General features: G+C 40.6%; 3 protein-coding genes and 1 long non-coding RNA gene across 14 annotated transcripts in view; 3 read left to right on the top strand and 1 right to left on the bottom strand.

The window, feature by feature from the left end:
- Positions 1-16,680: 16,680 nt before the first annotated feature.
- ube2j1 (ubiquitin-conjugating enzyme E2, J1) lies at positions 16,681-55,074 on the top strand. 2 transcript variants are annotated; one of them, XM_026319032.1, is made up of 8 exons: positions 16,681-17,024; positions 37,837-37,910; positions 38,483-38,614; positions 39,151-39,235; positions 43,143-43,248; positions 50,706-50,835; positions 52,265-52,393; positions 53,687-55,074. In XM_026319032.1, exons 1-8 carry the CDS (start codon positions 16,994-16,996, stop codon positions 53,978-53,980), a joined length of 981 nt encoding a protein of 326 aa, XP_026174817.1. In that variant the 5' UTR covers positions 16,681-16,993; the 3' UTR covers positions 53,981-55,074. The 2 variants fall into 2 exon arrangements, with proteins under 2 accessions (XP_026174817.1, XP_026174818.1); XM_026319033.1 differs by lacking the exon at positions 52,265-52,393.
- A 2,451-nt stretch (positions 55,075-57,525) lies between these two features.
- Positions 57,526-87,912, top strand: LOC113137146 (gamma-aminobutyric acid receptor subunit rho-2-like). Its single transcript, XM_026318600.1, has 9 exons — positions 57,526-57,781; positions 58,940-59,046; positions 66,677-66,744; positions 71,205-71,428; positions 71,540-71,622; positions 72,930-73,070; positions 76,074-76,226; positions 86,204-86,412; positions 86,501-87,912. The coding sequence occupies exons 1-9, from the start codon at positions 57,660-57,662 to the stop codon at positions 86,807-86,809; spliced, it is 1,416 nt and encodes a 471-aa protein (XP_026174385.1). The 5' UTR covers positions 57,526-57,659; the 3' UTR covers positions 86,810-87,912.
- Positions 87,913-99,791: 11,879 nt separating this feature from the next.
- The window catches only part of ankrd6b (ankyrin repeat domain 6b), a 71,637-nt gene continuing 27,249 nt past the window's right edge, over positions 99,792-144,179 (top strand). For 8 of the 10 annotated variants that reach the window (XM_026319322.1, XM_026319326.1, XM_026319327.1 and 5 more), the window contains exons 1-6: positions 99,792-100,042; positions 116,770-117,107; positions 127,997-128,095; positions 129,253-129,351; positions 130,022-130,120; positions 131,069-131,167. In XM_026319322.1, the coding sequence (XP_026175107.1) occupies positions 116,982-117,107; positions 127,997-128,095; positions 129,253-129,351; positions 130,022-130,120; positions 131,069-131,167 (522 nt within the window). In that variant the 5' untranslated portion in view covers positions 99,792-100,042; positions 116,770-116,981. Of the gene's footprint in view, positions 100,043-116,766; positions 117,108-127,996; positions 128,096-129,252; positions 129,352-130,021; positions 130,121-131,068; positions 131,168-144,179 lie in introns of all 10 variants that reach the window. The other 2 variants (XM_026319324.1, XM_026319330.1) reach the window with 2 other exon arrangements.
- Positions 122,654-130,564, bottom strand: LOC113137579 (uncharacterized). Its single transcript, XR_003296368.1, has 3 exons — positions 130,502-130,564; positions 128,755-128,814; positions 122,654-122,706 (listed from the first exon to the last, which is right to left on the bottom strand). It is a non-coding gene; the product is annotated as an uncharacterized LOC113137579 (long non-coding RNA).

Here is a 144,179-nt window from a genome sequence, read left to right on the forward strand (position 1 = left end):
GGCAGGTCATGCTGGCTTATTTGCTAATCTCGGGAGCAAAACTACTACTGCTCTCAGTTTCTTCTAAAATTCTGATTTGTTTTCCACTGGAACATTACCGCATATCCCCATATCAGCACCACAGTATCCCATTAACAACCATCAGCCCACTCATATGAAATGCTGTGGGACTGCTGAAGAGGCAAACATAATGTAAACACTGCCTCATGGGACAGTGAGTCAATCAATGCAGTGGAAAGTGGAAACATCTTTACTGAAAATAATAACCCGTAAAAGCAAGTAGTTATGGACTTCAAGTTGGCCTAGATTGTTTTTAAAAAACTTTGTTTTACCAGCTTATTAGTGTTGTTTTTTCTTTATAATTTAGGGTGCTCCACATAATTTTATTTACCCCACGTTAAATTGGTTATCCACAGCATTAACTGCCACCCTGCAATTATGAGTAATGTTTGATAACTGTCAGATATTTGCAACAGTAAATTTCAAGGAAGAAGGCTAGACAAAACAAAATACAGGGAGAAAAAGAAGAACGAAAAAAGATGGTTCTATTTAGAATAGAACCAGTCCAGAAACAGACTAAACATGTAGCCTTAAAACTCTGAGAGGGCAGACAAACTGTTAAGTTCTAACTTACTGGGGTTTGAATCTAAATCCAATCTAATTCAAAACTCAAGATTAGACCTACAATAACAATGTTAACAATATTAATACAGGGACTTGTTGTATAAATTGTCAAAGAGTACAGAAAAATGGATGTCGATGGTAAAATTAAACATAAGAGAAGTTATGTGAAAGAACCCAATCAAAGGGAGTTTGGAAGAAAATTCCACTACAGCAGATGTTTATCTGACTATGCTGTTAATAAATTTAAGAAAATGATTCCATCTTTATTTACATCTATGCCAAGTACCAACACAGTGGAGGGCAGCTGCCTCAATCCCACTCCCTACCAAATTGATCATACTGTTGACAGTGCTGTAGCCTCACTGCGTGATACTCTTGATGCTGTGGCCCCTCTGAAAAAGAAGTTAGTGAATCAGAGGAGATTAGCCCCATGATATAATTGGTGTTCCACAAATTTAGAGGAATTTTATCTAGCCTGGAAAAACAGTCTATTAACATATAAAAAAGCTCTCCGTAAAGCCAGAACTGCATACTATTCATCACTAATAGAGGAAAATAAGAACAATCCCAGGTTTCTTTTCAGCACTGTAGCCAGGCTGACAAAAAAGTCACAGCTCTGTTGAGCCCAGTGTTCCCTTAGCTCTCAGCAGTGATGAATTTATGAGTTTCTTTACAAATAAAATCACAACTATTAGAGATAAAATTCAGCAGATGCTTCCTATACCTGCAATAAATGAATCTTCTACTACAGTAGCTCTTGAATCATCTGTAGGACCTCAGTTATGTTTAGACTGCTTCTCTCCCATAGATCTCTCTGAATTTACATCAGTAGTTGCTTCATCGAAATCATCATCGTGTCTCTTAGACCCCATCCCGACTAGACTGCTTAAAGGCACCCTGCCATTAATGAACTCATCTTTATTGGACTTGGTAAATTTATCTCTAGTATCAGGCTACGTACCACAGGCCTTTAAGACTGCAGTAATCAAACCTTTACTCAAAAAGCCTAGTCTTGATCCAGGAGTCTTGGCTAATTATAGACCAATATCCAACCTGCCATTTATTTCTAAAATCCTAGAAAAAGCTGTTGCTAAGCAGCTATCAGACCACTTACACAGGAATGAACTATTTGAAGATTTTCAATCAGGATTTAGACCACATCATAGTACAGAAACAGCACTGTTAAAAGTTACCAACGATCTTCTCTTAGCCTCAGATAATGGACTTGTTTCTATACTTGTCCTCCTAGACCTTAGTGCAGCATTTGACACCATTGACCACAACATCTTATTAGAGAGACTGGAGCATGTGATTGGTATCAGAGGAACAGTGTTAAAGTGGTTCCAATCCTATTTATGGGACAGATTCCAGTTTGTTCATGTCCATGATGAACCTTCCACACGAACAAAAGTTAGTTATGGAGTTCCACAAGGCTCCGTGCTAGGACCGATTCTGTTCACCCTGTACATGCTTCCTTTAGGATATGTCATTAGGAAGCACTCTATTAATTACCACTGCTGTGCAGATGACACTCAGTTATATCTATCTATTAAACCTGTTAACACAAACCAGTTAACCAGACTTCAAGCCTGTCTAACTGACATCAAGGCCTGGATGACCAGTAACTTTTTACTTTTAAACTCGGAGAAAACAGAATTCATTATATTTGGGCCAAAAAATCTCAGAAATAACTTTTCTAAAATTATAGCTACTCTAGATGGCATAACCCTGGCCTCTAGCACTACTGTAAAAAACCTTGGAGTTATTTTTGACCAGGACATGTCCTTTAACTCACACATAAAACAAATCTCTAGAACTGCATTCTTTCACCTGCATTCTTTCAACATTTCCAAAATTAGGAACATCCTGTCTCAAAATGATGCAGAAAAACTAGTCCATGCATTTGTTACCTCAAGGCTAGATTACTGTAACTCATTACTATCTGGATGTCCCAATATCTCCATAAAAATCCTCCAATTAATCCAGAATGCCGCAGCCAGAGTCCTGACAGGAACTAGCAAGAGAGATCATATTTCTCCTATATTGGCTTCTTTTCATTGGCTCCCTGTAAAATATAGAATAGAATTTAAAATCCTTCTTCTCACATACAAATCCCTTCATAATCAAGCTCCTTCATACCTTAAAGACCTCATAGTACCATATTATCCCAATAGACCACTTCGCTCTCAGAGTGCAGGTCTACTTGTGGTTCCCAGAGTTTCCAAAAGCAGAATGGGAGGCAGAGCCTTTAGTTATCAAGCTCCTCTCCTATGGAACCAGCTCCCAGCCTGGGTTCAGGAGGCAGACACTCTCTGTACTTTTAAGGCTAGACTTAAAACCTTCCTCTTTGACAAAGCATATAGTTAGGGCTGGCTTCAGGCAACCCTTAACCATCCCTTAGTTATGCTGCTATAGGCCTACACTGCCCGAGGACCATCGGTGCACTGAGCTCCCCCACCCTAACTCAGATAGGATGTGCCTGTTGCTTTTGTTGTTGTACTCTGTCTTACAGGGCAGGTTGACCTCTGCCAGGAGGCATAGTAACAGTGATATCTCAGGACATCCCATCATTCTCAACCTATGGGAGAAGAACACGCCAGCTTCCTAAAGATTGCACATTTCATTCTGTAATATTATCTCTGGGTCGAGGGAAGAATAGTCAGTCAAACTTCGTGCCCTGACAAAGACTGTTATTGGTTAGGGAAAGTTTGACCCGGAGCTCTGTAACTGCTTTATTTAGTGTGTTTTAATAAACGGCTAATTTGAGACCACATTTATCTCCTCCGTTTTATCAATCAAACGAACACGCGGAACTGAGGGAGGACATTCCAGTTCCAACAATTTGGTGACCCCGACGTGATTGATGACGTAGGACTGGTCGGTAAAACAGACGGACGACTGCTTTTGACACCGGACCCGGGTCGTTCTTAAAGGTAAGCAGACGCCTGCTTTCTTTCAAAAGTCTGCTATTGAACAATCTAAATTGAACGGTGTCGAAGGCAAATCACACGTCTGTCTAAATTTTAAAACACTGAATAAATCAGTAAAAACCTGCGTGAATAAGTAAGTAAAGAGATAAAGAATAAAAGAATAGAAAATTAAAAGAATAAAAGTAAAAGTATACAAAAGTAAAAGTGAAATATAAGAAGAAAAGTGATGGGAATTTTTAAAAAAAAGGGAGACTAAATTACAGACATAAGACAATTTGGTTGAATTAATAATTCGAGTATAGTGTAGTATCCTCGGCGTGGTTGCCCCCTAATTCGACGGGAGAAGGAAACCACTGGGTTAAAATCCCCAGCGGGGATGGGATCCGCCTAAAATTCAGTTACAGGACCGTAAGGGTGGAGTCCATTCTTGTAGACGTACAGGATAAAGTCTTGAGGAAGGGTGCCTCTGGGGAATATTGGTTCGCACCCTAAAGACCCTCATTGAACACACTAAAAGCATAGTGTCTATGGCTCCATAAGAGCTGGTAAGTGGTGACGTAAGGTAAAGGTATAAGAGAATATAAAGATAAAAAGCAGGTTTACTTTTACTTTTTGGTAAGTATAAATAAGTTGTTGTTGTTTTGTTTTCTGGTGTATATGTATATGTACAGTTTGTGTTGTGTACAGTGACAGTGTCCTGAGTACGAAAAGCCGCCTGAGATCATTTGTGGAAACCTAACGGTGCTAACGAAGCAGTGGTCTCGTGGTCGAGAGTAGTACTCAGTTGGACCGGTAGCTCGGGTGTACTCCATACAAACCGGTTGGCTGTCACTGCTGTATATAATGGATGATGAAAGGATTAGAGAATGTGGAGGAGAAGGAGGCTGGTATGTCACTCTTAGGTGGCAATGGGTAGAGGCACGTAATCAGTTAATGAGTGGTATTCCCGAACAGGAACGTTAAAGGCAGAAAGGTAAGTATCAGCAGAAATACGAGGAAGTGATTAGTAAGTATGGATTGCACGACGAGGATATGGAGGATTTGGCTGCTTTCCTGATGCAGGAGGATCAGAAAGCATTGAAGGAAGTGGAGGAACTGAAGAAGAAACCCGTAAGTGGAATGATGGCGAAGAGGATGTGGAAGAAGGAAGTGGAGGAAAAAGAAGCTCACAGACTGATATAACATAGCACTTGCTGTGAGAGTGATACAGGCTCGGACAACACTACATGATAAGAAGGATGCAAGTAAGTGTGAGAAGGACAAAGAGAAAATGGAGGTTCGCCTATATCTACCCCTGCCCAACGCACCCCTTCCACCGTCTCATGTGCAGGCCCCAGTGTGGTGGATAAAGGGAGGAGAGTTAGATGTGGAGGAAGAAAAGGAAGACATGGGGGACCTATTGAGAGACTTAGAGCAGTGGAAGGTAGATGCAGGGAACCAGACATCTACACCGCTAGGGGCAGAAGGGCGACAAAGAGGGAGTGAGAGTAAATTTAGTGTAAGAGACGAGGGAAAAGTAAGTCAGAAGAATTTGGAGCCATTTCAGGTGAGACAGGACAGGGAACTTAAGGAGAGACAGGACCAATGGGATAAAGAGGGAGAAACGTTGATTGACCTAGATTGACCTGGTCACGCTGACAGGTCAACTGCAGGTGCACGAGCCACACCAAGCACCCAGATATCTGTTGAGAAGCCATGCTCCAGCCCCACCCATACAAGCGCCCCTCTTGGTGAAAGGGGACAGACATCAGTACAAACCATGGTCATTTGCGGACATGAATGGAATAGTGGAAAAACTCCCACACCCTGCAGAGGGAGGAGGTAAGTGGTTAAATAAGTTTGAGCAGCTCACACAGGGACAAAAGGTGGCCTTAGGTGACTGGAGAGCTCTGATGGGACAGGTACTCTCACTTTGGGACGTCAATCAAATTGAAGAAAGTGCCAGATGCACACAGCTGCCAGACCACACTCCATTCATCGAGTTGACCACTCCGATTGGGAAAGCAATGCACGCAAAGTTCCTGGCCCCGACGGGGGCTGCGCACCTCTTAACATTTGCCCCTAAGACCGGAGAGAGGCCAGACACATATCTCAGTCGGTGTAAGGGGGAATGGGCTAATGCCACAGGAGTCCATCCCCACTCAGATAAGATGCAGGAGGAACTCTTCCGGAGGGCTGTAATGGGAGGAGTCCCCAAGTCCGTGAGAGACAGCATGGCAGGTAATCCTGATATACTGGGGAGTAATTCAGCTGTATGGGAGAGGCACCTCCTCCATCACCTGCAAAGGGTGGACCTGAAAAAGCAATTGTTAAAGCTACAGCTGGGAAAAGCCAGGCAGGATCGGGAGAAACGGAAAGACAAAAAGGCCAAACGGTTAGTGCAACAACCTGCTCCAATGGCCAGTAATAATCCTGACCTGTTCCCAGTTCCTCCTTGGGTTCCCTCACCACACCACCACCCTCCACCAGTGAATTATCCAGTGAATTATGGGTACGTACCATGTGGGAGATACGGGGGAGGATATGGGGGCGCACAAGGAGGATGGTTCATGGGCGGAACAGGACGAGGCAGTGGACTGGTCTGCTACGGCTGTGGCCAACCAGGACACATGATTAGAGAGTGTCCTATGTATTACCAACGTCCTCCAGGCGCCCCTCAGAGAGGAAACAGGGGTCGAGGGTGTGGAGGCCCACCCAGGGGTCCACATCAGGCTCCTAACCCGACTATGGCACCACCTAGTCCAGCAGGACAATATCCCCTCTTCCAAGAAGAGGAGAACCTGTATTGACGAGGCCCACAGAGAAGACCTGACATTGGGAGGGCAGACCCAATGATTACAATCCAGGTCGAGGACAGCTGCCCTTTTTGGTGGACACAGGGGCCACATACTCCACCTTAACCCTCTGGGGTCGACGCACATGCCGGCGCGTTTTGAGGCATCTTTTTCTGATAAGGCCGAAACAAACTTAAATTACTCCGTCAATTCTGATCGTACAGATAAAAGAAGTATATCATTCAAATCTGTAAAGGGTCTAGTTTTAGTGGTATACCATCATAATAACAACAAAACGTTGTGCTTTTTTTAAATAAAGAAAGCCGACAGGGTGCGCTCTCGGCCTTTTCTGTCTCTGCCATTTCTCTTCACAGACGCATAAATAAAACAACCAGAATCTCAGCGAATACTTGCCTCATAACAATAAGAATTATATGGCTAGAAAGCTTGAAATGTTTTCTTTTGAGTGAAACAATTCAAGTCAAAAACAAATCATCACTTTTGATTTAATCCGTATGAATGTAAGGAGAAGTCCGTTTTTTCCTGTCTCACCTCATTACAGGTAATGCGGTCCCGCCTTGTACACTGTTCACTGTTCACATGTAAATAATCTCAGGTGAACCAGGTAAATATGTGCACACCCCCGAGAAATGACACAAAATATCAAACTTCATCATAGAATTTACTCACTTTTTCGGCGCGTTTGGATGATGGCGCGTTACGGACGTGAAGCGGCGCTCCTTACATTCCTCACAGAGACAAATAGTTTAGCTTGTCCTCAGAGTAAAAACACTGATTTTAACTCAAATGAGGATCATTTGGCTCCTCATTGTGTTGTATTGTGCTGCACTAATCCGTCCCATCTACATTGACTGAAAGGCTCATTATGCGCGTCTTTGTCTGGTCGTTCAGTGCGTCTTTTGTGTTCTCAGGTAAATCACATGACTATTCATCCTCAGACACACCCTCTTGCATATGGCCTTTCTGGACAAAAAGTGTCTTAGAAAATTTAAATCAGTGTATTGTTTACTGTGAATGTGTGAACAGTTCGTCTGTTCTGAACACTCCCCCACTAACCTGCTGGGAAGAGGCTTACTTATTAAGATGGGAGCATCAGTTCTGTGCTCCCCAGAGGGAGTGGTCGTGACTTTTCCAATGGTGATTCGCATAACTGCTCTGTGAACGGACTGATGAGTAGTGGACAGTGGCTATAAGCAGAAGACAGGGCCACACGGGCACCCCACCCTGGAGCGGATATATATTGGGGTTTATTACGACCTGAAACCCCCAAAGGGGGTGGACTATTCTCCCTGTTCTTGTCCTGGAAGCCCTGGATCTCTCTAATCGTGCGCTACGCTCCTCTAACGGATCCCCTGCATGTCACTTTTTTCTATGATCGAAATCAGACGGATTGGTATCAGTCCATTTTTGACTCCAAGTTGGAGGGTAAAATTTGGGATATTAAAACCACCTCAATTTTGGTGGGAACAAATTGTGTGGTTGGAATGGTGGAGCTCACTGAGGACCAAAAGGTATGGTATGAAATGGGGCGTGAAGCCTGCCCACGTGTCTCTCTTGCTGCATCCCGAACATCAGGCTAAAGATTTGGGCCCAATGACTAAAACCCTGCTGTCGGCCATGGACTGGACTCCCACTCACTTACCTGACGTGTTGTTCTCTCCATCCCACAACGCTTACAAAATTAATCGTGAAGCCAGAGATTAGGTCTTATTGGAACATCAAAAAATCACTCGACATCATGGCAGAGAAAAATCTGACCATGAGGCCGCCCCTCATATGTTACAAGGACTGCCCATCTCATTGTGGTCAACTGGTCCCACGGATGTGGGTTTCTGCCACGAGTTGGTTAAAGACACATTTCCCATCTGGCAACCTCAGTATCCGCATAAACCTGTTGCTGAGGAAGGTATAGCTGAAATGATTGACGGTTTAAAGCGTGCTGGAGTATTGGAGCCTGCCACTGCGGCCTGGAACACCCCAATACTCCCGGTAGAAAAACAGGGGACAGGTAAGTTTCGGATGGCACATGATTTGCGGAGAATTAATGCGATATTGATGGCACCAACTGTCCCCGTTCCAAATCCTTATACTGCATTGGCATCACTCTCCCCCGAGTATCAGTGGTTCTCTTGTATTGACTTGGCAAATGCCTTCTTCTGTTTGCCACTGGCAGAAGAATGCCGTGACATCTTCTCATTTACGTTCCGTAGCGAACGGCTGCGATACACCCGAGTCCCACAGGGTTTTCTCTTGTCACCTGGCCTTTTCAACCATGCATTGCATTAGCTCATGGAAGATCTGTAGCTTCCGCCTAATGTTGTTTTGGTTCAATATGTAGATGACTTGCTTTTGGCCGCTGCCACTCCTGAGGACTGCCTTGAAGGCACGCGTCGCATGCTGCTTAAGCTCCATGACATTGGCTTTAAAGTCCGTAAATCTAAGTTGCAGGTGTGCCGCCGACAGGTTTCTTTTCTGGGCCGCCTGATATCTGCGGCTGGCTCGGGGTTGTCGCCCCAGCATCGGGCTTCCATTCTTCATCATCCTAAGCCCACTACAGTTAAACAAATGTTATCTTTTCTGGGCCTCACGGGGTTCAGCCGTCATTTTGTCCCGGCGTACAGTGAACGCACAGCTCCATTGCGTGCCCTGGTCCAACAAGCGGGACCTAAAAACTTAGCAGCAGCCCTCAATTGCGATGAATCTGCTGAACGCTCCTTCATTGACCTCAAAGGAGCTTTGTCACGTGCTGCTGATTTGGCTATTCCAGACTACTCTCAGCCGTTTTTTCTTGATGTTTCTGAAGCTGAACACACGGTAAATGGTGTTCTGTTTCAGAAACAAAGGGGGAGTAGAAAAGTACTTATGTACATTAGTATTTTGCTTGACAATATGGAATAACGACATCCACCATGCACAAGGCATGCAGCAGGAGTGGCAAAGGTTATCCAAAAAACTGCATACATCGTAATCATTTTAACGTCTTTATTATGATATCCTGGGACCAGGAGCTGGACTAAGGTTTGAGGAGCCTCCTAGGAGGGGCTATAAGCCGTATTATGATCAACTAAAGCAGGGGTATTCAACTAAAATTTAAAGAGGTCCAGTTAGAGAAAATTTCTTGAAGCAAAGGTCCGGAAGATCATAATGTCTAACTAGTTAGTGTGATATATATTTAAGTAGCCTAGTAGTTTTATCAACATCTGCATGTAATCAATACCTGACTGTCAAATCAAATGAATTCAGTACAATTCAAAAACTTTCTGACAATATTTATTGTCATGTAACATACAACTGAACATATATGTATGGCTGTAGATATGTATAATGTTCTCTCATTAACTAAGTTCTCTCTCTTTCTCCGTCTCACTTTACAGTTTCTCTCCCTTTGTTTTCTACATGTATCGCTCTCTTTCTTTTTCTTTGTACTGTCTTTTCATGCAGTGTTGCCAACTCGTCAGTAAGGAAAGTAGCTATTGGCTGTCCTAAAAGTCGCTAGAAGTCGCTGAATGACGTCATCGCGTAATTTGCATAATGTCCATGGCACATGCTGTAATTGTGATCTGAGGCTGTTTGAGTCAAATGCAGTGATTTGTTTTAGACAAAGAACATTTTACTTTTTATTTTATTTTATTTTTTTATTACGCCATGCATCAGTACAGATCACGCACATACAAGATCACACGCGTGATTCATTTGCAGTTGGGACGCGGAGTCGTGAACATTTCCTGCTGTGACTGCAGCTGGAGGGAGGGACTGCTGCGAGAGGACTGGGCCGCCTGTGAAGGCTTTGGGACGGGGGAGGGGCCCGCGGCTGCAGCTGATTTGCCGTCTTACTGCGGCAAATTGAGAAGTGTAAGAATGGTGCAGTACAGACACATCAGAGTCTCCAAAAGTCTCCAGTAACACCAGAAAAAGTCGCCAGATTTGTCGCTAGTCGCTTTAAAAAAAAAGTGTCGCTAGAGGGGTCTGAATACTCGCTAAATATAGCGACAAAGTCGCTAAGTTGGCAACACTGTTTTCATGTGCAACTTGCCTCTGGCGCTGTTTACACTGTAGAGTCGTAATGTTTACCGCCTGGGATGCACAGACTTGATTGGCTGAGTGGTATCACGTGGGATGGCTCAACTCGCATGCAATTGGTCTGTGCTTTTCCACTACTGTAAAGTCTAAAAAAGCTGCTCCGGTGGAAATAGAAGCGCCCCGTTAGGTTTTAAATCACAATCTTCTGTTTTGGCTGTAGGTCCGGGTCCGTATGGGGCGGCTTCTGGGTTCGCACCCGGACCGCGGTCCGCCTGTTAGTGACCTCTGAACTAAAGGCTCTTGTCTTAGCTTTCTCCACACAGATCACATACGGCCGAGTGGGTGTTGCTGAAGACCATCAAACGCAAGTGGTTGGAACCGCGCTGGACGGGACCGTTCAGAGTGGTGGAGAGGACATCTCATGCAGTGACACTAAAAGGGAAAGGTGATGTATGGTATCACTGGAGCATGTGCACACCAGCAGAGGAGCCAGGTAAACAGTTAAATGATATTAAAGAGGCTCTTGCTGCTGAGGCAAACACAGAAGGGGACTCAAAATAATAGGTGAGAAGGTTTGAAGTTCTTTGTTCCAACGACGGACAGACACACGGAGTGAAATAAGACTTTGGGTCCAGAAAGACTGTTTGCTAAGCTATACCACCAGTATTTTTATTCTGCTTTCTTTATACTTTATATCTTTATAATTTTATATTGTTTGCTATATTTGTATTGCTTGCTTTTTCTACAGTTGAATCAATGTTTTTTATTAGTCTTAGATTAGGGCAGCATGGATCTGCCATATAAGAAATTCGCCGTAGTTACAGTAGTAGGTCTTAGTCTAATGATACTGTTGGGAATATTGTGTGAGCGTGACCAGACCACTGAGACGAGAGGTAAGAGATCTGTGAAAATCAGCGATTACTGTTTGCTCTATTATGGAACGATTGAGCTGACTTATGTCAGGAGAGGGTATGATCTCTATCTTTGTGGCTATTATGTTTTTAACGATATGTGGCTCCGTAATCAGCATTCTCCCAGCATGTGTCCAACTTGGGATGTGGCAGCTTCCACCGATCCACATTGGTTACCCTCCACTCCTCGTGGCATGGATCCACGGTGGCAGAGTAAGGGCAGATTTTTCCGCAATAATGGGGGCCACGGCAAAAATCCAGTAGGGCTCACTATTGGCCAGTCGTCCGCTTACCCTTTTTTAGAGGGCCAGGGACAGAGATATGTCTACTTGGTCCTTGGAGTGGACGTTTCTGGCACTGATCCAATGGGCATCATCAAAATTAACCTGGTAGACCCTCCTCCACTTAACCAGACCCACACCACGACACCGGCAGTTCCACCAGGTAAACCCGCACCTGACACAAACATTGGGGTACCAGGTACAGTCTTGGTTTTAGATTACAGTAAAATTACCACCACTGATGTAGTCCAATTGGCAACCGGGTATGGGGATAAAAATCTATGGTTGGATTGGTTAATTGGTACAGCCAAAGAAAGAGGGATGGAGGATTGTGTGGCATGCTCTGCACCTAGACCACTTCTTTTTACAGAACCGGCACCTTTGTACCCTGATGTTGATCAGTGGGGCTTTCACTGTATGTTGGCACTCACTAAGGAGGCCTCACCCACCACTCACCCAATTGTACTACCTTAGCAGTAATCTTTCCACCTGTTCTGAATGACACCAGAGCACCCACTTTCACTGCTTTGTTTCTAGTCAATCAGGAACTGCATTGGGCCATTTGCCAGTCTCATGGTGTGGGAGGAACATCACTGTTAATGCTACATTGCTGGGGTCATGGGCCCGAGGTGACCTGTACTAGTTCTGTGGCGGAGGTAGGTTACACATACATTTTCCCTCATCCTGGCAGGGCACCTGTGCTATGGTTCGTTTAGGGGTTCCAGTAGCACTGATTGGACATGTTAATAATGCTTCTATGTTTCCCCTAGGTCTCACTCAGTCAATTCCAGCGAAACTCACCCAGAGACGACGACGATACGTCCTCCTCTCTTGGGGACGTATGCCTAACTTTGACCTCACACAGGGCAGCCCCACATACATTGATGCAATTGGGGTTCCTAGAGGGGTACCTGATGAATTCAAATTGGCAGATCAGGTGGCAACAGGGTTCGAAAATTTACCTATAATCTTAGCATTTTTTCCAGTCACCCCCAATAAAAATGTAGACCGCATCAATTATGTACATTACAACCTGCTAAGATTGACTAACATTACTAGAGATGCTATTGAGGGCCTCTCAGAGCAATTTGGTCCCACTTCCCTGATGACGGTACAGAACAGAATGGCATTGGACATGTTATTGGCTGAAAAAGGGGGTGTGTGTTCTATGTTTGGGAATCAGTGTTGTACTTTCATCCCTAACAACACAGCTCTGGATGGATCTGTTGCTAAAGCTCTGGAGCGCTTACGGGCCCTGTCCAGGGAGATGTGAGAACACTCAGGTATTAATGACCCTTTGGAGGATTGGTTCAGTCGTACTTTTGGTAAATGGAAAACTGCAATAGTTTCTGTTCTCCTTTCTCTCACTGGTATGGTCACTGCTCTGGTATTGTGTGGTGGTTGTTGTTGTATCCCCTGTATTAGATCTTTTTGTCACAGACTCATCGTGACTACCATTGAGGGCCAGCAGGTGGCTCACCAACTGCCGCTGCTCACTCAAAAGGGGGAGGCAGTGGAGTTTGAGGAGGAGGAAGACGTCACGGTGGCTGTGCAATAAAAACTTCCCTATTCCCTATCTCGGAGGAGAGACCAAAAGGGGGAATTGTGGGAATTATTACTTTTATTACATTACAGCTTAAGGTATAAGGCAGTATTAGATTAGTTTTATCATATTATAGATCAAAACTTTAATGCATTATTACAGTATACTCATGAAGCATTTTGGTATGTGTGAAACAGTAGCAGTTTAGACATGAACTTGTTTTTCAGTCATTGCAAGGTTTCTTACAGGGCAAGAAGTGGACTAGACATAACATCAGATAGGATGTGCCTGTTGCTTTTGTTGTTGTACTCTGTCTTACAGGGCAGGTTGACCTCTGCCAGGAGGCATAGTAACAGTGATATCTCAGGACATCCCATCGTTCTCAACCTATGGGAGAAGAACACGCCAGCTTCCTAAAGATTGCACATTTCATTCTGTAATATTATCACTGGTTCGAGGGAAGAATAGTCAGTCAAACTTCGTGCCCTGACAAAGACTGTTATTGGTTAGGGAAAGTTTGACCTGGAGCTCTGTAACTGCTTTATTTAGTGTGTTTTAATAAACGGCTAATTTGAGACCACATTTATCTCCTCTGTTTTATCAATCAAACGAACACGCAGAACTGAGGGAGGACATTCCAGTTCCAACAGGAGCAAAACTACTACTGCTCTCAGTTTCTTCTAAAATTCTGATTTGTTTTCCACTGGAACATTACTGCATATCCCCATATCAGCACCACAGTATCCCATTAACATGTAGCAACCATCAGCCCACTCATGTGAAATGCTGTGGGACTGCTGAAGAGGAAAGCATAATGTAAAAACTGCCTCATGGGACAGTGAGTCAATCAATGCAGTGGAAAGTGGAAACATCTTTACTCAAAATAATAACCCGTAAAAGCAAGTAGTTATGGACTTCAAGTTGGCCTAGATTGTTTTTAAAAAACTTTGTTTTACCAGCTTATTAGTGTTGTTTTTTCTTTATAATTTAGGGTGCTCCACATAATTTTATTTACCCCACTTTAAATTGGTTATCCACAGCATTAACTGCCACCCTGCAAGTGTGAATAATGCTTGATAACTGTCAGATATTTGCAACAGTAAATTTCAAGGAAGAAGGCTAGACAAAACAAAATACAGGGAGAATAAGAAGAACGAAAAAAGATGGTTCTACTTAGAATAGAACCAGTCCAGAAACAGACTAAACATGTAGCCTTAAAACTCTGAGAGGGCAGACAAACTGCTAAGTTCTAAGTTCAAAATTCAAGAATAGATCCACAATAACAATATTAATACAGGGACTTGTTGTATAAATTGTCAAAGAGTACAGAAAAATGGATGTCGATGGTAAAATTAAACATAAGAGAAGTTATGTGAAAGAACCCAGTCAAAGGGAGTAGCCTACATGTAGTATAGGCCCTATGGGCATCAGGAAAGATGGTATGAGAACCTCAGAGAGGAAGATGGAATGAGAGAAGGCCTTTTGAGCCCCAGGTGGAAAAAGAAGAAGAGCCCTCCTAGAGGAGATCCTCCTGAATAACCAAACCAGAAGGAGGACAGCCTAAAAGGAGACCTGAGAGAGTACCTTGAACGGATTAAGAGTAAGAAAGAAGAGCCAGAGTTGGTGATTGATTACACTAACTGCAAGTCTCCAATCCCAGGGGGGACACCACCAAAGGAACAAGAAAAGGTACAGGTTAAAGAGGAGCAGCACTGTGGAACAAGTAGTAAGCGGAGTTGGAGGGTAGATAGGCAGTTGATTCTCAGTTATCATAGTAACTGTCATGAGTCCCCGTTTGGGACTTCCTGCCGGGGAACGTTTATTTTGTAAAGACTTCCTCTTCCCCTTGCTCTGGTCCCCGGCAGCTTTATGTTAGGTATTTGTGTTTATTAGTTTCACCTGGGTTTAATCACCTGTTGTGTTTCTCCCTATATATACCACCTTCCTTTCCTTTGTTCCCTGCCGAAGCATTTGTTGTAATCAGTCCTGAAAGTTTTTGAGCAGTCTCTTTGTTACCGTCCCATCCGGTTCCCTAGCGTTTTGTATTTTATTTTGCCCTGGAGATCCCAGGAGGGAATAAAGCTTTGTTTTCGTTCTGCATTTGGGTCCTACCGCCTTTCCTTCGCTCCTGCACCTTCACACTCTGACACCACTCATGACAGTAACTGTATTATGATTTCTATTCTTTTCTCTTTCCTCTATCCACTCACCCCAACCGCTTGAGGCAGTGGCCGCCCAAACTGAGCCCGGTTCTGCTGGAGGTGTTTTCTTCCGTTAAAGGGAGTTTTTCCTCTCCACTGTTGCCAAGTGCTGCTTATAAGGGATTTGTTGGGTTTTTTGTTTTTTTGTAAAGTGCCTTGAGATGATTGAACTGTAATTTGGCGCTATACAAATAAAACTGAATTGAATAGGGAAAGAAATCAATGTATGAATGTATTAATGGAATTAAAATAAGTTGCATGAGCAGGTCAATGAATAGGGAAGCAAAAACTACCAGGAAGGCCGAGCGAACAGATGATTGAGAGAAAAGAGAAGTATCTGAATTAAAAGCTGTCAGTTTGCATCAAGATTTTTGCTACTATCAAGCATCCTTGCAAGTGGGTGATGCTGCTGTTGGCCAGTCCCAGCCTTCCTGCCTGAAGGAGAGACCCTAACAGGGAAGAGAAGCTGAGGATGGAAATAAGTTCCATCCAGGGACTTTCAACATCCAGTTTTCACACTTTTGATTTTTATACTCTTCAACCAGCCCTATTCTTCAAAGACCAAGGAAGTTGTGAGTAGTCAAGATAGGGAAATAATAGAGATTATTGATTTATTAATGTACTGTTGATTTTTATTGATTTTTAATACATTTACTGATTTAAACACATTAATTGTTTGCTGTTAGCTTTTGCATCTGCTAAATAAAGTTGCAAGTCAACAATTAAATCTAAATGTAATCTATTAAATCTAAATAAATATCTAAGTAGAAAGAAATAGACAAAGGGTAGAGAAGAGCTCCATATACTTGTTGTATAGTTACTATTTAGACATTGTGAATGATGTTTCTAACTATTCCTGGGTATTGTTTACGTAGTATACACAGACATTTACATTTCTATTTTTTTGTACATTTATTTATGTTTGTATATTTATATATTTAACATTTATACACTGTATATTTATATTTGTATTTTATTTTCTATAGCCTATTTTAAATTATAATTTCTGTTTTCCTTTATTGATATTCCTTGAGATGAGAGCAACTGTAAAAGCAAACAGTTTCCCTGTTGGATCAGTAAGGTTGCTTGAATCTTGACTCTTACAGCTAGGCCATTGCACTGACACCACTACTGTGTGTTTAAATTGAAAGAAATTAATTCCACATTAGCCAGCTTTATTATTCACTTATAGAGTAGCTGAAGTAAATTAGGTTTTACAGAACCATTATTTTGCCATAAAAGCCACACACACAGATCAACACAAAATCAACAGTCACAGCGGATAGTAAAAATCAGTAAAATATGCTGGCCTTACTGAATCTTGGCTCGAAACCTTTTTTTTTTTTTTTTTATCACCACTAACTCACTTCCTGTTTCGACAGGTGACGTCACATTTATGCATTTTAACAAACAGTTTCAAAGCCGAAACAGGATAAAACTTCAAAACTGCTTTTCATTATTCTTGTGACTACTAGATTTAAATATCATCTGTTTCGTTTACGTCCTGGAGCAGCGGAGCGAATCGACGACGTACGATTCCAGCTGTCCTGCTCTTATTTGACGACTAAAGGAAGCTAGCCCGTCTGCTAAGTTAACTGGGAGCTAGTTAGCTTGCGAGTTAGCAACAAAAACAAAAACAGCACTTCATCGTATAGATAACGTTCACAGAGTGCTCCACGGCTGTCATTATGGAGAACAAATATAACCTTAAGAGTCCAGGTAAGCCCACTTTTAAATGTGTTTTTTGTTGTTGTTTTGCAGTTGTCGGTGAGTTTGCTAACACTAACGTTACTGTCACATCAGAAACCTGACGTTATAGGCTAATTGTTGACATTGTTCTTGATTAGTATTCAATAATTACAAACAATATCAGTTAAAATAAAATGGCTAACATCACACCGACACTTTTTTTTGGTATTGATGTTTCCTTCCTTCTTCCGGTTCTAAACTCAATATGGAAATACTTTGTTTTTGCACTGTTGCTCTATTCATTTACGTTCTATAAGAGCAGCGCTCCAATATTCGTTTTTTTCCATGGTAACACCGCTCCAATATTCGTTCAGTTTCCGTAGGAACAGCGCTCCAATATTCGTTTAGTTTCCATAGGAACAGCGCTCCAATATTCGTTTAGTTTCCATAGGAACAGCGCTACGTGTAGCTAGCCGAGTTGTGTAATGCTTCACTTTCTTAGGACACGTCTGCCTGTGTGGCTTCAGCTAATAAACAATGTTTCCTTGTTTTTAGTTGGAAAACTAGTATACGTTGGGATTTTGTAGCTAGATTGGCTCAGAAGATAGTGTGTGAATTATTTGGCACGTTTATAAGAGGCAACACAACAAACCCTTTCCATCATTTCAAAATGTAACCTAACCAGCCGAGTATACAGAGAGATGGGAGTGTCCTAACAAAACTCTTGTGATAACACTAACCCAAACCCAGTGGAGGTGCGCGATACCGCAAAATTTGGTATCGATCCAATATCAAGTAAATACAGGACTAATATGGCCGATATCAATACCAATACTTTTTTACAAAAAACAAAAACAAACAAAAAAAACAAAACAGCTTATGTACTTTCATGTAGGGGAGATCAGTGTGTGTCATGATTTATTCAGTGAATGGATCTTCAATATCATCATTATTATTTGAATAGGTTTACATGGCCACTGAATGATAATAATTTTTGTATTATGTGCATGTTAAACTCCAGGACAGATTATAATTGAAGTCTTTAGGCAAATAAAAAGGTTTTGTTTTTTTAAAATCCTGTGAAAATCATCTATTTTCTATAAAATTACTGTGAAAAGGAATTTCCTCGTTAAAATGAGAAAGTTTTTCATCTTAAATTGACATAGGGCAGGATTGTTTTTCTTCTGATGGCTGCAATATGCTGCTGAAGAACATCCGATATGACAAAAATAGAGCCAGACCGATATATCGTTTTGCCGAATTTATCGGCCGATATGAGCCTATCGCAGATATATCGGTATTGGCGAATATGCCACAGATATGCCGCCAATATTAACATTTTTTAAAATGCGTTTATGTATATATATTGTGTTTGAGTATACTGTATTCTATATACAGTACCAGTCTAAAGTTTGGACACACGAATTGAAATGCCATTGCCTGTGCAAGTATATCCAAACTTTTGACTGGTACTGTACTATAATATACACATAAATAATATCAGACAATATATCAATATCAGATTTTGAAAAACTCCATAATATCGCTATCGGCCCCAAAAAATCCATATCGGTTGGGCTCTAGACAAAAATATTATTTTCACCACTATGTGCAAGCTACCTGGTTATTCTTTGCCTCTCTGAATGCGGCTCTCTGCCAGTGTGCTCTGTGCCTCGGGTCTATGTCTGTCTACAGTTTATTTACTGAGGTAATGCCACACAACACTCCACAGCTCATCCTCTCTGCCGTCATGACTGTGAGGAAGGCTGTGCTTCCTTGCTTATAATAATGTGCTGGATCTCTTAGGTAGAATCCACAGCAGGTGATCAGTCAGAATCACACAGATGTATTATACAGCTGTCCGGTAGAGTAGAAAGTAGAAAATAGAGAATATAAACAATAACTCAAATAAGGTTACACTTGAAACAAAATACTGAATTAAGATGATATGAAATCCTTAAACTAAACTGAATGTATCATAAGCAGCAGTATATACGGTTAGAGTGGCACATTTTAAGAGAGAAAACACACGCAAGAGAGAAGTGCTGCAACAGCGAAAACATGCAAGAGAGAAAACACATGCAAGAGAGAAATGCTGCAGCAGTGAAAACACATGCAAGAGAGAAATGCTGCAACAGTGAAAACACACGCAAGAGAGAAATGCAACAGAGAAAACATGTAAGAGAGAAAACACATGCAAGAGAGAAATACTGCAACAGCGAAAACACATGCAAGAGAGAAAACATGCAAGAGAGAACATTGGTATCGATACTGTCAATATTTGGATCAATCTGCCCATCCCTAGCAGTCAGCCCTGTTGGTCTTTTCAGGCATTACACCATATAATAAGACACAGAAAGTGCAACATATTTTAGGGCCAAAGACATAATGAAAATCCACTTTTAAAAAGCCATTAAGCAGCTTTACACACTTTTACACATTAAAGGCAAAGGCAAATTTATTTGTATAGCACCTTTCATACACTACGCAATTCAAAGTGCTTTACAAGGCATATAATTACATTAAAAGCATTGAAAAGAGCATTTAAAAATAAACACATTTAACATAAAATAAATTTAAATCAAGTAAAGTAAATTAAAATAAGACATAAAAGCACATTAAGAAAACAAGGATTAACAATTATTCGAAGGCAGCAGTAAACAACAGTGTTTTCAGTCCTGATTTGAATGAGCAGACCTCAGGTGTTCAGGAAGTTTGTTCCACAAGTGAGGAGCATAGTAACTGAATGCTGCTTCACTTTGTTTGGTTCTGGTTCAGGGAACACACAGTAGACCTGTCCCAGATGACCTGAGGGGTCTGGAAACCTCATAGGGAACTAATATATCTTGGATATATTTTGGTCCACAACCATTTAGTGCTTTATAAACTATATAAACTAGCAATAAGATTTTAAAATCTATCCTTTGACTAACGGGAAGCCAGTGTAGTGATCTAAGAACTGGTGTGATATGGTCCAGTTTCTTGGTGTTTGTAAGGACTCTGGCAGCAGCATTCTGGATTAGCTGCAGCTGCCTGATTGACTTTTTGCTAAGACCTGTGAACAAGCCATTACAATAATCTAACCTACTGAAAATAAATGTGTGAACAAGTTTTTCTGCGTCTTGTTTAGACAGAAAACCTTTTATTCTAGCAATGTTTTTCAGATGGTAATAGGAAGATTTAGTGATGGATTTTATGTGGTTGTTAAAATTCAGGTCTGAGTCAATGATTACACCAGGGTTTCTGGCTTGATTTGTAGCTTTCAATGACATGGAGTCAAGGTGAGCAATGACCTTTAACCTTTCATTTTTGGGGCCAAAAACAATCACTTCTGTCTTGTCTGTATTGAGCTGGAGAAAATTCTGGCACATCCATTCTTTGACTTGATTAATACACTCACATAATGAAATTAGAGGACTATAATCATGAGATGATACTGATATACAGTGGGTACGGAAAGTATTCAGACCCCTTTAAATTTTTCACTCTTTGTGTCATTGCAGCCATTTTCCAAAATCAAAAAAGTTCATTTTATTTCTCATTAACCCTCTGGGGTCGATGCACGCGCCGGCGCGTTTTGACGCATCTTTTTCTGATAAGGCCGAAACAAACTTAAATTACTCCGTCAATTCTGATCGTACAGATAAAAGAAGTATATCATTCAAATCTGTAAAGGGTCTAGTTTTAGTGGTATACCATCATAATAACAACAAAACGTTGTGCTTTTTTTAAATAAAGAAAGCCGACAGGGTGCGCTCTCGGCCTTTTCTGTCTCTGCCATTTCTCTTCACAGACGCGTAAATAAAACAACCAGAATCTCAGCGAATACTTGGCTCATAAAAATAAGAATTATATGGCTAGAAAGCTTGAAATATTTTCTTTTGAGTGAAACAATTCAAGTCAAAAACAAATCATCACTTTTTATTTAATCCGTATGAACGTAAGGAGAAGTCCGTTTTTTCCTGTCTCACCTCATTACAGGTAATGCGGTCCCGCCTTGTACACTGTCCACTGTTCACATGTAAATAATCTCAGGTGAACCAGGTAAATATGTGCACGCCCTCGAGAAATGACACAAAATATCAAACTTCATCATAGAATTTACTCACTTTTTCGACGCGTTTGGATGATGGCGCGTTACGCACGTGAAGCGGCGCTCCTTACATTCCACACAGAGACAAATAGTTTAGCTTGTCCTCAGAGTAAAAACACTGATTTTAACTCAAATGAGGATCGTTTGGCTCCTCATTGTGTTGTATTGTGCTGCACTAATCCGTCCCATCTACATTGACTGAAAGGCTCATTATGCGCGTCTTTGTCTGGTCGTTCAGTGCGTCTTTTGTGTTCTCAGGTAAATCACATGACTATTCATCCTCAGACACACCCTCTTGCATATGGCCTTTCTGGACAAAAAGTGTCTTAGAAAATTTAAATCAGTGTATTGTTTTCTGTGAATGTGTGAACAAGATGACATTCACAGCACTCTGAAGTAAACACTTTAGCCTACAACATGCTGGTCTCCAAAGTCTTGTGAACCAATGTTCTGTTTGTGTTTTATGGTCTTATTTCAGTGAGTAAAAAATTGTAGTTTTGCACTAGCCATGCATAAACACTTTTTTCTCAAAAACACAATAATGTATAAACTTGAAGCTCACACATTATTGTAGCCAATTTTGTGCTTATTACAGTGTTATTAGACTTTAGACATTAATATGTTTAAAAAACACTGAAAAAAGCACAAATGTCAGGACATGTCAAAATTTGTCCAGGCCCCAAAAACCCCCTCAGACCCCAGAGGGTTAATGTACACTCAGCACCCCATCTTGACAGAAAAAAACAGAAATGTAGAAATTTTTGCAAATTTATTAAAAAAGAAAAACTGAAATATCACTTGGTCATAAGTATTCAGACCCTTTGCAGTGACACTCATATTTAACTCACATGCTGTCCATTTCTTCTGATCCTCCTTGAGATGGTTCTGCTCCTTCATTGGAGTCCAGCTGTGTTTAATTAAACTGATTGGACTTGATTAGGAAAGGCACACACCTGTCTATATAAGACCTTACAGCTCACAGTGCATGTCAGAGCAAATGAGAATCACGAGGTCGAAGGAACTGCCCAAGGAGCTTAGAGACAGAATTGTGGCAAGGCACAGATCTGGCCAAGGTTACAAAAGAATTTCTGCAGCACTCAAGGTTCCTAAGAGCACAGTGGCCTCCATAATCCTCAAATGGAAAAAGTTTGGGACGACTAGAACTCTTCCTAGACCTGGCCGTCCAGCCAAACTGAGCAATCGTGGGTGAAGAGCCTTCCTTGGTGAGAGAGGTAAAGAAGAACCCAAAGATCACTGTGGCTGAGCTCCAGAGATGCAGTAGGGAGATGGTAGAAAGTTCCACAAAGTCAACTATCACTGCAGCCCTCCACCAGTCGGGGCTTTATGGCAGAGTGGCCGATGGAAGCCTCTTCTCAGTGCAAGACACATGAAAGCCTGCATAGAGTTTGCCAAAAAACACATGAAGGACTCCCAGACTATGAGAAATAAGATTCTCTGGTCTGATGAGACCAAGATTGAACTTTTTGGAGTTAATTGTAAGCGGTATGTGTGGAGAAAACCAGGCACTGCTCATCACCTGCCCAATACAATCCCTACAGTGAAACATGGTGGTGGGAGCATCATGTTGTGGGGGTGTTTTTCAGCTGCAGGGACAGGACGACTGGTTGCAACTGAAGGAAAGATGAATGCGGCCAAGTACAGAGATATCCTGGAAGAAAACCTCTTCCAGAGTGCTCAGGACCTCAGACTGGGCCGAAGGTTCACCTTTCAACAGGACAATGACCCTAAGCACACAGCTAAAATAACAAAGGAGTGGCTTCGGAACAACTCTGTGACCGTTCTTGCCTGGCCCAGCCAGAGCCCTGACCTAAACCCAATTGAGCATCTCTGGAGAGACCTGAAAATGGCTGTCCACCAACGTTCACCATCCAACCTGACAGAACTGGAGAGGATCTGCAAGGAAGAATGGCAGAGGATCCCCAAATCCAGGTGTGAAAAACTTGTTGCATCATTCCCAAGAAGACTCATGGCTGTACTAGCTCAAAAGGGTGCTTCTACTCAATACTGAGCACAGGGTCTGAATACTTATGACCATGTGATATTTCAGTTTTTCTTTTATAATAAATTTGCAAAAATTTCTACATTTCTGTTCTTTTCTGTCAAGATGGGGTGCTGAGTGTACATTAATGAGAAATAAAATGAACTTTTTTGATTTTGGCAAATGGCTGAAATGACACAAAGAGTGAAAAATTTAAAGGGGTCTGAGTACTTTCCGTACCCACTGTATAAAGTTGGGTGTCATCTGCATAGGTATGGTAGTCAATGTTGTAGTATTCCATAATCTGAGCAAAGGGCAGCATGTAGATATTGAATAAGAGAGGACCAAGAATAGACCCCTGACGAACCCCACATTTAATTTTTGTTCGCTCAGACTCATAGTTACCAAGTGAGACAAAATAGTCTCTATCTTGTAAGTAAGATTTTAGCCAATTTAACACTGCGCCAGTAACTCTCACCCACGCTTCTAGTCTATCAAGCAGCACATCATGATCAACTGTGTCAAATGCAGCACTGAGATCCAGTAGTACTAAAACAGAGGTTTTGGATTCATCATTATTTAAATGTAAATCATTTAAAATTGTAATAAGTGCAGTCTCGGTGTTGTGGTGTGCGCGAAATCATGTAGATTAGATTTTGTATGTTACTATACGGTCTAGTGGACTGCTACACATTTATGAGCTGGTTAGCAGACACAAAATCTAGAAAAAACACAGGGGAACTATAAAGAAACCACTGAATTCATGCCATGGGTCACTAAGTACTCATAAGTGTATCTTGCAAGCTTAATGTTTGCTCTACTGGTGTGCAACTCTTGCTCCAAGTACATTAACTCTTACAGGTGCTCAGTAGTCACATCTATATATGATTTGCTTATCGGCCATGGTTCCAAGTGAGCTGAGCTGATAGTATGATGTGACGTCAACAGACTGCGAGCCACAGATTGGACAGGGAATGACATCACCTGGCATTTTTAAAAAACTGACAACAGTGACCTTTTGTTTTTCCATTTTTATCGTTTTCCGTTTTTATCATTTACTTTGCTATGATGTCCCCACTCACGTTGAGGTGGTACTCAATTGGAATGGAAAATGACCAAAGTCGAGTAGAGTCGAGTAGTGCTAAAACTGTATAATGGAAAAGCGGCATTAGAGTCACTGAGTTGGAACTGGTGTCTCCACTTTTCTGTTTTAATAATCCGAGGTTCAGTATTGCTGTATCATGAAATTAACCTTACTTTAGTTACTGTGCTAGAATAACTGTGCAGGGTGTTACAAGATAATTTAATTAAACCTCACAGAGGTGAAGAACCTGATGGAAATGGGGCATTTGTTTTTGTTCCATGCATTCGTTTGAGGAATGTTACAGTGTTTCACACAGGTCTGTTCTGGTCTGCAGCTATCACTTAAATTTGCTTCAACAGAAATAGTTCAAAGCAAGAAGTACCAGACAGTTTTGACAGGCTGGAGTAGGAAAATATTTTTTTAATGAATATAGACTCACGCTTGGTCCCGGAAAGAAAAACCTGGGTTTGCCAGCTGTTTTCATCATGACTCCTGGCTGGCCGTTTTATTTTTCTGTGCATGTTCCTCAATGTCACATTCACAGAGCTGTGCAGTATGTGTTTTTATTTTAATCTCTGCATCCAGTGCAGTTAGTGTGTAAAATTAGAATCGTCCTCTCTGACTGTATTTTATTGTTCTTCACTGTTTTCGCTAAATTCAGCAGCTGACTCAAAAAGAGTGGGGTTAGCTCTTTTATATGTATTCCTTGCAACAGCAGCTGGAAAGCAATAAAAAATCGGTCAAACTTTAGAGAAATCCCGTCCCTCTCACATCTGTGCTCTGTGCTTTTCACATCTTAAGAGTTGGCTTGTTATGCAATAGTAGGCTATCTCCTCTCTCCCCTCTGGACCAACTATGAATATCCCTGATGAAAACACTCAAAAAGTGTCTTACATAAGATGATTTGCGTACAAGGATTATCATTCTGTTGGCTTGGGCCAATGACCGGATTGCTGCAAACCCAACAGAGACTAGGGGCACTTGTGTGGGAAAGGGCTTCTCTTTGCCATCACTGCTTACTGTTACCGGAAGGAGGAGCCAAAAATGGGCATGGAATATGACACTTAGCACAAACTGGAGGGCCTGACACAGTTCATGCAGGCACTGGCAGGGAGAATGGTGTTAGGTGGATGCTGTGTTAAGATCTGGAATGCTTCTCCCTCCACTTTCCTCTGTCTACTTAGCATCTGTATGTGTTAGAATACATTCATACAAACTATGTATGCAATGTGTGATTATATGTCCACTTACATGGTGAGGTGTGTAGCAAGGAGGTGAATGGCTGGGTAGTGGATCGGGGAGGAGGACCACTCATTTTTGCAAGTTGTTAGTTAGCTAGCTGGCGCATTAATATATGTGAAAGCGCATACCCACTTATGTAGGCTTAATGCTATGAACGGATGACAAATGTAAATAAAAAATTAGTAATAATTCTTTCCACAATGATGCCTCTTGTATGTCGTCTTATTTTCTTCTGGGAGATGCCTGTGTCATTACTAATCAAGAAAAAACTTTCTGGTTGAATAAAAGTAACTTTAAGTCTGAATTTGCCAGGGATATGAATAATTTCGGGCTTGACTGTGTAATATTACACAAATGTTGATAAGGACATGTTATCAAAAACTAGTCACCACCCACAGCACTGGTTTGAGTCCCATAGCGAAGTAGTTGTTAAACAACTAACATGTAGCCTGTTGTCTCACAGACAGATCTAGGTAGGGTTGGACTATATAGAAGAAAAACTTAGCATAATAACTTTTTTCGTATTAATCGATATTGATAAATATCACAATAAAAATCAAAGCACTATTTCGGTCAAAGTTTCCTCTTTTATTTCTAAGTGACATGTAAAGGTATAAGGTTAATTTTGATTTAATTATTATTTATTTTCTTCCAAAATTGAACATGGAAGGCATAGTATATAAAAGTACATTAAAATAAGTAAAATACTTATATATAATAAAGTCTGTATTCTGAACAGTCAAAAGCCTTAAGTGTTACAGGAGAATGCACTAAATTTGATCAAGTCCAAATAAATAAAACAAAATCGTAATTCATAAATCTTGAATGTACAACTAAATTATTAAAGCTTTCACGTTTTACAGGAGAACAGAAACTAAAGTCTTTGGTCACCTCCAAGTAAATGAACTTGGTCTGTTGTAGTGCAGCAAATGTCACTCTAGTTTTATGGGACCACCAACATTAGCTTGGGTCTGGCACTGTAGTCTTACATTTTGTGCTCTAGAGGATGGCACTGCTTTAGGTGATTTAAAAAAAGGTTAGTGGTACCTGTTTTTAGTGGAACATTTGTATATTCTTGTCAAATACACTGTATTTTCTGGACTCTAAATCACACTTTTTTAACTTCTCTGGCTTCTAGTGCAACTTATATAGTGAAGCAACTTATATGTGTATATTTACAGTCTTTATTGAGTAGTCATTAGCGTTAGATGGCACTGTTGGCACTTGATTTGTGCCGAAAAAGCACCCCTGCCGTGAAAAGCACCCCCGTCGCCAGAACACGCATTTCAAGATAGTCACCTTATACCGAAACCAAACGAACAATAGCCATCTCTGTCATTAGCGTTATCATTCCACATCACATTTTCTTCTCATTAAAGTTTATATATAACTAGAAAGTGTACTGGAATATTGTTTAGCAGCAGAGTGAGGACTAGGCGAGCTGGAATTCTTCCAAATACAGTGGGTAGAGACTGCAGTGCTGTCCTCAGCGTGTCAAAGTCTGTCTTGATTACTTCAGCCTACAAAAGAAGCATAATATAAGACATTAGTATTTTCTATTTTTGTAAAATGTAAAATAATATGTATTGACTTTAGATCGAATGTTACAGAATAGAGTTTTGTGAACTCACACACTTAAATACAACAAGTGCTCTACCAGTAAATGCATCCCCTCATTTCTCTTACTAGTAAAGTGTCACATCCATGAAACTCACCCCACTTAACCACATCGGTCCTATAAGTATACTCTGAAAATTATTTGATGCTGAGACATACAGGGGACAATTCTAACTATCCCCCACTAAGACAGTGTTGTATGAATTAAATTCCCAGTGATTAAACACATATTTACCTCCCAAACTTTTTTTGGGAAAAACATACACAAATTAATTCACTGGGATCATACATAAAATTTATTGAATACCATCACAGCAATGTTGTTGTGTTCTGACTACAGCTACTACTCATGTTGTATAAAGTAATAATACATTTCTACACAAAAAGAGCACAATATTAATTCAGCCTTTAATAGTAGACACTGATACTACTGCAGCCCTAAAAATGTTGAAAAATAAATTCCATTTTGCCCTGTGAATAAATTACCAATTGTGCTTCATCCTGAGAGTCTCTTCTGCAGTGTTGAGCTCCATCTCTTGGGATGTTTGAGGTGCAAATCAAACCTGGGGTTTTTCTTTTGCTACGCAGTAGTCTATTCTACATTTGTTAGTCAGTAATCTGCTGACAAGAGGACTATTTTGTATTAACTGATATTGAGTGATACATTTTAATGTTTAACAGGTTGTCTGAAAATAATAAAACTGTATTTGTACGATCAGAACTGTTCTTGTTTTTCTTGTCAACAATGGTGGTGGCAGTTACATTTGGTTAGCGCATACACCCGCTACGGCTTCTCTTTCTCCCGACAGAACAGTGTTTTCGTGTTTTTTGTCTTGTGAGCCGCAATCTCAGAGAGGAGCTTACGAGGCCCTACCCCTCCTCCACCTCGGTGCATCGGACCACACCACTGTTATGCTAATGCCAGCATAAAGACCACTAGTTAAAGTTGCCAAACCCAGTTTGCGTATCGGTCCAACAGCCCTCATTCATCTGGGCACAAAAGACTCATATGTGAGAATGCTGTTTATATACTTCAGCTCAACATTCAACACAATCATCCACCAGCAGCTTATTTACAAACTGAACCAGCTGGGGCTCAACACCCGGTTGCGCAACTGACTGTTGGACTGCCTGACTGGGAGACCACAGGCAGTACGAGTCGGCAGTAACACAGTGGATTACATTGCAACAACACATCATCAGTAGGGTAAAACTAACCTGTCTCACAAAGGTCTAATCCCAGCTCACATTCCCTATTGGTTCCCGAAGGATGTGTGCTAAGCCCTGTCCTTTTCACTCTGCTGACCCACGACTGCACATCGATTCACAGCTCCAACCTGTTCATTAAGTTTGTGGATGACATGACTGTGGTGGGTCTCAATAGCGTCAGGAGCGAGGTGAGCTGCCTGGCCATGTGGTGCAGAGACAGTAATCTCTCTCTGAATGTGGAGAAGTCGAAGGAGATTGTTGTCGACTTCAGGAGAGTGCACACCCAGCATGTTCCCCTGTCCATCAACAGTGCTGCTGTGGAGAGGGTGAGCAGCACCAAGTTCCTAGCTGTGCACATCACAAAGGACATCTCCTGGACTGACAACACCGCATCACTGGCCAAGAAGGCATTTTCAAGGTCTCTACTTGCTCTGCAAACTGAGAAGAGCCAGAACCCTGGCCCCATCATGTGCACCTTCTATAGAGGCATCATCGAGAGCATTCTGACCAGCTGCATCACTGTGTGGTATGGTACATGCACCGCATCCAGCGCATAGTGAGAGGAACTGATCTTGTCGGTGTCTCTCTCCCCTCCCTACATCTACATCTACAGCACCCGTTTCACCCGTGGGAGTTGGGTGAAGGAGCTTGATCATGAAGGGATTTGTATGTGAGAAGAAGGATTTTAAATTCTATTCTGTATTTTACAGGGAGCCAATGAAGAGAAGCTAATATAGGAGAAATATGATCTCTCTTGTTAGTTCCTATCAGGTCTTTGGCTGCAGCATTCCGGATTAACTGGAGGCTTTTTATGGAGATATTGGGACATCCAAATAGTAATGAGTTACAGTAATCTAGCCTTGAGGTAACAAATGCATGGACTAGTTTTTCTGCATCATTTTGAGACAGGATGTTCCTAATTTTGGCAATGTTGCGCAGGTGAAAGAATGCAGTTCTAGAGATTTGTTTTATGTGTGAGTTAAAGGACATGTCCTGGTCAAAAAAAACTCCAAGGTTTTTCCCAGTAGTGCTGGAGGCCAGAGCTATGCCATCTAAAGTAGCTATAATTTTAGAAAAGTCATTTCTGAGGTTTTTAGACCCAAATACAATTCAATTCAATTCAATTCAATTCAATTCAATTTTATTTGTATAGTGCCAAATCACAATGCAAATCATCTCAAGGCACTTTACAAAAACTAAAACTAAAAACCCAACAATTCCCTTATGAGCAAGCACTTGGCAACAGTGGAGAGGAAAAACTCCCTTTAACGGAAGAAAAAACCTCCAGCAGAACTGGGCTCAGTTTGGGCGGCCATCTGCCTCGACCGGTTGGGGTGAGTGGATAGAGCAGAGAGAAAAGAACAGCAACAATAAACAACAGATAGACACTGCAGGTTGGTGGGGCCAGTAACTGCACATCAGCGATATACAGCTCCAGGACCAGGGACACCTGCAGAAGGTACAGAGAGAGAACAGAGAGAGAGGGAGAGAGCACAAACTAGGGGAGACAGAGAGAGCACAAGGTTAGTGACATTCAATGGTGGAATATACATGAGGTGGGAGGAGAGGAAGAGAGGGGAGGGGAAGGGAAAGAGGGGGGGTTAGGGTAGGGGAGCTCAGTGCACCGATGGTCCTCGGGCAGTCTAGGCCTATAGCAGCATAACTAAGGGATGGTTCAGGGTTGCCTGAAGCCAGCCCTAACCATATGCTTTGTCAAAGAGGAAGGTTTTAAGTCTAGCCTTAAAAGTACAGAGAGTGTCTGCCTCCTGAACCCAGGCTGGGAGCTGGTTCCACAGGAGAGGAGCTTGATAACTAAAGGCTCTGCGTCCCAGTCTGCTTTTGGAAACTCTGGGAACCACAAGTAGACCTGCACTCTGAGAGCGAAGTGGTCTATTGGGATAATATGGTACTATGAGGTCTTTAAGGTATGAAGGAGCTTGATTATGAAGGGATTTGTATGTGAGAAGAAGGATTTTAAATTCTATTCTGTATTTTACAGGGAGCCAATGAAAAGAAGCCAATATAGGAGAAATATAATCTCTCTTGCTAGTTCCTGTCAGGACTCTGGCTGCGGCATTCTGGATTAATTGGAGGATTTTTATGGAGATATTGGGACATCCAGATAGTAATGAGTTACAGTAATCTAGCCTTGAGGTAACAAATGCATGGACTAGTTTTTCTGCATCATTTTGAGACAGGATGTTCCTAATTTTGGAAATGTTGCGCAGGTGAAAGAATGCAGTTCTAGAGATTTGTTTTATGTGTGAGTTAAAGGACATGTCCTGGTCAAAAATAACTCCAAGGTTTTTTACAGTAGTGCTAGAAGCCAGGGTTATGCCATCTAGAGTAGCTATAATTTTAGAAAAGTTATTTCTGAGATTTTTTGGCCCAAATATACTGACTTCTGTTTTCTCCCTCTGGGGTCTGAGGGGGTTTTCGGGGCCTTGACAAATTTTGACATGTCCTGACATTTGTGCTTTTTTCAGTGTCTTTTAAACATATTAATGTCTAAAGTCTGATAACACTGTAATCAGCACAAAATTGGCTACAATAATATGTGAGCAGCAAGTTTATACATTATTGTGTTTTTGAGAAAAAAGTGGTTATGCATGGTTAGTGCAAAACTACAATTTTTTACTCACTGAAATAAGACCATAAAACACAAACAGAACATTGGTTCACAAGACCTTGGAGACCTGCATGTTGTAGGCTAAAGTGTTTACTTCAGAGTGCTGTGAATGTCATCTTGTTCACACATTCACAGAAAACAATACACTGATTTAAATTTTCTAAGACACTTTTTGTCCAGAAAGGCCATATGCAAGAGGGTGTGTCTGAGGATGAATAGTCATGTGATTTACCTGAGAACACAAAAGACGCACTGAACGACCAGACAAAGACGCGCATAATGAGCCTTTCAGTCAATGTAGATGGGACGGATTAGTGCAGCACAATACAACACAATGAGGAGCCAAACGATCCTCATTTGAGTTAAAATCAGTGTTTTTACTCTGAGGACAAGCTAAACTGTTTGTCTCTGTGTGGAATATAAGAAGCGCTTCTTCACGTCCGTGACTCGCCATCATCCAAACGTGCAGAAAAAGTGAGTAAATTCTATGATGAAGTTTGACGTTTTATGTCATTTCTCGGGGGTGTGCACATATTTACCTGGTTCACCTGAGATTATTTACATGTGAACAGTGAACAGAGTACAAGGTGGGACCGCATTACCTGTAATGAGGTGAGACAGGAAAAAACGGACTTCTCCTTACGTTCATACGGATTAAATCAAAAGTGATGATTTGTTTTTGACTTGAATTGTTTCACTTAAAAGAAAACATTTCAAGCTTTCTAGCCATATAATTCTTATTTTTATGAGGCAAGTATTCGTTGAGATTCTGGTTGTTTTATTTACGCGTCTGTGAAGAGAAATGGCAGAGACAGAAAAGTCCGAGAGCGCACCCTGTCGGGTTTCTTTATTTAAAAAAAGCACAACGTTTTGTTGTTATTATGATGGTATACCACTAAAAGTAGACCCTTTACAGATTTGAATGATATACTTCTTTTTTCTGTACGATCAGTATTGACGGAGTAATTTAAGTTTGTTTCGGCCTTATCAGTAAATGATGCCGGCGCGTTTTGACGGTTAAAAGTTAAAAGTTACTGGTCATCCAGTCCTTTATGTCAGTTAGACAGGCTTGAAGTCTGGTTAACTGGTTTGTGTCAACAGGTCTAACAGATAGATATAACTTAGTGTCGTCTGCATAGCAGTGGTAATTAATAGAGTGCTTCCTAATGACATATCCTAAAGGAAGCATGTACAGGGTGAACAGAATCGGTCCTAGCACGGAGCCTTGTGGAACTCCATAACTAACTTTTGTTCGTGTGGAAGGTTCATCATGGACATGAACAAAGTGGAATCTGTCCGATAAATAGGATTGGAACCATTGTAACGCTGTTCCTCTAATACCAATCACATGCTCCAGTCTCTGTAATATAAGATGTTGTGGTCAATGGTGTCAAATGCTGCACTAAGGTCTAGGAGGACAAGTATAGAAACAAGTCCATTATCTGAGGCTAAGAGAAGATCCTTGGTAACTTTCAACAGTGCTGTTTCTGTACTATGATGTGCTCTAAATCCTGATTGAAAATCTTCAAATAGTTCATTCCTGTGTAAGTGGTCTGATAGCTACTTAGCAACAGCTTTTTCTAGGATTTTAGAAATAAATGGCAGGTTGGATATTGATCTATAATTAGCCAAGACTCCTGGATCAAGACTAGGCTTTTTGAGTAGAGGTTTGATTACTGCAGTCTTAAAGGCCTTTGTACGTAGCCTGATACTAGAGATAAATTTACCAAGTCTAATAAAGATGAGTTCATTAATGGCAGGGTGCCTTTAAGCAGGCTAGTCGGTATGGGGTCTAAGAGACACGCTGATGATTTCGATGAGGCAACTACTGATGTAAATTCAGAGAGATCTATGGAAGAGAAGCAGTCTAAACATAACTGAGGTCCTACAGATGATTCAAGAACTACTGTAGTAGAAGATTCATTTATTGCAGGTATAGGAAGCATCTGCTGAATTTTATCTCTAATAGTTGTGATTTTATTTGTAAAGAAACTCATAAATTCATCACTGCTGAGAGCTAAGGGAACACTGGGCTCAACAGAGCTGTGACTTTTTGTCAGCCTGCCTACAGTGCTGAAAAGAAACCTGGGATTGTTCTTATTTTCCTCTATTAGTGATGAATAGTATGCAGTTCTGGCTTTACGGAGAGCTTTTTTATATGTTTGTACCTTTTAGTCCTACCCCAGAGGAGATCCGCTCCAATATTTGTATGTCCAGATATGTCTCAAAATGATCGTCGGAAAATGTGTCTAAAAAATTTTGTCTAATAAAACCTTAAAGTCTCAGATTCAAATGACATAAAGCAATTTTGGATTGAATAATCACGGCGACTACAGTTTCTTAATATTTAACAAAAGTACAAATACAATACAATATGCTGCTCCTTACCTTTCTGTCGCGTTAGTTCATATGTGTACTCAAATATGGAGTGTCGCATATCGTTTTGTTTGTTAGAATCCATAGAACAAAGTGCACCCATGTTAGTCCAAAAGACGTAATATTGTACAGTAAATCCATAAATCCATCGTCCTCCTCATAAAAAGCCGTAAACCGCTTTGTTTTACGGTTGTTTTGTCCGTTTATTCAATAAAGTTTGACATAGCAAGCGTCTGTGAATCACATGAGGCCTCAATCAAAGCTGTTTGTATGTTTCACAGCGTCACTAACGGTAAAACCAATAGAATTCACATCCTCAGAGAAAATCCCAGTCAGGGGGCATATTCTAACTTCGATTGACAGGAGAATTAGCCAGTCAAATTGTTCGTAAATGGTGACTGACACATCTTGTAGCCAATGATGAGACCTTTACAACAATATATGGCAAGTCGTGCCAGATGACGTAACAGTGGGCTTTAACGCACCCCTCCTTACTGTAAATGTAGCCTTGACAACAATGGGCAAACAGCGCTCGACGCTAGAGGGGGAGTGGAGTCATGTTTCACATTTTACAGCGCGCCGATAGAAAACTGGGACGCTTTTGCTTCAAACGACACCAAGGTCGTCAATATACAGTGGGTACGGAAAGTATTCAGACCCCTTTAAATTTTTCACTCTTTGTGTCATTGCAGCCATTTGCCAAAATCAAAAAAGTTCATTTTATTTCTCATTAATGTACACTCAGCACCCCATCTTGACAGAAAAAACCAGAAATATAGAAATTTTTGCAAATTTATTGAAAAAGTAAAACTGAAATATCACATGGTCATAAGTATTCAGACCCTTTGCAGTGATACTCATATTTAACTCACATGCTGTCCATTTCTTCTGATCCTCCTTGAGATGGTTCTGCTCCTTCATTGGAGTCCAGCTGTGTTTAATTAAACTGATTGGACTTGATTAGGAAAGGCACACACCTGTCTATATAAGACCTTACAGCTCATAGTGCATGTCAGAGCAAATGAGAATCATGGGGTCGAAGGAACTGCTCAAGGAGCTCAGAGACAGAATTGTGGCAAGGCACAGATCTGGCCAAGGTTACAAAAGAAATTCTGCAGCACTCAAGGTTCCTAAGAGCACAGTGGCCCCCATAATCCTCAAATGGAAAAAGTTTGGGACGACCAGAACTCTTCCTAGACCTGGCCGTCCAGCCAAACTGAGCAATCGTGGGAGAAGAGCCTTGGTGAGAGAGGTAAAGAAGAACCCAAAGATCACTGTGGCTGAGCTCCAGAGATGCAGTAGGGAGGTGGGAGAAAGTTCCACAAAGTCAACTATCACTGCAGCCCTCCACCAGTCGGGGCTTTATGGCTTAGTGGCCCGACGGAAGCCTCTCCTCAGTGCAAGACACATGAAAGCCTGCACAGAGTTTGCCAAAAAACACATGAAGGACTCCCAGACTATGAGAAATAAGATTCTCTGGTCTAATGAGACCAAGATTGAACTTTTTGGCGTTAATTCTAAGCGGTATGTGTGGAGAAAACCAGACACTGCTCATCACCTGCCTAATACAATCCCTACAGTGAAACATAGTGGTGGGAGCATCATGTTGTGGGGGTGTTTTTCAGCTGCAGGGACAAGACGACTGGTTGCATTGAAGGAAAGATGATTGCGGCCAAGTACAGAGATATCCTGGAAGAAAACCTCTTCCAGAGTGCTCAGGACCTCAGACTGGGCCGAAGGTTCACCTTTCAACAGGGCAATGACCCTAAGCACACAGTTAAAATAACAAGTCAGTGGCTTCGGAACAACTCTGTGACTGTTCTTGACTGGCCCAGCCAGAGCCCTGACCTAAACCCAATTGAGCATCTCTGGAGAGACCTGAAAATGGCTGTCCACCAACGTTCACCATCCAACCTGACAGAACTGGAGAGGATCTGCAAGGAAGAATGGCAGAGGATCCCCAAATCCAGGTGTGAAAAACTTGTTGCATCATTCCCAAGAAGACTCATGGCTGTACTAGCTCAAAAGGGTGCTTCTACTCAATACTGAGCACAGGGTCTGAATACTTATGACCATGTGATATTTCAGTTTTTCTTTTTTAATAAATTTGCAAAAATTTCTACATTTCTGTTTTTTTCTGTCTAGATGGGGTGCTGAGTGTACATTAATGAGAAATAAAATGAACTTTTTTGATTTTGGCAAATGGCTGCAATGACACAAAGAGTGAAAAATATAAAGGGGTCTGAATACTTTCCGTACCCACTGTAACTCTTAAAATGTAAGAACAACAACTAGTTTAATTTAGCTACGTGTTGTTCGGCCGTATGCAAAAAAGGGGGCGGGGGAGACAACAGGTTAGTAGACTGTTTTTCCAGGCTAGAATAATTTCCTCTAAGTTTGTGGAACGCCACTTCCTTTCCAGCCTTCGTGATGCCTGCTATAAGGTACGAATATGTAAATTATACCATGGGGCTAGTCTTCTCTGATTCACTAACTTCTTTTTCAGAGGGGCTACAGAATCAAGCGTTTCACGCAGTGAGGTTACAGCGCTGTCAACAACATGATCAATTTGGTAGGGAGTGGGATTGAAGCAGCTGCCCTCCACTATATTTATACTTGGCATAGATGTAAATAAAGATGGAATCATTTTCTTAAATTAATTAACAGCATTGTCGGATAAACATCTGCTGTAGTGGAATTTTCTTCCAAACGCTGCATGATCCATCATTTTAAATTCAAAAGTTATTAAAGAATAATCTGACAAAACAGGATTTTGGGGAAAAACTATTAGATGTTCAATTTCAATGCCATAGGTCAGAACAAGATCAAGGGTGTGATTGAAACATTGGGTGGGTTTATTAACATTTTGAGTGAAACCAATAGAATCTAATGTAGAATTAAATACAGTGCTGAGACTATTATTTTCAACATCTACATGAATGTTAAAATCTCCCACTATAATAACTTTATCTGATCTAAGCCCTAAGTCAGACAGGAAGTCAGGGAATTCAGTTAAAAATTTCGGAGTAAGGGACAGGTGGACGGTACACAATGACAAGTAGAACTGGTTTTTGTGTTTTCCAGTTTGGATGTGAGAGACTAAGAATGAGGCTCTCAAATGAGTTATAACTGTTCTGAGGATGGAAGTTTAATAATACGTTTGAGTGGAAGATTGCAGCTACTCCTCCACCTCGACCTGTGCTTCGAGGAACATGATAATTTTTATGACTGAGGGGGGTTGATTCATTCAGACTGACATATTCATCCTGCTGTAACCAGGTTTCAGTAAGATAAAGTAGGTCAATTTGGTGATCAGTTATCAAATCATTTACTAACAGAGATTTAGATGAAAGAGACCTGATATTTATTAATCCACATTTGACAGTTCTGTTTTTCTGTTCAATAAGAAGAGTGGTCTTAATTTTTATTAAGTTTTTATGAATAACTCCTCTTCTGTTAACTTCTGATTTATTTGATTTATATGTTCGAGGGGCAGACACAGTCTCTGTGGTTTGTTGTTTATTGTTGCTGTTCTTTTCTCTCTGCTCTATCCACTCACCCCAACCGGTCGAGGCAGATGGCCACCCAAACTGAGCCCGGTTCTGCTGGAGGTTTTTTCTTCCGTTAAAGGGAGTTTTTCCTCTCCACTGTCACCAAGTGCTGCTCATAAGGGATTTGTTGGGTTTTTAGTTTTAGTTTTTGTAAAGTGCCTTGAGATGATTTGTATTGTGATTTGGTGCTATACAAATAAAATTGAATTGAATTGAATTGAAATTTTCCATAGGTCAATAATACACTGTGGGAAAATTCACTACCCTTTTGTTACTGTTAATCAACTTCTTTTCTGATCAAAACTATTAAATGTTAAAAACCAATTCCAGGATTTTAACTCTTTAAATGCCAATTTCATAAGTTATGTCACGGATTTGGGGAAAAAAACTCACAAAATGACTTATTTTTAATATAAAAACACCATATTCTGTGATTATTAAACTGTTTAATTATTAAACTGGAGACTGCCGGGTATTTGTCATCATCTGGCTAATACAATCAAAATTTAGAAACAAACACAAGTGTGATGAATCATCTCAGGTTTAATCACAGGTTCCCGGAGAGAAGTCTACAGAATTATCTGTCTTTCTGTTACAGGCCTGCTGTAGGCAAGGCAGCCAGCTCATTGAAAAGCAATGTGCTACAAATCCTGTAGGTACAGACATAGAGAGAGAGGGAGATACTAATGAAAACTTTTTAAAAACATGTTTTCACTTTGTCATTATGGGTTATTGAATGTAAACCGATGATTGTGTGTCCACTGTCGGGTTATTGTGGTTGGTTCCCATCTTCACTGAAAAGTCTGTTCTGGGGCAGGATCCAATGGAACACATGTCTTGAAAGCCGCATGGCCTCAGGCCATCTCTGTGCTCCAGTGCTTCACTCCCCTGCAGCCTGCATATCCTCTCAAGTCACCTCAGCTTCATCCTTTTTATGATTATCAAAACCCCACACTCCCAAAGACAATAAAGAAGATGTTTCCTTTTTTGTGTGCAGACACTAACCTCAGTTTTTGTGTTTTTGTTTTCCATTAACAACCAGCGGTGAAGAGGCTGATGAAAGAGGCTGCTGAACTGAGAGATCCCACAGAGCACTACCATGCCCAGCCTCTGGAAGTAAGTTTATCACTTTACAGTGCTACAGTGTCAGCAGTTATACTGAATTACTCAATCCACCACAACAAACCATCTTCTTTTACTTTGATGCACTGCAGAGTGGTATGCACAGTTGTAAGGGATCATCAGCAATGTTTCAGGTGTGCTGCATTCAGCTTTAGCTCCAAATATACAATAATGGTTGAAATAAACTGACAGCTGTGCTGGCCATTAACTAGGTGGTTATTCATGACTCCTACTGTTTACATGTCAAAGTGTTCTTGTTAAACCCCAAATTGCTCCTGATGAAGATGAAAAAAATGTATCTTGCTTTGGACAGAAGTGTCTGTCAAGCAGATGCAATGTCAAGGTCCAAAGATTCATTATTGAAGTTATATTGTGAAAATTTCATAGAAGATTAATTTTCACTTTAATAATATTGTCCAATTAAAATAATTGTGAAGAAGTAACACAACAAACAGCTATGGGAGAAACACTTCACAGTCACTCTATAGTCTGTCTTGTCACGCATGAAAAAGTCATAGGGTTGCTCGTGCCAGTACTCAGTGTCACCTTTCCCTGTTCTTTTTCAGGACAACCTCTTTGAATGGCATTTCTCCGTTCGCGGGCCCCCAGACTCAGATTTTGATGGCGGGGTTTACCACGGCAGGATTGTACTTCCTCCAGAGTACCCCATGAAGCCCCCTAGCATCATCCTCCTCACGGTAGGATGCAAACCAAGGCCGCATCTAAATCACATTTTATTATTTCTTTGCTGAAGTGAGACAGGAAGATGTCAAGTCAGATGATCAAAAGCTGGAAAACGGACAGCATGTCATTTAACCCTCAGCTATTTCCGTTTGCGTCACATGTAGTGACAGTTGTCACAACGAAGCCCGGGCTGTCATCACACTGTCAGGGGGAATTGCTCTGTTCTTGTATAAATATAAGTTTATCTTATTATATTTAGACAGCTGTTTGACACCTGCAGTAATGGCAGACTGACAAAAGCTAGAGTAGTCTGAATTACGAATTACTGTGGCAGACACTCTTTTGTTAGGTAATCTCCTTTTTTTGTATTTTATAAGATTTGTGTTGCCATTTGCATTTGTTCTTTACATTTGCAGCCTGCATTTTCTTGTTCCTCTTAGTTGTTTAAAACTTCGCCAGTCATGCTTGTCCTAAAATAAGAAAATACATGCTGTATTAATGTCTCCACCTTTACTTACCTCCACCTTCTTTTTACTGCCTTTCCTTCTAGCCAAATGGAAGATTTGAAGTTGGGAAAAAGATTTGTCTGAGTATCTCTGGTCACCATCCCGAGACCTGGCAGCCCTCTTGGAGCAGTAAGTATCCTGAGATAGAAGATTCAAGTTCTCTATTTGTAGTTCATTCCTTGAGTGTGTTTAGTTCTTTGTGCACAGTGTTTGAGAGGCGTCTAGAGGGTGACTATTAGTTCTGCCCTGATCTACTCTCAGAATGGGTTGACTCAGAATGACGTTACACTGACACTGGTGTCCATTATTATCACAAACTACTTTAATTCTCTAATAGGAGCCAGTGTTCACATAATGGCTAATAAAAGCTATCTGTACAATAATGACACACATGGTAAATCAACCCTGATGTACATTTCCACAGCCGTTGCTCTGAGCTTCTGATAATAAACATAATATTTTCAGTATTTTTCAGTTAAAAAATACTAATTAAGCTAGTTTTAAATTGCAGTTTACGTAAGCACAGTCTATTTGACAAATTGCCTCTAATCAGAGAGTTGGAAGTGCTGTAGTCCTTCATTAAATGATAGTCCATTTGTAGTATTTTGTACAACGTGGACCCCGTAACATCTTCAGATTCATTTAAAATGTGCAAAAACAGCAAAAGCAGTCATCAAACCAATACAATCACAGTTTTTCTTCTGGGCTTCAGAGTATTCTGAAATTAACCTCAGATACTTAGTTTTGATCATAGCAAATTAGAAATAATTATTGAATGGTCAGGGTCTTCATTGGCAGGAGGATGTATGTGTTTTTATCTTCAGAGTCAAAACTGATAATTTATTTCAACCAAGAAGTCATTTTAGTTCTCTACTGGTGATCCATCCTTTTTCTGAATTTTGCTTTCATGTTACTTCTCAGCATGGGACTTTAATCAGAAGAAACTCAGTGGGAGACAGTGCATCTTCCTTCAAAGCATTTTTCCCTATTGGTTCCCTCTCTTAACCAAAAAAAAAGTTTAAATCAATAACAGACTTAAATCAAAGACAATCAAAGGTCGTTCAAAACCTCTTTTACCAACATATACTGTATAGCAGGTCACATGGATGGCCATGCCTTAGAGATTTGACTTCCCCTGCTGTGTTCTTCAAGAGTTGTGTAAATGTTGGGTCTCATCCTGTTTGGAATGACCACAGGAGGTCTGGCTGGATAATTACACTGAGTTCCAAACGTCACAGGCAGGCCAGCTGTAGTGATTCCCTAGTTACACTCTACTATTGGCTGCTGCTTTAGTTCATATGCTATGCCTACATGTTTAATTAACTGTGGCTAAGTAATTCGAACATTCCCTCTGATGTTGTTTTGGAGAAGATTTATAATTTTACACTTTATATGTTTCTATTTATTTAGGTACATTCATGAAAATATACTTGTTTATGAAAATATTTATACATTTTCCTCATGCTGTTTCCCTAGTCTGTTTGTAGTTAACATTATTTGTGTTTGAAAATAAGAGAAACAGCACTTTTGCAATCCCTTTTTTAGTTATATCACATAGACTGCCAAATAGAAGGAGTTAAGGGTACATACAAACATACTCACAGGGCATTTCATCTTTTTGAGAGCCAAAGACAACTCAAAAACTACAAAGGTGGCACTGAAGAAACTTATCTGAACAGAGCTACTGTTGTTACTAAAGTGTGTGCTGCTACCTCGACTAACTTTTTACACTTTCTGGTTACTTAATTCACATGACATACACAGATATACACAATCTTCACTATCAGTTGTACAGTCTTCAAAGGAACTCTTTGTGACTTTTTCAAACCATACTGCAGCTACATCATTTGACAAGGTGTGTAGAGCACTAATATCCACTCAGTCAGTCAGTCTAATCACTTCAGTATTAAAACGAGACCGTGTTGTCTATTCTAGTAGCTCACAAAGCAGATAACTTTACAGCCAGGAGGCAACAGATCCATAGTAGTGGTGAAGATGCTACAGGAAAGGAACTGTTAAAATTAGCCACGCAATACATAATTACAGTTTAAACAAATTGATGAAACTATCCATCATTCATAACTCCATTCATGTCCATTTCAAATCGTAATTATTCGAAAGTCCCTGCATGACCTATGGCATGTAATAAGGTAGTTCCAGTATGTTTACAAATGACACACTATAATTGGACAGTAATTACTGTATGGTGCTAATGCTGATGGTGACTATAAATGAGTGTAATTACTTGCAAATTAGAATCCTGGTTCTAAATAGGTTTTTGAAGTGTCCTTGTTATATGTTTACATGTGGACTGTATCTCCAGGATTTAGAATAGAACTCATGGATGTGCTCATATGAGAAACCTGAATGTGCTACCTGTAGAGCATCAGACTCAAGTGTAGAGTAACATATGAACAAACATCCACAACTTGGGAAATTTAATGATGTGTCTGCACTTTTATGTTCCCTATCAAAGACTCTTTGCTTCTTCCTAATTCAGATGGCCTTTAGCTGTTGCCATGATGGACATGAGTGGCTGGGCCTATCTCACGGGTGAAAACAGGAAAAAAACACACTGATCTATATTACTAACTCACTGTTATCGTGATTGGTTATAAAGCAAATTAAATTAAGCTCCTCAATTTTACTGTGCACTTTGCAAATGAACAGTTTTTTTTTGTTTTTTTTTCCCTTTAGTTTAATTTTAATTTTTTTTAATTTGGAAGAGCAGGACACTTCATAATGTACACCCACAGTGCGGAGCATTCTCTTACGGACAAAGGGAAACAACTGACCTATATGTTACGTCACCATTAGGGTGTTATGGTACAGACCAATTACTCACCAGGACCCATGAGCATTGAAACTGGGATGGTTGTCACCCATCAGTTTGTCCTTAGCATTACTCTCCTACCAATAGTTCCGTTATGTCTGATTCACGGCAGCAAAAGCAATCTGTTGTGCGCTGCATAAGATGTGAAGTCTACAACTAGGTACCTTGTGTTCAATCTACAATGCAGTGTTCTGATTAATCCATTAATGTAGCAACACTGCACGCCCCCCCCCCCCTTGGCCATAGAACATAGTAAGCATGCAGGTCTTGAAGGTATTATTACCTGACTTCTTTGCTAATTGCTGTTTACTGTCTAGTATGCACACTCTCTGGGCTGAATATCCGAAGAGAGGACACCTCTGAGTTTAACATAGAAGAATAATGCATTTTATATGCTATTGTTTAGCTAAAACTCCATGTGTCAAACTAAAACTGTCCATTTCAAAGTTATCACACTCAGGTTTAGTAGTTGTATTTCCTGTAAATTTTAGAACATGACAGCTTCTGAATAGGAGCTCGGCATATGAATGCACTTTGAGGACAATTCTCAGTAAACCCTAAAAACACGTAGCTTTAACAAAAACCAGCACATATGCGTTTTATATTACAATGCATTCGTTATTGAGTTTCAAGCCTTGGGTTTGGACAGCATACTGAAATGAACTGAGCCCCATGGATAATTTTCTTTAATTGCAAGAGGCTGTTGGTAATCAACCAGTAGGTTCTAAGCACACAGGATTCTTTGGACGGGTTCTTTAAAAACACTGGAACTGCTCTTTAACATTCAATCCTCAATACTAATGTACACGTGATGTTGAAAGTTCCACTATTTGGTTAAAAAAATATCCAATGCAGGAAACCTTTACAGTAGGCTTATCTTACAAAGACAGATATAATGGGCTTCCAGGAGCTTTATTCAGGATATTGGATCATACCACCGGTCAGAACAGACACATAAACACACCCCTGACCATACTGTAAAACTGGATAATCTTAGTACAGACTCGTGGTGGATGTCCTCACGGATGCTGGGCCAAATCCAAGTTTATGCCTGGAAAACAAAGCATCATTTCCACTTGCATAACAACATGACGACAAGTACAGTCTGTCATGTAATCTGTCTCTGTTTTATTAAGCACTTCTTAGCAGTGCCTGCTGTGTTTTTTTTTTAATTATTGTATTTCTTTTTTTTCTCTTTTCCAGTCCGAACTGCCCTAATAGCTATAATTGGATTCATGCCAACAAAAGGAGAGGGAGCAATAGGATCCCTTGATTATACCCCAGAGGAGAGGAGGGCCCTTGCCAAAAAGTAAGATTTGGTAGATTAACCTCTTCCCATTGTTGCTCCCAGCAGAGAATGTATTGTGTATGTTGTGCTATGGCTACAGAATGATGGAGGTAAGTGAGTTGAGTGTTGTGGAACTGTGTATGAAATTGATAATACAATCTTGCATGCAGGATTAGCAAACACACAGGATATGATCAGTACTGACATTACATGTATGATGCTGGTCAGATGGCATTAACAAAGTAAACCTTATGCAAGCATATAATATAATCAGCACCTGAACCTCAGAGGACATGGCTTCTACTAATAATTTTGTAGTCACAGAGAAAGGAGCACGCCTAAGCCAGTCCTGGTATTGCAAGATGACAAATTCATTATCACTGAAATACCTGCTCTCTGGAGGGAGCATGAGTGGGCACATTGCTCTTCATTTCACACTGCATTTCTCTCTGAGAAAGTACAAAGCAAGAGAGAGAGAGAGGATCCAGCTAAAGTCTCTCTTCTATTAGCAGATCAGAAAGGGTCTTGATCAGCAGTCTGTTTCATTAGCACATGGAGATGAGATAGGCAGAAAGACGCACTTTGCTATAAATATATGGCTGCTTATCTCCCTGATGGAAAACCTTTTCATTTCCTTCATTCTAAGGCTGATACAGCACTTCTCTGTGGTTTCTTATCTCCTGTTTCTTTGCCCCTGGTGATTGTGAAAGGTGTCATTCAGAGAGGAGCCTCCTACAATATTTTTTGGAGGCATTTAAAGAGTTTTCCAAGTTTATGACTGACAAGTAAACTGCCAAAGAAGTTGGCTAGCTCGTGATGTGGCTGGATGAGCACATGGGGCCCCATGGAGGTCTAGGAAGACTCAGAAATTAATATAAAAAATGTCAGTCATTCCTCACAGCCAAATGCACGTCTCATATTATTTAAAGTGCAGTATATAGTGGCTTAACCTATACAAAAAGCTTTTAAAATAAAAAAAAATGTAAGTGGATAAAGCAGGTTAATCCACGGTAGCAAAATTTTTAAAAAAAGAAATTATAAAAAATTGCCAAATAATACTTTACATGGATATGATTAAACATTCTCAAATCTTCTGTAGAAGGGCTGATCTTTAGGTAGTTAATATGTTGATATTAGGTTAGATTAATTTATTTGAAAGGGGACAGTGCAATTTCATAAAACATATGATCACATGTTAAAACCAGAATTAGCCAAAAGGCTAATTTTTCATCTGTAGTCCCCTGGCCTTGAAAAAGAAGAAAATAGGAAAACAAACAAGCCATACAGACACACCACAAAACATAACAGTTAGTAATGATGTTAGACATGACAAACAAAACATTGACTCCACAACTACAACTACTAAGAGTGACAGAAATGTAAGCAATTAGGAACAATAAAAACATCAGTAAAATATACAGATAAACTTGCATAAAAAGACATAGAATACAATGACATACCACACATGTAAATCAATATGTGTTAATCCCTTTTTTTTAGTTGTTTGGTAAAAGCTTGTAAGTTCTTAATTGTTTGATATAATCTGGAATTGAGTTCCACTCTCTGGAGCCTCTCACAGACCAGGCGGACTGACCGAAAGTAGATTTACACAGAGGTATCACACAGTCTCCTCTCACAAATCCTCTGGTGACACGCTGAAAGGTGCTTCTTTGGCTAAAATAGTCTGCAAGAGGAGCTAGAGCTAAAATGTGTGTTACCTTATACATCAAGCATAAATTGGCAACAGTCTTTGAGAGGTATAATTGTGCTGGGACTTGCCTGGGACCAGCTAGTTAAACAATAATTAAGATGGTTAAAAATCGAGTGTAGAAAGATTTTTGCCACCTCTGATTTCTGATGTCTTTTTTATTAGTTGCATAACAACTCTGCTAAAACAGGCACACATCATCAGGGAGGTCCCTTCCACAACAACCCTCCACACTCCACGGTACCACTAACCCATCTCCCCAAAACACATAAAACACATTCTCCCGAACCCCTATATTAATCCTCGAACACACAATGTACAGTTAATAACCCCTGTGGCCACTACAATACCACCTGTTTTAGAGACATTTAACTGCAGACAGGGCTCTTGAGACCGGACCCATTGATTTAGTAAGTTTGGCTGCAAGGATGTCTTTGGAACAGCCATGTACAAATAAAACTGTATCATCTGCATACATTATACTTTCCACCTCAAGACTTAATGTTAATGTTTTACATTAAGGTAGGTCATTAATGTAAAGACTAAATAAAAGGACACCTAAAATTGACCCATGCTTAACGCTTGTAGACAACTGGAGTAACTTAGGTATGTAACTGTTTATGGAAACTGAACAATCTGAGAACAGTTATTTAGGTGTGCTTCAATCTAGAAAAAATGTAATTTGAGAGCTTAGCAAGAAGAAATTTATGATTAACCATATCAAAAGCTTTCCTGATGTCCAGAAATACCACACCTATAACCCCATCCAGAGAAGATTTTCTTTTCTCTAAGAGGCAAGTAGCCATCTTGGTCAAATGCTTGGCTCGAAAGCCAAACTGTAATTTTAAATACGGTTGGTATAATTGGCCTGTAGCTACCTAAAGTGGTTGAATCACCAGATTTAAATATCGAAGTCACAGTAGCAGGTTTCAGTGCATCTGGAAATCACCCATTTGAGACTGAAAGGTCAATAATGGATGAAATAGGATTGGTTGCTGCTGACCCAAGATCTGATGTCCATTCCAAAGACATTTTTGGCCTTAGACGTTTTAAGAGACTTAATAATATTCAACACTTTTGCCGCTGTAATATTTCTGATGGTAAATTAGTGTTGAGTGGTCACTCACTGTAAATTTCTGGTCCTAGTTTACATCAAATGTTTTCAGCCACAGAATTGATAAAATGGTGATTGAAGACGGCTGCATTTGGCTACCTTAAAATAGTAGCATTGAAGTGAATTTCATTGAACATTAGTTGAGTCAGGTCCATTTCATCCATAACTTTTTTTTCAAATGTGTCCTGATTTGCTTCACTTCCCAGTTTATATTTAGGTCGCCCATAATTATTACCTCTTGCTAACATTTAATTCTTTACATTCATTTTCATTTTTTTTTATGAAAAATAATGTTTGAAGAAGGAGGCCTGTAAATAACTACAAGAATACAAGACATTTGCAGTGACAGATTTACATTTAAAGACATTCTAGCCCATTTTTATTTGCCACATTTATTTCATTACAGTTAAAAGTGTCCTTAGCATAAACCATAAGCCCCCCTCCCTTTTAACCCTGCCTATCTTTTCTAAACAAAATTGCTGAAGATGAATAATCATAAAGCCAGGTTTCAGAGAGACAAAGAAAGTCAGTGAGTCAGAAGATGATAGATTTGATCACTTTTTGACTTGAAGCTGCATATATTTAAATGTCCACATAAAATGGCTTTTGGCTTTGACTTCAGGTCCCATATTAACTTGGAATTAACTGTCTGAAACACTTTACATTTTATGTTTTTTTTTTTTTTTACTATTGCTGGATTTAGCAGTGGTTAATTTCTCTTGCCATTGTTGAAAGAACTTTGTAACTGGATGTTAGCAAGGCAGTGGCTCTTGATGATTGGGCCAGTGACACACCTGCTTTCGAACATGACACCGATCTGCTCAGCTGTTTGCAGATGCCAGACTGCCTCATACGTTGTGGATGACTGACGCGTGGCCAAATATCTCTCCTCCCCCTGAACAAGGACCATACCGTGCTGGGCCGTGGTGACAACTCTAGGTTAATTTGCTGGTTGTCCGTGGTGTTGTTACCAAATGCAGGGCCATGCTTAGGCCCCACTGTTACTGGTAGAATTTCACGGTGCCACTGTTGGTAGAGCACAGTCATTGTAGCCTGATTTAACTAAGCCAGGACACTGGGGAATATCTCGAGACAATAAAACGCATTATTTATGCTAATTAGTGCACCGCTTTGTTGGAGTTTTGGTACCGCTCTAAGATGCTTCTTTAGACCAGATCGAAAAAAAGTCAGCGAGGGTGTGTTTCCCATATCTGAAATATTTGTTGGCAGGTCTTTGTAGAGTCAATAGATCAACCACAGCATCAGGGAAAACGCTTTTAAGAGTGTAAAATGCTCATGGTACAGAGCGGCTATACTATTGAATTATGAAATGGTAGATATAGCAGAAATGTACATGCTAAGGTATTTTAATAACATGAATCACTGAAATCTTTCAGACATTTGAAATATGCACTCCTCCGTCACCTCCTGGACTGTGATCCATTGAGTGTACAGACAGTAAGGTTGCAGGCTAGGCTACATTTTCACTAATTGACCATGAGTCACAGACAGCAGGGGTCTGCCATGTGTAGCGTACTTGCTGTTAAGTTATGTCCATATAAGCTGTATAATGAAAGCATCAGACCAGTAATAGCATCTTCACTACTCCTGTTAGGCATACCAATTTTTTTTTTCTTGGGGGAAAGAACAAACATTTGACCAAAATGCAGAAAAATGTGATTTGCCAACTAATTAGTTTTTAGATGGTGGCATGCTACATTTAACACTAATATGAGAGATTACTTTTTTAAAACTGCATGCAAAGTTAATAGTCTATAAAATAGCTGTTTTGTCCTTAAGCCACACAAAAGACTTTCTGTTCCAGAAGAAAGACGAGGGCGGGCCAAGTGTAAGCACAAGTGTGTCCCCCATATACACAAAGCTCATAATTGTAGATCCACTGCTGAATTTGTGTTTAGCCAGTGTTCTTGTGCTAAAAAGAGGTGCCGTGTCTGTTGTTTGGAAGTATTTTGTTTTAAAAATCTGACATCAACCAAACGACTATTTTTGCAAATGTCGGGCTAAAATTTTCGCTGCAGGTGGCAACACCAGCTATTTGTTCTACGACCTTAGCCGCAAGCATATCATGTAATATGAAGAAAGCAAGAAACTATGGTCAGTGTCCTCCACATCAGCAGGTAACACTGGAAAGGAAAGTCCAGTCAGAAGACACGTTTGCTAAAGGGATGGCCTATGACAAAAAAGCAAACGGTGGACTCTTATCACTATCCACCCAGCCAAAGACATGGTCCCACTTAATACTGTTGAGAGAGATGGAATTTTTTTTACAGTATTCACTCATCATGACAGTAAAATAGGCCATTTTAAGTCAATCTACTGCAGTAGAAAATCAGTAGAAAATGTGGCTAACACCCAGTCATGCATGAAAAAAACATACCGTCATATACAGTGAAATCGATATAATTTTGAAAAATACAGTGATATGAATTTTTGGTCATACCACACAGCATTATTTACAGTCTTATGAAAAAGTTTAGGCACCCCTTGATAAATAACAGATTTTGGTGATTTTTTTAATTGAAAAGATGTTAACACAGTCTCTCTTGGAAATGGAAAAAATGCACAATATTTTCAGCAAACACTGATGCATAGTTATTTCTTATGCCATAAATTGAACAAAAATAAAAAATAAAAACATTATTATGTCACTGTGCAAAAGTTTGGGCAGAGTCAAAGTATCTGAAATTGGCATTACTAATGACAGCTGTTGCCATGCATCAGATCTAACGAGCTGATTAAGGTCTGAAACCTTGCAAAAAGAATCTGAGACTCAGCCAGATTTCTAGAGATGAGAGCCGCACCATCCAAAGTGGGATGGATGCCGTCCCTCGCTACCAGACCGGATTGTCCCCAGAAAGTAGCCCAATTGTCAATTATGAAGCCCACATTGTTTGCTGGACACCACCTAGACAGCCAGCGACAGAACGACGACATGTGACTAAACATGTCATCACTGGTCAGATTGGGGAGGGGTCCAGAGAAAATTACGGAGTCCAACATTAATTTGGCAAAGTTACACACTGACTGAACATTAATTTTAGTGACCTCCGATTGGCGTAATCAGGTGTCATTGCTGCCGACGTGAATAACAATTTTACATGACACCTGCTTTTGGAGACACTCAAGAGACAGTCCTGTGATGACTGGAAATTTGTGAATACAGTGATGCATCCAAACCTATTCATGACATTTTTAGTCTGAGGAGCCTTGCAGTGATGATGTGGTGTTCGTCAGAATGTGAATTCTCTCCACTCTGTGCAGCTTTAACATCAGCCCATTAGATGCTGCAAGGGATGATTAGGTTTACTAAGACAAATCCACAGAAAACTCTTTTATATGTTTTTTCCACATCTGCACTATGCTGCTGTGCTGAACCTTCTCTTAACAATATTGCACAAACCCTGCTGTCAGGACTGACATTAGGGCCTAAAGGTGCATGCAACAGAGTGAACCATTAGCAAGGACCTGGAATGTGAATTGTGTCACAGGTGGCGAAGGCAAAAGCAAACCTGCTGAGTGCACATGGCAAGGCAGCCAACAGTACAAACAACCATTGCCATAAACACAGATGCACACAGCATTCGAAGGTCCAGTTTGTTTGCTATAAAAGTATGGGCAGCTTATAGATGATGGTAATGATGATTTTTACAGTTTTACTTAAGTAGATATATTTTTAAGTGTTGTACTTCGGTACATTTCAAATCACATCCGTTACTGATTAAAAAATAATAAAAAATTTATTTTATTGCCTAAACCCTACCAACATGTTTTATTGCCTAAACCTAACCAAGATGTTTTATTTTCTAACCCTAACCAACATGTTTTAATGCCAAAATATAACTGCAGTTGTCCTGTTTAAACTTAAGGACATAATATACGTAATGACGACAATGAAGATCTGTAGGATAAAAACGACCTTCTGAACCTACCAGTAGGTTCCAGTAGGTGTAGTAGGCTCCTTCTGACCTATGTAAATAGAACTGATGTATGCTAATGACACCTATTCAATAGTAAGACAAAAGCCTAATGCCTAATGCAGAGGAAAAGATTGACGAGCACCCTGGCCTTATTTAACCTTTTAGTTATTTGACAGGTAGAGCAGTCTGATACCTGATGAACTTTAAGAGTTTGGTTTAATTTGAGTCACAGTGACCTGGTTATTTGCACAATTACAATATTAGTGTTGATGAAAAGAAGGATGTTTGTTGCAAAAAAATACACGACATGCATTCCCAATATATTTTAAATGTCATATCATGTTATTTTTGTGGCACTTTGATATTGAATGTTTGTTAAACAGAGCAGTAAAATAAATGAAGTGTAGTTTCCTTAATATCACGTGTTGACATGCCTTATTTTATATGCACTGCAAAGTAACTAACTTTTGCTTTGTGTAAATTTTAAAAGGGCTACTTTTTACTTTTACCTGAGTAGATTTTTACAATGATCATTTTAATTGTGCTTAAGTAACCTTTCATCAAAGTAACAGTACTTTTACTTGAATGGAATGTTTTTGTACTCTTTCCACCTATTCATCAAATGGCCTTATACTGTCATGAGTGACAGTAGCAGTGTAGGATGAGAGTTGCCCTTGCGTATGGATGACCTCACTGTGTACTACCTGTTCTCCCACAGGTCTCAGGACTTCTGCTGTGACACATGTGGCTGCTCCATGCATTCTGCCCTCCTGGCCCTGACGCCCAACAGTAGCCCCAGTGCTGCAGACCACAAGGCCAGAGAACTGGCTCAGCAAATCAACTTCAAGGTACAAACACTGGCACTTACATGAGACACATTTGCTTCACAATTCAGTCAGGCTTTTAACCCTTTGAGCAAAATAGCTGCTCACAGTGTAGAAGAAACTACTGCTTGTTACATTTTTCTCTCACTGTGCACACCAGCACTCTCAGACAGCAAAGGCTGCTTTTTCTCAGTTCTGTGACGTATTAGGCCTAGACTATGAACCATTATTAGTTATAAATTTACATTAACTCCTATCACATCTTCCAAATCATTGTGTTTAAGGGAGAATTCTAGACTCTCAAATGATGTTATTTACCTCAACAGCAGGGAGAAACAGGCCTTTACTCCTAATTTCTCCTGCTTCCTTTAAGTATACTATATTTGGTCATATTTAAGTTAGACATTACTGAGATCATTAAGGTAGAATCTCCTTTCAGATATGCACACATTTTAAATGTCACTTTAAATTTTTGTTTGATACAAAGTCAGTATTTTCTATCAATACAGTAATAGTCATGTCCTTGTCACTGTTCTGCTGTTCTAACTTTCTGACTCATCCAAGTCATTTTGTCATTCTTTCTTAAGTTCTTCTCAATAAACTGAATACTGTGCAAATGCTTCACATTAAAAGCTTCCCAGCAGGTCAAAGGGATATACTCTCTCATTCCTGATATGAATGATGGGAGGTGACAACAATTCAACATACTAAATAGCACTGGTAACACTTAAATACTACTTGTTTTACTAATTACTTTTAAATAATTACTGTTATTTCTAGTTGCTGCAATCTTTGTTTGGCTTCTCTCAAAAATCATAACACTTCAGTAAAGATGTCTCTCATTAAATTCCAGGAAGTGATTATTTCATTGTTGGTAGCTTAATAATGAAAGTCAAAACAGCACATCAGTTTATATGAGTGTGTGTTTCTCTTATATGCAGTCAGCAGTGTTTATGCCGACTTTACAGCTGTTGAGATGCTAAAGCTGGACTCTCCCTGACAGTTTCTACTACAAATCCTAGGATTGCCTGTTTTGGATTCACTATTCACAGATCATTACCACTGTATTCTGTTGGCACAAAGCACCGATCAACCCACCACCCCCTCATCCTATGTGGGACTTCAAACTAATGCACTCCTTACTGAAACTGACAGGCAGAATAGAAATACTGTAGGAGCCATGTCATGGGACAGAACCGAGATGACATCTTGACTGAAGCACTGCATGCTGGTGGATGGTGGATTCAAGCACAACAGCATCGTGACTGAATAATACTAGGGAAATACTGTATAGACATAGTTATGATTATTATTATTAATTTATAACAATTAACATTTTTATTGATGTTGTTATTATCTAGGTAAATGTGACAGTGTGATGATATTGAGTTGAGATGTAGAGATGAGCCAAGGTCCAGTGTGGATGACTGCATTCCCCTGTGTGTTCAAACAGGCAGAGTCTAGCTTATCCAGACAGGCGAGTGAGAGCGAAGGTGCAGAATGCAAGCCTTCCACATTCACCCAGGGAGACACCTCCACATCTGCAGGCCAGGAAGCTTCTGATAGGCCCCAGGCTGAACAGGTAGGCGTTATACTGCCATTTTGGGGTTACACAGGACAGCACATAACCTGCCTTGGGCCAATCCGCCACCCACAGAACAGACTGTTTGTCCGGCTTTAGCACAATATTTTAGTACAAATTACATAACTGGAAGTCTTTTCACAGAAGCAAACTGTTTCCAAGTAATTTTAGTGTGTTTCCAAGTAATTTTACTGAACTCCAACTTATCGTTGGATTCACTTCATTTCATTGGGCAGTTCAACTTGCAGGTTCTGGAAACCTGGCATTGGTAATTCACCGTAGTGAATACTTACTCATCTTTTATTATGACTGTAAATTTTTTGAGGTTATATTGTTGTATATTGTGATAATGCCTCTGAGAACAGCTGTGTTTTCCTGACTGGCATACCGCTCTTGTAATTTGTTGTACTATAATGTGGTAAAGCAGTCAGTGCACCCCTCCTGAGGAACTGGTTGTCAAAATAAAATTGCTAATTCTTCCTATTTTGAATGTGTATGGAGGGATATTATTCTGGTTGCTCTCAGTACAGCAGCAACATACTGTCTGTATTTCTGTATTTTTTGTATTGCGTGCCTGCATGGAATCTGGAAGCTAGACATCAGGGCTCTCTCTTAACGTTGCACTGGATGTGCTATAGTAGCTTGAAGCTTATGTTTCCACAGCCGCTTTTCACCACTTCAGATGCTTGCGCCAGCTGGGCTGCCTTAAGTGGAGTGATTTTGGGGCCAGCTGCTACCCACAAAACTAGAGCAATAGTCGGAAGGAGCAGAGCCGAGGGTCAACTTAGATTAGTGTTTCTGAATTTGGATAAACTGAGGAGACCCGCATTAAAAATAAGACTTACCATCTGGCGCTGAAGTTAAAGGGAAAAGACATCCAGACTGAGACATGGTACGCTGTACATGGTATGCTGCCTTGTTGCTGTACAGAGCACAGAGGTTTGTAAGATGATTGTGTACTGATTATTGCTTCCCCCCTGTACAGTGCTTCTCATTGGCTAGACACCCTCTTCACCACCTCCTGGAAAAGATGTCTCACACATTTGTTCTGTATTTGTATGTGTGTGTGAGAGGGCACATTAATACCAAATGGGCCTGCAACTTATCATTTCTATTACTGATTAATCTGCCAGTTTTTCAGTGAATTAATAAATTTGTGGCTTGAGACTGAGCTGCTTGACAACCCAAATTCAGTACAGCCACATCCACTGGACATAAAGCATAGCTGCCTAGTGGATATTGTTTCACCTAGTTTTATCTCACTAATACTCTGAATGTTATCCACCTCCACAGACAGAGGCATCACCAGCTACAGGGGTGGAAGGATCCCAGCCTCCCACAGCTACCAGCACTTATCTCCCTCTGAGCCCCCGCCAGCGTCGTGCCCAGCAGCACAGCCACCAGGGGCAAAGAGACAGCAGTGATCCAGCCGGCAGGCCGGCCTTCACCCCAGCCCCTCATCAGCGTCAGGATGAAAGCCATGCAGGCTCAGCTGTCCTCATCGTCGTACTCACTCTGGCCCTGGCTGCACTCATCTTTCGCAGAATCTACCTGGCTCACGAGTACAAGTTTGACTATGAGCTGTGACCACACACTAAGCTGCTCCCCTCTGACTCGGCCCCTTCTGTCATCACTGCAGCCAAACTATGACAAGCAGAAGCAGAGCTGAGAACAGTGACTGACCCTGACTTTCTGATCTTGTCAGCAGACGTTTTCAGTCTCCACTGAGGGGAGGGGCTCACCCCTCAACATGTCCAGGGTGTCTTTTAATCAATGTGAATTTTACTCTCCATTTTTTAGAATGGGAAGCTTTGTTGTTTGTGATTAGCTCAGCAGTTACACAAACCACATGTCCCCTCCCTTGTAATAACCACTTGTTCCCATTACTTAATTAAAACTGTAACATAATATGTCAACAATGTGTAATTCTGGGGGATTTTTGTCTCAAAGTATTTAATCATGGGAGTACCTGCACAGAGCTATATGCTAGAGTGAATCTGTGCGCTTTAACTACCTGTTAGGTTCAGGGCTCTATTTTAATGATGCAAGTGCTAGAAAGGTGTAAGCACCAACCAGGGCAAAGAGAATGGGCCTTGGCTATTTTGTTTCATATTGGTGTGACTGGTACGGTACTTGAGTCTTAATTCCACAGTTCCGGACCTCACGTTGTAAACAGTCACATCTTATTGCACTTGCTGTGCTATAGCAGTGCTGTGTAGAATCTAGAGGAATAAAACATTAAAATTCATTTATGTCAAAAAAATTAGAAAGCAGGTAATAATCCGTGATGCCTGGTAATCTGACACCTCCTACACAAACAGGCAGAATGCCAGGTTCCAACCCACATCTGATGTGTGTAGTAGTGTGTGAGACAGCACCTTTAAACTTATACAGTAGTATGTGTCCTGCCATCACATGCTACTGGGATTTAATGAAGGAAGAACCTTGCATACAGTATAAACTAACCATGGATATGACTCACTGTCATGTATCAAATTAGTACAGACTGACTGACCGACATTTTGTTACACCGTATCATGTATTCTGTTACCATTGGAATGGGGGACTGCAGGGATGTAAAGTGAGCAGCGAAGGACCTGCCTCAAGGGCACATTTTCAGTCACAGGCCATCAAAAAATGTGACCCTGCTGTACCTAGAAATAAAAAAATGTTGCATCCAATTATTGTCAAGTACTTGTCCTTTCCCTCACCCCTTTTGGAGAGTAAATGTGTGTGTGTGTGTGTGTGTGTGTGTGTGTGTGTGTGTGTGTGCGCGCGCGCTTACAACAGCATCTCCTGCAGTCACACATTACATTAGGGGAGGGTGGTGCTTCTTACACATCAAAGTATGTCTCCAGGTGTTGGTGAGTAGTATTACTGCAAATGTAAAAAAAAAAAAAAAAAAGCTGCGAAGCCTGGGAAATCTCAAGTTATGTCACGAGTCAGCATTGGTTGGGGCTGAATTAAAGAAAATATCTTGAGTGTGTAGAGTTGGAGCCACATTAGTCACTACCACCATAACACATCCAAATATCCAGCTGAAATGGTACGTTTGGGTAATGTAGTGCCAGGATTTGGTGAGGAAGAAGAAAAAATATGATTGTTCTGATTCTGTTACATACATTTTTATTCTGTACATCAAGAATCTGCAGTCTGATTTTCTGATGCAGTTTGAATTGCATTCATTTGCACTGCATTCATTCTCGTTGAGAAAATCACCAAATTGCTGGCGTTTGTTCCAAAATGTGAACTCTGCACTTCCTCATTGAACAGAAACAGCGGTCTGTGCTGGTAACACCCGCAGCAAACACACTGCTAGGGTCAGGAAACTGCGCTGATGGATGTTATGACACTAAAACTGGCTAGTGAGGTCGTTTTAGGGATTACAGCATCGGTGAAATGAGGTCAAAATCAGTTGAGCTATTGGATCCTTACTCTGATTGTGTCGTCACATGTATCAGCAGCGTTTATTGTAGACGCTGTAATCCCATTCATTCGAATCATCGCTCCTCTCCCCGTCTCCTCTGCTGTTTCATGGTATTCACACCACGTCCCTGTGCGTTCATCTCTTGTTTGCCTTGCATTCTTTGAAGCTGCACGCCAACACTCATGTTTCCCCTCGCTTGTATAATTAGACCCAAACACTGTCTAATGTTTACCCTCTGTGATAAACTCTGAGTAGGGGTTTATCATTCTGATGAGACTCATAGGAACCAGGGAGCAATTTAAATTCATCCCTCCACGTCTTAGCTGACGGCTTTTTGACATGAACAGCAACTTGTCAGCATACAAATAGCCAGAGGTAGTCGCAGCGGTCTACCTGTTGAGGGGAACAAATCTGTCTTGGTAGCTTTCCTCTTACACCTGCACGTCACCAGGGTTTTACTCGAAGGCGCAGAGATTCTCTATGAATATTCATATTCTCAGAATCTCTCAATTATTGTGCCCGGGGCTGGTGTACTAGGATATAAATGGAAAAATAAATGACTCCAATGAAAGAATGTGCTTGTATGTGAGTTTTTCTGATGTCTTATTACACTTACACACCCTACAGGGAATATGTAGCATCCTAACGTTTCAGCAATGCGGATTGTGGAATTGCCAGCTTCTGATGTTGTCAGTGCACTTTTAGCTAATCCTTATCATCTCCTGTTGCTGGGATTATGGCAGGATAAAACTTTTAGATCTACTACCACTCAAAACATGTTAGGTAGACAAAGACAAAGACAAATACAGCCGCGAGCCGCAGTGATGGGCCCGAGCAGCTCCGGTGAGTATAAGGGGGCACCGTGGAGTCCCTGGGCCACACCCACGGCTTAGACTTTGTGACTGCTCACTGTGGTAAACAAATTAGAACCAAATAACAGTACTACTACTACTAGTAATAATAATAATAATGAGCACTATGGACAACATCCTGAACTGTGCGATGGAGGTCAAGGGACAATCACAAACATCAGACAGTGTTTTCTCCTTAAGCTGGTGATCAGATATACAACTGAGAAAAGTGGATTTGGTAACTTTTGTAGAAAACCTACCAAAAGTTTGAATCCTAAGCGAACAGAGTCTAAGAAGGTTCTTCGAAAGTCAGGTAGGACAATAGCACTTAATACAATGAAACGTCTTCTGCAGACTTTTTTATGCAGACTTGAGTCAGCTGTGGTGCACAGCGGTCCACATTCCGACACAGATATGTCTTTGCTCACTTTAAGACGATGCACTTATATACTGTCCTGCACTACAAACAATCTAATCTCAACAATCTTAAAATCATTTCACTTTTCTTTTTTTTTTTTTTTACAAACTTTCAGTGCGCAATTTCAAACCAGGTGATGCGTTTTGCATTTTTGGAAAAGCAGTCGAGTCATTCAGTATTTTTGCCAGGCCGCTTTCTTTTTATGCCGCGCTGTGTTGCGTTGTGCGTGTGTTTGTCTGACATCATGTTCCCTGTCTGCCTTCCTTTAGCAGTTGCTCTGCCTGTAAACGCATAGCCAGAAGGGGCGTGTTTTTTCCCTTTCCTTTATGCGTCGCGAGGCACGTGAGCCAGAAAAAAGCCCCTCCGGTGTCTGAAGACCAATCAGGGTGCTTATCAGCCTTCACATTCAGTCTCTCTCCTGCAAAGCAGCCGGCGCACTTGTTCACCATAGCCCCTAGACTCTCCAACTCCTCCTGTGTATGAAAGGAAAATGGTACCGCGCACAGGGAGCCCTGCACGCACACCAAAAGCGTCACTGAACGACTCGCTGCGGGACTTTTGAACTTCATTATGCCGTGGTACGCCAGGTTCCTGCTTTTACTTTTGTGTTTGATCCTTATCGGAGAGTGCAGGAAACAGAAAAGTAGGAAAAAGCGATGGTCTTCGCCGGCTGAGACGCACAAGCCAGGCAAGTAAGTATGGAATATCATTTTATTTTATTTTAGTTTAGTTTAGTTTATTTTATGTTAGTTTAGTTTAGTTTAGTTGAATTTATTTAACTAGTAAGCATGATCTTTGGAAAATAACCTCTAAGAATTTACATTTATGCACAACTGTGCAAGAGATAATCAACGCACTGTGCAATAATACCAACGCATCCGTATTTATGTGAACCGAAAAACTGAAGAGTACAGGGCAGCACACCCTTTCCCTTTAATTCCAATAACATCCAGATAATCACCACAATTTGCGCACAGTTAAAAGCTTTTTCTATAAATTCAATCTTCACAGAGGTTGTGTTAACCAATACGAGCCATCACACCAGTCACTCTGCTGATGGAGTCTTATTTGTCAGGATCAAACCGTGTGTAAAAAGCAGCCTGAGTTCATGGATCGGTTCTCGATCGGTGCTCCAGCAGCGTGTGAAATCTGCGTCTATTTACAACAGCATAGAAAATCCAACCCATCAGGAACAGAGTGTTATTTCAGAAGAATAGGGAGGGATTTCTTACAGGGGTATTCAGGAGCAACTCAGAAACACTGGAAAGAGAGAATTCTCGTTTGTTACTGATATTTTCTGTTAATTGTTTCAGCAACACTTCATATGCAATTTCACTTTATAATACAAATCAACTTGGTTTTAAAATGATTTTTGCTACATGCAAATCTGCAGAACAACTATCACGCACAGCACAGAAAGAAAGCAATCCATTCAACCCAGTAACCCGCTCAATCATTTTAAAAACAAGCTCCTTAGACCCTTCCATTGTTTTCATATTGCATATTTGAAGTTTTCTACTTGTCCTCAAATGCTAGCCATGTTCAGTGTCAAATCAACAATGATATCCAGGAAGACATCACAGTGCTGCACTGGATGACACTTTCCTTTCTTTATGTTGACTCAGCCTCACATATATAGTCCTGCTGCATGAAACAGTCTCCAGGGTACCAAAGGTGGAATAATTTGCCACTGAAAGTAGTCCCTAGATAATTCACTATTTCCTCTTAATTGAGTAATATTTGCTAAAAACTACAGTGAACAGTTACAGGAAATTACCAAACCTTTGTGTGTGTGTGTGTGTTTTTTTTTTTTTTCACTTTAAAACCTTGTCCTCTCTGTCTGTTACCAGTCCATTGTCGAAGAAGGTTGTGGATGGAACCAAAAGCCGAAAGGTGAAGACCACCCACCTTCTGCACATAGATGAGCATGACTTCACTATGAGGCCAGCATTTGCAGGTAAGTTCCTTAAGCTGCCTTTGTTCAGTGATTGTGTTGGTGGCAGAGGGCTTTTTTCCCCTATTGTACATGTGTCTTCAGAGTAATCTTTTTCTGAGTAATATGACACACTGACTGGATTACATGTTAAAGCTCAGCAGTCTGTTGACACTGACTCTGTCTCTGCTCATAACACACTAACTTTCACCCTTTACTGGACCTGAGTATTATTGTTGATATCACACTGATAAACATTCAGCTGCCAGATCTGTACATACTGAAAGTCAGTTATGGAGCTTGGAGTCCCAAGCTAAAGAGTCCAAGAAATAGTCAGCAGGCTCTATAAGACTGTCAGCATATATTGACCCAGAGCTGAGCACAGAACTAGCACCAGCATGACACTTGAAATCAGGAGCTCGCTAGCTTGTGAGTCATCCATAGTAATGCCTCAAGCTAAAACTAGTTTGTCAGTTGACTGACAGCTCCAAGAGCCCACCCCTCACTTTGGCTTTCTCTGACTGGTGAGAAGTTCAATCAGAACCTTAAGTCACAAAAATCTCTACAATGCTGCCAGGCTGCCAGGAGTCTTGGCCACAGAAGTCTTTGACAGCACTGCTCAACACTATACATTTTTGAACATATTTCAACTAAAAATATTAGAAAAAAGTTACATAGAGTAGCTTTATGGGTATACTGTGATTTATACCCTGGATTTCTGCTGGTGTTAGAGGAGACAATTCAAAGATTAAGAAGATTATTTGTTGAACAAAAGTGTCCTGTTTTTTGGTATTTAGCCTAAACAGGCCCTGCCTAAGCACGGTAGGAGGTGGCAAGTTAAATGAAACGTCCCGCAGTGAATGTTATGCTCTTCTGAGACTACAGTTACAGCCACAGATAGTGGCAGAATTTGGATCCCACTGAGGATGAATTATTGTCTTGTGTTTGTCAGTTTTTGTTTAATGGTGCAGGCAGCTTCTGTAGCAGCAGCAGAAGATAGAAAGCAACTGTCTCTTTCAAAGACCATCAAAAGATGACTTGTGTAAGTGTCCTACTGCAGACTGTGATACTGCCACATGTTCATTTGCCTGAGAAAAAGGTGTGTGGTATCCCCAAGCTTCAAAAGGAGTGACTGCAGTGTTACTGAGGAAAGCCTCTTACACAGCCACTTTTTGTTCTCTGGTGGAATGATATGGAGGATGATGCTTTTATTTGCCATGTTGATTAGAGTATTAAAAACGTGAAAAGTATTAATTTAAGGTACATTTAGAACAGATAAAAATGTGTGATTAAGTTGCGATCGATTGACAGCCCTAGTTGAAACCTTATCCAGAAGATCCTGTATAAAAAAATGTTTTTTTTATTAGGATTCATCTTCCATAGTCTGCTGCACAGAGCAACAGTAGGTGAGGTTTGTATTATCAGTTGTGTGCAGGTGGAGCTGTCAGTGTTGATAAGGTTCTGTGATCCTAATTAGAGAACCTGTACAGCTCCCACTGGGTGGTCCTCCACTGTGGGCTGTCAAATAAAACACATGCAGGAAGCTGAAGAGTAAAAGACAGTTCCTTGAATGGAATATTTGTCATCACATCAACTGGTCTCCTGTGTGCATCTATTTAGGGAGCCCCTGTTTTGACTCAGGTTTAAAAAACATCTGTTAAAAAACATCTCAACTAGGGCTGCCATGCATAAGGCACATCTGCATTAAAGAGACAGCCTGTTTTCCCCATCTCACCCTTGGACTGGGAAGAACCTGCCACTACACACATTTTTTCATGAGGTTTCTCTAGCAGTACAGTACAAAGACTAATGCAAAGCTAGCCTAGCTGTCTAATCTAGCCAGTGTGAAACAACAGTGGATTTACACTTTCTAATCAATGAGAACTATACTGAAGAAGTCCAGCATCATTGCAGTACATGGGGTGGATACTGAGTTTTCCTCTTTCTCTTCAAGACTCTGCTGTAGAAGCTACAAAGGCTGAGTTGAGTTGAGTTGATGGGCAAATCTATCTAATGAGCAGTCCCTAAAGAAAAATTGTGCAACTTTAAAAAAAACAAATAAGAATAACTATTAAGCAATAAAACTGTTCATTTGTACGACCACCTTCAGTCCTGCTAACAACCTGTTACAGAGCTCAGCAGCATGGTTGAATTTACACTGAAGATAAAGGAAGCAGCGACCCAATCAACTGCTGTCAGAAAGCACCTTTATGATGCTGTCTTTAAATCTACTGACCCAAACAATCTTTATCACAAGCTCCTTGAATGCACACTAATATGGAGCAGGAATTAGGTTGCCTGTATTTAGCTAAACATAAAGACATGGTGGGGAAACACAAGCGTGGCAAAGTTCAAAGTTAAAAAACACCTTCCAACAGTGTTCTGGCAATGATAAGCACAGAGCACAGCTAAGATAGCTGCTTCCAATCTTTATGCTAAACTAGGTTGAATCAGGCCTAGACATCTTGCACAGACATCGCTTAGAGCATAATTTCCAAAATGTTCTAATGTTCATGACCTATTCAAGGGTTGAGGCAGTTTTACTTCCTAAATATCCTAACACCATTCCTTTACATCCTTTATCATAAACCTTGCAAACACAGAAAACATCATTTTTGCCCCAGACATCTCTAATGGGCTAATTTAAGTGAACTGACGTGTTGAAGTGTTGCCAGAAATGACATATAGCAGCAAAAAAAGGATGGCAGGCTAACCAGTCTTAAAATGTACCTGCAAAAACCCAGAAAACTTCCTCTGCAGGTGAATTACTTTCCTTTTGCCTAATTTTGATTTTAGACGATAAATAAAAGTCCCCCTTCAACAACCTCCTCCTATATTAATGAGCATTATGTAGGGAACAGGTCTAGCTTACTTGATTAGAGACATTACAAAGTTTCATCACCAGGAAGAAAAGTGTTTACACAGTGACTTAAATAATTAACCTGATTTAAAAAAAAAAGAAGCTGGATAAATCCAGACCAAGCAATTGTTTTTGCTTGTATGCCTTAATAATTCCATTTTAAAGAGTAAGATGTGGTATAAATGAAGCTGTGGGGGTTACATAGAGGTCTTAGAAATACAGAACAATGAAAGCGTCAGTGTGACTGTTCTTACCAGCTGCATGAGCCCATGAACTGGCTGTTATTCAGTTTGATTTTGACTTACATTGTTTGCTTCTCTGTGATGTTGATACACTGTGCTGCGGTGTCCATGTCTGTGGGACTGTGAGGTCAGGCAGAAAACACTGGCTGATGTGCTCTTTCTTCATGCTTTTCGAAACAACTCACACAGAAATGCTGCTGAGTGCACCAAGGGCCAACTGGAGCATTGCTATGATGCATTCATGGGTCTCATCTGATAATCAGTGATGCAGAATAATTTGCTGATGTTGTTATCTAAAAATAGCTAAAGGAAATCTTCTGGCAATATCACACCCAGGACATTTCATCTGTGCCCAATCGTACCTTCTGAACACTGTTACCCTGGCACTCCAGTACATGAGTCCAGTTCAGCCCTCACATTAAAGTGGTAATTACTAGCCTGCCTGAGATTGTACAGAACAGGTTTCTACTCTAGGCTGAGGCGAAAGGGTTCATCCAGCTGTTTACTACCTTCATCCCAATATTCCCCCTGCTGCCCCCTCACTAGCACCAGCCTCCCATGGCTGTGTGTCCTGTGGTATCTCATCTAGCCGCAGGGGATTGAAGAATTTCCACACTTGCTATCTTTTTGGCACTAGAGCTCTCCTTCAGGTGCCCTGAACTATTTCTTTTACATCAACGAGGAGAGGCTACATACACTTTAAAGAAACCCTTATAAAATTACAATTAAAGCAAGGAAGCTTTTACTTTAACTGCAGATGTTGTATTTTATTTAGCAGATGCAAAAGCTAACAGCAAACAGTAAATGAGTTTAAATCAATAAATGTATTTAAAATCAATAAAAATCAACAATACAATAATAAGTCAGTAATCTCTATTATTTTCCTATCTTAACTATCATTTTACTCACAACCTCCTTGGTCTTTGAAGAATAGGGCTGGTTGAAGAGTATAAAAATCAAAAATGTAAAAATTAATTGTTGAAAGTCTCTGGTTTAAGCTTGATCCCATCATCAGCTTCTCTTCTCCTCCGTGTTGGAGGCCTTCCTCTGGGCCTAAAGGCCTGACTGTCCCCGGCAGCCTCGCTCAGTTACGAGGATCCTGGATGTCTCCTGTTGGTCACTATGCACTCTTGATAGTAGCAAAAATCTTGATGACAGAGTTTTCCCCAGCAACTGAAAAGTTTGTCCCAACCAACAAAACTCTAGGGTTTATATACTCTTTCTCCTGCATTAGGTAATGTTTACTTTACAGTTTTAATTTATCAAATATGTACTTCCATCGTCCGGTTGGTCAGTTACCAAGCAGACTTGGGTGATGCCAGATGGTGTGATCAGTGCATGGCCTGTAACGTAAGGCCTACATGACACTTTTTGTCACTTTGCCCTGACCATCACTTTAATTTCCAAATTTTAATTCTGTTTTAATTTAGGTACTTCCCTTTCTCTCCCAGCCATCTGTTCACCCAGTCTTCATCAATCCCCTTCGGCTGTCACTTCCCTATTCATTGACCTGTGCATACAACCATCACTATATGGCATGCGACTACAATAAAATCATAGTGCAATCACTCACAATAAATCATAATACAGTTACTATGAAATCATTTTTCTTTTTACAGATTCAAATTAGCTCTTTAATAGTTTATTTTGCATGGTCTTAATCAAATTTTCAGAATCAACTTTCTATCTACCCTCCAACTCCGCTTACGACTTGTTCCACAGTGCTGCTCCTCTTTAACCTGTACCTTTTCTTATTCCTTTGGTGGTGTCCCCGCGGGATTGGAGACTTGCAGTTAGTGTAATCAATCACCAACTCTGGCTCTTCTTTCTTACTCTTAATCCATTCAAGGTACTCTCTCAGGTCTCCCTCTAGGACCTCCTCTAGGAGGGCTCGTTTGACGGCCTCTCCTCTTGGGATTCAAATGTCTCCCTGCTCTTCCATCTCTTCATCGGAGGCCCAAAAGGCCTTCTCTCATCCTTTCTTCTTCTTCAGCTCATTCCATCTTTCTTTCTGAGGCAACAACGGTGTCGTCTCATTCCACCTCCTTTTGTAATGCATATAGGGTCTATACTGCATATACTGCCTCTTACAGGATTCTTCCACATAGTTTTTCCTATTTATGTTCTTACTATTGACGTCTGTTTTTCTGGGCTCTTTGACAACACATAAACCATGCTTTTTCAGCGTCACTTTGTAGCTTGCATTTTAAACATAGAAAACAGGATTCCATGCACTGTACTGTACAGAACATATAACCCTTCTCTGTACAGACCTTTTTTTACAGTAACACTGCCGTGTTCCTGCAGTGCAGTTTAGCTCTGAATGGACTCTAGCTGCGGCCTCCTGCAAACAAGCTTCAGAGAGATGAGGCAGAGCGAAATCACAGATGATGCTGCTCCACTGCTCAGAGCTTTTTTCTCAGCAGGTGATACGTTCACTGAGGCAACACAGGAGCTCAGCCTTTACTGAGTCTGGCACGTGATCTGTGGCATATGGTGTGAGAAAGAGTAGGGAGGACACTCTGCTGACAGCTGAAACTGGGCACGACTTTATATCCCCCTCTTCCAAGTAGCAGCTTTGCTGTGCCACTTGTTATATAAGGCTGGCATGCTGGCTGCTGCACAGATTAACAATAATGCTACAGCAGCCAGTGTGACTTTAATACACAAATGACTGAAGGTGTGTGAATATGCTTTGCTATTGATGGCTCCAGGATATCTTGCTGTTTATCCCTGTAAATCTCAAAATGCACTTAAATATAATGCTCACAATAGATACTTATCAACATATATACAAATAATTTATTCTGTTTAATGCAAGTTAACATATGAATAATGGGGTTAAAAGACGTGGTTTAACAGGCTATACCAACCTGTTGTTTTAGGAGTATGTGTGAGAAGATGAGTTGATGGCAGGGATACAGATAACAACAGGGATGGCACTGCAACTGAAATCACTTTCTACTCAACATTAACATCTTTGCCAACTACTTTTGTAGATTTTTGTTGTTTAACATTATTCATCAAAGACAATGTGCAAATACTGCCCACAAGCCTTTTTATGAAAACTGGTACAAATGTTAAAGTGACTGTGAGGAAGGCTGTGCTTCCTTGCTTATAATAATGTGCTGGATCTCTTAGGTAGAACCCACAGCAGATGATCAGTCAGAATCACACAGATGTATTATTTGGACCGTCTTTATTTGCCACTATTACAGTGTAATACAGTATTTGTGGTTTTGCAATTAGATGCACAGCTGCTGCTCTGTATACTAGACTAACAGTCAGTAATTTGTACTATCAGCTGATCTGATCTATCTAGCCACACAACTGTAGTCTACATGGCTCCTGACTGGTCGAGCGTCCAAGACATATGATGCGTGTTGTGAGGTAGAAAGAAAGTCAGAGCAATGTCTTCTGTACACTGTGGCCACTAGGGGGCCTTCTTTACAGTGACTATACATGCTCAACCATGATAACAATGTGTCAAATTTTGATGTGACAGTAAATTATGATGTCAAAGGACTGTAGTATTGGACCTATAAAAAAGATCAGCTGAATCTGCAGTTGCTCTCTGCATTACAACTAATTGTTTAGCTGTCCTGCTGCGACTTTACAGTTCTGGTCCACTCTCACCACTCTCAAAGCTGTGCTTTCATCCACAGCAGTAAGCTGCTGTTTTCAGTGGAAGAACTCTTGACATGAATACACCATTCATGTGTGATGTGACAGCTTATTCATCTAAGAATCTCATTATTTTATTGGGTCTGTGCACCTTATATGTGGGGTGGACGTAGATAATGTAATTAAATTGTAAATGGCTTATCCCATGTGTAAAAACCATTATTGTAAGGTACTACTCAGCAATAATCTTGGATATCTTGGAGCAAAGCTGAAATTTCATCCTAATGATTGCACTAGAGCTCATGGACTGTCAAAAATCCATGAGTTCACCCTCATATGGAATAAATGTATAAATCCATCCATCATTTACTGCTTATCCTGGAACATCCAGAGCCAATCTCACCTGGATGAAAGGCAGGGTACAGCCTGGACAGATCACCAGTGTGGGAGGAAGCTGGAGTACCCAGAGAGAACCCACACAGGCACAGGGTGAACATGGAAACTCCATACAGAAAAAGGTTCAAACCTTTTTTGCTGCGAGACAATAGTGCTACTACACGGACATCCTGTCTGATAAATGTATAAATATATTAAGTAAATATAATTGCAAACTATCCATTAAATTTAATGGTATATGTATGGCACCAAAGTCAATATGTACTTGTACATAAATGACAAAATACTTTAGACTGTTTCTTAACATGTTTTAGAATAATGTTAATAATAATGTTTTAGAAGCATAACCATTTTCTATAATTTCTGTTACAGCTTGGTGTAGTTTATGTTGGACAGTAACAGTCTAATAGTTAATGTTTTTTTTTTTCATAACTAACCATTCTTAAATTGCCTTGTGCAGTTTATTTATATACTTCTCTCTCCCCCTTCTGTGTTGAGCTGAGATCCGCATGTTTTTACTTTAAATCTGCAGGGCCTGCTGTTCCTGTTGGAGTGGATGTTCAGGTGGAGAGCTTGGACAGCATATCAGAGGTTGACATGGTAAGTAACATGAGCATGTTGAATGCCACAGGATAGAGGATTACTGGAATCTGTTTCTCAGTCAGGTTTGACCAAAAGACCAAAGACCAAAAGAAACTGGAAATGATGATTGGAAAAGTAAAAACTTAATGTCATTATTAATGGTGTTATTGCAGTGGATTATGTTACTGGTGGCAGATTTAACCAGTAAATCTGCGATAGATTGAATTAGCTGACGGAAACACATGGGGAGGAAGCACCCTTCAGATAGAGCCGCTAATGAGGCGGTGAAGTAACATTCTTCATGGACAGCACGAGTGCCACAGTGACTGCAGTAGCACCCTCCTGCTCCAGTTCTATTGATGAAACACACCCAATCAGAGCCAAAATATAGTTACATAATAAATAATTTATAATCAGGTATATTTCATCATATATCATTTTTACCATTGCCATTTGGGGAGTTCTGTACGTTGAAATGATAGATGAACATATCGTTTTACTTTAAATGTTGTTAGCTGTTGTTTTCGTGTGAATAACCAGAATCAGATTATGAGCTCACTGGAACTGTTTATTTTGCTGAAACTCAGACTGAGAGCATGTTGAGTAATATAATTAAATCGAGCCTCTGTTCTGGAGCCATAAACTGGATGCCTAACTCTCATCCTGATGTTGTGTAACCTAATGCTAACTAGGATGACTAACGATTACATTTATTTGAATCCCAGGTCTGTGTATTTAATTGTTTTGGAACAGAGGGGGGCGAGGGGGGATTTATTCCAGATGATGCTATGCCTAATGACATTATGTCATATTACAAAGCTGCTAGAACAGTTACACAGCAAATGAGCTGTGAGATTTTAAAGGAAATTAATAATGTAATTGTATAGATTTCTTAATGTCACAAATGTCCAATAAAGTCACTAATAACAGTGCTTTTTTATAAGATTTTAGAAGTTAACTGGAATACCATTTCCACTTAATCTTTGAAACCATCAGTTATGCTGCACTGAGACAATCAAACTATACAGCAAGTAGATCTGTTCAACCACTGTGTTCAGCTACTATGGCACAAACCACTTAACTAGGTAAAGAGACATTTCTTTAAGACATGAATGTCAGTCTACAAAATCCATGAAACACTATGAAGAAAGTGGCTGTCACGAAGACTGCCCAAGGAAGGAAGAGCAGCAATTCCACCAGCAAGCAGCCACAGAAATCACCAGGTAATGGCATCTTAGATCATAGCCACATCAGGCATTCATGGTTGAGATGCTGCAAAAGAAACTAATACTAATACTAAACTTATACTAATGATTGACTGTCATATGGTTTATGTTGCTGAGCATATTTCAACTAAAATTACATAGAATTTTATTTAGTTGAGTTTTGATATACCAATAAGTTTGCAGTTATAAACAGACCTACCCTGGTTGGGTTCTGACAAGACTAAGACGAGACGATGACAAGACAAAATCAACGTCATTAAACACAGACTATGACCATATTAACATATGATCTTATTCTTTTCCTTTCGGGCTGCTCCCTTCAGGGGTCACCACAGCGAATCATCTGCCTCCATTTAACCCTATCCTCTGTATCCTCCTCACCTACACCAACTATCCTCATGTCCTCCTTTACTACATCCATGAACCTCCTCTTTGGTCTTCCTCTAGGCCTCCTTCCTGGCAGCTCTAACCTCAGCCTCCTTTTACCAATGTATTCACTGTCCCTCCTCTGAACATGTCCAAACCATCTCAATCTGGCTTCCCTGGCTTTTTCTCCAAAACATCTAACATGACCTGTCCCTCTGATGTACTCATTCCTGATCCTATCCATCCTCGTCACTCCCAGAGAGAACCTCAACATCTTCAGCTCTGCTACCTCCAGCTCTGCCTCCTGTCTTTTTCTCAGTGCCACTGTCTCTAAACCAGACAACATTGCTGCTCTCACCACTGTCTTGTCCACCTTTCCTTTCATTCTTGCTGACACTCTTTTGTCACACATCACACCTGACACTTTCCTCCACCTGTTCCAACCTGCTTACACAGTAACGGAGAAAGAACTAAATGCCGCTATCTCTAAATTGAAGGCAAATAAGTCACCTGGCCCAGATGGCTTTTCTCCAGAATTGTACAAAGCATTTCGAAGCATTTTGAGTTATTACCAAGCCTTCTCAGGGCATGCATTACAGTCCTTAGGGTTCAAAAATGCCCCCTTCTTGGACTGAAGCAGTCATCTCAGTTATTCTTAAAGAGGGAAAAGATTGTACAGAATGTGGATCATATAGGCCTATTTCAGTGCTGAATATAAATTCAGAACTATAAATTGTTCACAGCTATTTTTGCAAAAAGAACAGAGAAGATACTCCCCTCAACTCATACATACTGGTCAAGCAGGTTTTTATTTTTCAAAGACAAACCCATGACAATATCCAACATTGCATATATTAAATCATATCCAACATAATAACCTAGAAGCCCTTTTGGTAAGCCTCAATGGTGAAAAAGCTGCACTTATATTTAATTAAAGTCATTCATACACTATAATAAACCTGAATAAAAATTAATGGACATCTCTCAGAGTCCATCATACTGCAACACGGATCAAGTCAGGGATTCCCTCTCTCCCCACTATTCTTCACGCTTTATACTCTTCACACTGTGCCTCTCGCACAGTGGATAAGAAAGATGGAAGATATCAAAGGCATCCACATAAATGGGGAAGATGATATTTTGTTGTACTTAAGTGACCCCTCTAACACATTTCCTGAATTAATGAACCTTTTACAAATATTTGGCAGTTACTCTGGTTATAAATTAAATATGCAAAAGACTCAGCTATTGGCTTCATAATTACTCACTTAATTATTCATTTCCAAAACAACCAAAAATTTCCATCTTAACTGGAATCAGAATTCATTAAAAATATTTGGGTATAAACCTACCAAAGGACGTCTTATTACTGGCACAACAAATTATGGTCCCTTCTAACCAAAGTTAAAAGAGGAAATTGGCAGGTGGAATTTGTTTTCCTTTCCCAGTTTGAGTCACAGAATTGACAGTGTAAAAATGAACATCCTTCCATAATATCTCTTTCTGTTTCAAGCACTTTCCTTAAAAGAATTTTCAGGAATAGATAAAATCTCCAGGTTCATCTGGCAAAGGAAGAAACCCATGGTTAAATTCAAAACATTACAGCTTTTGAAGGAGGAGAGGGGAATGGCACTATCCCAACTTAAAGGATATTATTCTGCAGCCCAAATAAAACCCTTTATTAATATGTGCTCTCTGAAATTTCGTGCCAGGTCGAAAGCTATAGAACTCTCAATCACGAGCAATCCTCCAGTTCATGCTATACTTGCCCATAAAAATCTATACAAGCACATAAATATCATCCAAAGTCTGTGGATTAAAACCCAGTTAAAAATTTCGAACAGGGTAAAAGCAGAATATCAATTGGATGACAAGATACAGATATTTCGATGGTGTGCTTTTGACCCCAGATTTAGACCTAATGAAATTGACGTTCAATTTAAATGTTGGATTTCCAAAGGAGTAACAACATTTTATTCACTTACAGAAAATGGAAAATTAAAGTACTTTGTAGTTTAAAGAAGGATTATCAGCTTGAAAATTCAGATTTTTTTTTCAGATTCCTTCAGGGGTGCAATTATTTCTAACATAACATTAGAGTCAAAACAAACCTTGATCCAGTACTGAAAATATTCCCTTCTGCCTATTAAAATGGCAAAAGGTTTCTTAAGAAAAAGTGTTACTCCACCAAATATATTAAAGAAAAATGGGAAAAAGAAGGTGATCTATCAATATCAAATGACGAATGGCTAAATGTATGTGAGTTCCAGTGGAAATGTACTGTTCCATAAAATAGAAATAGAATACCATTTCTGCTTTTAGCATTTTTTAAACCCAATACTGCTCTCTGAAAAATGAAAAATAAAGTAAATAAATAAATAGATCTACTCTGAAAATAACAGTATACAGACTTTAGATAACAACAACAAAATTATCTGTTCATAGTAACATATTAGGGTCAATATTCATCTGACGGATTCAGACATGTCCCTAAACTCATTTTATGCAACATCAAATACTTTTATAGTGGCTGCCAGGAGTACACCCATTATTCCGAACTGACCCAAACTGGTCTTGTGTAATACCGTGAGGTGAATGGTAAAGAGGATGATCTCCTGTGGAAGATGTGAGCAGTGGAGACTTCTGCGTAGCAAAAGGGGGGAAGGAGGCAATAAGACAAGTGTAACCTAGGACCAATGGAAGCTTAGTTAACATATGTTCATCACTTGTGTTAACTGGGAATGTTTATTCCTTAACAACCCATATAATCTAGCAATAACATAATCCCAGAAGATAAAACAGAGGTGTCTAAGGTGTCCAAGGTGTGTAAAACTAATCCAGAGGCTGTTTCTGTTTGTGTCACCCCTCCCTACCCTTCACCCTCAGGACTTCACTATGACCCTGTATCTTAGGCACTACTGGAAGGATGAGAGGCTGGCCTTCCCAAGTTCCACCAATAAGAGCATGACCTTCGATGGGAGACTTGTGAAGAAAATCTGGGTCCCTGATGTGTTTTTTGTCCACTCCAAGAGGTCATTCATCCATGACACTACCACTGACAACATCATGCTGCGGGTCTTCCCTGACGGTCATGTCCTGTACAGCCTGAGGTGAGGAGCAGCTTTCCCAGGGTTTTCTCACACTATCCACATGAGACTTGGCAGGACCTGGTGCTGCATGTGTAGAGCTGGTGGGGTTCATGCTCTGCTTTAATTCCCCAGGGTTACAGTTACGGCTGCATGCAACATGGATTTCAGTCGTTTTCCGTTGGACTCGCAGACATGCACTCTAGAACTGGAGAGCTGTAAGTATTCATATGCCCTGATCCTCCACTGTTTTGCCAAGAAGACAGTGAAAATAATTTGTTCCTAATTCTTAAAGGCCACAAAGCATTTTAGCAGTGTGTTGCCTCAATCAGCACCAGAATGACAAGAAACACTGAATTACATTTTATCAGTAAGAAGTTGGTGCAGGACAGCTGTGGATTTTATTACATCATGTTTTCACATTGGTGAGTATTGTTTAATTTCATCACCAATGGCACTGGTTCCAAGAACATCTAAAGTAGTTGGTTGAAATACAGTACCTACGGTATATAAGCAGGGCTTCAGTGGGAACGGCCTAATATTAGAGATCTTTCTTTTCATAAAACATGTTTTATAAGTTAGTTTCATTAGATTTTAGTACTCCTTTTTAAATTTAATTTAATTTAATTTAATTAACTTGGTAAATTCAATATAATGTACATCAGATTTAATAAAATGCTTTCATTCAAATTCACCTTCACAAATTGTTTCCAGGGCAGCATGGTGGCTGAGTGGTTAGCACTGTTGACTCACAGGAAGAAGGTCGTGGGTTCAGCAACCCGGCCTTTCTGTGTGGAGTTTGCATGTTGCAAACTTGCGTGGGTTTCCTCCAGGTACTCTGTTTCCTCCCACAGTCCAAAAACATGTATGTCAGGTTGATTGGTGACTCTAAATTGCCCATAGGAGTGAGTGTGAGTGTGTGAGGTTGTTTGTCTCTATGTGGCCCTGTGATGGACTGGTGACCTGTCCAGGGTGGACCCCTGCCTTTCACCCAAAGACAGCTGGGATAGGCTCCAGCAGATCCCTGTGACCCTGGTTAGGAATAAGGGGGTATAGATGATGGATAGAAATTATTTGCAGTTGCCACAATTTGCTCCATTTCAGTTCCTGTTAAGATGTCCTCAATGAACAGCTTTTGCACAGATGTTTCACACTGAAAGCGTCCCTTGCCTCTGAAGGTATTATTCCCTCTCTTTTGTGATAGGAAATTCATTTAAATAATAATAAAACTGGAAAAACTCCTGCACACTGCCTTTCAGTGCACATGTCAACCATTATTGATGTGCACAGACATATTTCATTTTTGTAAGGACTCTATTTAGGCTTTTATTTTTTAAGTATCTCCAAAAAGTGTTGCATTTCACTGATAGGAGAGTAACAACATCTGAAAAACTGACAGGCAGAGAGTGTCTGTATGACATGACAGATGTAGAAAGAATACCATACATAAAGCCTACATACACTGTCAGTCCAAAGTTTGAAGCCACTGTCCCTTTCAGTAAAATGTATGCCCTCTATCCACCAGATGCTTACACAGATGAGGACCTGATGCTGTACTGGAAAAGTGGAGATGAGTCTCTGAGTACCGATGACAGGATTTCGCTATCTCAATTCCTCATCCAGAAGTTCCACACTACCTCTAGACTGGCTTTTTACAACAGCACAGGTACAGAGGCAAAACAAAGTCTGAGTGGAGTTTCACAGATACATTTTAGAAGGCTGAATTGCTTACTGGACAGCTGCTCTCCAGGGCTCCACAGTTCCCAGGTTCTCTGTATGGTGTGTACAAATTCGATAAATTAATTATTCTAAATAAAAATTGTAATTCTGTGTAATCTTGAAGCTCTGCTTTGTCCCAGGAGAAAATCTGCTTTTAGGAACATAATTCATTTTTATTATTCTTGGTTTACATACAGTATGTACAGTCTTTAATTGTATTCCTTGAATATCTCACAGTGTCTGTAGTTTTGTGGCGGAAACAACACCGCAATTTCCCCTTGGAATAAAAGTCCGTCTATCTTTTATAGCGGTACCTTAGAATTAAAACATTCTATTCGATATTTCGGACAAAAATTAGTTTTTCACCCACAACTGTGTAGTAAGTTATTAACATTTTCTGTAGGTCTGTATAGTTTTAGTTTATTATTGGCCTTCTGGCTTAAAAATAGAAACTCATTCTCTTGCCTGGTTCTCTTAAGTTCTATCTGCAAAGCACCAATCAATGTTCAGAATGCATGTGGTAGGACCATTCATGTGTTTATTTCATCATCTAACTGCTCTGCATCTGAAGTGGAAGTAGAAAGTTTTATCTACAAAACACTTCTTCTCAAAGCCCAATTTAAAAGTAATATAATATTGATAATATTTGGAGTGACTTTAGAGTGCATGTTAGAGAAATAAAAGAGATCTTTTTTTATATCAGGATGTGAAAAATTTGAAGCTTAATTTATCAAAACAAGTCAGAATGCATATAGAACTTTATAATTCCAAGGCCAATCTATCCATTTATTCTTCAGAGCGCTGTGTGAGGGCTAGAGACAATCGCAGCTGACACTGGGCAATATAAAATACTCTATTATTTGCAACCCCAGGTAATGCTTATTTTTGTGCTTCAGTAATTATTAGGGATCAGAAAATGCATTGAGATTTGATGTTTCATGTTAAAAAAAACATCAAGAACAACTTTATCTTGCAATATGTATTGTGCTACTTTTTATATTTGCCAAGAGGTTATGAAAGTTGCAGAGTCAGGGAGCCGGATGACGAAAACATCTAAATTTACAATGAGCAACACAGGCGACATATCGAGAGGGAAAAGAAAGATTTGGATTTAAACAGGAAAGATAATACATTAGCTGTTGGGGGCTAATTAATGTTATAGTGACAAGCTAATTTCAGTAATCTGGACTGGGGGTTGTTGCTGCTTTATTCTGGTGCCAATGGCTGCACCTCAAAGTGTTTATTAGCTATTCAAACACTGCATCCACACATTGGCATGCCATAACATTCCTAGCCAATGTGTGAAATGCACCATCTATCAGGCTATCTGTTGCATGTCTGTGTGGGTGTACATGAGTGTACACAGTCTGCACACAGTCCCACCTGCATCTGTGATCTCTGTGAGCAGCCATGGCAATCCAGAGACTGAAGGTAATCTTTGGAAGCAGGCATGATGAAGGCTGGACTCCTCTGCCAAACCAAGTTGTAAAATTAATTCAACCCAAAATTGAATTGCTCTCCATATAAAAATATCAACCTGATAAACATGACATGAACCATTTTTATCCATATTTTTTCCATCTTTGGTGACTCCAAGATGCTTGGTGTTATGAGAAATTGTTCAGCTACGTTTGCGAGTTTTCCCATTTCGAAATAGCATAGATGACAAAAGGGCTTTTTCATGAAAGATATTTTGACCTACCACACTAGAAAGCAGAGGTGTAAAAACATAATTGTGCTGTTGCTGAATTCTATACTAAATTTTAGGGTTTTCATATTGACTCATAGCTTACTGAGCTAATTAAATAGAAATCCTTGTTAAAGTTATTACGCAACAACACATTTTAGGAACACCCCCTGCTGGAGTACAAGGCACACACAGCCTGTTACACATACACACTGAGAATATTAACATTAAACAAATTATTAGATGTTGAATATCTATTTTTTTATTTCAAATAATAAGCGACAGCACCACAATGTAATGGAGTGATTTTCAGTTAAATAATTGATGTGATTTGTTTTTCCTAGATATACAGTATCTTTTAATAGATTAACATCCATTCTTAAATATGATTTTTTTGAAAGCCAGCCTTGATCCAGCCTCCAACTTCTTTTGCTGTTTTGGTGATACAGTACACCCCTCTGTGTGTTCAGGCCCTGAATCCTCTTTTGTTGGTGTCATCCCTGGTACTGGAGACAAGCAGGTGGAGTAATCAATAAACAATTCTGGTCCTTCTGCTGTAGAATGAGCCTGTGGTGATTCTTCTTTTTCTGTGGCGGTCTTTTCCTCAAGGCTCCATCTGATTTGACTTTTTTTTTAAACTGCAGTAGGGGTTTCTCATGCTTTTCTGGAGGCCTATTAATGATCACTGACATCTGTTTCTCTGGTCTTTCTGATGAAGCACTTCACAATGAAAAAATGTTTTTATCATCCCAGTGAGGTTTTACTCAACAAATGAGATTAACATTGCATTTGGAAATGTTTGAATATTGTTGTTTGGTTTATTATTCACCATTTCCAGAAATTGTGCATTTAGATATTTATGCACCCTGACTTGCTGGGCATGATGTGATTAATTCTAAAACATACATATTATACCTATATTAATAGTCACTTTTCAAAGTGCTTTGATGGGGTATTTTGAATTTTCTGCTGTTAAAATGTACAAGTAGAAAATGTTTATTTGAATTTGCATGAGCTGTGTTCTTACCCAATTTATACTGAACTTTTTCCCTGTTCCTTTGACATGGACCATCTTGTATTTTTTTGGTTATGCCAGAAGCTTTATGTATGATGAAACTTGTTTTGTTCTGTAAGCTCTGAAGAAAGCACACTGCCAGCTTATGGAATAAGGTGTGCCCTGCATGCATCTGCCTCTTTGCAACTGTTGCTGCTTGTTTGCTGCCTATAGTGTCCTATGTTTTTTTACTCCTTTCTTGTTTCCAGGCTGGTACAACCGTCTGTACATCAACTTCACTCTGCGGCGTCACATCTTCTTTTTCCTGCTGCAGACCTACTTCCCTGCCATTCTAATGGTCATGCTGTCCTGGGTGTCTTTCTGGATCGACCGCAGGGCTGTTCCTGCCAGAGTCTCATTAGGTAAGAGGATATCCAACCCATCATGCTTGTTAAGGTCACCCATCTGTTGTGTCCAAAGTACACCCCAGTGGCCTGAGAGCAAAACTAAGTGAACATAGGGGAACATAAGAAAAAGTCATGCTACATTTTGAGAAATAATTCTTTGCCTTCTTTCTGAGGATGTGATGAGAACATTTGGGCTGTGTTAGTCTACCTTAGTATAAAGACTGGAAGCGGGGGGAATGTAGATAGCTAGAAAACAAAAGAAAAACATCTACTAACAGTTCTAGAGCTACTAATTAAAACGCTAGCTCTTGTTTATTTAATCTTTAAATAAATACAAATGTTTTAGGGGGAGTTACAGGCTTAGTGTAACTACATAATTTGCATTTTTTTTTTAAATTAAAAATGCTTTGTGTCAAACCTAGTAATGTTTTTGCCAGAGCTTAGCTTCTTTCCCTTTAGAGTCATCAAATATATCTCTCAAAATATACACCGTTACATTTTTCCAGTAAAGAACTTGTAGCAGGGTTGCCATTATATTACTGTAAAATTAACATTTTTTACTGTCACTGAAATTTACAGTTTCTACTGTTAATGAAAAATACAGTATGTACCTGTTCTTGATTACTTTTACAATATTTTACAGTTAACTGGTGTATTTTAAAGCATTTATTGGTTTGTATTTTTTGCATACATTTTAATAAAACACTTTATGTTATTTATATTCACTTGGCAGGTTATACACACTACACACTGTAAACTGTTAAAGGCATTTTCAAAAAATAACCACAGCTTCTCTTTGCATTTTGGCATTTTACTTTAATGTAACAATGGAAACAATTGCATGTTACAGTAGTATCAAATATTGACATTATCAACTTTGTCACATTTTTACATAAAAAAATTAAAATGCTTATAAAACTAAGCCAGGTGACCAGAACAGAACAGTTGAAGAAACTCCATCATTTGTTGTTTTTCACTTTGTAAACCGGGGAACTGTTACACAAAGCAGAATTTGAAAGTTTAAGTGTGATAGTGTATTGTTAAGTGTCTGTAAAGCCAAGTACAAATTGGGTCTTTGAATATGATTCAATTATGATTCATAATTCACTTAATGATAGCAAGCCAAATTTCTGAATTTACAGCATTTATAATGTCATTAGGCAGGCTTATTAATCCTGCTTTGTGGAGCAGCCACAGTTAGATAGTTGAGCTACATCATAGAAGTACAACAAAACTCACATACAATATCTTTCCCTGTATCACATGAATCTACATAGCATATCAGTGTTACAAAAACAGAACAAGAAGTAAAAATATTTTGTCTCTCTGTAGAAATACTTTGATTTAAAATCAAATAAACACCACCAGCCATGTCCAAATAAAAACTGTTTGTTCAGGCTGTAGGAAAGGACATGGTTAAGTGTGTGGTTAAGTGTGGAAGTCCATGTTCTTCATTGGATGATGGGAGTTAGTGACTAACCACTGTTCCATCTGAACAAGTTCTCACAGTCCAGCCTTGGTAGCCTTGTGATTGCATGTGTGTGTGAAAGAAAGAGAGACAGAGAGAGAGAGATGAGTTCTTTTCAACTTTTATTGCAATGTGAACTAAGAACACAAGACTCCAAAGGAAAGACAACTCAAGGAGAAGCAGAGTGAAATTGAGAGGAATATATATACGAGGCCTAGAGGAAGACCAAAGAGGAGGTTCTTGGATGTAGTTGTCAGGTTTGGGAAAACTGAAGGACCAAAAATGCCACACAAAAAGCTCTAATCCTTAGAGAAAAGTTTATTCACAGGAAAATCAAGGAATAACGTAGTATAGTTGCAGATGAGTGACCATGGGAATGGGATGAAGAGTCCGGGACTTGGCTTGGCAGAAGAGTGATTCACACCTAGGCCCACACCAGGTAACTCCGCAGGGAGTCTAGGCGGATGAGGAAGAGAGTCCAGGTTTTGACCAGCAGAGCAACATCTTACGGAACAGGTAATTCTGGTCAGGAATCCAGGGCTATGGCAGAGTCCCAAAACTAAGTACCAGACGCCTTACACAAAATGAAAACTCCTCCGATTAGTTCTCTTGCAGGTTATGGACGGCAAAAACAAAACAGTCACTGGTTCTTTAACAAGCGTCCCCAGTCTCGTTACACAAAAATGACAACTCCTCCGATTAATTCTCTTGCAGGTTATGGAGGGCAAAAACAAAACAAACAGTCACTGGTTCTTTGGTTAAAGAACCAGTGACTGTTTGTCGAATACAGAGATATACTGAAATCCATACACAACTTGGAAAGGAGAGAGTTTAGTGGAAGCAGATGGAAGAACGTTATGGGCGAATTCTACCCATGCCAGGTTTCTTACCCATGAATTGGGGTCCTTGGCACATAGGATGCGCAGTACCTTCTCCAACTCCTGGTTGAGTCTCTCGGCTTGTCCGTTGGTTTGAGGGTGATATCCAGAGAATAAACTCAGAGTAACTCCTAGTAACTCTTTCCAGAACCTTGCGACAAACTGACTCCACGGTCGGACACTATTTCCTGTGGTATCCCCTGCAGGCGAACCACATGATCTTTGAGAGCCTGGGCGGTTCAGGCAGCCGAGGGTAGTCTGGGTAGGGGGACAAAATGTGCCATTTTGCAAAACCAATCAACTATAGTCAAGATGGTGTTATTACCTAGAGAAGTAGGGAATCCCGTTACAAAGTCCATAGCTATATGAGTCCAGGGTCGCCGGGGAATGGGAAGGGGTTGGAGGAGTCTAGGGGGCGCCTGGTTTGACGCCTTGAACCGGGCGCAGGTTGGGCAGGCCAGGACGTAGTGGTGGATGTCCCCTCGCATTCCAGGCCACCAGAAGCGTTGTAGTACCACTTGGAGGGTTCGTGTGACTCCGGGGTGGATGTGGAGCTGGGATGCGTGACACAGGTCCAATACTCTGGCATGGAACTGGGGGGAAACATAGAGACACTGAGAGGGACATTGAGAAGGAGAGGGATTACCCACGTTGGCCTGGAGAATCTGCTGTTCCAACGAGAGCCGAGCTGCCCCTAATCTTGCTGAGGCCGGCAGGATATATTCTGGCTCCACAGTCTGATCAGGTGGAGAGTGAAGATGGGATAGGGCATCGGCTTTACCGTTCTTGACTCCGGGGCGGAAAGATAGAGAGAAGTGGAACCTGGTGAAGAAAACGGACCAGCGGGCCTGGCGGGGATTGAGGCGTTTAGCTGTCCGGAGATGCTCCAAGTTCTTGTGATCAGTGAGAATGGAGAATGGATGCCTCGCTCCCTCCAGCCAATGTCTCCACTCCTCCAGAGCCAGCTTCACGGCTAGTAATTCCCGGTCCCCGACATCATAATTCCTCTCGGCAGGAGACAACTTCTTAGAAAAGAAAGCACAAGGATGAACCTTAGAGTCCGTTGGATCCCATTGGGAGATGACTGCCCCTACGCCCGTGTCTGATGCGTCTACCTCCACAAGGAAGGGTAAGTCATGGTTAGGGAGTGTTAGGATTGGTGCCGAGGTGAAAAGGGACTTCAGGGCATTAAAGGCTTGTTTGGCCTCAGAAGTCCAGGTAAACGGAACCTTTATGGAGGTGAGATTGTGAAGGGGGTGAGCTACTGAACTGTAATTTCTAATGAATTTTCGGTAGAAATTAGCAAATCCTAAGAAACTCTGTAACTGTTTACGGGTTCGAGGTTCTGGCCAATCTCTAACTGCCTTTACCTTCGCAGGATCCATAGCCATCCTCCCGGGCTCTATCACGAAACCTAAGAAGGAGGTCCTCCTGGTGTGGAATTCACACTTCTCAACTTTGACAAACAATTGATTCTGGAGAAGCCTTTGAAGAACGGCCCTGACGTGGTGAATATGTTCGGTCTCAGAACGGGAGAAAATAAGAATGTCGTCAAGGTATACAAAGACGAACTTGTCTATCATATCTCCCAAAACATCATTGACCAAATTTTGAAACACAGCAGGAGCGTTAGTAAGACCAAACGGCATGACCAGGTATTCAAAATGGCCGTTGGAAGTATTGAAGGCTGTCTTCCATTCATCCCCCTTTTTAATCCGAACTAGATGATAGGCATTACGTAAGTCCAGTTTAGAAAAATCCTTAGCACCCTGAATTAGTTCAAAGGCGGAGGTAAGAAGAGGCAGAGGGTAAGAGTTTCTTACCGTGATGTTATTTAACCCCCGGTAGTCAATACAGGGTCGTAATCCTCCGTCCCGCTTCTTCACAAAGAAAAAACCGGCCGCCGCTGGAGATCTGGATGGTCGAATAATGCCGGCTGATAATGAATCTTGAATGTAGGAGTGCATGGCCTCTCATTCCGGTCCTGATAATGGGTCTAGATGTCCCTTTGGAGGAATGGTGTCAGGTAGCAGTTTAATAGAACAGTCATATTGGCGATGAGGAGGTAAAGACGTGGCCCTCTTCTTATTAAAAACCTCCCGAAGGTCATGGTACATGGGAGGAACCTTGATCAGGTCGGGCTGGTACCGATTCCTGGGTACCGAAGCGGAGGGGTTAAGGGCGGTGCGAAGGCATGTAACATGGCAGCTAGGGCTCCATTCTAATATCTCCCCAGTAGTCCAGTTGATACGAGGATTGTGAGTCTGTAACCAAGGAAGACCTAACACACTTGAGGATAGGTGAGAGTCAAACACAAGAAAAGTAACATATTCCTGGTCCAAAGTCCTTTGCTGTTCTGCAGTAACTCTCCTGTCGCTGCCAAGCGGAAGTTCCCCATTGGGCTGCCTCCCCCTCCAGCAAGGAGATAATGTAAATGACCTTGGCCTCCTCCATGGGAAAAGCTGGGGGGGGGGGGGGGGGGGGGGTCTTGGTTCCGAAGTGGCCGGGCTTCTGGCAGGAGGGGGAGAGGCCGGCAGAGGAATGTCGGAGGCCTCACGTGTAGGTAAGCCTTGAGTCATCTGATGAAGCTGATTGGAGATACGCTCCATAGATTGGCTGATGCTGTTGAACCTGACTTCGCGAGACTGGAGAGCCGCCTCGATATTAGAGCACCATGACGAAGTTGTAGGAGTGGCTTGGTCCATGGTGGCGGGATTGTACTGTCAGGTTTGGGAAAACTGCAGGACCAAAAATGCCACACAAAAAGCTCTAATCCTTAGAGAAAAGTTTATTCACAGGAAAATCAAGGAATAACGTAGTATAATTGCAGATGAGTGACCATGGGAATGGGATGAAGAGTCCGGGGCTTGGCTTGGCAGAAGAGTGATTCACACCTAGGCCCACACCAGGTAACTCCGCAGGGAGTCTAGGCGGATGAGGAAGAGAGTCCAGGTTTTGACCAGCAGAGCAACATCTTACGGAACAGGTAATTCTGGTCAGGAATCCAGGGCTATGGCAGAGTCCCAAAACTAAGTACCAGTCGCCTTACACAAAATGAACTCCTCCGATTAGTTCTCTTGCAGGTTATGGACGGCAAAAACAAAACAGTCACTGGTTCTTTAACAAGCGTCCGAGAACACAACTACCTTAATTCCACCGTCAGGGACCCGTTTCACTTGACCTGACATAAACGCTTGATCTGTAATTCCTTCTACGAAGTATTCCCTTCGTCGGCTCGGAAGATTAACCTGAAGCCGTCCTCCTCGGTGGCGAAGCAGACAATCCCGTGACCCGTCTGTGACTGAAGAGGGGAATATAAACCATGGGCTCCTGTAAGACAAAACAGGTGAGTGGTGTTGCTTAATTACTACCGGAAACCCAGAAGTAACTAGTCCCACGAGGGAAACTACAAAACAAAAGTCGCAACCAGAACTCCACGTAACCGGTCGTGACAGTAGTGAAGGAGGACATGAGGATAGTTGCTGTGGGTGTGGAGGATACAGAGGATAGGGTTAAATGGAGACAGATGATTCGCTGTGGATATATATATATATATATATATATATATATATATATATATATATATATATATATATACATATACATATGTCCCCTTAAATTGACAACAATACTGTCCTCCCCTCCCCCCAAGTTAAAAGCCTGGGTGTCATCCTAGACGGTACTCTCTCCTTCACTCAGCATATCAATACCACTACCCGGTCGGCCTACTCCCATCTCCGTAACATAAACCGCATCCGTTCCTCACTCACCACCGATAGCACGGCAATACTCATTAACGCCTTTGTCACCTCTCGTTTGGATTACTGTAACTCACTCCTCACTGGTCTACCTCTCAAATCACTTCGCAAACTTCAACTTGTCCAGAACTCTGCTGCCCGAATCATCACCAGAACTCCATTCTCACATCATATTACCCCTGTCCTTAAACAACTTCACTGGCTCCCTGTGTCCTTCCGTATAAACTATAAAATCCTCCTTCTCACCTACAAAGCCCTCCACTCTATTGCCCCACCATACATCACTGAACTACTTCATATCTATTCTCCGCCTCGTCCTCTCCGCTCCTCCAGTTCCACTCTCCTCTGCACCCCTACAGCGCGCCTGGCCACCATGGGCGCTAGATCCTTCAGCCACACTGCGCCCCGCCTTTGGAACATTCTCCCTCATCGCATCCGGTCGTCTCCGGACCTATCAACTTTTAAATCATCACTCAAAACATATCTGTTCCGTATAGCGTTTTCCACCTAACTCTCTTAACTTCTCAAAGCAGCCCGTGATGTCCTACCACCCTCTGCCTATTTCATATTGTCTCATACTGTTTCATATTTGTTGTTGGAATGATCAGAAGTCTTGATGTTACTTAAGATAAGACTGTAAAAGGTTTACACTGTCAGAATTATCAGTAAGTTTCTTTAACCCACTTGCTAAATAGACATAGAAATTAAAATAGATCCTTGTGTTGTCTGATTAATAGGCAACCAGCTATGAAATTCTAGCTAGCTGCTAATATGCAGCTATTCTGCAATGCAAACAAACTGGAAACATCCCTGGTTTTGTGCTTATGCATGACAGACTTTGCACCAATCAAGGAATTAAATAAAATTGATACTCACCAAATAATTATGGTGACGCCAACGGTGACAATGGATGAACCGATCCAGCTTCACATGTGCTGTTCCAGTGAATTTGTCTTCCCATAATGCAAAAAACACTGCATGCTACTGCTGCTTAAGATATCAAAAGATGATTAGCGGTAAAGTGTTGCATTTGAGAAATACATTACAGTTATGTTAAATGTTTAATGAGCTGTAATTTAACAGTTTTTTTTTTAATTTAACAATAAAGTGCTGTGTTTATAAATAACAGGTTAATACCATTGAAATCCTGCTGTACATTTACAGAAATCCATCCATCCATTTTCTATACCCACTTATTCCTTAACCAGGGTCACGGGGATCTGCTCTTTCGGGTGGAAGGCAGGGGTACACCCTGAACAGGTCACCAGTTACAGAAATCCTTTACAGTGTAATTAAAATAATAATTAATAATAATTATAATCCAGTGTGAGGATTAAATTATAATCCTCTGTTATTAAAGAATTAATGAAGAAAACAGGGCAGCACAGGAGTATGGTGGTTAGCACTGTTGTCTCACAGCAAGAAGGTTCTGGGTTGAAATCCCAGTAAACCTGTGTGAAATTTCCATGTTCTCCCTATGTCTATTTAGGTTCTGTCCAGATACTCTGGCTTCCTCCACAGTCCAAACACATATTGGTTGGGGTTAGGTTAATTGGTTACACTGAATGTTGTCTTCTCTATGTCAGCCCTGTGATAAACTGGTGATCTGCCTGGTGATCACTGAATGTCAGCTGGGATTGGTTCTAGGCTGCCCTTAGTTGACTAAGTTTTATATAGAATGAATCAAGATATTATCCATCCATCTTTATCCCAGCTCTCTTTGGGTGAAAGGCAGGGGTACACCCTGGACAGGTCACCAGTCCATCACAGGGCCACATGTAGGCACACAAAGACAAACAACCACACACACTCATATTCACTCCTATGGGCAATTTAAAATCACCAATTAACTTGACATACATGTTTTTGGACAGTGGGAGGAAACCAGAGTACCTGGAGTAAACCCACGGAAGCACAGGAAGAACATGCAAACTCCAGACAGAAAGATCCCTGTCGGGTTTTGAACTAGGAACCTTCTTGATGTGAAGTTGGTCCACCTAAATGCTCTCCCGACCCCTGTTACGCTGTTTCCTGAAAAGTGAATTCACTTCCTGTTGCAAGAGTGTTGTGCTGTGTGCGCTATATAGCTCACCTATGGATTAGCAACAGACTAGCTTTAGTAACATACCTAAAACCAAACTAAACTCTCTGAACAATTCATTAACCGCTACACATTCGTGTACTATTCAAGTACCTTTCTATTTTGTCCAGTATTTCTTTTCTTCTCAGACTTAGCACTCGTTAGCCTACCACTTAGCTCAGCCAGCTATTCAATTAAATTCAGTTCAATTCAATTTTATTTGTATAGCACCAAATCACAATACAATCATCTCAAGGCACTTTACAAAAAACAAAAAGCAAAAAAACCCAACAATTCCCTTATGAGCAAGCACTTGGCGACAGTGGAGAGGAAAAACTCCCTTTAACGGAAGAAAAAACCTCCAGCAGAACCGGGCTCAGTTTGGGCGGCCATCTGCCTCGACTGGTTGGAGTGAGTGGATAGAGCAGAGAGAAAAGAACAGCAACAATAAACAACCAATAGACACTGCAAGTTGGTGGGACCAGTAACTGCACATTGCTAGGACCGATTCTGTTCACCTTGTACATGCTTGCTTTAGGCTATGTCATTAGGAAGCACTCTATTAATTACCACTGTTGTGCAGATGACACTCAGCTATAACTATCTATTAAACCTGTTAACACAAACCAGTTAACCAGACTTCAAGCATGTCTAACTGACATAAAGGCCTGGATGACCAGTAAATTTCTACTTTTAAATTCAGAGAAAACAGAAGTCATTATATTTGGGCCAAAAAACCTCAGAAATAACTTTTCTCAAATTATAGCTACTCTAGATGGCATAGCCCTGGCCTCCAGCATTACTGTGAAAAACCTTGGAGTTATTTTTGACCAGAACATGTCCTTTAACTCACACATAAAACAAATCTCTAGAACTGCATTCTTTCACCTGCGCAACATTGCCAAAATTAGGAACATCCTGTCTCAAAATGATGCAGAAAAACTAGTCCATGCATTTGTTACCTCAAGGCTAGATTACTGTAACTCATTCTATCTGGATGGTCCAGTATCTCCATAAAAAGCCTCCAATTAATCCAGAATGCTGCAGCCAGAGTCCTGACAGGAACTAGCAAGAGAGATCATATTTCTCCTATATTGGCTTCTCTTCATTGGCTCCCTGTAAAATATAGAATAGAATTTAAAATCCTTCTTCTCACATACAAATCCCTTCATAATCAAGCTCCTTCATACCTTAAAGACCTCATAGTACCATATTATCCCAATAGAGCACTTTGCTCTCAGAGTGCAGGTCTACTGGTTCCGAGTTTCCAAAAGCAGAATGGGAGGCAGAGCCTTTAGTTATCAAGCTCCTCTCCTGTGGAACCAGCTCCCAGTCTGGGTTCAGCAGGCAGACACTCTTTGTACTTTTAAGGCTACACTTAAAACCTTCCTTTTTGACAAAGCGTATAGTTAGGGCTGGCTTCAGGCAACCTTGAACCATCCCTTAGTTGTGCTGCTATCTTCCTCAGGTGTCCCTGGTCCTGGAGCTGTATATTGCTGATGTGCAGTTACTGGCCTTTTTTTGTTTTTTGTAAACTGCCTTGAGATGATTGTATTGTGATTTGGCGCTGTACAAATAAAACTGAATTGATTTGAGGCAACAGTGCTAACCACCAAGCCACCATGCCACATATTTGCTGAATGGTAATGTTCACACATGTTAAGAGATGTTGTCCTCCTGAGAATTTAAAATCACCAGAAGACAGAATGCCTGTGCTGAAGATACACAGATTATATGACTCTTCTGTATATTTCCCCAAAAGCCTTTTTGTCATGTTAACACAAGGTTTTCTGTTTTCTGTTTTTCAGGTATAACTACAGTGCTCACCATGTCAACCATCATAACTGGAGTCAATGCTTCTATGCCCAGGGTCTCCTACATCAAAGCTGTAGACATTTACCTTTGGGTCAGTTTTGTCTTTGTCTTCCTTTCTGTGCTTGAATATGCTGCTGTCAACTACCTGACAACAGTCAGGGATGGTAAAGAACGGAAACTCAGAGAAAAGGTCAGGGAACAGGTATGGTGAACTATCTCAGAAAAGGCACACATCTTTTAATTTTGTATTCAATAGTGATTTGTTACTATTGTTTCTCTCCCCATCCCAGTCCCTCCCCTGCACCTGTGACATGTCCCATGCCAGGACCATGATGCTGGATGGCACATACAGTGAAGCAGATGCCAACAGCTTAGCAGGATACACAAGAGCTTCCATGGCAGCTGAGGATGCATCAGAAAAACAGGAGCGAATGGTAGTACATCTCTCCCTGGATAATGAGTCCACAGGGACCAAAAAGAAGGGCATCCGCAGCTTCCGGATTATTCAGAACACCCACAACATTGACACCTACTCTCGCATGATCTTCCCCGGCGCTTACATCCTGTTTAACCTGATTTACTGGTGTGTGTACTACTGAATGTGTGTGTTTTAGCCTTAACTCTAACAGTGAAAGAATAAAACTGCGAAACTATTTCACTGACCTTAGAAGAGAGCTAGTTGTTCCCATACTGCATGATCAGATGGTGCAACAAGTTTTGCAAAATGGCCGATGAATATCACAGGTTTCTGGGTGTGAATTTTACCAACTCAGGCTCACATGTCACCACTGGACCATTGGCCACTTATACAGCTTTGCCTTACATTACTTTATCAAGCATGTGCTCTTCCAACAGCCTTGTGGGGCAGGTTGTTTTGCTCTATTCTAATGTCAGTTATATAAAAATAAAAACAGACCTATTATAACACTAAAAGTTAGCCACCATATCCCAAAGTCACAACAGGTAACAACAGGATCACCATTGACACATTTATCGCCACCTGTATTACTCAGCATTTTTTGCTTTTTTTTAAAAAAAAATCCTTGTTTGAGCCTCCACCAACTCCTAAGAAAAATATCAATCTCTTGCTGCTAAATGCTCAACTATGTTGACCAGCTGGAAAACTTTGCTTCTGCAATTTGGTTCTTGATAAGGACAAGAGAAGCAAGTTGATGTGCATCGTGTGTGAAATTAAGTGGGCAGTCGGACTTGTATCCCGAAAGTTGCGGGTTTGAGTCTCAGGACTGGCAGGAATTGTTGTTGGGGCGGAGTGAATAGCCAGCGCTCTCTCCAACTTCAATACCATGACCGAAGGTGAGAACCTTGAGCAAGGCACCGAACCCCCAACTGCTCCCTGGGTGCCGCAGCAATGGCTGCCCACTGCTCTGAGTGTGTGTTCACTGCTTTGGGTGGATTAATTCTGAGTATGGACCACAAAGTCACTTTCAAAACTAAAAGAACTAAAACTTATCAGCGCTCCTTATCCACTGACATTTCAGGTACAGTGAATCCATAAAGCCAGCCTTTAAAGCATTGTATATCTGTTACTGTTACTGAGCAACAAAGCAATGTATTTATTTACAGTCTTCTTTATTCACTTAATTTCTATTTCTATATAACTTATTTTATTTGTTTTTAGTGCAGAAAGGGATCCATGTGCCATTACACCTAAAGTTGACAAAGATGCATGAAACAGTGCTTGTACAACAACTGCTGATGCATGCAAGTGTGGTACGCTTTCTAGAACACACAAAGCTTTACCAGTAACGTAACCAGCTTAAACCGCCTTAAGTGAACATTTTTATATACCAACATGGTTTAATGGCTGTACCTTTTTGTTTTTTTTTGTTGTTTTTTTTCATTTGTTTGATTACTGTGAGTGACTATATACACTGAAAAAAAGAATTGTTGGAACAATGTAATTATACTTTAATTGGTAACATGTTTTCATAATCATGTTTTTTCAAATCACGTTAATAAGTTAGATCATCACAACTGATGTAAATCATTCAAGACATTGCATTACCTCAAATACTACTCATACACACATTTTTCAGTATGAGGTATTCCATTCAGTTTAGCATTTAATTATGTGGGTAAATAGTAAGCTGTATGCTTTGGGCTAGCTGCTCTGTGATGTGTGTGCTACAGATTCGTTCCATGCTGTTGGTTTATAAGTCTGAGCAGATTATACCCTGAAAATATTCTTTTTAAATGATCTTATTCACTTTCTTGCATTATGACCCATTTATGCTTCTACACTAATGGCAACACCATAGCCCATGGCGGCTATATACGTTAGCTTGGTGCTTAGGTTGTAGGTTATAACATAGCTTATGCATATGTACTATGTCAGGACTAAGGTGTCAATGGTGATACCACACAGGGACTACAAGAACTGTGACTGACTGCTTGTGTTTTCCTATTCCGTAACAAGATACAGCAAAATAATGTTGTTTGTCTGCAACTCTGGTTCTATAAATCACAGAAACTCAGTTACTTCACAAATAATGAAAGATTGTAAGTAACAGTTTCTGCGAGGAATACAGATTAGGATACAGTCCGATAATACATACACATAGCATAGCTGAAATGATTTCAGTGGGTGAAGTATGACATTTTACTGTAACTCGTCTACACCACAGGTACTTTTTTAGGAGTCCCATTAACCCCTTGCATCAAATATAAATCTAGCATTAGATTGAGCACATTAATTACACAGGCTAAGACCTAGGAGGCAGTTAACTTAGCAGAAAGACAGGGATCGGAGGTACAGCTCTAACCACATTTCTAAGGATCACTAATTAACATATATCTCACTAGCTTAATCAATACTTAAGCAGAAATGTAGGACAGAAATTTTGGGAGAGACTTGCTGTAGTCTGTCTACTTCATTTTACCTGTTATTCAGTTTTCCAAGTTGTTAATGAACTGTTCCAGTTTGGAAAGAGGGTTTCTTTAATTGGTTTTACCCTGACCAGTTAGTAGGTTGTGACATATTCATCCTCCCATGTCACTTTTAATTAAGTGAAGCAGTGGTAGCAGTTGCTCTGACCAGCTAGTTAGAATTTTGTTGGTCCTTATTTCACCTGCTAAAATTTGATTTATGGCAGAGTGGCCCGACGGAAGCCTCTCCTCAGTGCATGAAAACCCGCATAGAGTTTGCCAAAAAACACATGAAGGACTCCCAGACTATGAGAAATAAGATTCTCTGGTCTGATGCGACCAAGATTGAACTTTTTGGCGTTAATTCTAAGCGGTATGTGTGGAGAAAACCAGGCACTGCTCATCACCTGCCCAATACAATCCCTACAGTGAAACATGGTGGTGGGAGCATCATGTTGTGGGGGTGTTTTTCAGCTGCAGGGACAGGATGACTGGTTGCAATTGAAGGAAAGATGAATGCAGCCATGTACAGAGATATCCTGGAAGAAAACCTCTTCCAGAGTGCTCAGGACCTCAGACTGGGCTGAAGGTTCACCTTTCAACAGGACAGTGAACCTAAGCACACAGCTAAAATAACAAAGGAGTGGCTTTGGAACAACTGTGACTGTTCTTGACTGGCCCAGCCAGAGCCCTGACCTAAACCCAATTGAGCATCTCTGGAGAGACCTGAAAATGGCTGTCCACCAACGTTCACCATCCAACCTGACAGAACTGGAGAGGATCTGCAAGGAAGAATGGCAGAGGATCCCCAAATCCAGGTGTGAAAAACTTGTTGCACCATTCCCAAGAAGACTCATGACTGTACTAGCTCAAAAGGGTGCTTCTACTCAATACTGAGCACAGGGTCTGAATACTTATGACCATGTGATATTTCAGATTTTCTTTTTTAATAAATTTGCAAAAATTTCTACATTTCTGTTTTTTTCTGTCAAGATGGGGTGCTGAGTGTACATTAATGAGAAATAAAATGAACTTTTTTGATTTTGGCAAATGGCTGCAATGCCACAAAGAGTGAAAAATTTAAAGGGGTCTGAATACTTTCCGTACCCACTGTATATATATATATATATATATATATATATACAGTCAAGCCTGAAATTATTCATACCCCTGGCAAATTCTAACTTAAAGTTACTTTTATTCACATGCCACTTTTTGTTCAAATGTAAATAAAAAATGAGTAATAATTTTTTCCACAATGATGCCTCTTGTGCATCGTCTTATTTTCTTCTGGGAGACGCCTGTGTCATTTCTAATCAAGAAAAAACTTGCTGGTTGAATAAAAGTAACTTTAAGTCAGAATTTGATAGGGGTATGAATAATTTCAGGCTTGACTGTATATATATATATATATGTATAGGGCTGTCAATTGATTAAAATATTTAACCGTGATTAATTGCAACATAATCACACATTTTTGTCTGTTCTAAATGTACCTTAAATTAATACTTTTCAGCTTTTTAATACTCTAATCAACATGGGCATGGACAAACACGGATGCTTTATGCAAATGTATGTTTATTATTAGTGAAACCACCCTAAACATACAGCATAAAGAACATAGACATGTTTCAAAGACTGTAGATATGTTTTTCAAAGATCTTGTTCATGTCTGTTAAACACGTGGAAAAAAAGAACATGGAAAAAACACAAGTTCCCATTATTTCTCTTTCTTTGCACTGAGCCAGTTGCTCAAACAGACAGAGCTTGTTTACGTTTTCAGATGACAGGGCAGCTCACTTTTTCTGAACAACATGCCCTGACAGTGAAAACAATCTTTCACAAGGTATGGATGTGGCAGGTGTTGCTAAGTATCTGCAGACATCGTTTTGTAAATGAACTTACCATTCAGAAGACCTTTTTCTTTCTCCATTTCTGTTTGCTGCTGCACTCTTTACTGTCTATGACTGCATTTTCCATTACTCCTACTATGGGCTAGGCCACGGGTCAAACAGGAAATCGTGCGTTAATAAAATTAGTGCCATTAAAATTAGTTTGTGTTAACGCATTAAATTTGACAGCCCTGATATATATATGATGGCTGTCATTTCATGTCATTCTCGTTAAGAAAGTGAAAAAGTGCATCATCTCTTAATTACAAATATAGATTTAGCTTCATGGCATCAATTAATTGCCAAGACTAAATGGATTTCTTTAAGGGTGCATATCATTTTAAAATGAAACTCTTAGAAAGTCAGATGATTTGTCTGTGAAAAAGGAAAGAAACATGCTTGTGGCTCTGTCAACTTCCAGATTATGATCACTTCTGTTTCAACTTCAGAAAAGGATCAGAATGTAATGTTTTTAGAACAAATTTCCTAAATAAAGTCTTTAACTCATTTAAATGAGTCCTGATTCACAGCTTCAAAGAAACATTAGAATACAGGATTTTTGGAAGCGCCTCCATTCTGTGTTCTAACAACTGCAATAGCAAGAAGCAAGTTTATTGTAAGCAGCCATTTTTATAATGTATACAATCTTCCAAGAACAGTGGGTTATGTAATCTTAAACAGGGATAGCCTAAAATTAGTGGGTAGTGGGGGTGCCTGAGATCCAGAGCTGTAGCCTTCATAGATTTGGAAAGGGGCTCCGACTCCAATCCCAACATCCGTGCGAGGATAGTATCCATCTGATTAGCTTCTGCTCCTGAGTCCACCAAAAGCAACTGTTCACAGTACAGTTTTTGGGTTGAAATAGTAACCCAATATATAATGGTTTTAGGTCGAGAGGGAATTATAGTACAAGCTGTTTGATTCCCCAGTACTCTCTTGCTCACTGGTGAGTCCATCGTTTAACAGACATCTCCAGACCTGGTGACCTGGATACCCACAATAAAAACATAATCCAGTGTCGCCTCTTCGTTCTCGTTTCTTTTAAGGCAGCTGAGTGCATCCCAACTGCATGGGCATTTTCTCCCAACCGGATCGCTGCTCTCTGGTGGTGATGGCATTGGCTGTTTGTTGCAGGGTGAGCCCGTTGCTCTGACGTCACTCAGATTCACTCAGATTCACTCGATTCACTCGTTTGCGATGAAAGAAGCTTCTGGATTGATGCAAACCTGATCTTCAGTTCAATTCAATTCAATTCAATTTTACTTATATAGCGCCAAATCACAATACAATCATCTCAAGGCACTTTGAAAAATCAAAAAACCCAACAATTCCCTTATGAGCAGAACTTGGCGACAGTGGTGAGGAAAAACTCCCTTTAACGGAAGAAAAAACCTCCAGCAGAACCAGGCTCAGTTTGGGCGGCCATCTGCCTCGACCGGTTGGGGTGAGTGGATAGAGCAGAGAGAAAAGAACAGCAACAATAAACAACAAATAGACACTGCAAGTTGGTGGGGCCAGTAACTGCACATCAGCGATAAACAGCTCCAGGACCAGGGACACCTGCAGAAGGTACAGAGAGAGAGAGGGAGAGGAAGAGAGCACAAACTAGGGGAGAGAGAGAGCACAAGGTTAGTAACATTCAGTGGTGGTTATACATATGAGGGGGGAGGAGACGAAGAGAGGGAAAGGAAAGGGAGGGGAGGGTTAGGGTAGGGGAGCTCAGTGCACCGATGGTCCTCGGGCAGTCTAGGCCTATAGCAGTATAACTAAGGGATGGTTCAAGGGTTACCTGAAGCCAGCCCTAATTATACGGTTTGTCAAAAAGGAAGGTTTTAAGTCTAGCCTTAAAAGTACAGAGAGTGTCTGCCTCCTGAACCCAGACTGGGAGCTGGTTCCACAGGAGAGGAGCTTGATAGCTAAAGGCTCTGCCTCCCATTCTGCTTTTGGAAACTCTGGGAACCACAAGTAGACCTGCACTCTGAGAGCGAAGTGGTCTATTGGGATAACATGGTACTATGAGGTCTTTAAGGTATGAAGGAGCTTGATCATGAAGGGATTTGTATGTGAGAAGAAGGATTTTAAATTCTATTCTGTATTTTACAGGGAGCCAATGAAGAGAAGCCAATATAGGAGAAATATGATCTCTCTTGCTAGTTCCTGTCAGGACTCTGACAAACAATTCTGCAGCATTCTGGATTAGCTGGAGGCTTCTTATGGAGATACTGGGACATCCAGATTGTAATGAGTTTGAGACGCTGTTCCTGGATTCCTATCTGCAGTCGCCAGTTGGTTTTAACTGCTACTAAGAAAACAGACAGACTCTTATTATATTCTAACAAATCAGCCACATTCTTCCTGCACATCCATCATTAATCCAGGTTTTAGAGAGCACTCTGGCCACATCTAATCCCCAAATAAACAAATCAGGTCAGATTTTCCACTACTACTACTTAAAACAGTGCTTTAGCAAGGCAACTGATCCCACACTCACAGCTTTAAACATGACACTCTCATGTTCACTATAAGTGGTACCCCCTGGGATTTATTGTCCAAAATGACATCTGTACTGTGACCTGTAAAATGCTCTGTTTGGAAAATTAATACACATTTATGCATTTTTGAAAAGCAAAATGTGATGTAAAAAGTTTTACAAATCCTTGCATGTGCAAAGCTGATGGCTTTGAATAGTTTGGCCAGATTTGAACAGGAAGAAAAGGATCTGATTTGAACTAGGCATGACCCAGATGTGGTTTGTGGTCTTTTGTCCTTCCGTGTTATAAAGCATTGCTCATTAGGCATGAAAAAATGCCTGAATTACTAAGGTAACAAGCCCTGTTTAAAGCCCTGATCTAGGCCGTCATCAGCACAGGAATTTAGCTGGATTGTTAAATTGTGGTAGTGAACGATGACTGTGGCAGCTTCATGGTTAACATTGTTGCATTGGGTTGTAATGATAGAGCAAGTGGTATTTAAATACCAAAAATATTTGTATGTTTCTATACTACTAGGCATTGTCATACATACACCAGAATTTTCAGATAGCGTAATCTGTCAGACTCAGGAGACTCTACAGGCCAGTTTACATAGAGTGCATTTCAGACTTGTTTTTGACATTCACTTTGTGTGGGAAGGCATAACTCCTGTCAAATGTTTTCAATCCACACTGACTGACATGTCCAAATATGCCAAGCCAGTTTTTGGGTTTTTTTTTTTTTTCGTTTTGTTTTTTTTTTTTCTTCTGGCATATTAGTCTATATAATCTCCACATAAAGCTGTTTTATACTTGATTAAGCCTCTGGTGTCACTGTTCCGACATTGCTCTGTAGAGAGCAAGGGAAAATCAAATCCATAAAAATGTTGGTGAGCTCTTTCTGATGAGCTTATGTAAAGCAATGTTGTCCATTAAATTGCTCTTGACAAAATATCTCTGAAGTTGAAGTTTCAAAATAAAAAAAAAATAATAAGATTAACAGGAGGTTTTTGCACACTTACTAAGACTCTCAAAAGTAAAATCCAAACAAGGTATTTCTCTTTCTACATATACACACACAAAGGAAAATAATGGACTCCCTATACTTGACATTTTATTGCTTGTTAGGCTTAGACCTCAGCTGCAACACTGTTTTGGTACACATGCGAGATCACATAGACTGAGATTTGTTATTAAAGTGTGGTTATCATATTTGTTACCATGGTGCACATACAGAGGCCAAAATCTGGCAAACCCATGGTATAGCTAAATATGATGCACAGAAATACAGCACAGATGGAAACATTCTTACTTTTCAAGAAACAGGTCTAGCACAGCAAACAAAATATATGTTCATCAGTGAGCTTTAATTGTAAATTTAATTTTTAACTTACAAATCATGTAAAGTAGCTGTTCATAACATTAAAGTTACCAAATCTCTACACTAGATCCAAAATCCCTACACTAGATCCAAAAATTCAATCAAGTAACAAGAATCAACTGTTTTCTGTATATTGTGCCATCAAGTATTTCTTTAAGGACTTTTTGAAACTAATTTTACTAATTGAAAAATCTATAATATCCGAAGTCAGATCATTCCATATTTTCATTCCTCTATACAGAGCAGTTTGTTTCTTTGCATTGGTTTTTAGAACAGGAAGTAAAAAACATCCTTTTGATGCATGTCTGGCGTTAAAATTGTGACTATTACTACTATATAAAAGTTGACTGTACAGAACATTTGGGACTCTAGACAGAAATATTTCTTGTGAAGCAAAGCAGAGACACAACCATCCTATCTTTCACCATCGGCCATCCTAGAGTTTTATGCATTCTTATGATTCTTATGACCTGCTTCCACCCGCTTTCTAAGCTAACATGTCCTGTCTGTGTATGTAACACAGAGACAGAGAGATATCAGATCATCTCATCTCAATCTCACTCTTAGAAACAAAAGCAAAAAAGGGACAATCCCATACCTAGCTATCTGGGTCCTGTTGGGACTTGCTGACTGATCAAAGCTTGATTTGGTGTTGTGCTGGCTCAATTGTTTTGTTGTTAATAAACTTTGCCTCCATTAGGGCTGTTTAAGAAGTTTGGGTTTTTGTAATTTGGTCATCACCCCACCCCACCAGAAGTAAGGCAGCCCACTTAATTAGGGTTTCCAAATGAAGGTTCGTGGGTTAGCTCGCCATGGTGCAGAGTTGAGAATCCAGTTAGGCCCAACTCGTACCAAATTCTATCAGGGAAAAACCTGACCTTTAAAGGTCACAAGGAATAGTCAATCTTCGAAATCATTGTTGTACAACATCATTTTTCCTTAAGTCAATATATTTTTTCAGTTAAAGTTTGTTACTTTCTTTCCTAAAGTATTGTACAGCATCAAATAAATAAGCAGATCCCATAACAGCATTATAGACTGTTACCTTGAATTATCAATGTGACTCACCGCTGAATGAGAAAATCTGAGTGTTTCAAACCGTAGTTTAGTTCAGTTTGAGAATGCGCCATAAGGTGCTACCATGCTGACCATGCAGGAGTCAAAGGATGAAGAGAATTTGACCCAGTTGACCTGGATATTTATACTCACATGGAGTGAGACTGGTTGAAAACCAGGAAGTAATTATTTCAAAGAGTCTGCAGGTCCTTTTTTTCCCTGGGATACACATGTCATTACTCAATATTTCAGACAGATCAATTTGAACTGTATACGATTATTAACTGATGTCAGAAAAAGAGAAACATTCACCAACCTATCATCCCACTCAATTCATCAATCCAAAAATGTACAACCATACAAAATATTGGAAATATCTTGAGATGGTTTAGGAGTGTGCAAACATAAAGCATTACAATTACAATTATATGACACAACATGAAAGTGGTGCCTACAAAAAAGTACATTTAAAATGGTTGTTGTCTTGTAGAAACATATTTTGCATGTGTTCTTTGTGTTTCTGTCAGTTCTGTGAATTTCTGCATTGTGTGACAAATAAAGGTTCATCTCTCTCAGGGGAATCGTGAGACACATTGTTCTCATATCCACTGAAAATGTAAGGCCTGTCCCTAAACCAAAATACTACAATTTCTAGCCCGCCCATCCATCCATCCATCCATCTCTATACCCGCTTATTCCTTAACCAGGGTCACAGGGATCTGCTGGAGCCTATCCCAACTCTGTTTTGGGTGGAAGGCAGGGGTACACTCTGGACAGGTCACCAGTCTATTGCAGACAATTTCTAGCCACAAAATGAAAACAATTAGATGCTAAAAAGCTCCATAAGGCTGAGGGGGCGACAGTGGAGATGGTGATAATTCATGTTATAAACAGACAGTTTCATCATTTCAAAATTAAAACTGTTTTCTGCTCTTAACCTGCCATTGTAAAGGTTTGGTTACTACTACATACTGTGTAGTGTCATACTTGCATGTAACTAAAGCTGCAATATTATATGCAAACACTGATTGTTGTATGGGGACACTGTAGGTGCAATATCAAATAGCTAAACACAGGGCATGAAATACGTGAACAGGAAGTTTCATAACAGGTTGAGATATGCAGCATACTCCCTGATGGATCAAAGATTAAATTAAGTATATGTGGCATTCTGCTGACATCTGCAGGTTCTTCTGAGGTATAGCTGTACTATATCTAACTTACCATGAAGTTTGCATGTGTTTCCCTATTTCTATACTATAGTTCACTGCATTTAGCAGGGTTTTTCTTTCATGTAACCAGATAAGAAACATTAAATGTTAAGTACATGATGTTCACAGCTGGATCCCTGCATACAGATACAATATTTTGGAATACAAAAGGTCCATCAAAATTCTGTCAGCAGAATAACATGTGATTCATGTAATAATTCATATAACATGTCATTTCCAGGTTGCCTGCATTTTAGACATTTGACATAAATTATGTCAAACAGTAATCCAGTTGCTTGTATTTTCTTTAGCTATCAAGCTCCTCCCCTGTGGAACCAGCTCCGAGTCTTGGTTCAGGAGGTTGCGAGTGCAACAGAGCACATGTCAGCCCTCACACAGGTGGTGCTGGTAGTGGTCAGAGGTAAATCAGGTGTTAAACCAGAGAGGGCAGCAAAACCCTACTTTGGCTTGTTATGATGGCTGGTCTGGATGACTGCAAGGGTGAGGTCAGGTGGGGAGGGAGTCAGGGCAGGCCCTGCTTAATTTAAACATACCACAAGGCCTTAAACCATAAAATATGTGCTATTTGTTCAACTAAACACAGTGCATAAGCTCATAAGAATCTTTTAACTGTAGCTGCAGTTGTGTTTGTAGTGTTACCATAGGTTACCTGCTATATATGTACACTAAGACCTCCGCAGTTATCTATCTTTGACTCATAGTGTTTTGTCGACTAACATTACAGACACCAAGTCTTGCATTCTAAACAGGTTAGTGCTATACTCATTGGCAAAAAAGCTTCTCCTGGTACAACTCAAGAGCCAAACCAGAACTTTATGCAATAATGCAGAATCAAATTGCTGCTCTGAAATTTGAGAAGAGAAAAGAAATGAAAATGTTTTTTGAGGAGTTCTGTGTTGAACATCAAAGATCAGAGCCAAGCACCAAAGTTATTATAACTGAACTAATGCCACTGACATCAGCTGACAAAACACTCTGGACTTTGTATGGGAGACCCAGGTCAAAGGATAATGCTGTTCAAGTTTCAGTTTCTTTGTTCTAAAATCTGTGGGTGTTTCAGTTATTACTTATTTGTACAATATTTCTTTTTTATTTTAACATGGCTGATTTCATTTAAAGACAGTTCAATTTCTAGATGTGTAAGCTACCTTAACATGTCAAAAAGGTCAATATTTAAGAGACATTTACTTGCTTTCTTTCCCAGCATAATATGCAATCAATCTAATGACTTTGCATTAAATACGGAGTTAGTTTAGCTTAGCCTGGACGTGTAAAAATTTCTCTTCACTTTTCTCAGATGGACAGGCAGTGCTCCTGCTGCTGCTCTGCCTTAGTGGGTTAGTGGGAGTTGCATGTGTGCTATGACTTTGAAACTATTAATGCCTAAACATTGAATTAATCCATTTATGTGAGCTTTTTAAATATTGTTAAAGTATTCCTGAAGTGTCTATCAGTCTATGAAACTCTAATTTTGGCAGATTGCAGGTTTTTTACTTTTTCTACATCTCACAGTTAGCGTAATGGCGACAAAGTAATTGTCAGATATGCATCGGATTTGTTGGTAACAGATGATTTTTATTAAACTTTGCCTCTTCATTTATCTTACAATCTGCAATTCCCCATTTATTTTGCATAGACAGTCTTTACTCTCTCACTCTGAACTTGACAAGCAAATGATATGCATTAGGCCACAGCTCTTTGTATTGTGGCTAAAGCAGAACAACTCACCCTTAGGTGAGTGCAGCACAGTTTACATCAGCTCCCACCCTCTGATTAACTAGACAGGGCAGACATTTTTAAGAAAATGTTTTAGAGAAGAAAATGCTTTGATGTTTGCAGAATAATCACAGAATCAGGCAGTCTATGCTCCTCCTCCATCTAATTCCATTCTTTAGAAAGCTATTGTCTTGGGCTGAGAACAGATAAAGAAGGGAACAAAGGAAAGAGAAATGCCACACCCTTCTTCCCTAGGATGGGGCCCCATTCTTGTAAGTGTGGCTTGGGGGCCTATAACGTAGAGCTAGGCAGAGTCACAGAATGGGAATGTGGTCAGATGTCACCAACTAAACTTTCAGTTTCTGGCCCTAAATGAGATCCTTCCATCTTTTGAGAATTGTGAGATCTACGTTTAAAAATATGAAGCTTAAGCCCATAAGCTTAAGTCCATACTACACACTAATTCCAAAGTTCACCTGAAAAGAGACAAATTTAAGCATTCTCAGAAATAGCTATTAAAATTAAATTGGCAAGATAACATTCTGATAAGTTTTTCTAATAAATAAAAACAAATAAAACAAGTAAATAAATAATTAAATGCACGATGTCCATTATGTTCTTTTCTTAAGAAATACTGTAGGCAAAGTAACTTGCTTCTTATAATTGCAAAATAGGGTATTTGTTACAGCCTACATAAAGCTGCACTGGCTAAGAGACTACTTTGTAGTTACAGTGGGAAATAATATTAAACAATATTAAATGACCATTGAAAGTCAAAATTTTAAGATACACTTTAGTTATTTAAAGCCAGCATGTTATTATTGTCAGAATCGTTCAAATACTCCAAAATATTGTTATTTCACTTGTCTGAATAATGGCAGCTACGTCGCTCTTAGACCACCGGAACTACTAGACTAGACTCAGCAGCCAGAGGTCAATAGGGAGTAATTTGGGCCCGGAATTTGTTTCATTTAAGGAGAAAGTTGGATTGTAGCTGGACACTGTCTTGTTAGGCTCATTTCCGAGGTCTGTCGGAGTGTCGACATGCAGACTGGACAGAGAGGGAGGCGGCAGCAGCACGGAGCGACAACAGAAGCGACGCCGCGGGTTTTTCTTTGTACTTTCCTGTGTGGGGCCGTCGGAGTAGCTCACACCGTCTCAGTCCGACTGGGCACTTTGTGTGGCAGTTTCTTTTGGAGGTTGGTCTCTTTCTTTATTTGTGTTTTTGCCTGTGCTTTATCTGTAATATCCGGGTTGTATGGTTGATTTTATACTGCGTATATTAAGGGTTACGAAGGAGCGTAATTGTGCTGGCTTGAATTGCGTTCTTCGGGATCACTGCGGTATTGGCTACCACTGTGGCGTTAAAGTTACTTAACGTTATAGCTGTGTATCATCCTGCTCTGCTCAAGTCATGGCGTTCATATCATTATCTGTCTTTGCGTCATTTACCGTCTTTGGTCACGACTACAGCCTCCTAACTTTCCCCCCGACTGACCCTTCTCCACGTCGTGACAGCATAGTAGCCCAATATTTCACTAAGTTGACTTTTAACCTGTATGCTCAATAAAGGCTCAGTTTGTAGTGATTTTCTTTAAAGCTTGGAGTAGTCCAACGTTGTCTCTGATCTCCCTAATGGCTAGAAATCATGCAATCATCAGGATGTTCAACCACATGGTATTTTAGTAATTAGGTCATTTGTCGTTAATATTGGGAATATGTTGGAATGTCACCTAGACTCTCCTGGACAGGGCACTTCTTCAGTCTTCTAATATTCACATAATTAATTACCCATTATGATGTTACTGATGTTAATATTCGTACACACTGTATCAGCCTTTAAAGGGGACCTTCTGATCTGCACTCAGGACTGGTTTAGCATAAAGCAGGTATTTGAGAGATGCTTGAAAACAACTCTAAATTATAAAAAACATTTAAAATATTAGGACAATGGATGCAAAATGGTAAGTAATGTGATGTAATGATAATACTGCAGCACAATCCAGCAACCTACACCTGGAAGACCAAAGAAGTGGTTGTTGTGAGTTAGTAGTATTGATGGCATGAACTGATTTGAATAAGATTTGTTTATAAGTGTTTTTAGGGTGAAGTCAAAGTCCAGAGAGCCTGGAGGTATTATCTGTGTTAGTTTATTTGAAGTTACTTTCTTTCTTACAGAGGATCACCTAGTGAGATTACGTGAAGGCTGAGTTTGCTGACACCTGTAATATAGACTGACAAAAACACTGTGCCCTTAAGGCAATATTCCCCATCTCTAGTTTTTAGAGACTATGATGTTAGATGCTTGGGAACACAGAGCTAGGAGTATACCCTATAGTATTATTCTTATTATTGATAGTAGTGGGTACATATTTTCTAATATTCCCAAATGTATAGCACTCCAGTGGTAGTATTACAGATTTACAAAATTAGTGGATGTCATATCTTTAATTTCTCCTGTGAGCGCAATTGCAAAATTATTTGTGTCACAGAGGGGGAAGAAGAAGACTTTTTAGGAAGGAAATGATGATTAAAATTTGTTTCATAATTTGCAAACATTACAAACAGACATTTTTAGCCTAAAATGTAAAAGCACACAGAAACAGAGCGATGCAAAAATTTTGGTGCAGACAGATGGTTATCTCAAATTTTTTATCCATTCCTAGTTTCTTACTAAATGGAACCTAACATCCTAAAGCAGAGACAGTAACAGTATCATGACATCAAAGCATTATGGTTCTAGTGTTAAAAGGCTATTTAATTTACATTAGATTAACTTTCCCTGCTGATTCATGTTTTCTGATTCCTAGTGATCCCAGTTTGCCTTAGTTAATACCTGGGGATTTATTTTTCCTTTTTTCATATAGACAAAATGTTGGTTCATTTTGAATCTTTAAGTTTGTAAAATTGGGCAAATAAAAAAACAACTCTGGATGATGTCACAAATGCAGCTTTTTCACAAAATGTGTTTCTTGAAAAATGTATTTGAATACAGTGACATGTAATATGGCCTTGCAGTTTATGCTCTCTGTGGAGCTGATAAATGCACCCACTCAGAATGTGAACTCACAGCCTCATGAGCCTGTCCGTCTGCTCATATCCCTGAGGGGCTGATTAGGATGACGCTGTGCTAACGAGGTCACCAGTAGTGTAATGGGCAGATAATAAGCCTTAATGGGCCAAAGGGCAGGCGTGTAGGGTGGGAGGCACATTTTACAGGCCCAAGAAACTAGACACTGTACAAGAGGATTATGAGATTTGACTGTCAGATGGTGAGATGGTGCCCCCTGTGAGTGTTCATTGTCACCTGCAGGTACTAATGCTAACATCTGCTAATTCCCATGGTATTTGTTGACTGAAAATCACTGTTGTTAAAGCCATCACTTTACATTGCTTTTATAGTGTATTAAATCTATAATATTAAATCTGTAATGTCTTAAGGAGATAATATTACTCTAGAATGAGATTTACACATTAGAATTTTAAACCCAGCTTCATGTGTCAGTATAATAGGGCAAATCCTGGGATTAGCACACTATTTGTCGTAGCAGTACTCCTTAGTGTGGCACTGGCTATGCAAGTGAATATCTCTATGGCATAAGAAAAGAAGCTTTATTTAGTCTTTTGCCTTAAATCAGCTCTGAATTTCATTTAACCCTTTAATCCTTGAAATGTGAACTCCTCTTGAGGGTGAGGATGGTATTTGTGTATGGATTAATTAAAATAAAAACATTATTAAAATAAAAATATAAAATTAAAATAAAAATCACAATTTTTATTTGAATCTAGTATGGGTTTAAAATCAGAAGATTGATCTTTGAATTTACAGTTGAGGACAAAATTATTAGCCCCCCCCCCTATGAAATTTAAAGTTTTTTTTCAACATTTTCCCAAGTGAGTTTTTAACAGAACAGGGGATTTTCAATATAGCACTTCTAAACATACAAGTTTTCTTTAGACAGCATAAATTAACTGTTTTTGCAGAAAATAACTTTAGAAAAAAGAAAAATTACAAATGTCAAAATTATTAGCCCCTGTAGGAACTGACGTTTTTATTGACCAAAGTAAAACCACTGTTATGCAATCATGTACTTTAAGTTTGTAATGCTCAGAGCTTCTAATCAATCAATCAATCACTCAGTCAAGTTAAAACTGAGGCTTGTCCTACACTTTACACTTTACAGTATACAAACTTTATTAAGGATTTAAGCTGTCTCCTGAGAAAGCATCATGCCAAAAACAAAAGAAATCAGTAGAAGAATACTAGAGCACAGATATACAAAGTTATAGCATTTCCAAGTGTCAAGAAGTGGAGTGAGAAGTATAATCAAGAAATTCAAAGAAAGCCAGACACTACAGAACAAGTCTGGCAGAGGTAGGAAGCGAAAGATTTCAAAGACTAAAACTAGTGAGAGATGTGTCTAAAAATGCTAGAACAACTACAAAAACGCCAGTTAATGACTTAGCCAAGTCAGGAATTGTAGTTTCAAAGAAAACAGTCACTAGAGCCCTGCACAGAAATGCACTGCAAGGATTCAGGCCAAGAAAAACTCTACTTCCACAGAAGAGACAAGCCAGACAAATGTATGCTAAGGACAATCTGGAGAAAGATGTATACTGGAAGCATGTCTTTTGGTCAGAGACCAAACTAGAGCTCTTTGGCCATAGAGACATTGCCTATGTGTAGAGAAAGAAGGGAGAAACCTATAACCCAAAGAAGTCTGTCCCCACAGTTAAACACGATGGTGGGAGTATTATGCTGTGGGGATGCTTCAGTGCACCTGGAACTGGGAATCTTGTCAAGGTTGAAGGGATCATGAGGAAAGAAGGATATGTGAAGATTTTGAAAGAAAACCTGAAGCAGTCAGCAGCAAAACTGGGTTTGGGTCATTGTTTTGTCTTCCAACATAATTCCCCAAAGCATACGTCGCTCCTGGTGAAGAACTACCTCCAGAACACCAAAATGAACATTATTGACTGGCCTGCACAAAGCCCTGACTTGAATCCCATTGAAAATCTGTGGGATGAACTGAAGACCAGGCTCCATGCCAGAAGACGATCAAATTTGAGAGATTGGGAAGAATGGGCTGGGATTCCTCAGGAGATGTATCAGAGACTTGTTGCAAACTACATCAAACGACTGCATGCTGTTATCCAGCAAAAACAATACACAATCTTATTAGCATCAGGGGGGCTAATAATTTTGACCATGCTGGTTTTTGGATTTTGTGAAATTATTTTGTTTCTGTGTGCAAAGTAAAATAATTGAAGCATCCAAAATAAGAAAAAAGCTATGTTAAAAATTCCTTGATCTGTTTAACAGCACTTGGGAAAATGTTTAAATAAACTTAAAATTTCATAGGGGGGCTAATAATTTTGTCCTCAACTCAAATTCTAGAATGGCGCCCCTTAGGTGGCAGCCTGTTACAGCAGCTCCTCTGTTTGTTTTTTGTTTTTTTTACTGAATTATCATCTGTTAATCCAAGTCAAATCAAGATCTATGCTTTCTCTCTGATAACGGATGAAAGTGGACGAGTTGGGTTTTTCTAATTCCTGTGGAGAGACATATGGAGATTATGGAAACTGCATCAGTAAATATATGTTTCTGTGGCAACGGCATCTATACAAGAGAGCAACTGCTAGCTCTCAAGGGAACAAATCTGCTTCTTGGTATAAAACCTGACATCCCCCAAGACCTGAGGAGGCGTAGGAGGGGCTGCAGAGCAGGAGTGAAGCATCGAGAAAAAGGTAGGAGATTTAAACCATTTCTCCCAAAATGGCTATTATGGGGAATGTGAGGTCACTCTGCAACAAAGTGGATGAACTTACAGCTTTAGCTAGCAGCCAGCGAGAGTACAGAGTGTGTAGCTTGCTTTGCTTCACCGAGACCTGGCTGAATAAAAATATACCGGACAGCTCGCTTGAACTGCCTGGTTTCTCATTAGTGCGAGCGGACAGAGGCAAACAGAAAAGAGGAGGTGGTCTCGCAGTTTTTGTTAACTCCAAATGGTGCAACCCTGGACATGTAACAGTGAAAGACTGTATCTGTACTCCAGACATTGAGCTGTTGGTGGTTGGACTGAGACCATACTACCTGCCCCGTGAGTTTTCACATGCCATTGTTGTGACTGTTTACATTCCTCCATTTTAACCATGTCAGTATTTCGGGAACTCTGACCAACTTCAAACAGTATGTGGACTGTGCAACACGAGAAAATAAGATTCTTGATCTCCTTTATGCCAATGTGAAGGAGGCATACAGCTCTTCAGCCCTACCCCCACTTGGTGGATCAGACCACAACTTAATATATTTAGTACCAACATACAAGCCTGTAGTAAGACAGCAGTCTGCTACCAAGAGGTATGTGAAAGTTTGGTCAAAGGATGCTGAGGAGGCCCTGCAGGAGTGCTTCAGGGTTACAAACTGGGACCTTGTCATGGACGCTCATGGTGAGGACATCGAATGCATCTCTCACTGCATCACAGATTACATCCACTTCTGCGAGGACAATATTGTTCCATCCAAAAAAAGTTTGTTGTTTCCCCAATAATAAGCCACGGATAAATAAGGACATTAAAGGCCTCCTCAACAAAAAGAAGAGGGGTTCATGGCAAGAGACAAGGAGGAACTCCGAGCCGCACAGAAGGAACTCAAGAGGAAACTAAGGGAGGCAAAGCAGCTCTATAGAGACAGAGTAGAGCACAAGTTGAGACAGAACAATATCAAAGAGGTGTGGAATGGGATGAAAATAATGACTGGCTATAAGAAGTCACACACTGCTGTGGAAGGAGACTCAAAGTTTGCTAATGAACTTAACCTGTTCTTCAATAGATTTGACACCACCTCTGCTTCTTACTCTGATCCATTGTCTTCACACACCATCCCTCCTCCCTACACCACCTTAGCTGATGCCTTGGGGTCTCTTCACATCCCCCCACCCAACATCTCTGCCAATGCTGCCTCCCCATTGCGCACTGATGCCATCTCCTCTATCAGCAGCCATACAACATTGAAGTATACCTCACCTCCAATAACTCCTCCCCTGCCCTCATCATCTGACTCCTCATTAACACAATACACAGGCCCAGCCTTTGCCACAGAACAGGTGAGGAAGGAACTAGCTAAACTAAAGGCCAACAAAGCAAAAGGACCAGATGAGATCAGTCCCAGAGTACTTAAGGTGTGTGCTGGACAGCTTGCAGAGGTTTTTCAGAAACTCTTCAACCTTTCTCTGAGGCTCAAAAAGGTGCCTAAGTTATGGAAAACCTCCTGTATTGTCCCATTACCAAAAAGAACGCGTCCCAGTACCCTTAGTGAAAGGGTTTGAGAGACTGGTCCTGCAACACCTGAGGTCCCAAGTGTCTGAATTTCTGGACCCCCTGCAGTTTGCATATCAAGAACACATCGGAGTGGAAGATGCCATCATCTTCTTAATGCACAGAGCATACTCCCATCTGGAGAGGCAGGGCAACACTGTGAGAGTCATGTTTTTTGACTTTTCAAGTGCTTTCAACACTATTCAGCACCTGCTAAGTGCAAAGATGCAGGATATGGAGGTTCCCGCAGATATGGTGGAGTGGATCAAAGACTACCTCACTGGGCGGCCACAGTTTGTTCACTTAGATGGCTGCATATCTGATGTGGTGATGAGCAGCACCGGTGCACCTCAAGGAACTGTACTAGCACCATTCCTGTTTACACTCTACACTTCAGACTTCCGCTACAACTCAGGAACCTGTCACCTCCAAAAGTTCTCTGATGACTCTTCAATCATTGGATGCATCAACAATAATAACGATGAGGAATACAGACATTTGATAAAAAGCTTTGTTGATGGTGTAACAACAACTGTCTAAAGCTCAATATCAAGAAAACCAGAGAACTGGTGGTGGACTTTAGGAGGAACAGGAAGACCCCAGTCCCTGTCTCCATCCTTGGAGACGAAGTAGAGATTGTGGACTCCTACAAATACCCCCCCCCCCCCCCCCCAATAATCTCAAATTTAATAACTGCTGTAACAACTGAATTTCCCCTTGGGGATTAATAAAGTACTTCTTCTTCTCCTTCTAAGCCCTTTCTCTGTAGACAGGTATATCTGTGCTAAATGTTCTTTGCATGCGGTGGGTATTTGTTGTCAGTGGTTAGAGCTGTGTGCATACCTTGTGGAAATTAATATAAGTCGCACAAGTTGAGGAAATTGACTATGTGAGCTACCTTAAGTCATGATAGTCGTCCTGCCAACATGCTTTAAATCCACCACCATCGACCCAGTGCCGAAGAAGTCTACAGTGACATGCCTCAATGACTATCATCCTGTCGCACTCACACCCATCATTATGAAGTACTTCAAGAGGCTAGTCATGCGCTATATTAAGACCCTGCTGCCACCCTCACTGGACCCCATGCAGTTTGCGTATCGTGCAACTGCATTTCTGCAGTTGATTTAAAAAGAGCATCAGACAGAAAGAGGCTACACCTGATGTGTTTATTATTTTGGAGAGGTATGTCTGTGTGTGACAGTGTTAAGTAAAGCACTAAAATTGCCCAGTATCTGCAGTAATAGGTGCTCTGAACAGGTTTTAAAGTAAACATAATTTTGTGCCAAAATGAGCACCTAAATGGCGCATTGCCACCTAATCAGAATACATAAACAATGGATCTGTCACCACGAACATGTTGTTTGGTGCGAGAATATTACAAAACAGCTGCAGATGCAAAAATATAGACCAAGTATAGACTAAGAAAATTGCATAAAACCCTATTTTCTTTTTAAGCGCTTCACATGGAGAACTGCACTGTATTGCACAGAAAACAGTTAATGACTTTTGAAGCTTGGCTTTCTCTTGTTTTCTAGCTGGTGATATGTTAACGTGTAGTACTAGGAAAACCTAAATGCTACTGTCCTGCACACGTCGTCCTGAACGTGAGCATAAACCGTGGTCTGAGCGCTGCTTTCTAGCTTAATATATTAAAAAGCTAATTTTATAGATTGTCCACATTATTTGATCATTTACAATTAGGAGTAGAAAAACAAAACATCTAGACTACTTTTTAATTTAATATAATTTAATTGCTGCCAGTTTAAATGTCTTTTTAAGAAAAAACAGGACCTTTTCGAAAAGGCTTTTTTTCTAGTTGCACTTGTGGTCTTTTTCTGTTTGTAAAAATGATCAAATTTTAAATTCCTACCCTAGCCTACACAGTGTTTATTTATTGTTGCTGTTGTTTTCTCTCTCCTCTATCCACTCATCCTATGGCAGATTGCTGCCCAAACTAAGCCTGATTCTGCTGGAGGTTTCTTCTGTTAAAGGAAGTTTTTCCTCTGCTGTCACCAACTGCTGCTCAGAAGGGATTTGTTTTTGTTTTTGTAAAAGAAACTTGAGATAATTTGGCGCTGTACAAATAAACTGAATTGAACTGAAAATTTCATTAAGTCATTAAAAGTGCCTGGTAGCTATAGTGCAGTTGTAGTAAAAGGCACCAGATGTTATTTAACTGTTTGTTAACTGTTTGACTGTTTGTTTAGCTGGCTCAGGTATCACAAATTGTAGATTATAGAGAAGATTTACCTCCAGTGCTACCATCGAGCAGACAACAGTACATCAGCTTTCCATGTCTGCACAAAATCCACAACTGCTTAAACAGATCACTAACCATAATTATTTGCCCAGCACTTTCTCTAGCATTTATGACCCATTTTGTTCACCATAAGTGCTTCAGCCAGCACAATATCTCTGCCTCACTGCTGCAGTGAGCTGCTACACTAAAACAAATCTTGGGATTAGTGAGTGGGTCAAAGTATTGTTTTAATCTGGTTTTGGCTCTCTGTCCATGACTGGTGCAGCAAAGACAGATGGCTTAGATTTAAGTGAAATCCAGGGAGGATTGAGTTGAATTCTGTCCACTTGTTTCAGACACACATATAGTTATATAGTCATTTCATTGAGCCCTCACATTTACATTACGAAGGGAAAAGCTACAGGGAAACCAGCTTTACAGTTAAGAGCAGTTCCAGGGAGGGTGAACTTTTTAACCCTGTTACTTTGTTGTTGGTCCTTCTGCAGTCAGGTTTTGGGCTTTTGTTTGTATTGTTGTGGTGACAGAAAACACCATTTATTCTGCAAAATCAATACAACAAGCAGTATGCTAATGTTCAAAAGGAAGATTTGTGCAAAAATAAAAGTCTGATTTATAAAGCTTGATTGGCCACACCCACATTTATCACGCAATTCAGAATCATTGTTAGGAATCACACTGTTGTTGCTGTTTGATAACATGCATTGTCTCTGCCTGAATGCGAACTTCTGGAAGTTCCTGGTTAAGACCTGTGCTGATGATGAGTCTTTTCACTGAAAAGAACCAGACGATAATAAAAAATAATCTCAAGTACCCCAAATTCAAGGTTTTTCAGTGCTTTTGATTATAATATTGGTCTTAATCAAACAAACCATCAATCAAGCTAATACAAAACAGGTAGCCATCTTCTTGACATTTTGAATGGGCTGCTGTTCGATATGCTGAAAGGCGGGCACTAGCAGTAACATTCCTGGCATACTTGAGCTATTTGTTGTTTAGGCTCTGTTTATGGTGGCAGTGTTGACAGCTATCAGATTTATGATTTTTTTTTTTTTTTAATTTGGGTACATAGATGAACACGTTACACTTTAGCTTGTATGGTACCTAGCAATCTACAGAGTTCCAGTGCATCTTACACCACTGGACCAGAGTGTGTTCAGCAATGGTCAATTGTTCTTGCTTCTGCTGCATGAATATTGTGACCTTGCTACTTTGGTGGAAGAGGGAGACAAGCTTGCTGCATACCTCTACAACATGGCTCAAGTTAAAACCATTATTTATTAACTTAAGGGAGAGAGGCAGTACATCATACTGTGAAAATTTAATCCCATAGTTCTGATGCTGTCTGAATTTTGCCCCAAATCGGTCAGCACAGTGTGATCTAGATTTTTTACCAAGTCTGGAAATGGCCTCATCTTTAATGGGGAATTCTGACATCTACAGTGTAGAAACTGGAATACCATTCCACACACTGTTTGTCATATGTGTCAGGGTCAACACTTGCAATTAGCATGGCTGTGCTCGCTAGTGTCCTTTATTAGTTTAGTTTGCTGATATGTTTCACAAGTCATACACGGATGCAGGCTGAGTTAGGCCTATGATTCCCAGCTGGACGTCCTGGTTCAATTTTGGCTTTGTGTTCTTACCATAAATGTGTTTCCGATGCAATTAGGGATTATTACTGCCATTTCGAGTGTGTCCACTTTCAGTTGGACCTTCAAATAAAGGGTTTAGATGTTATCTTAACTGGTAAAAACAATGGTCATCAACAGTGGTTACCATGGATACATGCCTTACCTCCACTCAGCTACAGCTTTCTGTACCTGTACCTGTAGAATGCATGTTAGTAAAAATAGCTGAAAATATTTTCAGAACATTTTGTACATTTTAGTTTGTTCATATGTTTTCCAGTTATTTCTTTGCCACTGAAGTACACTGATTTATTTCTGAGAATCAGTGGTTCTGTGCTAATTTATTTTAAGTCATCCAATAAAAAATATACCGTATTTTCCAGACTATATGTCGCACCAGAGCAAAAGCAGCCTTGTTGAACACAAAAAAACATATATAAGTCACTTTGCTGTATAAGTCGCATTTCTAATTCCACTAATTATAGTCTAAATTACCCAATGAAGAATGTAGGCTAGCCATACCAACAAGAACAAATGCATTATGATATTCATTCATCTGTGTCAATGTCGCTGCCAACGTCAGGGTGGAGGATATGAAACAGGGTGTCCTCTTCCTCTCTCAGGTTGTCTGAATGTTGACACTCACTCCAAACCTTGTTTCAGCTGCAGACTTTACCTGCAACTTGAAATTTGCAGTATAGCTTTTTCTCTTGGGCGGCATTTTCACTTGTTACGCTAGGAGTTGTAGTTTATGGTAAACATAAGCCTTTTTACTTCTTTGGCAATACAATGTTATCTTCAGTTGAGTCAAGAGTGTCATCTAACACTACTGACTACTGGACAGAATGACTGTAAACATACACATATAAGTCGCTTCACTGTATAAGTCGCAGGACAAGCTAGAGGAGTTAAAAAAGTGTGACTTATAGTCCGGAAAATACGGTAGTTTTAATTAGGGAAGACCCCACCCCCCATTTTGATAATTGCTTTTGGTAATGAATGAGTGTGGAGGGTCAGTGCTGGTATGTCATTGAGGCAATTACCTGAGCACATCCCACCACAGCTGTTTCTCTGTCATACCTCTAGCAGCATAAATGGCAAGATTCAGCATGTCAGCTCTCAGAGAAACCACTTTGACCCAAGCCACGAGGCTTTGCTCCCTGTTTTCCTGTTCACTGAATCCTTCTAGAACCTCAATAGGCTTGCATTTGTAATATATTCATTATATAATGTGGTGTGGTGTGAAGTGATGATATGGTTCTTTTATAGATATTTAGATGAATGAGGCTAACAACATTTCTAGAAGGCTCAATACCAAGACATGGCAGAATGAAAGGTTCTGCAGCACTCATGAGCCCTGATGAGCTTATAGCTACAGTATCAGTTACAATGTACCTGAGAATTTGTGTGAAAGTCAGTCTTATCAGATGGATAGTGGTAAACTAGCTTGTTTGTCCTGCATCCTTACAACAGTTTGGAACTCAGCCTGTTGTTGTAACATTAGCAATAATTACACAGAATATCCACAATCTCTGCTTATGTAGCTCTGTCCCAGTTCAGAGGCCGCATGCATCTTTCCTCAGGAAATCAAGGCATCATTTGTTGTATATTTTACGGCCCAACATATCCTAACATTTTTTGCAATGACCTGGGCAGGGCAGGGAGTAGACACTAAAACAGCTTTGAACAGGAGTAATATGTTGCCTTTAAAGCATGAATTTTGAATTTAAACTATGATTTCAGTTTCTTATGTGTAGATGTGATTTTAGAGACTGCCGCATTGGGTTCAGTTCTCCAGTGAGAACTACCTTTTCTGTTACACTGATAAGTGGGACTGCCTCCTGCTTCAAGTGGAGGAGTTTAAGTAGCTCGGGGTCTTGTTCATGAGTGAGGGAAGAACGGAACGGGAGATTGACAGATGGTTCGGTGTAGTGGCAGCAGCAATGCGGTCGATGTACCGGTCTGTTGTGGTGAAGGAGGAGCTGAGTCGAAAGGCGAAGCTCTCGATTTACTAGTCATGTTCCAACCCTCACCTATGGTCATAAGCTTTGGGTAATGACAGAAAGGACAAGATCTTGGATACAAGCAGCCAAAATGAGTCTCCTCCGCAGGGTGGCTTGGTGCTCCCTTAGAGATAGGGTGAGGAGCTTGGTCACCTGGGAGGTGCTCGGAGTCGAGCCGCTGCTCCTCCACATTGAGAGGAACCAGCTAAGGTATCTCGGGCATCTGTTCCGGATGTCCCCTGGAGGCATCCAGGTGGCCACGGTACCCCCCGGAAGAGCTGGAGGAAGTGTCTAGGGAGAGGGAAGTGGGCATCCTTGCTTAGACCACTGCCCCCGTGAAAATGGATGGATGGATGGATGATAATCGGGACTGATTATTACTTAACTCTCTTGACGAACACACTGGCACATTTTTTGGCATCTTCTGATAACTTAAATTACTTTGTCAGTTTTGATCATACAGATAAGAGCAACAGATTTGAATCTGTAAAGGGTCTAGTTTTATTTGTATGCACTCATAAGAAAACACTGTGCGTTTGTAAAATAAAGAAAGCTGACAAGGGTGTGCTCTCTGTCTTCTGGCATAAATGTCAAGCTTCATCATAGAATTTACTTACCTTTTCTGCGTGTTTGGATGATGCCACACTACGCAGATGAAGAAACACTTCCAATGGTTCTGGATAGCGACAAAGGTGGGAGTGACCCATACTCAGAATTAACCCACCCAAAGCAGTGAACATACTCAGAGCAGTGGACAGCCATTGCTGCGGCGCCCGAGAAGCAGTTGGGGGTTCAGTGCCTTGCCTAAGGGTCTCACCTCAGTCGTGGTATTGAGGACGTCACAATGCTACTGCGAAAATAGTTTGTTGCCTGATGGTACTAAGGTAGAAATGTTTTGGCAGAATAGACATCACTTACCATGCTTAAAAGGTGCTGCATACCAACAGGAAAACATCCTAATGGTTAGCTTAAAATCATCAAAATACAACTTATTAGCATTTCTACTGCTGCTGTATTTTATTGTTCTGTTTAGTTTTCTTTCTACAACATATTAAAGTGAATGCTTTCCGTGTCTTGGTTTACCACCTTTCCACAGTTAGGCTATAACATAGAAATTATGCTGTTAGTTTGCATGAGAGCACAGTTGTTTCTCAGTAATGAGCAGTTTTAAACATATTCTCCAGGGCCTCCTCCCTGCCTGGTGAAAGGGAAGCATTTCTTGTTATTGAGGTGAGTCCCAAGTTCCTAAAAGTTTGCACAAAGCCCTGTTGCCTAGCTACATGTGGGAAGCCTTACTGCGACTGCCAGGACTGCTTTGTATGTGTGGGACTCTGACTGAGCAGGATCTTAGAGAAACTGGAATGCAGTTAGGGAGAGAGGTCCCCCTTTCGCTTAATCTTATTCACTTTAAGATGGCAAGAGGGAGTCATTCAAATGTTACCATTGTCCTTTAGCACCCTTTCAGCTCAAGTGAAGTGACCTTCTCAGGATGCAGCGACAGTAGCTTGTTAGCTCTTTCATACATTCTTTGGTGTTGCACAATTTATGTGGTATAATTTAAAAATTCAGGGAATGCTTCAAGGAATTTTGTCAGCCTCACACCTTGGGTCACTTCTGCATGTCATTCTGCAGACTGCATAAATAAACTGTGTATCTATTGTTAATGGGCATCCTTATAGGTTTCATTTAGTTCTTTCCAGAGTTACCAGAGAAATCAAACAGTTTTATTTTAGTTACATGTGTATAGCAGAGTTTAGAACTACACACATTTACTATACTTTGAACTGCAGCATATTTCTGAGTACATATATGTGAAGAAGCAGCATGTATTCACATATATATATTTTAGTAAATCAACACTAAACCTTTTAAAGCGCAAAGACTATCATTGTATCACTGAGCTAATGGTCTGCATTGGTATTACATTATATACAGTTCTGTCAAGTCAAGTTTTCAGTGTAATTTTGCTTATGTAATAATGTCTATGGGGTTTGTACCTCAAAAATTTGGTAGTAAAGTATCACTTTATTCTTATTTTTTGACAATAAGGGTATGTCATTTTTGGCCTTACATGTAAATAAATGTTTGCGTTACTTTGCGAGAGATTTGGTGGAAGAGGAGTGATAACTTTTCTAAAAATTGAAACAGTGTTCAGTGGAAATGATTTGGCAGGGAGACTGCACTACACAGCCATATTTTATGGTTGAGTTAAGATGAAGGGCTAATGTCTTGGAAATAATCCATTTCTCTCTATATATTTAGCCATGTATCCCTGGAGGGCTATGAATTACTCTTGTTGATGTCATCTGTACTGTGTTCGCTCATTCTCTGCTGTGTTTCCAGCAATGAAAAAACAGTCATAAGAGCAACTGTCATCAGAGATTAGAATCCAGGGATCAGACGGAACATGCTTCTTCCTCTGCAAAGTGAAGCTGCACAATCAATGTTGGGTGGAAAATGTTGTTTTTTTGTCTCTCACATCCTGTGTTTGTCTCCAGTTGCCAGTTTGCTTTTATAACTTGTAAAGTTTCTGTGGATGAAGTGGATTATTAAAAATGCTAATCCTTTTCACTACATACTGCTCTTATAGTGTCATTTTGTAAGATTTACCACTCTTCTGTTGACAAATGGTAAAACATATCACTTAATGTGAAAAAGGTTTCACTTTTTAAGGTTTTTTAAGGGATAATCGGGGTGGAAAATATAGTCTGCTTCCGAATTGACTTTTTGCATTATTGATTTCTGAATTGCATCATAATAATTGCACAAACTAAGTCACTGTTAATGTTGAGTTGCTGCCAAGCTGATATAAAGAAAATAGAAATCTGTGTCATGGACAACATCCATGAAGCAGCATTATTTGGAACCAATAAAAAGCAAAAGTTCTATGTTGCTGACAAAGATATAAACGGTCTATTGTAATGATTATTAAAATGCAATTCATTAGTACATTAGCAGTAGGGTATGCTGTTTTTTCCAGTTTAAAAGCTGAAAAAAGTGTAATTGACTGGAAATGAACAAATTAATTATACATTATAGGCCACTTCCTGCTGTCTCAATAAAGCTGGCTAACCTGAACCCTGATAACCTTGCCAGCAGCAGAGCAGTGTTTTATTGATTCACAATGATACAGGTCCACAGACCCTTTTCACAGCAGACAGTTTAACTTACTAGAACAAAATAGGAATCACTGATTTTAGAGCTAGTCCAGCAGTCATGCAACTGAGGTTCACAGAGGGGATCAGAGGCAAATGAGGTACTCTAATAATGTGTATAATAATAAATAAACTGCATTCTATCGGAGAACACTGACTGAAGCCTTACTGTGGCAGAAATGTTGAAAATCATGTCTTTCTGAAGCCACAACAGTAGTTTTAGATACTTTAGAAATACCTGAAAACATCTGTGGTAAAGTGTTTACAAAATGAAGTACAAGGAAGTTCCTGTATTTTTATACACGCTGTGTTTAAAGTCCCTGGTAAAACACAAATCTCATCAACACACATTTGGTATGTGAATGTTTTATAGCTGGTTGTTGTATTGTGTATTCAACTCTTCAGCCCTTAAACTCTTCCGGCAGCCGTGGCCTAATGGATAGGGAGTCTGACTTGTAACCTGAAAATAGCAGGTTTAAGTCTCAGGTCTGGCAGGAATTGTCGGTGGCATGGAGTGAATAACCAGCGCCCTGTCCACCTTACCACGACTGAGGTGAGACCCTTGAGCAAGGCACCGGGCGCCCACTGCTCTGGGTGTGTGTTCACTGCTTTGGAATGGGTTAAATGCAGAGCACAAATTTGGCTCAAATTTTTAAAAATCTTCACAAAGTAGGTTGATGATGGATGGATTCAATTCAATTTTACAATTCAATTTTATTTGTATAGCACTAAATCACAATACTGTCATCTCAAGGCACTTTACAAAAAACAAAACAAAAAAACCCCAACAAATTCATTATGAGCAGCACTTGTTGACAGTGGAGAGGAAAAACTTACTTTAAACTTTTGGGCCGCCATCTGCCTCGACCGGTTGGGGTGAGTGGATAGAGGAAAGAGAAAAGAACAGCAACAATAAACAACAAATAGACACTGCAGGTTGGTGGGGCCAGTAACTGCACATCAGCGATATACAGCTCCAGGACCAGGGACACCTGCAGAAGGTACAGAGAGAGAGAGGACAGATAGAGAGGGAGAGAGCACAAGGTTAGTGACATTCAATGGTGGTATATAAATGTGAGGAGGGAGGAGAGAGGGGAAGGAAAGGGTGTCCAAAGGTGTCTAAGTGTCTCCTGGATGGCTGCAGAGTTGGTATCTGTGTTGTTCAGTTTATTGTTTGTTTAATACCATGATAAATATCTTAAACATCTAAAAGTGCCTAAAACCTCAGCACAGTACTATAACAGAAGAACTCATTAAAAAACTCCTGTTTATCTGTGCTGTTTAGTGTTGTTAGGACTTTGTACATGGAGTTTTTTATGTGCTATTGTGTGTTGAAGGGCATGTTTCACTGCACTCAGTGACTAAATCTGATTTCTTTTCTATGTTATTTCTGTACAGCTCACATCATTCCACGATGATTGTACATGCTTTTAATTAATCTATGCAGTAGCGATGTCAGTGCACTCTGCAGTACCTCAGTTTTCCTGTTTGCCATCCTACTATGAGCAAAGCACATGTGGGCTTGTTTTCACTCCAGGTGTTTCCTTTTCTTCCCAGCAGCTGACAGAATGAAGGGGAAGAGCTGCAGCAGCTTGTGGAGTTTGTAGTACCAGGAGCACTGCAGCACTAGCAGCTTTTCCAGCACTTGTTTGACACTTCTTTCTACAGTAGAGCCTGCCATGAGTTAGATCATTGGAGACGATAACCAAAGCTGCCTTCCCCACCAACTGCAGCACTGTGTCTGGAGACAGCAGTATCACTCACTCTGCTTCATGAGCCAGGAGGATGCTGCTGAGGTCCTCGCACTCTCCGAGCGCCTCCTTATAGCTTCACACAAAGGACAGGCTGACAATGTGGTGCAGCTTATCAACAAGGGGGCAAAAGTAGCTGTTACCAAGGTGAGTGCATGGTCCCAAATGTGCTGATGATTAGTTTGTGTGCTTTTTTTGGGTTATTTAGCCCAGCTAACAGCACTGGCAGTGTCTTGTTTGTAATTGTTTAGTTTTGGTCCTTTCAAAAAAAACTGGACGTTGACTGTTTTGGATAAGTGACTTTTGTTAACCATGAAAACCCAAATGTAGTGTTAATAATATATTTACATTATGCATTAAGTCCTTTTCAGTTTTTGTAACTTATAAATATTTCTTTCTGAGCTTTATTTGACGTGAGAAAAGTACTGCTGGGCAACGATAAAAAATTTTTAATCACAAAATTGCATGATTTCCCTGCGAACATTATGTGCAAAATTCAATAATGAATTCAAAAGTAGCATATAACACATTTTTATTTTAAAAGGACTGCTATATGAACAAAAGTGCAATAACATTTGGTGTGCAAACACTTTAAACAGGTAATCTGCTTTTAATGGCAGTATTTACATGGTAGCAGTTAAATAAAATATTTCTTGTAAATTTCAATTTAAATGTTTAATGTAATTGAATCAAATACAAAACTATAGCTAAGCTATATGCCACTGCCAGGGCATTAACGTTTTAACCTCTTTGTAATAGAAAAACAAGTTACCCACAGAGTCCAAAGCCACAATCATAACATTTTTGATTATCTACCAGTTATCGTCTTTTCCAGATCATGCGAGCAGCAGTCTTATGCCCACCTGATATCGCTCATTCCAAGCCAGTACTAATTAAGGTACCACCCAATGTCACCCATGGCTTGTCTGTATGTGTGTCATTGTAGGCATTTTAAATCCCATGGACTTGGTGACACTGAAATGCCACTAAAATTTTTAAAATACATTTTATATATATATATATATATATATATGTATACACATATATATATATATGACTGTGAGCTGGCTGTGATTTGAGCCACTGTGTATTTTTCAAGCTGAGTAACCTCCAGAAATGGGAAGTGTATTGTATGCACCCAGATGTTTCAGAACAGTGACCTGGATATTAAATGAGGCGCAGTGAGAACTGGCCCTTCATCATATATGGGTAGTCTATTGTTGCTGGATATCAAATCCCAATACAGACTTCACAGCACAGAGTAAAGACCTAACATACATAGCATTAGCTGTTTTTAATCCCACCATAACCAAAGTAAAGAGTTAATACTCAGTGGCATTTCTCCACCTCATAGCAACATTTTAGCTCTTAGACTAAGCTGCCATGGCTGGCATATCTGGCTTAATAGGTATTTTCATCTGAATTTGCTGAGTAGTCCAGCGGTTATCCCTACTTATCTAACTTCACCAGTACTACAGGTAGTTACCAGTTAAACTGTATCAGAAAGTAACTACTCTCTGTTGTAGTGCACCTTCAAAGTGTAGCTAAATCCAAACAACTTGGCAGCATGACCTGGACTTGCATCATATTTGCTCAGCTACAATGGTTGGCCCAACTGGCTTGTTAGACAGCTTCAACAGAGAGCCACACCCACTCAGTTGTCTAAATCCCATTACTATATATTTCCCCAAATTTCATCATTACCCAGCATTTAGCAACACCTCTAATTATGTTGGTCCCTGACCTGTCTAAACAACTCATAGTGTCAAACAGAATGTATGTTTTAGTGTTCAGGCAAGTGCAAAGAAACATCAAATAGGCACCCTCTCAATAATTGGCTCTCAATTAATGTTGTGTGTTCCAGTGTCCCATAACTAGCCCCCTCTTTACCTGTTTTCACTCTCAATTACAGGTTAAGTTCATTCTACTATTACCAGCCACCAACTGTCACAGTTTCAACACGAACAAGGACCCAAATTCAGACAACATACACAAGACACAAGGCTTGGAGCGAGTGGTTGAGTAAACAATAAACAAGACAGGGAAACACTAGGAAAAACACAGTATCTGATAAGTCAGTGCAAAAACACAAATCACATAGGGATAATCCACAGAGCACAATCAGGAACACAACAAGGCAACTAGATCACAAGAATGCAAGGTAACTAGATCAGAAATACAAAACAACAAGATTTCAATACAAGCACAGGCAAGGCAAATGGAACTAGAAGACAAGGTACCCAGCTGAGGTAAGAGTGCAACGATTACTCGAGTAAATCAAGAAAGTCTATTACAAAAAATCCTTGAAACAAATTATTTGCCTCAGGTGTTCATTTAATTACTACCACATTTCAGTATCAAAAGTTATGATGGCAGAGAATGAAACTGTCCATAAAAGACAGAAAATGTCCAAAGTTTGGGATCATTTCAAACTTAAAAAATATAACATGATACAATGCGTGTATTGTAAAGTGGAACTGGCCACAACCACAACAGCAATGTTTCAATGCTTCAACATCTGAACACAAAGCAGCCGGTTGTGAACAAAGTAGTGAACTAAATCAATAAGTCATGTTAAACTGCAAGTAAGCAATGCACCAAATAAGCTCACGCCTAAAGCATCCAGTTGTGAACCAGACCGGCTCACACAGCGGAGCTGACACAAGGTGACGTCATTGCAAGGTAACCTGTTGTTTCTGTCAGGTATTACACAATAGTATTATTGTTTAAAAATGCAAGAGTCTATTTTATCTGATTACTCGAGTAATCGCTGAAATATTCAGTAGAATACTCGATTCCAAAAATGATCGATAGCTGCAACCCTAAACTGAGTCTTAATTACAAAAACTAGATGCAGCTGAAAACAATCAGACCGGGATTAACAAAAGAAAAACTAAATGCAAGTGGCAGTGATGGGCCCGAGCGCCTCCAGTCCCGCAAGTCCTGACATGTCGCCATCTAATATTGCACTTTAAACATGAAGTGTCCATCAAATGTACAGAACTAATGACAGTGTGCCAAATTGCACAACCTTTACACACAGGAAGCACTAATTGCTAGCTTGCCACACATGGCTCTCTGTCAGTCTGACGTGTTGCACGTGTATATCATCATAGTCATTCTCAGTAACAACTGAAGTTTGGTGATTGTCAAGGAATGCATTTTAAATTTAAGACACATTTCCTGTTAATTTGGGGAGATGTGGAAATTCATAATGCTATTTCGTCATACTTCAGCATTTAAAAAAAATGCTCGCAGTTTGACATCTGCAATATGTTGACATCACGTAAACCAAATTTGATAAGAATTTTATGACAGATCTCGGAGAAGTATGTTAAATTCCACTGTGTGAAAACACACAAACAGTACCGCACTTCCTGTTGGGTATGGCTATTGCAATATATATGCAAAAATGTTCATACTGGGGAGTTCCATTAACCTACCAAATTTGGCATGTGTAGCCTCCGGTGCCTCCCTAAGCTCTCGCCTCAGCACTGGCAGCTAAGTTACAGCCATGTTGTGTGTAGCACTTGGGTTATCAGTGATTTTGATAAAAAATAGGGTTGTAGGTACATTATCTGTGGTAGGGAATCACGTTACAGTGGTTTTTGTGTTTTAATATTGTGTCTTTTAAGATTTATTGAAGCCGTGATTTCGAATCTGTTAATATCAGGGTAACTTTACCGAACTCATCTGTATCTCTCCCTTTGTCTGTATTGCTATCTTTCTCTTTCGTTTGCATGCAATTGGTCTGTGCGTTTCCTCATCCACTACACCACTACAGTAAAGACTACAAAAGCTGCTCCGGTTAAAATAGGTATATCTTGGTCCAGACCCGGAACGCGGTCCGCCTGTTAGTGACCTCTGGTCTATGAGAAATATGTCAACATCAATAGGCAAGACAGCACTTGTTACCAGATGGTGATGCTATGTGGCAAACTTCACAGGTTACTGATCATGATGACTATGAACACATCCACATGTGTAAAATGGCAGTTTGGTGCCATTTTACACATGTGGATGTGTTCATAGTCATCATGATCAATAACCTGTGAAGTTTGCCACATGTCAAGCAATGCATGATGAATTTATGACACATTTCCTATTTGGTGGGATGTGTAATTTCATCATATTTTAACATATCAAAAAATGCTCGCAATTTGATATCTGCAACATCTTGACATCATGTATACCAAATTTGACACATCTTGTCATGAGTCCCCTTGGAACTTCCTGTCAGAGGACCTTTATTTTGTATTGACTTCCTGTTTTCTCCCCTTGCTCTGTTCTCTGGCAGCTTCACGTTTGTAATTTGTGTTCATGAGTTTCACCTGTTTCTGTTATGTTCTCAACCACCGTCTGTGTTCAATTAGTTTGGTGTCCTATTTATACCTCTCCTTGTTTTCTGCCGTCTCATCCGGTACCTAGTTTTGTGTTTGAGTTTGTCCTGGAGATCCCAGGACTAATAAAGTTACTTTGTCCTGCATTTGGGCCTTCTTCTCCTCCTTCCACCCAGCGTCTCTACGTAACTCCTGACACATCTCTGATGTATGGTGTAGAAGGAGTATGTGTTACGCCCGGCCTAGGGGATACCGGGGCATAACACGATGTGAGTTTTCTCCCAAACTCTCCCACTCTCAATAAAATCCAGCAGCCCACTAAATACAATTAACGACAGCCATTTATTTTCCAAATATAGTCAAAAAGTAACTCTGTCAAACACTCCAAGGCCAAAATAACACTCCAGATAACAAACAAAAATGCTGAAGCAGCCCTCCTATTACCTAACAAAACAAAACCAACCAAAAGACAGGTATACTACCCTAGTCTCCTAACATAAACAGGAGAAAACAAAAGTAGCAGTAGTAGTAACAAAATAACTGGGCTTCTTACTACAAAAATAATATTTGGTGCTCAATATTTACAGTGCAATTATCGTCACAAGGTCTTTACTCAAAGGTTACAATTATCAAACGAACAAACAGTTTCCACACTTCGATCGGCTTCTTACAAATACAGAGTTCACACTAAGAGTGCTGGTCTGGGAGTGGCAAAGATGGAGAAGAGCCCCCAGGGTGCAGTTAGTTGGAGCTTCCTATAGTCCTCCCGGAAGGACTGGACCAATCCAGGAACATCAATTCAGTTTGACTGGACCAACCCCATAGATCCACCTATACTACACGCCCACTCCTTTCTCTCTCACACATGCACACACCAAGAACTGGGGAGGAGAGAGCTAACAACAAACAAATCATAACAACACTCACAAATAATGACCCAGGGTCATAGCAGTATGTTAAATTCCATTGGCAAGATATTGATTGTGGTGATAGTGATTATAAAACCTTAATGTGTAATAAAGGGGTTTCATATGAAACATCTATATGTCCAGGAATAGGAATGAAAGAATAGCTTTTGAAATGTAATATTCAATTCAATTTTCAATTCAATTTATTTGTATATACAAATCATCTCAAGGCACTTTACAAAAACTAAAACTAAAAACCCAACAATTCCCTTATGAGCAAGCACTTGGCGACAGTGGAGAGAAAAAACTCCCTTTAACAGAAAAAAAAACCTCCAGCAGAACCGGGCTCAGTTTGGGCGGCCATCTGCCTCGACTGGTTGGGGTGAGTGGATAGAGCAGAGAGAAAAGAACAGCAACAACAAACAACAAATAGACACTGCAGGTTGGTGGGACCAGTAACTGCACATCAGCGATATACAGCTCCAGGACCAGGGACACCTGCAGAAGGTACAGAGAGAACAGAGAGAGAGGGAGAGAGTTACAAACTACGGGAGAGAGAGAGCACAAGGTTAGTGACATTCAATGGTGGAATATACATGAGGTGGGTGGAGAGAAGAGAGGGGAGGGGAAGGGAAGGGGGGGGGGTTAGGGTCAGTGCACCAATGGTCCTCGGGCAGTCTAGGCCTAAAGCAGCATAACTAAGGGATGGTTCAGGGTTGCCTGAAGCCAGCCCTAACTATATGCTTTGTCAAAGAGGAAGGTTTTAAGTCTAGCCTTAAAAGTATAGAGAGTGTCTGCCTCCTGAACCCAGGCTGGGAGCTGGTTCCATAGGAGAGGAGCTTGATAACTAAAGGCTCTGCCTCCCATTCTGCTTTTGGAAACTCTGGGAACCACAAGTAGACCTGCACTCTGAGAGCGAAGTGGTCTATTGGGATAATATGGTACTAATATTGTGAGTGGATTTAGACATGGAGAGAAAAATATGAAACATGAAAAGAACAGAAGGCAAAAATTGCTACCAGTAAGTAGAGTGGTAGGTGGGGTTGGTAATGAAGAAGAATATGAGAATAACAATAATAATAATAATAGTGCATACAATAATCTCTAGGCACTTTACAAAAAACCTCCAACAGACCCGGGCTCAGTTTGGGCGGCCATCTGCCTCGGACCAGTTGGGGTGAGTGGATAGAGGAGAGAGAAAAGAACAGCAACTATAAACAAGGGTAGGGAGGGGAGGGTTAAGGTAGGGGAGCTCAGTGCACCGATGGTCCTCAGGCAGTATAAGCCTATAGCAGCATGACTAAGGGATGGTTCAGGGTCTTGTGTTAACTTCTGGTTTATTTGATTTACAGTGGGTACGGAAAGTATTCAGACCCCTTTAAATTTTTCACTCTTTGTGTCATTGCAGCCATTTGCCAAAATCAAAAAAGTTCATTTTATTTCTCATTAATGTACACTCAGCACCCCATCTTGACAGAAAAAAACAGAAATGTAGAAATTTTTGCAAATTTATTAAAAAAGAAAAACTGAAATATCACATGGTCATAAGTATTCAGATCCTTTGCAGTGACACTCATATTTAACTCACATGCTGTCCATTTCTTCTGATCCTCCTTGAGATGGTTCTGCTCCTTCATTGGAGTCCAGCTGTGTTTAGTTAAACTGATTGGACTTGATTAGGAAAGGCACACACCTGTCTATATAAGACCTTACAGCTCACAGTGCATGTCAGAGCAAATGAGAATCATGAGGTCGAAGGAACTGCCCAAGGAGCTCAGAGACAGAAGTGTGGCAAGGCACAGATCTGGCCAAGGTTACAAAAGAATTTCTGCAGCACTAAAGGTTCCTAAGAGCACAGTGGCCTCCATAATCCTCAAATGGAAAAAGTTTGGGACGACCAGAACTCTTCCTAGACCTGGCCGTCCAGCCAAACTGAGCAATTGTGGGAGAAGAGCCTTGGTGAGAGAGGTAAAGAAGAACCCAAAGATCACTGTGGCTGAGCTCCAGAGATGCAGTAGGGAGATGGGAGAAAGTTCCACAAAGTCAACTACCACTGCAGCCCTCCATCGGGGCATTATGGCTTAGTGGCCCAACGGAAGCCTCTCCTCAGTGCAAGACACATGAAAGCCTGCATAGAGTTTGCCAAAAAACACATGAAGGACTCCCAGACTATGAGAAATAAGATTCTGTGGTCTAATGAGACCAAGATTGAACGTTTTGGCGTTAATTCTAAGCGGTATGTGTGGAGAAAACCAGGCACTGCTCATCACCTGTCCAATACAATCCCTACAGTGAAACATGGTGGTGGGAGCATCATGTTGTGGGGGTGTTTTTCAGCTGCAGGGACAGGACGACTGGTTGCATTGAAGGAAAGATGAATGCGGCCAAGTACAGAGATATCCTGGAAGAAAACCTCTTCCAGAGTGCTCAGGACCTCAGACTGGGCCGAAGGTTCACCTTTGAACAGGACAATGACCCTAAGCACACAGTTAAAATAACAAAGGAGTGGCTTCGGAACAACTCTGTGACCGTTCTTGACTGGCCCAGCCAGAGCCCTGACCTAAACCCAATTGAGCATCTCTGGAGAGACCTGAAAATGGCTGTCCACCAACGTTCACCATCCAACCTGACAGAACTGGAGAGGATCTGCAAGGAAGAATGGCAGAGGATCCCCAAATCCAGGTGTGAAAAACTTGTTGCATCATTCCCAAGAAGACTTATGGCTGTACTAGCTCAAAAGGGTGCTTCTACTCAATACTGAGCACAGAGTCTGAATACTAATGACCATGTGATATTTCAGTTTTTCTTTTTTAATAAATTTGCAAAAATTTCTACATTTCTGTTTTTTTTCTGTCAAGATGGGGTGCTGAGTGTACATTAATGAGAAATAAAATGAACTTTTTTGATTTTGGCAAATGGCTGCAATGCCACAAAGAGTGAAAAATTTAAAGGGGTCTGAATACTTTCCGTACCAACTGTATATGTTCGAGGGGCAGACACAATCTCTATGTGGTTTGAGGGGGGTGACATTTTAGACTGAGTCTCTGCGTCCCGGTCCCCACTCTGGATTGGCAAACTTTAGGTTGGATAATAAACTCGTCCAGATTTCTAGAGATGAGAGCTGCACCATCCAAAGTGGGATGGATGCCGTCTCTCACTACCAGACCGGGTTTTCCCCAGAAAGTGGCCCAATTGTCTATGAAGCCCACATCGTTTGCTGGACACCACCTAGACAGCCAGCGTCGGAACGACGACATGCGGCTACATGTCATTGCTGGTCAGATTGGGGAGGGGTCCAGAGAAAATTACGGAGTCCGACATTAATTTGGCAAAGTTACACACCGACTCAACATTAATTTTAGTGACCTACGATTGGCGTAATCGTGTGTCATTCCTACCGACGTGAATAATAATTTCCCCATATTTACGATTAGCCTTAGCCAGAAGCTTCAGATTTGACTCGATGTCACCCACTCTGGCCCCAGGAATACATTTGACTATGGTCGCTGGTGTCTCTAGCTTCACGTTTCTGACTATGGAATCGCCAATTATCAGAGTCGGTTTCTCAGCGGGTGTGCCGCTGAGCGGGGAAAATCTATTAGAAGCGTGAACAGGCAGGTGATGAGTTGTGGGTTTCTGCTTAGGAGTATGTTTCTGGCGGACCATCACCCAGGCTAATTCTCCAGGCTGCTCCGGAGCTGCCCTTGGGCAGCTAACAGACCCTGAGCTCGGTGGCTCCACACCAGCTAACGGGGCTAGGCTAGCTGGCTTTTGTTCAAAGGTGCTAAGTCGCGCTTCGAAATCAGTGATCCTCGCCTCCAAATCTACCAGAACCTTACACTTATATAATAGACATATTGGACAGTGGGCTGTAGTCTCAAGTCTGATTTAATTAGCTTGCTTTTGAAAGTAGAGGCAGAGCTATTCACTAATATCCAGCTAAGGGTGTTATTACAGACTCCATGGGGAAGGGCTTTTTTTCTATGGTATTTTGTATGTTTTAGTATCAGTTGCAACAATGAAGATTTCAGAATTTGAGTAGCTCTGCTAATACTGTGGCTTACATGAGTCAGTATTTAGAGCCATCTGTGCATCCAAACACGATACAGAAAGGCAATAAGCATGTTTTCAGCATAAATGGTTAAATTAGGTCATCCCACTTCACAACACCATTGTACTGAGGACCATGAGGGATTCATTACGATGGGAACACAACACCATACTGATTAAAAATCCAACGCACAGAGTTACAACCAGACTGTCAGTTTGGAGACAACAGAGGCTCACTGCTAACTTGAGGCCTGCTGTTTACCTGAGCTTGACTGGTGGTTTCCCTCCATCTCAGGCCCAGTGAAACTCTATCCGAGGACCGCATGAATGCAGAGCCAAGCTGAGCCACACCCAAACAAAGTGTAAACCTACGAACACTGAGATAATACATGGGATGTAATGCGGCTTTTGCTGTTGTGTGGGAATACACACTTGATCTGTAATTAAACTATATTTACCCAGTATAATTACAGTTTTAACACAGACCACCGTAATCTGGTGTTTGAAATTTGAATGGTTACCTACATACTGACATCCTGCTCTGTCATTCTTCATGCAGTTAAGCAGAGTTCATTATGTTGCTGTAATGTTAGATTGTCAGGATGTGTTGAGAGCTTTGTGTGGTTACATTACTGTTGCTGTGTTTTCCATTAACGCAGGATGTTAAATAGTCAGTTACCAGAATATATTTCCTTTTTTAATTCTAGAACTATCCATTATATATATTCTAGAACGATTTATTCTCTATCAATGCAGATAGTTTTTGTTTAGTTTGCCTTTTTAAGGTTTCAGCAAGAAAATCTTCAGCCAAAGTGGTAAGTCACCTGGGTCTCAACACATCTCATCTTGTGATTAAATACATGTTGTGCTTATAACAGTAGAGTTCTTTTTAAGGTAGGGTTGGTGATTCCTTTTAGAAGCAATTTTGTTCCATTTCTTGAATTTCCTTTTGCATCCTGATGCCAGTGAATAAATTCAAGGCACTGACTACATCAAGAAAAAAATGTCATCTGTGTCAGCAGCAGGGCTGAAAACAGCCTGGACAATAACTTTATTCAACCCAAACAAAACCATTGGATGGCCTACCTGCCTGTCAACCTATTTGTATGTATTAAGTGCAATCAGCAGAAATATGTTGTCATTAGTGTGTAATCACCAGAAAACCCCAACTGATGCATTTTTAAAAATCTTATAATGAGCTTTTTATATTTTCATGGGAGTGGGTCTCCTTTCATGGAGGCAGCCATGTTATGCCGAACATGTTTCATCAGTAGCCCAGAGTAGAGATGTCACAGGCCCTCCCTTTGATTGGTAACTCCTGGTGTCATTTCTACCAGAGAGGCCAGGTGATATGTACTTGACTTGTTAATAAAACAGGATGTAGAACTATTAGTACAAGGAGAATTGTTCAAATTTTACGTTGAAATAAATTACCATCATACTTAATAATAAGTCATAACTGTTAATCATTTATTATATAAATTCACTTTATATTGTGTGTGACTGCAATTTCTTGTTGGTTTTCATGTCATCCAGCTTTGTGCCTCAGTAGCATGTGCCATATTTTCCGTCAGGCTTACTGGGGTGACTACTTAGGCTACAGCTGCATTGTGTCATATAGTCTATATAAAGAGGTGATGTCATTTTAAATAACCTTGTTCTCCAAAGAGTTTGTGTATATGGTGTCCACCCTGGTGTTTAATTCATTCAGCAAAGTTTGTGTATTTTGTGTTTATAGTATGGCAGAAGCCCCATGCACTTGGCGGCTTACAAAGGCCATATTGAGGTTGTGCGTATCCTGCTCAAAGCTGGCTGCAACCTGGACATCCAAGATGATGTGAGTACAGTCACCCCCCTGTCATGTTTTCATCCACTTGCAATATAGTCCTGACTGATGGTTGATGCTGCTCCTCTCTTTACTTTCAGCATTTCTTAACATATACACAACTGTAGTCTAATGGCCTATAGTAAGCCTTGAGTAGGAATTTCAGGACTGCCCACTTGTGGGTTTTTGTACATGAATACATTTGTGTCCAAGTGTAAATCTTAGCCTGACTTTTTTTCCTGTGACTGAACTTTTGCTACTTTTATGTGGTTATACAGACCTCAGTGAACTCATAACAGCAAATAGAGTTATTTGGGATTGACTGTCATTGGTTATGTATTAGCTGCACTGGGGTCATATTAACATAGTTACTACAGAACTCAGATGTAACTGCTAAGATTTGGCATAAGTTGCTGTGCTTTTAAAATCAGTCAAGGTAATACCTGGGGTGAAGCATAGGTAGTGGTAGTAAAACACACCTTCTATAGCAGTGACTGTTTAGTGTGTCATACTTTTTATCTTACTAGTGATGTTCTCTGATTATATCAGCCGTTGCCACAGTATTGTAAAAGTAATAATGTTTGTGCATGAATTTAAAAACACAGTATGTGTTAATTATTGATTTTGTTGGTTGGTTATATTTACCAAAAGGTAAGATTGGAAGAACACACCTGATCCTGGTAATCAGCAAGGTTGGCAGCTCCTGCTTTTGGGCATGCAGACCAGTTTGTCTGTGAAAAAGTAAACCATGTATTTTTTAACAGTGTTAACTCCATTAAAATGCAGTCATTGAGCAATTTCGAGATTTCTTTAATACTTGAATGACCACATTCACTGACTTACAAACATCCACACAAAGGCAAAAGCAGCAAAAATATAACCGAAATCCGTTATAACATCAACTTGTTCCTTTAAGAGAGTTTGTCACCTTTGATAGATGAACATCTTTTATCTTCTTGTCAATTTTCCAACAGGTTTTGAATAATGTTTGTGGATTATGAAGTTTGTTGCATACAAATGATCCTGCATGTACTCTAATATCAAATTGGAGCTACAAGATTTTCAAATGATGGATATTTTTTCTGGGAATTGTTTAATTGTCTTTGTGTTGCCAACTGTTATGTTTTTTTTTTTTTGGTCAGGGTTGTATTTTGCGCTTTTTTTCGCAGGGGGAGCAGACGGCGTTACACAGGGCTGCCATGGTGGGAAACAGTGATGTTATGAGTGCTCTCATTGGGGAAGGGTGTGCACTGGACAGACAGGACAAGGTGCAGTTCAAAAGAAAAAAACGCCCCCTAACATACAAACACAGAGCCTAATGACATCTATGTTGCAGTCAGTCAGGGGAAGAGGTGGAATTTCAAAGCTGTTGTAATGACTACATTAAATCATCTGATGAACGCAGAGAAACTAGGGTGTCCGTAATTTGCTCAGCCTCAGTCAGCCATTAAAAGTTGTGTATTTAGAGTATGTAAGAGCAATGTCTTATTCACAACCATACTGTAGTTCGACCTATAGATATTAAAGCCAAAAACACTCATATTTTACCTTGATTTCTTGTTATATTATGTCCAAATATACATAGGATCTTAGAGTCCTGTAAATTGTTCAAAATGAATAAAGGGATAATGACTATTTCATTCAGAAATAGTCATTATCCCTATATGTTGACAATAAGGTTCAATAGGACAATAGTGAGAGTTAAAAACTCGATGTGGCACATTACGCACATTCTAGTGTCAGATTTGCGTATTCATTAGTTCATGATAAGGAAGTCCATTATGACACTCTCACTTCCAAGGACTAGACATTAATTGAGAGTACTTATTTGTAATTCCCTTTGGATTCTCTGAAATCTAGAGTTATGAAGGCCGGGTTTAAAGTCCAATGCATCAGAAGCTGTCTGTTAACAGGGCTTTTTGTTTTTTGTCCTGTCAGGATGGCAACACTGCTCTTCATGAGGTCTGCTGGCATGGCTACAGCCAGTGTGTCAAACTGCTTGTGAAGGCTGGAGCTAACATTCATGCCAAAAACAAGGTGAGTGTAGTTCTCAACTTTGGACTATAGCATTGATTTACTATGTTTTCTAGGAGCTCTCTTCATATATCCTTTCCATCAGATGTCATTCAGTGCGTCCTGTAATAAAAGAAGTTCATCCCAAAATCAAGCAATTATATTACACTTAAAAAATATGCAGATCAAGTCATTTAAAGCAACAGCCTGAATGCCGAAACATATTGTTCCTCTCCTACAAATGAACAATTGATAGATATTGTTAGAGAAATTTTATTTGCTTTCTGACATGCACTACTGTTACACTGTGTTTCAGCATTGAAACCTGAATGTTATGTCACATATAAAAATGTAATGTAATGTTTCATTACAAAAGTAAAATAAACTGAACTCAGCATACCTCACCTGTTTTCTACTGGCTTGTGATCTCTTTCCATTCACTCTCAGAACCATTATCCTGTACAGTTGTGGCCACAGTGACCCCTGTCCAGCAAACATTTTATACTTAAGAGAGTATGAGGTCATTCTTGACCTTCAATGCTTTGAATTAGTCATTTATTACTCTAAAGAATGAGGTCATGACAGACTGCTAGAACATTCAGACAACATTCAACTCTTCAGCTCTGTCAACTGGCTCGTATTGTAAATAGTCTTATACTTCTAGAGTGTTTTTCTCAAATGCATTCAAAGCGATTTTTACACAATTTGTCCATTCACACACCACTGGAACAGCCACACTTTGACATGCAGGACTACTGTTGCCAAGAATCAAACCACCAACCCTCTGGTTCATGGTCAACTTGCTCTACCTCCTGAGCCACAGCTGCCCAAATACTGACTACCACTGTAGACACACAATGTCAGATGTGTTGCAAGAGCATCAGACCTGAATGAGATGATACAAATCCATAAGTATGTGATAGCAAATAAGAACCAATAAATGCTGACACTGACTCCTCCTCTTGTTTCCAGGCAGGAAACACAGCTCTTCATCTTGCGTGTCAGAATGGTCATGCTCAGAGTTCCAAGGTTCTGCTCCTGGGAGGCTCCAGACCTGACAGCAAAAACCATGTAAGTCACCTGACAGAGTTAATCACATGGCTGCAGAAACAGGCTGTAGTCAAACAGAAAATACACTGTTTGATAAAAATCAGTGTTGATGCACATTCTGCCATAAACCTATTGTACACTCAAACGCTACAATCTCGTTGATACTACATTTTGACACCAAATTTATTTAATATAAGATATACTCAAAGATAGCACTGGCACTTCAGAATCAGAATGAGATTTATTGCCAAATGTGTGTGCACACACACACAAGGAATTTGTTTAGGTACAGGGGGGGTACTCCAGTGCAAACAGACATAAATACAATTTCTACAAAGGGTCAAACAGTAAACATAAATGCTACAGAAATGCTACAAAAAACTAAAAGAAAAATGCACAGATAACCTGAAAAACAGAATGAAAGGGGAACTAACTAGTGTGCAAAGAGCCAAAAGGTGCCAGTGTCATAGTGCAGGTGGTGGAAGGGAGTGGTGGAGAGCTACGAGTTTAAGAGTTGGATGGCCTAAGGGAAGAAGCTTCCTTTGTGCCAGGCTGTCTTGATGTTTGGAGCTCTGAAGCGCCGGCCAGAGGGTAAGAGCTGGAAGAGGTGGTGGCTCAGGTGGGTGGCATCCAGAGAGATTTTCTGAGCTCTTTTTCTCACTCTGGAGATGAACAGGTCTTGGAGGGTGGGTAGGGGAACACCGATGATCTTCTCAGCGGATACGAACTGTCCTCTGGAGTCTTCAGATGTCTGGTTTAGAGGCGGAGCTAAACCAGACAATGATGGAGGACCAGACAGTAATGGAGGAGTGTAATTCTTTTCAGTGTAATTCATTTAAACAAAGAATATCAAGTTTAAGACTTTGTTCAAGTAATAGTTTCTGTTCTTGTTTTAAATTCTAAAATGAAGACCACAATTCCCATAAGCCACATTGTCTTTTTGTTCATGCCTTGTCCTTTGATTCATGTGTAGACATTTTAGTCTGTCCTCCCAAAATCAAAGAGCTGTTGAGGGTCGAGGCTTGGTTTATAGGGTTAGAGCTAGAATCCGGTTTAGATTAGTGTAAAAACCTGGAAATGCAGATAAGCACAAAAGTTTATTCCATATGTAGTAATAATAATAGACTAGTCTGTCTCCTGTGAAGACTTCCTATATACTCAAAGCCCTGTTACATAGATTGAGGCATTTTTTGTGAACGCATACAGGTGCATCTCAATAAATTAGAATATCATCAGAAAGTTAATTTATTTCAGTAATTCAATTAAAAAAGTGAAACTCATATACTATATAGATTCATTACACACAGACTGATATATTTCAAGTGTTTATTTTAAAACAACACTATGTAGTTTTTCAACCTTAAAATAATGTGTTATAACAACTCTCAACCAGACGAATTCTACCGCAGCTGCCACCTGAACAGGCTCGGGTCGGCTGCAACAGCACTATGCAACTTTTGTGTTTGGGTAGGATCATTCAGCTTCACCATCTGCTGCCAGTGGAAGAGTGCGACCTGCTTTATGGCATACTTCACATGTTTTACTCTGGGTGGAGTTAGCCAACAGCTAACTATAAGAAACAATCTACCACGGAATTCTCAAAACCAATGCCATGGCAGAGCCAGAGAAGGGTTTTGTTAGAGGAAGAAAAGAAAATAGAGAGTGATTGGACACGAGCCCGAACATGAGTCAATATTGGACAAGCTTACACTCCTTTTGCATGAATTACTGCAGCAATGCGGCATGACATGGAGGCGATCAGTCTGTGGCACTGCTGAGGTGTTATGGAAGCCCAGGTGGTAGCCTTCAGGTCTTCTGCATTGTTGGGTCTGGTGTCTTGCATCTTCCTCTTCACAATACAACATAGATTCTCTATGGAGTTTAGGTTAGGCAAGTTTGCTGGCCAATTAAGCATAGGCATACCATGGTCCTTAAACCAGGTATTGGTACTTTTCGTAGTGTGGGCAGGTGCCAAGTCCTGCTGGAAAATGAAATCAGCCTCTCCATAAAGCTGGTCAGCACAGGGAAGCATGAAGTGCTCTAAAGCTTCCTGGTAGACAGCTGTGCTGACCTTGGACCAGATATAGTGTGCTTCCTGCTTCTGAAGAGTGCAGACGCTCTTCTGCTTGCTGCTGCTTCTGCCAGTTTTACTTTGCTTTTATTCCTTTTCATTTCATTTATTCTTACCCAATGATTTTATAATACACTTTTTAACATTTTACCCCTTTTTTTAATTTTAGTGAGGATTTTATTTTTCTTTTTGATCAACCTTTTATGACCATGCCTCCCTTCTCTGAGGACGATTACAGCAAACTCCTACAGAAAATTACTATGCTGGAAACTAAAGTGCAAAGGTTAGAGATGAATGCGGAGATAAATGGACTGTTTGGAAAAGAGGACACTACTCTACCACTCTATCATAGTAGCAGACAAGAACATGCTAGTATACAGCTAACTAGCATTAACAAGACCGAGCAACAGGAGGGTTGTGTCCGGGTAAATAAAACTACTAGTATAAGTCCTCCCTGGAACGCTCTCGGAGCAAAGCCAAAGACTAAATCAGGACAAGCAACAGGCAGAACTCAGCGCCCAGAAATCTGTGATGCGACAGGCTGGCCAGCGTTATCATCCTCCTCAACTCCTGTGCAGAGGAAAGCACAGCCATGGATAACAACTAAAGGGAAAAAGAGCATCAGAACTCTTAAGGAACCAACTGTACAGCTACAAAATAGATTCACTCCACTACTGCAGGACCGTGGATCTTCATCTAATGACTTGGACAATCCCCCACATCCACAGAGAAGGGTAAGGTCTGAAAGCACATCAGAAGACAGAAAGCTAAGAGGAAAACTAACAGGGCCTCAGACTCTGACTGTGGGCAACTCTACCATAAAAGATGTGAGGCGGCTGTGCAGTAACAACACAAAAGTGCTGTATTTCCCAAAAGATATGGTCTCTGACATAACTGACAAAAAAATAGTATTGTTGCAGAATATCCAACTCTGAAAAAACTCGTACTACACACAGGGGCAAGTGATATTGTGAAGCAGCAGTACGAAATCCTCAAGAAGGATTTCAAGAAGGACTTTAACAATCTGCTAAACACAGTAAGGTCGCTAAATGCAGACGTTTTATCAGTGGACCTCTACCACCGGTCAGAGGAGGAACTGAGAAATTCAGCAGGTTACTACCACTGAACACATGGCTTTCAACTGCATGTGATGTCCTTTCAGTACATTTTATTGACAATTTTAACCATTTCTGGGATCACAGGCATCTTTTTCAGGGAGATGGATTGTCCCTAAATAAATCAGGAGTAAAAGCTTTCACCTCCAACCTATTTTTCGTCCTGCGCCACAGTCTTCCCTCTGCCGATACAAGGGGAATCTAAACAAGAAACACCAGAACATCCAGAGACAACACTCTCCCCCGAATGGTCTAACATGGAGAGAAGTCAGAGCAAAGATGAGGAGGCCACACCCCTTCCACCAGCAGACACTGCCTGTGAGGATTCACTTCCCACGACCCCACCTAGTTTACCATCTTCCCTGGGCATCCTATCCCCTATCACCAAGAACCTCACCAACCAGATGAAGCACGTCACTACTGGGCCCAAACTGACCTCCTCCCCCAGTGTCATTTTCACACCCAGAAGCCCCTCAAAGCAGCATGCTCCACCAATTCCTCAGCAAGCTCTGCTGCTATCATCACAACGGCCCCCTCCAATTCAATTCAATTTTATTTGTATAGCGCCAAATCACAATACAAATCATCTCAAGGCACTTTACAAAAACTAAAACTAAAAACCCAACAATTCCCTTATGAGCAAGCACTTGGCGACAGTGGAGAGGAAAAAACTCCCTTTAACGGAAGAAAAAAACCTCCAGCAGAACCGGGCTCAGTTTGGGCGGCCATCTGCCTCGACCGGTTGGGGTGAGTGGATAGAGCAGAGAGAAAAGAACAGCAACAATAAACAACAAATAGACACTGCAAGTTGGTGGGGCCAGTAACTGCACATCAGCGATAAACAGCTCCAGGACCAGGGACACCTGCAGAAGGTACAGAGAGAGAGAGAGAGAGAGGGAGGGAGAGAGCACAAACTAGGGGAGAGAGAGAGCACAAGGTTAGTAACATTCAATGGTGGAATATACATGAGGTGGGAGAGAAGAGGGGGGGGGGGGGGGGGTTAGGGTAGTGGAGCTCAGTGCACCAATGGTCCTCGGGCAGTCTAGGCCTATAGCAGCATAACTAACTAAGGGATGGTTCAGGGTTGCCTGAAGCCAGCCCTAACTATATGCTTTGTCAAAGAGGAAGGTTTTAAGTCTAGCCTTAAAAGTACAGAGAGTGTCTGCCTCCTGAACCCAGGCTGAGAGCTGGTTCCACAGGAGAGGAGCTTGATAGCTAAAGGCTCTGCCTCCCATTCTGCTTTTGAGAACTCTGGGAACCACAAGTAGGCCTGCACTCTGAGAGCGAAGTGGTCTATTGGGATAATATGGTACTATGAGGTCTTTAAGGTATGAAGGAGCTTGATTATGAAGGGATTTGTATGTGAGAAGAAGGATTTTAAATTCTATTCTATATTTTACAGGGAGCCAATGAAGAGAAGCCAATATAGGAGAAATATGATCTCTCTTGCTAGTTCCTGTCAGGACTCTGGCTGCGGCATTCTGGATTAATTGGAGGCTTTTTATTAAGATATTAGGACATCCAGATAGTAATGAGTTACAGTAATCTAGCCTTGAGAAAACAAATGCATGGACTAGTTTTTCTGCATCATGTTGAGACAGGATGTTCCTAATTTTGGAAATGTTGTGCAGGTGAAAGAATGCAGTTCTAGAAATTTGTTTTATGTGTGAGTTAAAGGACATGTCCTGGTCAAAAATAACTCCAAGGTTTTTTACAGTAGTGCTGGAGGCCAGGGCTATGCCATCTAGAGTAGCTATAATTTTAGAAAAGTTATTTCTGAGATTTTTAGGCCCAAATATAATGACTTCTGTTTTCTCCGAGTTTAAAAGTAAAAAGTTACTGGTCATCCAAGCCTTTATGTCAGTTAGACAGGCTTGAAGTCTGGTTAACTGGTTTGTGTTAACAGGTTTAATAGATAGATATAACTGAGTGTCATCCGCATAGCAGTGGTAATTAATAGAGTGCTTCCTAATGATATATCCTAAAGGAAGCATGTACAGGGTGAACAGAATCGGTCCTAGCACAGAACCTTGTGGAACTCCATAACTAACTTTTGTTCGTGTGGAAGGTTCATCATGGACATGAACAAACTGGAATCTGTCCGATAAATAGGATTGGAACCACTTTAACGCTGTTCCTCTGATACCAATCACATGCTCCAGTCTCTGTAATAAGATGTTGTGGTCAATGGTGTCGAATGCTGCACTAAGGTCTAGGAGGACAAGTATCGAAACAAGTCCATTATCTGAGGCTAAGAGAAGATCGTTGGTAACTTTCAACAGTGCTGTTTCTGTACTATGATGTGCTCTAAATCCTGATTGGAAATCTTCAAATAGTTCATTCCTGTGTAAGTGGTCTGATAGCTGCTTAGCAACAGCTTTTTCTAGGATTTTAGAAATAAATGGCAGGTTGGATATTGGTCTATAATTAGCCAAGACACCTGGATCAAGACTAGGCTTTTTGAGTAAAGGTTTGATTACTGCAGTCTTAAAGGCCTGTGGTACGTAGCCTGATACTAGATATAAATTTACCAAGTCCAATAAAGATGAGTTCATTAATGGCAGGGTGCCTTTAAGCAGTCTAGTCGGGATGGGGTCCAAGAGACACGTTGATGATTTTGATGAAGCAACTACTGATGTAAATTCAGAGAGATCTATGGGAGAGAAGCAGTCTAAACATAACTGAGGTCCTACAGATGATTCAAGAGCTACTGTAGTAAAAGATTCATTTATTGCAGGTATAGGAAGCATCTGCTGAATTTTATCTCTAATAGTTGTGATTTTATTTGTAAAGAAACTCATAAATTCATCACTGCTGAGAGCTAAGGGAACACTGGGCTCAACGGAGCTGTGACTTTTTGTCAGCCTGGCTACAGTGCTGAAAAGAAACCTGGGATTGTTCTTATTTTCCTCTATTAGTGATGAATAGTATGCAGTTCTGGCTTTACGGAGAGCTTTTTTATATGTTAGTAGACTGTTTTTCCAGGCTAGAAAAATTTCCTCTAAGTTTGTGGAACGCCACTTCCTTTCCAGCCTTCGTGATGCCTGCTTTAAGGTACGAACATGTAAATTATACCATGGAGCTAGTCTTCTCTGAATCACTAACTTCTTTTTCAGAGGGGCTACAGAATCAAGCGTTTCACGCAGTGAGGTTACAGCGCTGTCAACAACATGATCAATTTGGTAGGGAGTAGGATTAAGGCAGCTGCCCTCCACTATGTTTATACTTGGCATAGATGCAAATAAAGATGGAATCATTTTCTTAAATTTATTAACAGCGTTGTCGGATAAACATCTGCTGTAGTGGAATTTTCTTCCAGACGCTGCATGATCCATCATTTTAAATTCGAAAGTTATTAAAGAATGATCTGACAAAACAGGATTTGGGGGAAAAATTATTAGATGTTCAATTTCGATGCCATAGGTCAGAACAAGATCAAGGGTGTGATTAAAACAGTGGGTGGGTTTATTAACGTTTTGAATGAAACCAATTGAATCTAATATAGAATTAAATGCAATGCTGAGGCTGTTATTTTCAACATCTACATGAATGTTAAAATCTCCCACTATAATGACTTTATCTGATCTAAGCACTAAATCAGACAGGAAGTCAGGGAATTCAGTTAAAAACTCTGAGTAAGGAACAGGTGGACGGTACAAAATGACAAGTAGAACTGGTTTTTGTGTTTTCCAGTTTGTATGTGAGAGACTAAGAGTGAGGCTCTCAAATGAGTTATAACTGTTCTGAGGATGAAAGTTTAATAATAAGTTTGACTGGAAGATTGCAGCTACTCCTCCACCTCGACCTGTGCTTCGAGGAACATGATAATTTTTATGACTGAGGGGGGTTGATTCATTCAGACTGACATATTCATCCTGCTGTAACCAGGTTTCAGTAAGATAAAGTAGGTCAATTTGGTGATCAGTTATCAAATCATTTACTAACAGAGATTTAGAAGAAAGGGACCTAATATTTAATAATCCACATTTGACAGTTCTGTTTTTCTGTTCAATAAGAGGAGTGGTCTTAATTTTTATTAAGTTTTTATGAATAACTCCTCTTCTGTTAACTTCTGATTTGTTTGATTTATATGTTCGAGGGGCAGACACAGTCTCTATGTGGTTTGAAGGGGGCGGCGGCTCTAAGGAAACTGCAGAGAAGCGTTTTAGACTGAGTCTCTGCATCCCGGTCCCCACCCTGGATTGTCAGGCTTTAGGTCGGCTAAGAAACTCGGCCAAATTCCTAGAGATGAGAGCTGCACCATTCAAAGTGGGATGGATGCCGTCTCTCGCTATCAGACCGGGTTTTCCCCAGAAAGTGGCCCAATTGTCTATGAAGCCCACATCGTTTGCTGGACACCACCTAGACAGCCAGCGACGGAACGACGACATGCGGCTAAACATGTCATTGCTGGTCAGATTGGGGAGGGGTCCAGAGAAAACTACGGAGTCCGACATTAATTTAGCAAAGTTACACACCGACTCAACATTAATTTTAGTGACCTCCGATTGGTGTAATCGAGTGTCATTGCTGCCGACGTGAATAACAATTTCCCCATATTTACGATTAGCCTTAGCCAGCAGCTTTAGATTTGACTCGATGTCGCCCGCTCTGGCCCCAGGAATACATTTGACTATGGTCGCTGGTGTCTCTAGCTTCACGTTCCTGACTATGGAATCGCCAATTATCAGAGTCGGTTTCTCAGCGGGTGTGTCGCTGAGCGGGGAAAATCTATTAGAAACGTGAAGAGGCAGGTGATGAGCCGTGGGCTTCTGCTTAGGAGTACGTTTCCGTCGGACCGTCGCCCAGGCTAATTCTCCGGGCTGCTCCGGAGCTGCCCTTGGACCGCTAACAGACCCTGAGCTCGGTGGCTCCACACCAGCTAACGGGGCTAGGCTAGCTGGCTTTTGTTCGAAGGTGCGGAGCCGCGCTTCCAAATCAGTGATCCTCGCCTCCAAGGCTAACAGAACCTTACACTTAATACAGGTATCATTATCGCTAAAGGAGGCAGAGGAATAACTAAACATGTGGCACACCGAGCAGGAGAGAGAGGGAGAGGCCATGTTAGCAAGCTAACTAGCTAGCTAAGCTAACCGGTAGGCCAACGAGCGCTAAGTCAGGAAATAGCAACAAACACCGGTCAAAACAGAAAGGTACCCGACCAGCACCGGAATGCAGCAGCCAGTGAACCGTTCAAAGTCTAGCCGGTTCCCAGGTGTGCCAAACCACAGCTAGTCTGCCGCCAGTCTGCAGACGAACCACACAACACACACAACACGACACGCCTGCAAGACAAAAGTGATTCGCTTACCCGGATGTTCAGCTACTCACCTCAGCACCTCAATGGCAGCACCTCAATGGCAGCTAAGTAGCTGTTCATAAAATATAAAGCCAGTGACAGGAAGCCAGTGAAGTGTTTTAGAGCCCTGAGTTTCATCAGTCATTTGGATAGGGCAGCCTGAGGGACCTCCACCACCTACCACCCCCTACAATTAAAATCTACATCATGCTGCCTTGATATTTTACCAACAAATTTTTTTTTAAATGTTTTTAACAGCTTAGCTCCAGGTGTATTGCAGATTGTCAATAGTTCTCTTCAGTCAGGGCAGTTTCCCCAGGCCTTAAAAACTGCTGTTATAAAACCTCTTCTTAAAAAGCCTAATCTAGATGCTTCAGCAGTAAGTAACTACAGGCCAATATCAAGTCTTCCATTTTTGGGAAAAATAATTGAAAAAGTAGTTTTTCAACAAATTCAGAGTTTTATGGTGCAAAACAATCTTTTTAATGCACTTCAGTCTGGAGTTCTCGCACACCACAGCACTGAGACTGCACTTATTAAAATTTTAAATGATTTACATTTGAATAATGATGAATCCAAAACCTCTGTTTTAGTACTGGATCTCAGTGCTGCATTTGACACAGTTGATCATGATGTGCTGCTTGATAGACTAGAAACGTGGGTGGGAGTTACTGGCACAGTGTTAAATTGGTTAAAATCTTACTTACAAGATAGAGACTATTTTGTCTCACTTGGTAATTACGAGTCTGAGCGAACAAAAATTAAATGTGGGGTTCCTCAAGGGTCTATTCTTGGACCTCTCTTATTCAATATCTACATGCTGCCCCTTGCTCAGATTATGGAATACTACAACACTGACTACCAGGGTTTTTAGTTTTAGTTTTTGTAAAGTGCCTTGAGATGATTTGTATTGTGATTTGGCGCTATACAAATAAAATTGAATTGAATCATACCTATGCAGATGACATCCAACTTTATATATCAGTATCATCTCATGATTATAGTCCTGTAATTTCATTATGTGAGTGTATTAATCAAGTCAAAGAATGGATGTACCAGAATTTTCTCCAGTTCAATACAGACAAGACAGAAGTGATTGAAAACAGAACTCAAAAAAGCCAAAACATGAACACAGGAACCAAGGGACATAGGCACACAAACGAGAGGGACGAGACAACGCGAGCCAAGGGGACGAGACAGGAGGATCAAGGTCACACACACATTCGGAAAAACACCTCAGATTACAAGGGAACGAATTCAGGGGTGCAACGTCTGGGTCACGCACACACCGGGGACACACCAGACTCCACACAGACAAGGGTCAAAGGTCTGGGGTCACACACACACACCGGGGACACACCAGACTCCAAACAAACAACAGGCAAGGATCAAAGGTCTGAGGTCACACACACACCTCGGGGACACACCAGACTCCACACAGACAAAAGTCAAAGGTCTGGGGTCACACACACACCGGGGACACACCAGCCTCCCAACAAACAACAGGCAAGGATCAAAGGTCTGGGGTCACACACACCTCGGGGACACACCAGACTGCAAGGGGAAACAAACACCAAGGAACGTTTCAAAACTTTTCATTGGCTCATAGTCTTTCAGTGTGTGTCATTGGCTCATGGCGTTTCAATGCATTCTGAGGCAATGACAGCTTGACCTCATAGTACCATATTATCCCAATAGACCACTTCGCTCTCAGAGTGCAGGCCTACTTGTGGTTCCCAGAGTTCTCAAAAGCAGATTGGGAGGCAGAGCCTTTAGCTATCAAGCTCCTCTCCTGTGGAACCAGCTCTCAGCCTGGGTTCAGGAGGCAGACACTCTCTGTACTTTTAAGGCTAGACTTAAAACCTTCCTCTTTGACAAAGCATATAGTTAGGGCTGGCTTCAGGCAACCCTGAACCATCCCTTAGTTAGTTATGCTGCTATAGAGGCCTAGACTGCCCGAGGACCATCGGTGCACTGAGCTCCCCTACCCTAACCCCCCCCCCCCACTCCCACTCTTCTCTCCCACCTCATGTATATTCCACCATTGAATGTTACTAACCTTGTGCTCTCTCTCTCCCCTAGTTTGTGCTCTCTCCCTCCCTCTCTCTCTCTCTGTACCTTCTGCAGGTGTCCCTGGTCCTGGAGCTGTTTATCGCTGATGTGCAGTTACTGGCCCCACCAACTTGCAGTGTCTATTTGTTGTTTATTGTTGCTGTTCTTTTCTCTCTGCTCTATCCACTCACCCCAACCGGTCGAGGCAGATGGCCGCCCAAACTGAGCCCGGTTCTGCTGGAGGTTTTTTCTTCCGTTAAAGGGAGTTTTTTCCTCTCCACTGTCGCCAAGTGCTTGCTCATAAGGGAATTGTTGGGTTTTTAGTTTTAGTTTTTGTAAAGTGCCTTGAGATGATTTGTATTGTGATTTGGCGCTATACAAATAAAATTGAATTGAATTGAATTGAATTGACAGGTTTGACAGATTTGAGTGGTTTGGTGCCATACCAGCTATATAAGATGCATCATTCTGCTTCAGGATTTGGAAAGTGAGAGTGAGTATTTTGGCAAGTTTCATGGCGAGTCCCACCAATAAGCGACGTTCTAAAGTTTGGGATCATTTTGATTTCAAGAGGTCTGAACTTTTATTGCTGTCATGGGATTGAAACAGTGCCAGTGCTTCATTCGTGCTCTTTAGAGGTTGCTATTGCTTCAGTTGTCCACCAGATGTCACTGTCACTGAAGTCTCGAAGCTTTGAATCTTTTTCGGCACAATTGTCAGGAAAGCCTCAGTGCTTCATGAGGCTTCACTTGCCCATCACTACAAAGCAGGAGACACACGACAAGACTGAGACATGAATGGGGCAAACATGAACACCAGGGAGACAAGGCATGAATAAAGGGGACTAAACATGAACACCAGGGAGACGAGGCAAGCAAAAAGGGGACTAAACAAGAACATGAGACATGGTAGAAAACACATACAAAATAGAGGCAGATAACTTAAAACTGGGAGAACAAAAGGCAGTCCATGATCAAAAATCCAAAAAGGGGAAAAAGCAAGGCAGTTCTGAGCAGTGAGCAGTCAGCAGTGAACACAGATCTGACAGGAATCACAGAACAAAGCATGTTGGGCAGATGACCTGGCAATCGGAACTGTGACTGAACAAAGGTATATGAAGGGAAGAACACAAACGAGGCACAGGTGAAAACAATCAACTAATTGGGTCAAAGTAAAGTGGAACAAGACAGAACAAAACCAAATCCTAAAGGAACCTACAAAATAAAAGCACAAAACAGGAACTCAAAACACAGATCCTGACATCTACTGTGTGTTCCCAGAACCAGAACCAAACAAAGTGAAGCAGCATTCAGTTACCATGCTCCTCACTTGTGGAACAAACTTCCTGAACACCTGAAGTCTGCTCAAACTCCGTCAGCTCATTTAAATCAGGACTGAAAACACTGTTGTTTACTGCTGCCTTTAAATTATTGTTCATCCTTGTTTTCTTAATGTGCTTTTACATCTTATTTTAATTTACTTTATTTGATTTAAATTTATTTTATTTTAAATGTCTTTGTTTTTAAATGCTCTTTTCAATGCTTTTAATGTAATTATATGCCTTGTAAAGCACTTTGAATTGTGTAGTGTATGAATGGTGCTATACAAATAAATTTGCCTTGCCTTTCCTAAAACACAGTGAGCCAACACCAGCAGGTGACATAGCTCCCCAAACCTGACTGTGGAAACACTGGAGACACACGGGACCTCAAGCAACTTGGATTCTGTGCCTCTCCTCTCTTCTTGCAGACTCTGGGACCTTGATTTCCAAATGAAATGCAAAATTTACTTTCATCTGAAAAGAGGACTTTGTACCACTGAGCAACAGTCCAGTCCTTTTTGTTGTAGTCCATATCCTGGATACAGTGTACGGAAAGTATTCAGACCCCTTTAAATTTTTCACTCTTTGTGTCATTGCAGCCATTTGCCAAAATCAAAAAAGTTCATTTTATTTCTCATTAATGTACACTCAGCACCCCATCTTGACAGAAAAAAACAGAAATGTAGAAATTTTTGCAAATTTATTAAAAAAGAAAAATTGAAATATGCAGTGACACTCATATTTAACTCACATGCTGTCCATTTCATCTGATCCTCCTTGAGATGGTTCTGCTCCTTCATTGGAGTCCAGCTGTGTTTAATTAAACTGATTGGACTTGATTAGGAAAGGCACACACCTGTCTATATAAGACCTTACAGCTCACAGTGCATGTCAGAGCAAATGAGACTCATGAGGTCGAAGGAACTGCCCAAGGAGCTCAGAGACAGAACTGTGGCAAGGCACAGATCTGGCCAAGGTTACAAAAGAATTTCTGCAGCACTCAAGGTTCCTAAGAGCACAGTGGCCTCCATAATCCTCAAATGGAAAAAGTTTGGGACGACCAGAACTCTTCCTAGACCTGGCCGTCCAGCCAAACTGAGCAATCGTGGGGGAAGAGCCTTGGTGAGAGAGGTAAAGAAGAACCCAAAGATCACTGTGGCTGAGCTCCAGAGATG

Source organism: Mastacembelus armatus, chromosome 24 (genome assembly GCF_900324485.2).
Source record: "Mastacembelus armatus chromosome 24, fMasArm1.2, whole genome shotgun sequence".
NCBI classification, from domain to species: Eukaryota; Metazoa; Chordata; class Actinopteri; order Synbranchiformes; family Mastacembelidae; genus Mastacembelus; species Mastacembelus armatus.

Bases quoted from the DNA above. Each gene is read 5' to 3' on its own strand.
- ube2j1 (XM_026319032.1), top strand. From the start codon at position 16,994: ATGGAGAACAAATATAACCTTAAGAGTCCAG. The intron at 37,911-38,482 runs GTAAGTTTATCA...GTTCTTTTTCAG, and splicing joins ACCATGCCCAGCCTCTGGAA to GACAACCTCTTTGAATGGCA. The intron at 50,836-52,264 runs GTACAAACACTG...GTGTTCAAACAG, and splicing joins CTCAGCAAATCAACTTCAAG to GCAGAGTCTAGCTTATCCAG.
- LOC113137146 (XM_026318600.1), top strand. From the start codon at position 57,660: ATGCCGTGGTACGCCAGGTTCCTGCTTTTACTTTTGTGTTTGATCCTT. The intron at 66,745-71,204 runs GTAAGTAACATG...CTTCACCCTCAG, and splicing joins GCATATCAGAGGTTGACATG to GACTTCACTATGACCCTGTA. The intron at 86,413-86,500 runs GTATGGTGAACT...TCCCCATCCCAG, and splicing joins GAGAAAAGGTCAGGGAACAG to TCCCTCCCCTGCACCTGTGA.